This window comes from Pteropus vampyrus, unplaced genomic scaffold (genome assembly GCF_000151845.1).
Source record: "Pteropus vampyrus isolate Shadow unplaced genomic scaffold, Pvam_2.0 Scaffold16, whole genome shotgun sequence".
Classification (NCBI taxonomy): Eukaryota; Metazoa; Chordata; class Mammalia; order Chiroptera; family Pteropodidae; genus Pteropus; species Pteropus vampyrus.
Genome location: NW_011888797.1, coordinates 6,058,081 through 6,168,963, shown reverse-complemented (window position 1 = coordinate 6,168,963; position 110,883 = coordinate 6,058,081). Strand labels below are relative to the sequence as shown.

The following is a 110,883-nucleotide window of genomic DNA, read 5'->3' as shown; positions in this document are numbered from 1 at the left end:
CTGGGGCTGTGTGGCAGAGCAGGTCTGCTCTTGCTGGTGCCATTCCTATTTCCGGTCGCTCTTCAGTGCTGACAAGGCTCACGCTGCCTCCCAGGACAGCTGGCACTTTTTGGGAAGTGGGGCCTAGGTCATAATGTCTTCTCTTAGGAAGAATAAAACTGGGTAGGCAATTAGCACTGTTTACCACAATTCGTATAATGGAATATCATAGCCATTAATTTTTGAAGAACATTTATTGACATGGGAAAATGCTAACAACATGTTAAAGAAGAACGCAGGATACAAATGTATAAATACGGCATGATCCCAATCTTGTAGTAAAATGTATATGCATAGGAAAAACACGGGACAGAAATACACTAGAACATTAACAGTGATTATCTCAGGGTGATGGAATTTGGGGTGAATTATTTTTATTTTCTAAACTTTCCATAGTGAACATATTACTTTTATAATTGGGGGGAAGAAGAAGTCAATGCAGGTGACACCTAGACCTGGGAGGTGGCAAGACCAATGTGATGGGGGATGTTTAGTACTTGCACATCATCAGCCTGTGTCCTTGTTTATAGAGGGATAGTAAGGTCTGTCTGGCCCGCCTCCCAGGACCACTGGGTGTGTAAGGGGTCTCAAGTGTCTGGGACTGTTACTCTATAGCAGCATCTCACGTGCCTTATTTTAGGACACTCCCCCATACCTTGTTTCAAAGGTTGGGAGGGATGTGGACACACGGGCCTGTAGAGTGCGGTTGGTCGGTGTATGCTGATCCTGACTGCAGGCCACCGACGCCCGGCACGCCTGTGGGGAGCCTGCAGCCCCGGTCTCTGACCTAAAGGACTCCAGGCCCTTATGTGAGATGCGGTACAGGCTGAGCAAGTTTTCCCCTCACCAAGTCCAGGTCACCTCCCAACTTAAAAAGTTCTCTAAACTGGTTCTGCTGAAATAGTTATTGCTTAAAATGGCCTGAGAATTACCACTCTGCCAGCATTCCAGAGTCAAAGGGAGGCGCGGTGTGGGCCCAGGTGGGCCGCGTGGTGGCGGGGAGAGGGGGGAGGAGTCAGGCGGGCTGGAGCCGGACTCTTACTTGCCACGTGGCGTTGGGTAACTTACTGGGGCTTTCTAGAGATGGTCTCTACTATGAGATGTGATGAGGTGATGAGGTCACACACATAAAAAGCCCAGCACATAAGTGAACACGCAACAGATGTTAGTTCTTTCCGTGTGCAAGATGAGGTGACTCTCAACTTCTCCCCCTGCAAATTCTTTCTTCAAAAACAAAGCTTAGTGCCCAGGGCAGGGAAACTGAAAATGAGACAGAACTCACTGAAGGCAGAAGAACACAGCCACTTAAACGGGACTGTTCAAACACTCTGCATGAAGCTGGCAGGACGCTGTTTCACTAAGCGCCTCTTCATTTAGGGACGCTGACACTCACGCCAAAGCTATTTATTTGATAATAGAAATTATAAAAATACTTTAAAAATGCATTCGTAGAAGGACGTAACAAAAATACTTGAATTCGTGTCTTCTAAGCTTTTTTCACTTAATCTAAAATTATGAATTGCCAAGTTTCATTTTATCTACTATTGTTAACACATGAGTCACAACTTCTGTTCCCACGTGTTTTGGATGAAAATCCTAAAATGTATTCTTCCTAGCTTTTTTATAAAGTACTCTAGATTTATTATTTTTTTAAAAGACACTCAGGGTCATCATTATGAGAATTAGTCCAGGGCCATACTGCCGTACAGATACTTTCTGGGTCAGCTAGAGTGTCCTTTGGAAAAACAGACTATCTCAGGTTTGCAATGCCTCCAGTAGTTTTCATTTTCTCTGTCTTTTCATCCAGTTTTTTTTGCCTTTTGCTGTTTGCAGTAGGCCTGTCTTCGATCTAGCAGACCCCTCCTTTGCTGTTTTTCTGTGGGCTTGAAAGCCAGATAACTGAAGATGTTAGAAATGCAAATTTTAGTAAAGAAGCAAAAAGTGAGATTCTTGAGGCTCCTGTGAGTAAACTGCGAGAAATTTTGTGACATCTATTTTGGTGGCTCAAAGGCCTTTTAAACCTCAGTTCCTGATTTGTAGTTTTGCCAGAGAAGTGACTTCTGAATAAATAACATTGTCGCTAACATTCCATGTACTTTACCTATCCTTAAAAAGGCCCTTACGATAAGTGAGATAATAAGTGATGTAAAAAGCACTGTAAAAAAGCATGAACTGTGGAACAGTATTTATCCCATATATCTATAAAAAACACACACACAGATGGCTAAATTGAATCAACCCCAATGTTTTATTTAATTTAAAGTTTTAAAAGGCAGTGGTTAAGCACATTATCTATGTGTATGTATGTATACACACATACACACACATACACAGACGCATACATGTACGCACTCACTCATGCTCACTCACGCTTATGCTCACTCACACACACACACTCTCTCTCACACACACACACAAGGAAGCCAACCTCTTTTCAACTTTAGCCACTGATTAACTAGGCCCACCGTCTATTGCATGATTCATTTTCTACTTCATATGACCAATTTTAAAAGTAAAAATAAACAGCCTTAATCAGTTTAATAGTAACTATTTGTGTTTCTTTTTTTTTTTTTAAATAAATAAGGTTACCATTAAACTGATCACATGGTAGAAAGGTAGAACACACACACATCGGCACACACACAGTCCCCAATTTAAAACGTGACATATGAATGACCTATATGTACAGAAGGGTGCCACTGACTCCCCCCCACCAGCAGAGGCCACAAAAGAACTCGGGGGTCCCCGTTCCCTCTGCTGGATTGGAGGACGTGTTCCTGACACCCCGAGCTGGACCTCAGAATGCATGCTCCCCATGCAGTGATACAGATGGGGTTCAGTTCTATGGTACTAGTGTTCAGGTACGTGAGGGAATAAATAGGCATTTGTAGCTGCCTCAGAACTAAACCGTCACTTATAACTCTCTATAGGGAGAAATGTATTCTGAAGTTGTAGGTAGGTGACATACAAACTTTTAGAGTGTAGTCAGTTTGCAAGTCTGGGGCTGTGTGTGTGTCTGTGTGCGTTTCTATGTCTTTACAAAACTGAAATGAAGAGCGGGGCTAGGTGCATGGAGCAGCTGCTTGGCTTCCAGTCAGTCAGTCCTGATCTAACGAGTCACTTGCCTCAGCCCTTATTTAAGCAGCTCATTCTGTTTGTCACGTGCCTCGGTCCACTGGAGAGATTCCGAGGGGGCAGCTCACACAAGTGAGAGGAGGACGCGGCTAAATCTTCTGCTAAGAATCTTGGCAAACAGATCTGCCAGATTCAACCGAGGCTGCTTTATAGAATGAAGTCCTTCAGTTCCATCCTGATGAAATGGAATTTTTTTTTCTGCTTCTAGCCCCTGCGACTCCGTCTAACTGCAGCTCTGTATGAATGCCTCGATATTGCAAAAACACAGGATCACCTCTTAAATATGCTGGATTCTCAATGAGTAAACCAGTTAATGTGTTTCTAGCCAAAGCAAGGGCATAAATGTTTTAGAGAAAAGATTCCCCTGGAGCTACAGAGAAAAGATGCTGATAAAAGCAATATTGAGAGTTGAGCAGGTGATGCTTTCAGTCTGTGTCGGAGCTGGTCTCTTCGATGACAGAGTACTGGTTGAGTGCTTCCTCCAAAGGCGTTATTGTCCCATCAGGTTTTAGTCCCATTGGTTTAAGCAACTCCTCTCTGGAAAAAGAGATAAAAGAGAGAAAAAAAAGTATTCACCAGCATCACACACACATCCCTCCCCCCTGCCCAAATCCACATCCTTTTAAAAAGAAAAGTCTTTAAAAAACCAAAGTATTTTTCCTCAAGTTCTCTCTGTGTGTTTGTAACAGGAAAGATGAAAGGGGCATGGAAAGAAAAAGAGGGAGATAAAAGACTCATTCACACAGGCCAAACCTACTAAGCCAATTAAAAGTAGAAAAAGTCAAGGTCTAAATGGGCTCAGGACAAGGAGCAGGTCTCTTCTGTTTTTAATAATTAACTTTTTTTTTTTTTCCTTTTGTGGATTCGTTCGTTTTAAGTTGAAGCTACCAAAATTTCACCTGCCCCAGTGGGCTAGGCATACAATTAAATGGCTGATTCGATATGTGTGATTTCATCCAATGGAATAAATCTGTCAGATCTGATCTGCCTCTCCAATCTCTTGTGATACAGAAGTACTTACTGATTCATTTCGAATCAGCTGGCCTCCCCCAACTTTCTCTCTCCCCTTTCTTTCCTTCTCTCTCTCTCTTTTTAGTGCCACTGCTTTTGTTTGTGGCAGTTTAATTATGGCATTGACAGCCATTTTAATCTCTTCAAAGCTCCCCAACTGCCTCTTTTCACCTAATCCAATTATATCTACTCCACAAGTTACAGCCTCATCTAAAGATGATTAATTATTGATTAAGCCAATCAAAAAGCATTAAGAAAGATTTACTTAATCTTTTCATAGGCTCTTACTTATTACATGGAGATTATGGCGAATGTACCTGTTGAGTTGCTAACTCTAGTCCTCCCCACCCCTGAAAGTCAGTAGTGTACTTTCAGAGCAGCCTGGATTGACATGAGCTACTTAAAACTTATTTCTCATGGAAACGGGCGTCACCCCCTGAAAACATGGCTAGAACCAGGAACCCACACGGCAGCAGTTGGTGGGATCTAGAGTGAAGGGAAATGGTAAAACCTCTTCTTCTGCCTCCTTGCTGTGGTCCCCTGAGGCCAGCACAAATAAGGGCCCCCTCCTGGGAAGCACCTCCGCATAGCAGGTGATGGTGTGACAGGCACAGTGAAACACCCTGGGGCGGTGTAAGAGCAGCTCAGTGGTCACTGGATGAGCCAAGAGGAGCCTAATCAAGCAGCTGTGGCTGGCACCAGAGGACTATCCCTGAGAGTCTGAAAAATCAGAGGACAGTGGGTGGTTGCCTGGCTGAGCTGAGGCTCCCGAATGTTATAAAGTAGGAAACGTGTTTCCTGATCCAAGAAATGGGGTCAGAACTGTACAATTTTAAGTTGGAGGGGCCTTAGAGATCATTTAGTCCAACCCCCTCCTCTAATAAAGGAGACTGAGTGACTTACCCAAGGTCACATATCTAGGACACGGGGCTCCTGGACCCCCGCCTCGCGCTCTGCAGCACACCACGTCTGGATGAACTGCTCTAACTGCACTGGCGGAGCGCGCCCTGCACCCGGCTGTTTAATAACTGTGTGCCAGGGACTATGTCACATACTGGAGAGCAAAGGAAGCCTGGGCACAGCTGCTGCCCTTGAGTGGGTGAAACATATATATGAAAAGTAACTTAGAACATAACGGGGTAAAATACTGTAAGAGAATCGCAGAGAGCTGTGACGGCTCCTGAGAAGACGCATAGACCAAACTGCCTGGGGAAGGTGGGGACGGTACCAATGAGGTGTCTTATGCCAGGCAAAGCAGGGACAGAGCATTTCGGGCAAAGGACACCGAAGGGCTCTGTGTGCTCCCATCTACTCGTGTGATTTTGTAGACCTTTCTGGACTGTCAGTTTCTGTCTCCTAAGGCTCTTCTAAGGCTGTGCAAGGGCCCAGCGTTTGGGGAGTGGTGAAGGTCTCCGAGGGAGTGGCAGGAGGTAAGCCCGCAAGGGTAGTCTGGGGCCTATCAGTCAAGTGTCCTAAATGCCAAAGCAAGGAGCTCGGGTTTTCACCTGTCGGGATGCCCGGGCATGCTGTTTTATGGGGAGCTCTCTTTGACAGCAGTGCGGCGGACACAGTGGAATGGGGGGAAACTGGTGGCAGAGAGACAAATCATTGGGACGTCATTGTACCAGCCTGTGTGAGGAGACAGAAAGCTGGATCGTGGCTGTGACGGTGGGAAGAAAAAGCAACATTTCCGAGCTAGATCTATGGCCCACTGGAAGGGCTGGGGGTTGGCTGGTGAAGGAGAGCAGAGTGTCCCTGTGGCTTCCAGCTTGGATGACCCACCATGTGGATGGTGACACCATTCACTGGAGCAAGAACACAGCCGATGAGGCAGATTGGGTGGGGGGATGCTGACATCTTTAGGACACGAAGAGCTTGAGGTCTTTGCGTGACAATCAGGTAGAAATGCTTAGTGGAGAGTTAGAAATAATGTTTCCATCAGAACTTCTCTCTACCTCTGATATACACTACACATACCTATATTTTTATAACACAGTTTCCTAGTTCTGATTGTGCTGAAGGACTTTGTCATATTGGACACTATTTACTAATAACTGATACAAAAGGAAAAGGGGCTCATCTGCTGGGAATGAAACATTAAGGGGTAAGAAAGTTCAAAGGTCTGAAGAGGTTGGTGGACTCGGTACTGTCAGGTGGGGTGCGGTAAAGGGGTGGGGTAGGCAGAAGTAAAATTAGCAGATGGGACTAGAGAAGTCTGCCGCGATAGCCATGGGTGGCTGCGTGGGTGCACCATCACCCCGGCCACCCGAACACCGGTGCACTGCCCTGCCCTGCCAGCAGGACGATGCTGGGGCTGCGACCAGCCGTAGAAGTAGCTGGCTTTCTCCAGCTTTCTCAGTCAAGCCCAGCAGTATGTTCAAATCGAGTCCTTTGGTTTCCTCTCTACTCCCTAATCCGATTTTACAATGGAAATAATTAGGAACATTAAAAAAGTTTTATGGCCAAATTGTGGGAATTCATCTATAGAATAAAGGACCCCATATTTTAACTCCCACTTGTGAACTGTTCTTCCCAAGCATTTATTTTTCAGGTTCTTTGTGTGATATCACTCCTCCACTAACACAGAGGTTCCTCTAAGAGTATTGTTTTCTTTCCCACGTGGCCCCATGGGATGCTTGGAGGTACTGACATTTCTGTAGGAGAGGCGTCCGTGATACCTGGCCACATAACCATGCGTTCGTGCAAATGAATTAAGGCAGCAATGTGATGTAGTGGAACAGAGAGATCTGGAGCCAGGAAGTCTGTTCCACTTACCGGCTGTGTGATCTTGGGCAAGTCTCTGTCTCAGTTTTCCCATCTGTGAAGTGGGGATGATACTACTAGCTCTACCTATTTCCTAGTGATGTAAGAAGCAGCATTAATAGTACTGATAGTGGTAGTAGTAATAATCATAATGTAGATGAAAGAAAGGCGTTCTAAATATTATTGTGGTGTAATGAAAGACACATACATGTTTGGCTTTAGAGTCAGACAGCCCTAGGTTCTAATCCTGGATCCACCACTCATTAGCAGTAAGACTCTGAACTCTCTGAACTTCAATTTCCTTATCTGTAGAGCTGGGAAACAAATATCCACCTCACTGAGTTGTCATGAGAGCAAAAGGCCATACACATAAAGTATTGCAATGGCGGGAATGTCGTGGGAAACCACAAGTTACATTTCCTCTTGTATGTGCTTATGGAAAGTTTCCCCAAACTTATTAGGGCACCCTTTGGGAATTAAGTAAGGGAAGAATATGCAGAAGCAAAAAGACATGGTCCCTGTCCTCAAGAAGCTTTTAGTCCAGAAGATAAAACACACATACATTAAACAATATTAAAAGAATTACAGAACAGCAGATCAACAAGCTTGAGAGGATTAACAGGCAGAGCCCTGCTTTCCCTAGCTTGACGGTCCACAGACATCCCCTTATCATAACTCAAATTTGTTCAAAGGTGATCTCTTGTCCTCTTTGGAAGCGGAAGGAGAGAAGTTCACTTACGGATATGACTTATTTCTTATGGACCCCAGGCTTACTTTTCAACCTCCATCTTAATATTTCTGATCTTCTTCTCTATCATACAACTAACAGCCCACAAATAGCAAAACGAAATCTTTGCTCTAGAGACTGGATAAAAGTCTGGTTATACTACACTGTTTCATTTTGTCAGTGCTGTTTTATCTAGATTAGCAAGATATGGACAGAGAATGAGTAACATTAATGAATACACAGAAACGTAATTCCACCAGTCATATGGGCTATGTACATGTGCCAGGGACACCGGAGGATATAGGGATGCTGATCACAGGCTCCTTGCAGGATATGGACTCAGGGCCAGGCTGTAATAGCAGTGATGGACATGGATTCATGGGGAGAAAGGCATCTCAGAGCAGAAGAATTAGTCAAGCAAAGGCACAGAAGCAAGAGTTAGTTGTGTGCAGGGACTGGCAAGCAGAATGGCTTGGCCGAGGTAAAGGAAAAAGAAAGCTCAAAACAGATACGGGGTACAAAAGAGAATCTGAATGGAGACTTTGAAATCCTAGGCTGACAAGTCGATTATAGTACAGAGGTATTTTTGTCTTCCATTTCAAGGGCCCTACATTTAAGAATTTTTTTTTTAATTGAAAACAATTCTCATTACAAAGTTTGAAAGCTGTAAAACAACAGTGCCCTGATACATTAAAAAGAAAACGTTCTATGCTTTAATTATACTATTTTCATATCCCTATGTGTCTAGCACAGTGCCTTGCATATACCAGATCCTCAGTAAGTGTTTCTAAACTAAATTTGGTTTTAGTCGATACTATCTTGCACCTTAACAGAAAGGAAATGTATGGTCTTTTATGGGACTCCTAATAAACCACGACCAAGAGAGAAGCTAGATCTTTGGGCAGAAGATGCACTTTCATCATCAAGATCCATAGGGTTAGGAAAGGTATTAGCATTCTACAGGAAAGTCTGCATAATGCTTTCTTGGGATTTCTTATTCTTGACTAGACTGTGAGCAACTTGAGGGCAGAGTCCATGTCTTATCTGGCTGTGATTTGCGTATATAGTATAGGATGAGGCACATAGTAGGTGCTCGATACATGTTTATTGAAAGAATATAATACATGTGTCATGGCATAAATGAGAATGGTAGAGAACCACTTGTCAGCAATCATTCCCATATTATTTCAACTGTAATTATTTCCCTGATGAGTCAGCGTCATCAGACATTCTGACAGTCCAGCGGAAGTCAGGCCCCTTTCGTACCATAAAGCCTGGAATTTCCAACCACTAACTGGTGTAGATTCTGCTTCTACATTATATATGGGGGATCAGTAGGTCTAGAGTCTAGTCTCTGATCTTCTTCTAACTTGCTGGGTGTCCTTGGGCAAGTCATTTCCTTCTCTGGGCTTGCTTCTCCCCAACTATAAAATGAAGGGGTTGGACAAGATGATCCCTAAGATTCTATTCTAATTCTAAGAGCATAAATATTAGGCTACTAAGTAATTTTAATCTATTTTAAAAGCTGCTAGGTTTTAAGACACTGAAACTCAATACTGCTAAGTTTTTGTTTTTAATCAATATATTCTAAGCCTGAGTCAAACACAGCATCCTACCTAATTGTCAATGACATACACCAAGACCTCTGCAAAACTATCAGCAGATGATTAGAACGATTACAAAAGTAAATTAAAGCAATGGCAAGGGTTACGAGGAAAGATCTAAATTCAATCATGGCCCTCAATAAACAGGCCATTTCATGAAGTTACTGGTCCTAAGTTATGAAGGTTCCATCTCACAAGGATGGCTAGGTGTCAGATATATGTACATCATGGTTAAACAAAGATATTGTATACTGAAATGTGCATCAGGATTAAGATATTCAGAGAGCAACAACTCCTTCATACTTACCTTCAATGCTATACACAGGCCTTAACACAAGTTAAGACTGCCCTCGTTATCATCAAAAAGTACAGTGATGTCTACTGGATAAAGAGCCCATTCTAGGCACTGTGACAGTATCATGGCGGGCTTCTCATCTGATCAGGCATCTGGCCAGGGAAGAGATAAGCCTCCAAGAATGTTCAACTGGAACGAAACATCATTTAGAAATTTGATCTTACTAAACGATAAGGAACCATAATCTATAAGGGCTTGGCCAGGCACGAGGACACAGATAAAGCACGTCCAAGGAAGGATACCCTCTTTTGCCCCAGCCTAGCCCTTGGGACTGCTAATGGAAACCAAAAAATACTTCCTTAAGGATTTAGGGGTGGGAGATTATGGAATTTATACCATATTTAAATTTTTCTGGTCTATTTTTTTTTTTTTTGCCCCAGATATATTTTAACATTTTCCTGTAAGTATGGTTCTCTGGGATACCTGGGCTTATATAGCTTCCCAGCACCTTAAAGAAGGTTCTACTTTTTAGGACTTCTGGTTCCTACTGGTTCCAACTCTCCCAGAAATGACAGTGCAATATTGGGGCTCAGATACTAACATACCCAATCGCACATTATCGAATAGGCCAGATGTGTATGTGTATAAAACACCTTACTTGACCTGGAAGCAAGAGAATACTCTTGCCCACAGCACATGTTTTTGTGCAATACAAACAAAGCATTCAATTCAAGTGTACTTGTTGAAAAACAGGACATAATTAAGCAGTTGGAAAAATGCATTCTTGTTTCCCACTTGCAGATCTCCCAAGAGTCCCTTCGAATTTACCTATACGAGTTTCAGCTTCCCGCTTGCCACTTAGCTTGATAACGACTCAAAAATCATTCCCTTGTTTTCAAGGGCTCTTCTTTCTTGTCTGCTCTGTGTACTACAGGGCAGTATTGACACATGGAATTAATGACAGGGTCTGTAATGAAACAACAGTCATGCAAACACCGGTCTGCTCTTTTGATAAAACAGCATGTTAGAGACCTATTCACCTCCCTCTAATTGAGTACTGCATAATAGTTCCGATCCTTTTATGTAACATATTTTGTTCTATGATTAGAAAGGAAGAAAACGGGGGAACCTATGAGGCATTGCTTCCTTCAGTCACCCCCTGATTAATTCTGTTTTTAATGAGGGTGGCTGTTATTTAGGCAGGTTCTCTTACATACTTGTTTTGTTGACTTCTGTACAATGTATAACAAAACCCAGGATGGGATAATTGGGAACCATTTCTTTGGCACAGGGATTCCTGCTCTTAATGTAAGGTTGGCTTGGCAAAAAGAACCCAGACATTTTAAATTAGCCATTTCATATTTAATTCTTTTTCACATTTGAAAGATAAGATGAGAAACTGGTATATAAATAAAGCCTTTTAATTAACACAGAGCTCTTCCAAAAATGCCTGCTAGAAGGGAGCCTGTGACAGCCCGAAGAAAGATGCTCTGTAATCTTTGCTATAATTCCAAGTCTGAGAGTGCATCTTATTTCAGGATTTCAGCATCACTGGAATATAGTCCATAATCCACTGAAATACAATGGATTTCCCAGTAACTTGTGATATTTCTGTGTTTTTAATCCTTTTTTTCTAACAGAAATAATATTATCACCTTTGGCCCTGGCCCTGGTTAGCATGTTCAGTTACGTAGTGTCCTTTGGACCCTGATCCTTCTTCTTTCATTTTATCTTTTGTCTAATGGCTTCCTGGTGCTGACAGGTTATACTGATTTTTCACTAAGCCACTAACCCAGTAGGTAGGAGGTATAAGGTGGTTTTTCCATAGCAAATTCTAGGTCTTCGGGCTGCATTTTCAAAAATGATTCTGAGGTCCTTCCCTCAGCCCTCACCATCATGCTTTGGGATTAGATACAATTGGGAGGGTAAAACATATAGCATAAAAATATCATTCCCAAGACAAATGGATATGGTATATTGTTCATACTATGTCCTTTCACTTTGTAAAAGCAATTGGGAGTTGCCTACACTAAAAAGTCTTTTTGAAGTTAAGTTTTCTTAATGTGATCACACTAAATATAAGAATTAGTTAGAATACCCATAATCATTCATTTCAAAATAGTTAAAAGACCTTATAGTAACCTAATAGCAATTTTATCGGTTTACTTTGTATAAAGCTTTATTTATTTATTTGTTTGTTTGTTTATTTATTTATTTTTTGATATAAGCTATTTAGCACCTGACCTGATGGTTGAGAAAAGCTCAACTATGGAATGAAAAAGCAGGAATACATGTCCTCCAAATCTTAATTTTCTTCTCAGGTAAATATGCTTATAATCTATCTCTGTGCTTTGGATTTGTTTAAAATTTTGAATGTTTTATTAAAAATCATCAGACTGATTATTTTTTGAGACAAATTTCTGAGAGCTGTTGATAATTTTCAAAATAATATATGATCTGGAGTCGGAAGACTAAAAACTGAGTCCTGACTATGTCATTAACCAGATGCCTGATCTTGGGTCAGTCACTCAATCATTGGTCTCCTCAGTAAAATACCTCTTGCCCTATTTAATGCCATTTTAATGATCAATGGAGATAATATATGTATAGGAACACTTTTTAAACTTTATAGCACTATATAAATAGTTTTTTATTATTGTTCTCATTTCTGTTAGAAGACCACATATAAACTTCCAAATATTTGCTACCTACCCTACATTAAACAGCATGGTTAAAATATAAAGTGTTTAGGGATAGTGCTAGAAGAATAAAATTCAATTTTATCCTTAAGTAAAGGTGTTCTTTATTATTTCTTGGTAATTTCTCTATGGAGCTTTTCTATCCTGTTGTCTAAATTGGCAAAACAAATATTAATAAGAGGTCAGCATGCCAGCTGACACTGTTAAATAAAGCAGTAGAAACAGAAGTTCCTACATGCTCTTCCTACATAGAAAAAGACTCAAAAGTTAGAGGGGGGTAACTAAGAGAGCAGATAACCAATGGAGATTATTATCTGATGGTTCTCTTATAGACAGAGGCCATTTCAGCTAGTGTTTAACCCCAGAGCTCAAAGTAGTCATTCTTGCTACAGAGTTAAAGGACAACGACTATTGATAGGCACTACAAAGGTAGCATGACATCCCACTTAAGCGTTGTCTAGCCAGACAAAGGACTCTCTATAACCTAAAGACATACAATATCAAGTTTCTCAAATTAATCCTCCCCTGTCACTTTAAAGGCATATTAATTTAACTGGATCCCAGTTCCGTTAATTGAACTTCCAAGCAACTTTACAATGTATTTTAATGATGCAAAACAGCGCTAACAGAAATATAACGTAAGCTACAGATGTAAGCCATATATGTAATCTTTAATGTTTTAGTAGCTACATGGAAAAGTAAGAAAAGACAGGTAAGTGACTTTTAATATGTTCTAACCCAATGTATCAAAAATATGATATCAATGTGAAATCCATATTAAACAATTGAGATATTTTATTCTCTTTTTGTACAGTTTTGAAAATCTGAGTCTTTAACACTTAAAGGACATCCCAACTCAGACTAACCACATTTTAAGTGCTCGACAGTCATGCAGAGCTGGTAGTTATGATGGACAGTGGAGATCTAAAGGATTTTCTGATGGAAACAATCACGATCTTTATACTTTCCTACCTACAACAGATCTCACAGTGCTTTAAAAATTAGACCAAGTTTCTGAAATGTACCTGGAAAGCATTTCCTGGACTAATTCATCAAAAAGGTGGGTATAGTCGGTTGTTATTTTTGTAAGCAGAATAAAATGTCTTATTTGTAAGGAAAAAGTTATATATTTAGTACTTTTCAGCTATAAATCACCTGCTTCAGCTTTAGTTAAGTTTAGAAATAATCTTTGAATTAAAGGGAACTATTCCTATATTTGGTACCTGCATTTATTAGGAAAGCCATACCCCAAATACTATACAATGGCTGGCAATAAATAAATAAATAAATAAAAATTATTCAATAAGGAGTAGATAGGAAAAGAAATGGGAGAACAATTATTTATATAAATGTAAATTTTAGAGGATTTTGGTAGAATATATAAGCAAAAAGGCAATGTACCTTGTTAAACAGTGATGGGGGTAAGGGTGAGGTATAAGATTAATCAGTCCTGGTTCCAATTAAGGAACTAAAGTGGATTAGAAAAGACAAAAAATTTGAAATATTATTTTCCTTGGTTAGGCAAGCTTAGGCCAATTGATCCTCTCTCCTCTTTTTTGGAGGAGGCTGCATTATTATATAGGAGTTGTGTGCTGTAGCTAAGGTGAATGCAATTGTATTAGCGACACTGGACTTGCTTAACTACATCCAATCTCCACTCTAATCTCCTGTTTAAATTGCAGGGGCCTATTTTTTTCTAATTCGGAGAGGAAAGAGGAGGTGGAGAGGCGGGCAAATTTCATCCCCTTTTCCACCTCTGCTCTCACATTAAAAATGTCAAATGAAGCTTTCTATAATCTCATGCCTCATCTTTAATGCTTATATTTGATAAATATTACAATTATCTGTCCATACTAAAGGAATTATGTACCCTGATATTTAAACTAGCCAGTCATGGGCTAAAGGGCCTTTACAGAATTCCATTCTTGAATTTTATGCTACCTGGCCAAGAAGTAGAATGTATACTTTAAAGTCGTAAGCCATACAGGCTATTTAATAGAGCAGAAGACTGACCTTCAGATTTGCGGATCAGCTGCGTTCATTATTTCATCACACACTGGGGAAACCACAGGGTACAAGGCACTGTACTAGCCAGACATGATGGGGTTTACAGCACTCAGATCATCCTCAAACTCTTAAAGGCCTCCACTTCCACTGCGGATCCCCTTATCTACGTCTGTCACAAGTACAATCCTTAGACTTAAGAATAAATAAACCACCTGGAGTACTACTAAGTCAGCTGGTACTCAATGGGAAGAAAATGTTGGAGCACTAATCTCTCCAGTGTCCTTGGAAATCTAGCTGGGAAAAAGCTGCTAAGACGGTGAACACCCTGAGGCAGCGGCTATGTCCAGCACAGAGGCAAAAATGGAAATGTAATTTTTGCATTGGTGGTTTTACAGTTTTGGTAGTGAATATCATCTATATCCTACACCAGGCTCAGTAACAGTACTTGGCATGACCAACCTTAGTCATCACTTTGGTAAGTGCTTTGGCACGGGCCACTGTTGACTAACCACCATCCTGGTGCAGGTCCTTCACATCTGCTCTCCTATGGATGGAAAAAAGGAAGTGTCTAGTGTCCATTCATTGGCCACGTCACCTCCAACCCTATCCTTTACTCACATGCCTTTCACTTTGGGCCCAGGAGAAAGTGATTTCATTTTTGAGAAGGAAAGTTAATCAGACAAAGCTACAGTACACTCTTAGCACAATAAAGACCTGGCAGGATGCAGAACATCCTTAGAGTGACAGCTGAGGGAACTGACCAGCAGCATACTGCTGAAGAGGATGATTAGGAAATGTTCCGGCAAACACTGACTCTGACAGACAGACACAGTAGCACAGTGGACAGAGCAAAAGTCTTGAGTGCTGGAAAATGAAGTTCCTAGTCTCACTTAATTATGAAGCTAGAAAGAGAATGTATGTGAAGTGTTCTGTAAACTGTTAAAGGAAATAGATTATCACCAGACATTAGTTTGGAAATGTTTGGGGCAATTCTTTGGGCCTTGCTTCCCCCAATGATAAATCTGGGAATCAAATAATGAGAAAACAACCTGAGCTTTTCGGAAGAAAGATGTAGTATGTGAATATCAAATATTTATCTTACTAACAACAGTAAGTTTCCCTCTAACTGAATGAAGTCATTTCTCCATTTGTCTATTAAATACCTCTTATACTTCAGGGATCAACACAAATGCTTCCTTCTCTGTGAAACAGTCCCTGATGCATCCAGACAGAATGAACTGCTCCTTTTCCTGGGTGCCTATAGTTCAACACAGACCTTATTTTGTCATTGTTTTCTTCTACCGTGTGTTCTAGAACAGATTTCGGCCATTTCCTTCACTAAAATGTGAGTTTTCCAAAGGCAGAGACGGTCACATTCACCTCTGAATCGCCCTCATTTTTCTAGCACAGTGCCTTGCACAGAGCAGCTGCTTAATAAATGTTCCCTGAATTGCACTGCATTTAGTCTACTTCAGCTTTATGGCATCTTGTTTACCTAAAAACAAAACAAAACAAAACCCAAAACAAAAAACAACCCAAAACCAAAACCAATGACAATGAAAAGACAGAAGAAACTTAAGACAAACATGTAAGATGTATAAAGAATGGCTTCATTCTTTGCATTCCTGCTCTGGAACGCCCACTGCCGATCTCCATACAGTTTTGTCATTGATTGTTATTAGTGAGAGCGAATGTTAGAAAGCACATAAAGGCAAACAATGTAAAAAACCACCATATGTCATGCAAAAAAGTCCATGATTTAGGACTATTCTCAAAGCTGCCTTTAGCTTCAGCTTTCATGGCAAAATCAGTATCATCAAAGCCAACACAAGACATATTTGCTCTGCTTTATAAGTGCTAAAATCGCGGTCACTTTCAGACTGAGTCGGGCATCTACCTGCTGAGTGTTTCTGGGCAAGCTCATACCTTCTCTGAGGCACAGTTTCAATCAAGTGGAAACTTGGGTATTTCAGACTTGATGTTCGTGTATTTATTTGTTGGCACCTTCTAGAATATGTGGATTTCCCCAATTACAAGGAGAAAGACCTAGCACTATTGTCTGTCTCTGTTTTAGGGATGCCTTACGAAATGGTCCTGTCTCTTTCAGTAAGTCAAGTACCAGGATCACACTGCATTATCTTAGGCAGTTCCTTCCGCCATCTCCCACTTTCCTAGCTTGGAGTTTACACTTCCAGGGTATATGGGCCAGTCGAACAGTATCTGTGTTATCTTCTAAGAACTCATGTTATTGAAATAATTTATGAAAATGACACTTATGCAATCACTGGTTTAGTGTCCTAATACACTAACATGCTTCCCTCAGGTCCCTGATACCACTTTCCCCTTCTACCAGAGGGGCTCTGCTAGTTCTCACCCTGCCTGTTGTACTTATACCACCGTGTTTCATTAGCTACATCAGGTCCTTTTGGAAATAGCCAAACACAAATCTTATTTTTATACATCCATTCTGAACTTGTTATTCTGCCTCCTATAGGTTTGCATATCAATATCTTATGTTTGTGAATTCCTTCAGAGAAGGAACATGTCTGTGTTTGCCAGAAGTATGGAGAAAGTCATTTGCCAACAGATAACAATGTCTTTTGAAGATTGTGAGCATAGTCGCTGAGCTATAAATTCTAATCTTGGGAAAGGATGAAAATGTAAAAAGACTAGCTGTAAGTCACTAAGTAGATGATAAAGCTACTTACTTCTAAATAACTTCTACCATAGTACCAGCATCATCTGAAAGAAGCTCAGACTGCAGAGTGTCTAAATACCCATCCGTACTTGTCACACTCCCCTTGTCAGCCTCTTGTTCTTAAACATTTCTACTCCAAGCCTCCTGCTGTGCTCTTAGGTTCTGTTTCTGTCACACCTTTCCCTTCAGTGGTTGGCTTTGCCATTCTAGTTGCTACTTGTCTTGAGTGAGGGATACTAGACTTTACATAGTTGTTGTGAAGAAGATGAACAAAAGATATTCACCTTTAAGTGGCAGCTGCCACCAACACACAGAAGCACTCACTCAAGATGACTTAAAGGAGACAGTGACTCAATGTGTGACTGAAAAATAGCGCAATTCAGGCAAGTGTGAAAGGAATTAATATTTTCCAATAAGTCCTTCAAGATGACTAGTTGTTGATTAGTATATGTTTGATTTGATTATCTTCAAAACTGGGCATTTTTGGAGGGGAAGGAAGTATGAAGCAAGAAGGAAAAGGGAGATTGTTTTTAGAACTCCTAATTAATAGAAACGCCTACTTTCAAAAAAGCCTTCTTTAGAGCTATTCCTTTTCACTTTTTCCTGTCGGGTGCATGACATTTTAGAATTCTTGGCTTCAGCAGCAACCCAAAAAGATAGAACTGCAAACTTGCACATCAAAAAAGAAAAAAGAAAAAAAGAAGCATCATGATTTGGAACAAAAACCAAAACAGACTAAAAACAAAAAATACAAGCAGCAAAATCGCTGAACCTAACTCAGAGCATCTTTTTGAAGACAGGGAGGTTAGTTGGTTAAGTATCACAGTGATCTTAGTTACTACCCTAACTTTGAGAGTTTACATGTTTAAGAATGCACATCCAGAAGCGGCACATGTAGGAAAACCATGGTAGCCAAGCATCTGAACTACTGCTGCCGGGGCCACCCTGTTCCAATCAGCATGGATTTCCAGAGCTGCTGCTCTATGGTAACTCTCAGTGAGAGAGACAAAGAAATAGAACATTTTTAGAAACCAAGCAAAAAATGGATGGGAATACAATACCTGGAAAGTTTATCAAGCATGTTGACAAGTTTCATGGCTTCATATTCTTTTTGTTCTTCTGTCATTTCATCTATAGGGTTTGGCATTGGTTCCTCTAAATGACCAGTGATAAGATTAATGCTACAAAAAGAAAAAAAAGTTATGCTGTATGTTTTAAAATTATGCTCTTTCTATACTTTTCTGGTCCAAGTTGTAAGTTATAATAAGAAAGAGTATAATAGCCAAAAAATTGGCAATAATAGCAATTTTATGATATAGAACTGCTATGGGAATTTAAAAAATTTACTTTCCTACTAATTTGCTTTGGGAAATGAGTACTAACTATTGTTTTTAAAAAAGTAAAACTAACTTGCCAACTTAAAAAAAAGTCACAGCTGCTTTTTAAAAATATGAAATTTGACTGGTGCCGATAGGATAAATATCCTTGGATGCACAGCTTATTTATTAATTATTAGGGGACAAATGATTTCAGAGAGGGAGAAATCCATTTTGTGATACAGCATAAAACAAATATGTCAAAAAAAATTGGAAAAATGATGACAGAGAGGCTGGAATCTGAAAATGAAAGCATGCCAATTTATAATCTCAGGAAATTAGTCCATTAGTGAGACCACAGAAGGCAATGAGTGTTTAAATAATAAAAGATAAAGCGGAAGAACAATTTTAATTAGATTTGATCTGACCTAGATTAAAAAATAGGAATGAAATCTAGCCTAGCAAGAGACAGGTATACCGTCTGGCTTTCTGGAAATATATTTATTAAAGTATTTAAAATGAAAACGTTCCATAAAGTTTGTATGAAGTTCTAATACTAAACAAGTTATCCTCTTAGATAAAAGCCACACTATTTTTTTTTAGGAAGTAAAAGATAATTCTTTCAATGGCTGCTAAATATCTATGTTAAACATGTTTCTGGAGAAGCAGTCAAATGATCATGGCATTCTGTATCAGTCAAGTGCAGATGGTTTGTTTTTAATCATTAAATGAAATATCCCTGCAAACAGCAAATTGCTAACAAATTGCTTTCTAGGGTCTACAAACACAGGGGCCAGTCCTTTGAGATAAGCAAATGAGTGTATTGGTCAAGTATAAACCATGTGGAGTGTTGGGATTGGGGTAAATTGGAGAACAGTGCTAGTCTAAATGGGGTTCATGCAAGCCAAAACAAAGATACTGTGATCAATTAGGTCCTCTGGCGGCTAGCTTATAAACCTGAGTTAGACTTTTACTTGGGCATGTTAACCTTTACTGACCAGGGTTTTTCTCATCTGGAGTAAGGGCAAGGCCACTAGGTACTATTATAAAAGAGTTTCTGTTCCTCTGTTTCATTCCTCAGAGGCTACATGACGTACAGATTCTTGTGAAAAGACTCAGTGCTCACCATCCTCAAAAACTGGATCTGTCATGTTTTGCCATTCTTGCACAAGACCTACGTCTACAGCCATGGTTCAAAACTTTTTCTGTCCTTCAAAGCAGTGGACACCATCCCTCCCCCTTCTTATTTAACAAGTGACATCTACACAGGTAGATAAAATAGATAAAAGCGGAGGGGATGGGGATGGCCTAGGCCCCTTCTGTTTGTCTGCACTCACTTGCTTCCTCTTAAGGTAGCCCCTCAGGCACTTTCAGCAACTCGCACTCAGGAAACATTCTGAAACCTAAGGCTTGTCAGTGATTTTTAGCCTTGGTTGTACACCAGGAACTTTAAAGAAAAGGCATGGGTCTAACCTGAGACCAACTACATCTGTATTTTTTTTTTAAGTTTTCCAGGTGATTCTGATTCACAATGAGCTAAGAACAATGGGCTAGCGTGCCTTCTGATGCTGTGTACTACTACTTCCTCTCCTCTTTTTCAGATGCTCATAAGAGAAGAGAAAAAGGCCTCCAATTAGTGGCCATTAACTCCATTCGTTGCTCAATGGAGTCATCATATTTCCCAAAAGTCAAGCACAAAGAGGACCCAGACCAGGCTTCCGAGAACTACAGTTTTTAAGATGTCTCCAGATGCCACACTGAAAATGTAATTCTACCACCCATCTATTATTTGCTTAGGCATGTAACAGCAGGGCACATTTTCACCGATATCTCTTCTGCCGCCTGCTAAATCAGAAAAACAACTAGTCTTATAAATGAGTAAAGGTACTTATTATAGGCATATATCACTTCCTAAGCAAAGGAAATCAGGTATTAAAGTGTTAGGGAAGGCAGATGTAGATCATATTCATTTTGTCTGAGTGAAGGCTTCTCTCAGGTTCTGTGGAGGGGTAATTTCAAAAATCAGATGGACAGACTATTTTAGAATATGATGACATTAGCACAAACCACCATGCGCCTCACAAGAAAAATGTGTCAGGATAACACATTGGTAAGCTCTGTGGTATTGTAGATGCCACAGAGTACAAAGGTCAGGATATGAATTCCTGGATCAGGGCACATTTGATTCTTTTCTTGGTTCTTTTAAGGGCTTAGTGGAAATGATGTCCGTTTTCCATATGCTGGTCTCCAGTCCTCTGCTGCTAAAATGACTTAACGGCTTGCTCTGAAACTAGCTACTAAAGTCATAAAATTCTGTGCTCATTGAGCATAAAAGCAGCGGCTACAAATTCATTCTTACAGAGTAAGAACTTACCATACTTTACCCACATGGAATAAGGCATTCCAACCCCCCAAAATCACTCCAGGGATTTAGGTTTCAATTTTTCCTTTAAAAAGACACCCCCCACCCCGCCCTGTCCCGCCCACCCAGGTACTCAGAAGAATGTAAGCAATACCACAGAAAACACAAGTTGGGGCACTGAACTATGCCACTATTTTATGGGGAAAATGCCAACGTGCTGGGGGCAGGAGGTAGACTTGGACACTGTCTCCTCTCTTGTTCCCCATTTCAAACCAGTCGCATGCAGTTTCCCTACCCAGAGGAGAAAACAAATAATAGTCACCAGAATAACAATGATATGAGCTTTCATAAAATAGGTTATTTTCAGTCGAATGAACACTTGTCACCTTTATAACCTCAAATACTATAGTCTGAGACTTAACTTTCCAGGTTTCAGGATCTTAGCACTATGAAATTCTGGGGTTAGTTTTGTTCCAAGATGCTGAGACTTTTAAGATGTTTTAAGTATGCTAATTTTGGTAGCTATTTTATTGGGCTATTTTATTTATTTGGTGAGGCAACCCTTGGTCGACCTCACAGATTGCAAGTACCTTGTCAGCTTACAATCCTTTGTTTTTTTATTTTTTACGCCTATTGCACCTGGTCTTCCTAGGTGATCTCCCATCTAAGTACTAACCAGGTCCAACCCTGCTTAGCTTCTGAGATCAGACGGGATCGGTCATAATTTTTTATAATAAGGTATAATGCGCCTTGTTTCTGCTCCCCTCCCTCCTCTTCCTAGCACTCTATCCTGCAATTATGAATGTCTTCCAGTTAGGTGACAAGAAGTATCTAAACTCTTATCTGTGGTATTTGGGAATTTTGTATTACATAACACCATTATATGAACTGAGAATAGCTGTGGGCACGGGAACGAAAGGATTAAGACATACTAAAAAGGTAGGAGCATATGAACATATGCATAAAAGCTGAAATGTATTCCAAGACTTCTGCTCTTTCTTCAAATTGTTGTTACATCTGGTCAATAACAATAACACTAAGTCACTTAACCAAAAGAGCCCTGAGCTATATGTAAGTTAACTTCAGTCTCTAAGAAGTGTGGATTAAGTTCTGCTCAAAGCATTCTGGTTAAAGAAGGGGCCATGAAGCCCAACCCCTCCAGGGCGAGGTAGATAAAATGAATAAAAGGGGTACGCTGTCAAATCAAAGGCGCTTATGCCTGGTATGAAGGGGACCACAGCCACTCAATTCCATCAGTCGGTTGCCATGTGAGAATGTTATCAGAACTTCTACTTTTTCAAAGGAGCTAATAATCTAAATTTTCACCTGAAAAGTCTAAATTCTAAATGTTGGCAAGTAACAAAATGCAAATATCCAATGCAGCATGGGGCAAGTGGAGTAGAACCTACTGTGGGCTAAATCTAGTGTGTGGGCGAGCATCTGCAACCTCCAGGAAAGACACCAGGGGCATGTGTGAGCCCAGACTAGGACAGAAGGGGGCAGGTGGAGTGGGAAAGGAGATTATTTCATGCAAATGAAGCTAGAAATGCCTTTCCAGGAAAAACTCCTCAGAATAATTCCCCCCCACAAAACAATAATTTCTGTTGAATATACGTACCACCTTTCGTTTATCCATCTGTCAGCGGACACTTGGGTTGTTTCAATCTTTTGGCTACTGTGAATAATGCTGCTATGGACAGGGGTATAATATTTAGGGGTATAATTATAATTGCTGGATTATATGGTAGTTCTATGTTTAATTCTCTCGGGCTTGAAAAGGAAGGAAAGTCTGACACATGCTACAATTAGCTAGTCACAAAAGGACAAATATTGTATATGATTTCATCAATATATGGAGACTATTATAATGAGATTTGACTTAAAGCAGCATAACGAAATCTTGACCGATAAAAGAAAAAAAGTCTTGTCTTGTGCTGAAGGAACTATCAATACACCTACTGTCACAGCTACGGCTGAGAAAAGTAGTCAAGAAGGAAATACCCCTGAGCTGCTTAGTAAAATTATTTTGAGCTTCTGAATGTGATTATGAATTAGCGTGGGGTATTGCGGGTGTAAGGAGGTATATTAGAGTTCTGCCCACTCTGAACTCCCCTTCCTTCGGCCTCTCTGTGTAGTAGTGGCCCCTAGGCTTCTATATATGCAGCCGGAAAGCACTAGTCTAAAATGAGCCAAAAGTCATTACACACCTTTCAACTGATGTCTGAAATAATGTACAATCTACATCGGTCAGTTTGACGTCACATACACAGTCTAGGGGCCTCCATGCTCAGAGGTGTAAAAGAAACAGGTATAAAAATGGGAATTTAGAAAATTGATTTCTTTTGATACAAGACCAAAGTTTATCTGAAAACTTTTAACAAACATGGCTAGACATACACCAAAAACCTGAGAGGCATGTAACTTGATTCTATGAGTGTATTTTGTCTAAGTCTGCTAATTACAGAAAGCCATTTCCAGCCCATTAAATACATTTATTTTGACACAAAAAGGATTGCAGTGATATTAACTGTCTCCCATAGCCTGAATGTAAGCTCCACACAATACTTGGTTTCAGATTCCACTAAAGGATTACAGGTTTCCTTGGTGCATTAATCAGAATCCACTTATATTTTTACAATGGGACCCAGGCCAACTGGATGAAGGGTAATTTCTCTACTTCTGCCAATACTAGGAACTCTTGTGAATAAATGCATCGTAAGAAAAGCAGACTGTGATCTTGGGAGCACTGAATTATGACAGAAAATCAGGGGCAGAGAAATAAGCAATCCTTTTAGATGCTGATTTTATGAGCTAGACTAGATTGGTAGAGTTTTCATGGCAATTTTTAAGGAAAAAGTTCTTCCAGCTCTGTGGGTCATTCCCCAGTGCACAAAGGATTGTCTTGCTTGCAAGTACTTTGTTCCTCACCACTTCCACAAGGACCACTTGAATAAGTATTTTAAATGAACAAATTAAACATCCCACTACACTGTTTTACCTGAAATGTAAGGAAGCTAGCTGTAAGAAAACAAAAGATGCAAATCTATCTGAAGGGGTAAGGTGTGATGATGCTGTGTGAGAAACACATACTTATACTTGTGATGAGTAATGTTTAAGAAACACAAGATTTCACCACGGTGACTCTTCTGACTACAGCAGCACACCATCCCTATGAGCCCTATGTAGGGCCAGGTCCAAAGGCTAAAACAGATTCCAACTAGGGATGTAAGGCCAAAGTACAGAATCAAACTATGACAGAGAGCCAAGACAATAATATCAAACATCTTGGTCCCTGATCTAAACAAACGGTGGTCTCCTGAAATCTAACATTTCTATTTCCCACGCCATTGGGAAACACCAGTGTTCTTGTATTTTCTCTGAGCTCACTCTTGTTATAGTAGCATTCTAGTGCTTGCTATAAATATGACCATTACTGTTATAGAAGTAAAACAAGATCAACAATCAACAATACACACTGAGTTGAACAATATCAACCATCCATGAGTACTTAAGAGTTGTCTATTTTGGTTGACTGTGTCCATATACCCTGGGACAGAAAAGATGCCTAATGTAATTTCTACCTTCACTTAAAAACATGAGACTTCTCACTTGGTTTATTTTTATATATCAAATAGAGAGATATAAAATATTAAACTGATATGGAAATAATTTATGAAATGGAAAAATCAAGAGTAAACAAGACTAATTTACAATGATGACTTTTATAATTAGGGAAAGAGTAAAGTATGATTCCTCTCTTAGCTTCAAATACTTGATAGAGATACTCAATTTATGACATCTAAATGGTGGCAGTCTTAAGAACTTACTACTTAGATTCACTGCTAGCTTTTCCCCCCAAAAGCCTTTTTTTCTAGGACACACTCTATAAGATCCTGCTAAGGTGCACAGCACTGGGGATGATTAAAGTAATGCTACCTACTCAGGCCTCATTTACCAAGAATACAGGCAATATAAGTCCTGTCTGATTAGGGAATGATTCTTTCTTTTATCTTCTGACGACTCATTATTTTCATGTCAACAGGGCACAATCTATACTAAAAAAAGGGGGGGGGGCTAATTTTGCAGATAATTTTCTATCTTTGACCAACTACTACAATAATTCCACATCACATCTAGAAGGCTGTCAGTAGAAAATGTAGCATGTCAATGTCATCGATAATGCCAAAAGGCATTTACCCTTTTAACATTCAGTGATGGAAACCAGAAAACAGCTCAAGTAACTCTTAATAGAGTGGAAACTAAGAAATTTATCTGGGATGGGATTGAGAGGGAGAGGAAAAGGATGGGGAAGGAAAAGGAGGAAGTGGAGTAGTTTGTTTTGGGATAAGAGAAGAATGGGTGTCATTGATTTGTAAGCACCAACACAGGGAAGACCCGACAGAGCCTTTGGTCTGCCTATTCAGTGCATTAATGCATCTGTTCAAAGATGATGCCCTCAGTGTTTGAGTAAAATTTACTGTGGAGCTAGACGTCTTTCCTTTTGCTAGTAATGTGCCTTGTTGCTTTATTGACTCATAAAGGCTTTTACCCAATATATGGAAGCTACATTTAGATTTCTGAGAAAGGCTGAAGTATCAAATAACCAACTTAAACATTTGGTCTTGGTTATACCTTATAAAATCTCAATCTATGGAGAGAAAAAAGGATGCAACAATACTTTTTAAGTATGTGATGGCAGATATCTAAAAGCACCATTGCTTTTAATACTTGGGAGAGGATAATGAACATGTTGAACATAATCATGCAGCAGAACATTACTTGAAATTATCCTTCCTCAATCGGAGTAACTGTCCAAGGCACAAGCTATGAAACTGCCTGTAAATACACTATTAAATGGAAAGCTTCCAAATCCACAAAAGAAAAGAAACACTTGGAAAACGAGAGAAAAAGGAAGTGAAAGGTAAATAACCAACTCAAAGGCAGAGACAGAGTTAAGTGAAAAGAAAATTGATACTATACTTTGGTTTTGCATTTTTGTATTCTTCAGTGTCTGTGTCCTCGTCCTCTGAGTACCAATTATCGCCTCTTCCTCCAGCCAAGAGGCCCCTGGCCGCCAACAGTCCCGCAGCATTCCCATAGCCAGTGTATTTCAGCAGGCTATCCACTGCAAAAACAGAAGAGATTTTTAGACAGGAATCCTTCAGTGTGCATTGTCATCACTGACCACTCACCACACAGGGAGGGTGGAGATACAAGCCATGGCAGTAACTCTCAAACTTAAGAGGTTTTCGAAGTGTGGTAGTGGTTATACTGAACTACCTACACATTCTCCTACATGCTCTGAGGACCAAAAGCCTTTTTTCAGGCATCGGAAATTCAAATGGAGCTGTTTTGAACATACTTTGTGGCAGGGATGGGGCCTCTGTGACCACCAGGCCATTGGTACGGGTGGTGTTTTAGGTTTCTGTTTGCAAATCTTATTTATTATTCAGTTTTAGAGAAATGATGATTAGAAATCAAAGTTACTGAAAGCCAGATTTGGATTTTATCAATATAGGATATTCTGTAAAATCATTTTTATACCCTTTTTAGGAAATGGAGGGAAAGAATATAGGAAATGAGAAAACTTAAGAATATTAGCTGTTGAGTTGTATGAGTTCTTCATATATTTCGGATACTAGCTCCTTATAGGAGGTGTTTGCAAATATCTTCTCCCATTCAGTTGGTTGCCTCTGTTTTGTTGGTTTCTTTGTGCAGAAGCTTTTTAGTTTGATATAGTTCTATTCATTTATTTTTGCTTTTACTTCCCTTGTTTTTAAGGTCAAATTCATAAAATCCTCTCTAAAAACAATGTCATGAGTTTAGTACCCATGTTTTCTTCTATGCAATTTATTGTTTTAGGTGTTATATTTAGGTCTTTCATCCATTTGGAGTTAATTTTGGTGTATGGTGACAGCAGTCTAATTTCATTCTTTTGCATGTGGCTTTCCAATTTTCCCAGCACCATTTACTGAAGAGGCTTTCTTTTCTCCACTGTATGTTTTTGGCTCCTTTGTCGAAAATTATCTGCCTATATATATGTGGGTTTATTTCTGAGTTCCATTGGTCGATGTGTCTGTTTTTTTGCCAATACCATGCTGTTTTGATTATTGTCATTTTGTAGTATAACTTGAGAACGCATATAACTCAACAACAACAAAATTTAACAATCTAATTAAAAAATGGGCATAGGATTTGAGCAGACATTTCTCCCAAAAAGACATACAAATGGCAATAGACATATGAAAAGATGCTCTACTTCACTAGCTAATAGAGGAATGCAAATCAAAACCACAATGAGATACTACCTAACACTTATAAGAATGGCTATTAGCAACAAGACCAATAACCAGTGTTGGAGAGGTTGTGGGAATGTAAATTGGTACAGGCACAATGGAAAACAGGATGGAGGTTCCTCAAAAAATTAAGAATAGAATTATCATATGATCCAGCAATCCCTCTTCTGGGTAACTACCCCAAAAACTTGAAAGCATTTATCTGTAAAGACATATGCACCCCGATGTTCATTGCAGCATTCATTATTCACAGTGGCCAAGGCATGGAAACAACTGGTGTCCTTTGATAGATGATTGGATAAAGATGTGGTACCTATACACAATGGAATATTACTCAGCCATAAGAAAAGATGAAATACTGCTATTTGCGACAACATGGACAGATCTTGAGATGATTATACTAATATGTGAAATAAGTCAGACAGAAAAAGTCTAGAGCCATATGATTTCACTCATATGTGGGATATAAAACTGAAAGCAACAAACAAGAGAAACAAATTCATAGACACAGACACTTTAGTGGTTATCAGAGGAAAAGTGGGGGAGGGGAGAGGTAAATAAGGGTAAAGGGGATTAAATATATGGTGATGAAAGGAGATTTGACTTTGGGTGGTGAACACACAATGCAATATACATATGACATATTATTGAATTGTACATTTGAAACCCATATAATTTTATTAACCATTGTCACCCCCAATAAATTTAATTAAAAAAATAAAATTTAAAAAAGGATGTTAGCAAATAGGACAGACTAAGTTATTGCTTTTTAAAAAATGCCACCAATACTATGTAAGCATATGGAATCCACTGAGAAGGTAGCCCCAGGACTTAAACTGGCTGGATTTTAATAATGAACCACTTTCTAGCTGGTCGACCTTGGGTACATTATTTTGCAACTCTGTACCCCAATTTTTTAATCTTGAGAATTGGAATAATAATATCTACTTCAGGTTAATATATGCAAAGTGTGTAAAAGTGTCTGGCACAAAGTAAACAGTCATTGTTTTCCTCTGGTAAAATTAGGTAAAATGATTATTGATCATTTTAGACTCATCTTCACAGGGAGAAGCATTTTCTTTGTAAAGAAAAGGGCATAGCCACATTCTACCCAGAGATCATTCCCCCTTCTCTGTTACACAGGAAAGGATTTATAATCCTTTTCCTTTGAGTCAAACAGTGGAACTTTTAGAAATCTTATACTAGTACCTTCCTCTAACTAGTCTCCCTATTTCCATTCTCACATCCTTCCACACAACTAGTTGCCTGATACATCCTTGTAAAGCAAAAATATTATGTTATCACCTTCTAAGATAAAACCTCTAATATCTCCCCTAAAGGCTGAAGCTTGACTTCTAAAACAGGGCTTAAAGGGTTCTTCATTTTCTGGCCTCTGCTCTCTTTTCCAAATTCATCTCCTAATTACTCCTGCACATTGTAGATCCCTCACACTAGTTTCTTTTCTGTACAGTTCAAGACTGTTTCCCATTTCTCTGTCCTCTTCTGTGAAGACCTGCTCTGACATCCACACTACCCAATCATTCTCTCTTCCAGGAAAGAATAATACCTGGCACATTTCTCTCTTATGCTGCTTACCGTACTGTATTGAAGTTATTCCTTTAAATGGAGAAATGTATTTACCACATTAAGTTCAGAGCACAAATGTATGCTCTTTCATTAAACATTTCTGGGGCACTTACTACCTATAAAGTACTTTGTTAACCATTGGGGATCCAAAGATAAAGAAGACATGATCTCTGACTTAAAGAACCTCAATGTCTAGAAAGAAAGTTCAATAAATAAAAAGAGTTACAACATAACAAATGTGAAAAGTATTAAAAACAGAGATAAGAAAAAACGGCATAAGGCAGAGAATGATTAATTCAGCCTCGGATGATCAGAAGTGTTTTTACAGAGATGATGCGTAACCTGACCTGCAAGGACAGATAAAGCTCACCATGCTAACAAGGATGGGGCAAGGCATTCCATGCAAAAAAGGAACAGCATCTGCTGAGTCATGAGGATATACCAAGAAACAGTGCAATACTATCAATCAGGCAAGAATAAAGACCTTAGCATGATTAAGCAGAAAGTGTAAGGTGGGAGCGGGTTCAGGATATACTACAGAGGTAGCATGGAGGTAAAATTTGGATTTTACCATGTGGGTGACAAGGAGTCATTGAATGTTTTACAAGGGGAGTGACAAGATTATTTTGTATTTTAGAACAATCTCTCAGCCATGTAGAAAACAGACTGAAGAAAACCTTACCACGCATAAGGAGATATTCCTACTTTAATAGTTTATTGAGAGAGACATGGATTTGGGAATCCTCAGAAAACACAGGATAGAATCTCCAAGAGCGAGGATAGGCTCACCCAGGGAGCAATGTAAAGTGAGAACAGGGGCCGGCAGAGAACTCTAGGGAACCATGGCAATTATATATGGACAAAGACAGGAGTGAGTAAACGAGACTGAAAAGAAAAGACAGAGGTAGGCCAAAGGAAATCTAGGAGTGTGTGGTAGCACAGAAACAGAGAGAATGGTCGGCAACGCCAGCAGAGAGATGTAATATAATAAGGACTAAAAAATATCCACTGTATAATTTGCTAGTTTATTTGTGACTTGACTGAGAGCATTTTGAGTGGCATCTGGAGGGGTAGGGAATGGTAGTGGAAAGCCTGACTGGCATCAAGTTGAAGCCTGAGTAGGCAGTATGATACTGTAATGAAAAACAGATTAATCTTTTAAGATACTGAGATACAAAAAACAGTGACATGAAGATGTATATAGGTCGAGGGAAACACGAAGGGAGAGTTAAAAAAACATGAAAGACTAGAGAGTAACAACTGATGAAGTAAGGCTTCTGAGAAGACAGGAAAACATCAACAAAAAAGGCAGACTGTTTAGTGCTGCGCTAAGGAGACACTCCTCTGAGAAAAATAAGTTTATAAAGGTGTGGGGCTAGGGGCCAAGGGCTTTATTTATCTTTGCAATTCAGCCATTACCACATATTGGGAAGTAATGAATGTGTTAAAAGTGGGGAAACCCCGCAAAGGCAGGGGTTTTACAAATTATTTTTTTATTAAACTATATAAGAACTATCTTTAGGCCCCCTTTAAAATATACGCAATTTGCAGAGCAGCTAATAAAAGTTTAGTTTTTCAGGACTCAACAAAACAAGCTCGTAGCATGAAGACAAGTTAACCTGTGGGCCATTATCAGTTGGAGATATAGTTTAGCCTGCACAGATGAGTATTTAAGACACTTGGATGGTTTTCTCTGTGCCAAGTCTTCCATAAAATTTTGTCCTTTTAACTCGCCCCATTTCAATTTTTCCTTCTTAATCCAGTCTCTGTGTTCCTAACCCAATTTGACTGCTGCTTGCTGTGTCTACTGAGTGGTCTAATTTTAGAGCCTTGATCATGGTACCTTCACTTTCAAACAGCTTCGAACATCCTTAAGACGAAAGTTCAGCCACTCTCATAAATGATTTGAAATTTATTTCACATCGATACTGTCTGCCTCCAAGCTCAACTCAAACTCCAAAATCTGATGATTTATAAGTAAGTTGAAAGTGGACTACAAACTTCTCTATCCCGCAGAAGGTTTCAAATTAGAATTAGTTTACAGCATTTAAAAACTAGGAGGTTTTATCTAAAAATCCAGAGTCCCAGCTTCTCTTGAAAAATTTGGAAGATTTGGTAACACTAGCTACATGCTTCCTCACGCTAATAATCAGGTGGAGCTAAATTATAGGAGCAATGTCCTCTTTTTAGTTCCTCCGAGTCCCCTTGTTCCCCAGTCCAAACCCACCATGTCCCCAACAGTTGGCTGAGTGTCAGTTTTCATTTATCACCTTACATCTATCTAGCCCATTTGACTGACTTTTACTATCAACCTGGTACCTGTAAGCATTTGAGTTTATAACTCTTGATAAAAAAGTAAATAATATGAGGGTGGAGATGCTTATCTTTTCTACCTCTGTATTCCCAGGGTCTAGCTCAAAAGGTTACTTGTTAAATGAGGAAATTTTTTATTCCAGAATACATTTACTGAAGTTAAAATCAAATTGAAAGGAAAAGCATATGAACATATATGAACTGTTAAAGGTCAAATGAAAAAGATACAATTTCGCCAATATGGATTGGCTTTGGGCTCCAAGTTAGGACTAGGAAACCTCAAATATTGGGTCTTAGGGGGAACAAAGCTAACCATTTCAAATGAAAAACAACTAACAAATTCATTTATAAATGCATATACTATATCTGCTATGATACTAAGTCATTACTAAGGTGATTATATCTAGATACATAATTTATGTATTTAGATATGTAATTACAGAGGAAATAAACTTTATTTCTCCTCTTTTAATAACTTTTTAAGAAGTACACAAGAAACGCATACTCACTGTAGAAAAATTACAAAATACAGAGAATTAAAAAGTTAGCAGTCATCCTACTACTCATAGGTAACAATAGATAATATTTTGGTATATATTTTGATAATCATTTTTTAATGAATAGATACAGATATGTGTGGTTTAGATTATGTATATACATATATGATTACACTTTAAAAAACAACTAATTTCTGATCTCAGAAAAATTGATTCAATTTAGCCAGTATTTGCAGATTACTATATGCAAGGCACTATACCTGTCACTTAATTCCAAGATTCTATATCAGTCTTTTTTTAAAGTCATGAAAAATTTGTTTAAAAGAGCAGATTTTAATTAACTAGCCTATGGTAATAATTGAAGATAATTATTATGAGAGGAAATAACAGCAGAATGGAATGATAAGACTCAAATTTGGGTTTCAGCCCTAAGTAACCACTTGACCTTGGATAAGTTACTGAAAGGTTCTCAAATGCCAGGTTGCTTCCTTAATAACAATGAAATTAATACTAATATTTACCTTAGAGGGTCCTTATGAGAATTAAATGGGATTATGGCATAGGATGTTCAGCATATGGTATCTCAACACATAATAGCTGTGTTTATTATCATCGTTATGATATGGTTCAAATTATGTTGCTAATATACTATCTTAACAGGAACTGAAGTGCTTAGATCAATCAGTCAGAAATGAAGTTTAAGAATTCAATGGATACAACTCAATAGTAAAAGAACAAATATAGCTGACCCTTGAATAACATGGGTTTGAACTGTGAGGGTCCACTTACATACAGGTGTTTTTCAATAAACATGTACAGTAGTTGATAGTTGGTCATGGGGATGGGGAGCACGGCAGAGGGAATGCAGTTAGCACTAATATGATGGCTAGGTAGAGGGCCAGGGGAGGGAGCGAGCAATTGGGGGATCATTTTATGAACTATATAGATGTCTAACCAATGTACTGTATACTTGAAACTAATTTAAATAAATTTAAAATAAATTTAAAAAATATGTACAGTACTGTAAATATATTTTCCCTCTCTTGTGATTTTAAAATTTTCTTTTCTCTAGCTTACTTTATTATAAAAACGCAGAATGTAATACATACATAAACATACAAAATACATGTTAATCAACTGTTTATGTTATTAACAAGGCTTCCGGTCGACAGTAGGCTACCACTAGTTAAGTTTCTGGGGAGTCAAAAGTTATACATGGATTTTCAACTGTGCAGGGGGTGGGCACCCCTAAGCCCCACATTGTTCAAGGGTTACCTATAATTCAATTACATGTGGGCAAAGGACCTGAACAGGCATTTTTCCAAAGAAGACAAAGAAATGGCCAACAGTACAAGGAAAGGTGCTCAACATCACTAATCATCAGACAAATGCAAATCCAAAGCACGATGAGAGAGCACCTCATACCTGTTAAGATGACTTTTATAAAAATGACAAGAGATGATAAGGGTTGGCAAGGACGTGACAAAAAGGAAATCCTTGTACACTGCTGGTGGGAATGTAAATTGGTGCAGCCACTATAGAACAAAGTATGGTGGTTACTAAAAAAATTAAAAATGGAACTACCATATGATCTAGCAATCCCACTTCTGGGTATATATCCAAAGGAAATAAAATCAGTATCTCCAAGAGATATCTGCACTCCCACATTTATAGCAGCATGGTTCACAACAGCCAAGACATGGAAACAAGCTAAGTTTCCATTGATGCATGAATGCATAAAGAAGATGTGCTAAATAAATGTGTGTGTGTGTGTATAATGTACTATTATTCTGCCATGACAAAAAAGGAAATCCTGCTATTTGCAATAACATGGATAAAGCTAGAGATCATTATGCTAAGTAAATAAGCCAGACGAAGAAAGACAAATACTGTATGATCTTTTCCACTTATATGTAAAATCTTAAAACAAAAAAACGCATAAAGAGTAGAATGGAATGGTGGTTAGCAGTGGGTAGGGGGTTGGAGAAATGGGGAGATGCTGGTCAAAGAGTACAAGCGTATGAGTAAGTTCTGGGGACCTAACATGTGGCATGGTGACTATAGTTAACAATACTGTATTATACACCAGAAATGTACTAAGGGAGTAATAAATCTTAAGCGTTCTCACCACACACACACACACACACACACACACACACACACACACACACACAGAGTAACTGTGTGAGGTAGTGATGTATTAACCTGTAATCATTTAACAACATGTATATCAATCATCATGTTGTACACTTGAAATATATACAATTTTGTCAATTATACCTCAATAAAGCTGGCATTAAAAAAAAAAAGAATTCAACTGACTTAAGATTTTGAGAGAAGTAATGAAGTCTTTCGCCTCCAAATTATCTCTCTCACAAAACTGGGGTACTGTAAAAGAATGGAATATAAAATCTTAGATGGGACTTTTATACCAGTATATTTATAAACTAGGAGATGAAGAAAGAAATAGGCTGAATGTGCCTTGTTCAGAGAACGTGCCTATTGTTGAGCAAGCAACATACAATTTTAGGAAACATTTTAAATTGTTAGAGGTATCTCAGAAGACAAACACTTTATATATAATATACTTATAAAATTGTATTTATTACACTGTAGTGTAGCTATTTTTTAATTTTTTTCTACTTCTATCTTAAGGTAAGGGGTATATCTTAAGCATTTTTGTACTTCTATCTAGTACATTATACAACTCACATTTTATAACAAGTTACTGACTAAAAACTTCTATAGCTTTAAGTCCAAGAGAAATTAAAGAGGAGAACTAACCCAGGACTTTGTCTAGTTATCAAAATTGCAGAGTTTGAATTACTGAAGCAGATTTTTCATAATGGCTCTGGGTCCTGACCCATTGAGATTAAGAAGTCTACGCAAAGGATACAAAAGGCAAAATTTAAATGTGAGTGTGGTTGGTAGTGTATCTGTCTGCATGTCTCAATGAATTCGGAAGCATATAGAACATGTTTAAAATGTATTAATCTTAATGTCTTTTCAGGCCTCTAATAGAACAGATAGACAGTGAGCTCTGAAAAGAGTGGAATGAGATGGCCACTACTCTCAGAAAGATTTCTCAGACTCCTTCAGAAAAATAAAACAGTAGAAGGCAAAGAGAGTTTAACCTACCTCTCTCTTTGCAAAGCACAAAAAGGAATTCAGCAGCAATTTGCTTGACTCCAAGGTCAACATGTGTCATTAGGCGCACCAGCTTATTTCTCACAGTTGAGCCAACTTCAGGTCGATTTGTCACATCCCTCAATGGTGGTAAAACCTAATGGTACAAATGCAAAAGCCATCATCAATCGTGGGTACTAAAGCAAGCGAGGATGACACCATGAAACTGGTCAGTCTTATAATGTCTACTGTGCTCACTTTTGCCAAGAGTGGAAAAAACATTAAAAAAAAAAATAGGTTTGCTTCCAAAAAAAAATAAAATAAAACTAAACAATGACAAAAAAAAAAAAAAAACCCCAACAAAAAAAAACCTCAAATATTTTCATGCTTGTAACAAAATTTTATTTGAAGAGAAACATCACTATAACACCATGGTATACTCATATCTATTTTTGAGCTTTAATTCATCTCAGCACCTGGAATGCCTCTGCTTGCTTCTATCAAAATCCATTTTAAAGTTGGGGTTAAGTTTCTCTTTCTTCCATGAAGACTTCCTGAATACCCTGACTCACAGTGATTTTTCTCTTCTTTTAATTCTTGCAGCATTTGCTGTTTACTAAAAAAATCTATACTTACGTTTTCTAGTTTTACTTTATAATAAAAGTGGCTATTAATTATGGAGTACTTCCTATGTGCTAGCTGATTTAATATATTTTCTATAATCATCTCCATAGTAACCTTGCAAAGGATGTAGGAACAGCAACATCATCTATATTATAGACTGAGCCTCAGAAGGCTTACGAAACTTGCGTGGTTTGTCTAGTTTGTTTGCTCACTCACTCACCCACTCATCCACCCAGACCACTTCCTCTTCTGGTTCTCCTCTTATTTCACTGGTTGCTTTATCTCAGTCTCTTCTACCAATTCTCTTCTTTCCTCTTGTTTTCTAGGTGTTGGAATATTCAAAGGTTGAGTTCTTGGGCAACATTTCTTCAGTATTTTCACTTACTCTATTGGTGCTCTCATCCAGTTTTATAGCTTTATATGGTCTCTATAAACTAATAGCTCCCTAAATTATATCTCCATCTTGATTTCTTCCCTGATCCCCTGACTTTTATAGGTTTTTTCAAATTTAGCATATCCTAAAAAGAACTCTTGATGCTCCCAGCAAGCTGCTCCTTATGTAGTTTTCCGGCCATTAAATGGCAAACCCATTCTTCCAACTGTTTGGTACAGAAACCTTGGACACATCTTTGATCCCTCTCTTTCATACCCCACACCCAATCCATCGGCAAAGTATTTTGGCTCTCCTTTTAAATATATCCACAATCCAACCTCATCTCACTACCTCCTCTAGTATTACCACATCCAAGCTAACATTATTTCTTGCTTGGACTATTGCCACAGTCTTCTGATTGGTCTCTGCTTCAATTCCGGTCCTTCTGATTTATTCTCTACATAGCAGCCAGGATGATCCTTTGAAAGTCAGATCATGTCATGTCTCTGCTCACAGTCCTCCAGTTCCTATGGCTTCCCATCTCACCCATAGCAAAAGATGAGGTTCTTAAAACTCCCTTAGGTTTCACATAATCTAGTTTCCTGCTACTTTTCTGACTTCATTTCTACTATACTCCTTGCTTACACTGCTACAGCCACACAGACCTCCATGACTCTCCTTAAACACACCAAGCACCTTCCCGCTTCCAGGTCTTTGCATTTGCTGTTCCCTCTGCCCAGAAACTCTTTTTCTAGAAACTTGAATGGCTTATTCCCTTGCTTCCTTCGGGTCTCTGTCTAAATGTCACTTATAGAAAAACACTTTCTGACCACCCTATATAATTAACCTTTAGCATTCTTTTTTACCACCTCCCACTTTCATCTTCCTCATAGCATTTACCACCACCTGACATCATATATATTTATTTCTTTAGTGTCTGCCTTCTTCCACAGAGTCAGTGGGGCATGGGAGCAGAGATTTCTTTCTGCTTTGTTTACTATTCTCAGTGCCTTGCAAATTATACGTATTCAATATTTCTTGACTGAAGGAAGAATGAATTCAAGTAACTTTTAAAAAATGCTTCTATAAGCTATGCATTATGCATAGCAAATGACGATAGACACAAAGTCAAATAATAATTTATTTTGCCAGACCCTTTTTGAGTATATTTTTATTTAATCTGTTCAACTTACTTTCTTCCTTCCCACATTCTCTATGTTGAGTGCCTACCATGTATCAGGAGGTACTGGAGGCAGTAAAGACATAACTGAATAAAAACAGAAACTAAATCTCAGAAAATTGAGTAACCCACCCAAAGTATTTATAGAACCCATATTTTAATTATCTCTGGTAGGACAGAACACAATGCTCTTTGTGTTCTATAGGCACAAAGTAATTGCACAATAAATTCTTGTTATTTATTCAGCCAATCATGTTGAATTTATCTCCTATTTCTAGAAGAATGAGACATGTAACAAGTTTTCATGTAGTATGTGCTTAAAATTCCAGAGGACAGAATCTATTAACATAGGTTATCACACAAAAAGTCTGTGAGCCATATTTTGAGCTCCTTGGAATAAGTTTTTTAAATGAAATTTTGTTGTTTTTATTATTATTTATCACTCTCAAATTGCATAGGTACAGACCCTTTCTATAACTGCCCCGCAAATACTACCTTCCAACAAAGGTTTTCTTTGACAAATCTTGTCAAGTTCCTCTCTCAAACCCATAGCATTCTCATCTCTTCCCTAAGCCTTACCAGACTAACGTAGCCTGGATCAGTAATTTCTACCCTGATCCTTTCTCTTTCTACCTGCTCCAATACAGACCACTCAAGACCGATTTCCTCTGGGCATGCACCAATAGAATTTAATCTGGTATCAATGGTAGAGCATAATAATTAATAAGCCATGGTTCCATTTACACTATTATCAAAGCTAATCATGTTACTTCAAGTTTTGCCTTTCTCAATTATACTCTATAGTACTCTGAGCACCCTCCTTAGAAGGAAAGTTGATTTTTGAAAAGTGCCTTGTATCTTTAGTTATCTTTTACTTGTCTTGTTTCATTTCTTTATCTATACTGTAGTGTTTCCTTGAAGACAAGGAATGGGTCTCATAATCTCTTATATCTACATAATGTGTGACCCAAGGCCTTTGTGTAAAGAAACTGTTTAACAAATAGCTTATTTTTATCTTTTAGCTTTTTTGGCCAGAGATAGCAAAACCTAAACAGTTTAGTTGAACTTGGATCTCCTATGTGAAAAAGCTTAAAGTATTTTCATTTGTTATTCTTCACCAAGTCCTCCTAGCCATGGTAGAATGTCTTTAAAAAGGTCAAATTTGGAGATGACCCCAATTCATTAATTAACTAGTTTATTTTGTTTAAATGATTATTTGTGCTTTCATGGTATGTCTCTCTTCCTTCAACAGACTATAAATTCCTCAAAGATAAGAATCCCGACTTTCCAATCTCTCCTTACCAGAAATATCTATTAATGTGTTCTACATACAGTAAAGTGCTTACTAAATCTGGACCATAAACATAGAGGGGAAAAATGAACCTGGTTCATTTATTAGGGGAAATTCTACACAGCAATAAATCAATAATGAGGTGAATGGTACTACCATGTATTGAAATGTGGGAAGAAGGAAAAAACAGGGTGGGGTGGGCATGAGAAATCAAGACATTAGTTTGGAATATGTTAAACTTGAGATACTATACATCCAAGGGGAGGAGATGAGTAGGTAGTTTGCCATATAAGTCTGGAGCTTAGGGGACAGACCAGAGCTGGAGATAGAAATTTGGGAGTCATCAGTGTATAGATGATTTTCAAAACCATGACTGCTGAATGAGATCAAAGATGAGTAAAAAGAAAAGACAGCGTGAATATAGAAAACTCTTCTGAGGAACAATGCGTAAAGAAGAGTAGAGGAATGGGGAGGCAGCTTGAGAAGTAGGGTTAAGGGAAGAATTTTTTGCTTTTATAATGGAAGATGAGTTTGAATGTGGACAGAAATGATTTAGTACATTAAAAAAAAATGATTAATTTAGGAAGAAAGAAGGAATAAATGCAGGAGCAAAGTTCTTGAGAAGGTGAGAGAGGAATCCAAGATACCAGTGCAGAGGCTGGCCAGAGAAGGAAGCAGGGACAATTCATCCATTGTGATAGAAGAGACAAAAGATCTGGTGGTACAGATGCATTTCTTACCATGACCTCTAACTGCTCCATCCTACTCCAAACCTTCATCGTGAGCTCTTTTTGGGCTGGTCTCTTCGCACCTACTCACACTTCTCTAGTCTAACCTACAGACAGTACCCAAAGTATCTTTAAATATAAATGAGGTCACGTCACTTCCCTACTCAAAACAGCCGAATGCTTCCCCAAATCACTTAAAAGAGAAGCAGAAGTCCTATACGATCTTATGTTATTTAGTTCTTGCTTTTCTCTTTTACTTCATCTACCACTCTCTCCTTTGCACATTGTTATCTGATCTTTTTGCTTTTCCTTAAGCATTCCAAAGCATCCTTCCATCTCAGGAACTTTGAACTTGTTCTCTGGTACATTCTCGTTCTAGAATATTCTCAGAGATCCTTTTCTTACTTATCTAAGTTTTTGCTCAAACATTACTTCCTCAGAGAGGTCCTCCCTTATTCTTCTAAGTTCCCCCTCCCCTGCTGTATCTATCTTCAGAATGCTTATCCTTCCTTGCCATTATATCATATCTTTACTTGTTTACTTTTTAACCTCTCAGTGTAAGGTCAACTCCACAAGGCAAAGACTTCATCTGTATTTTAATGTTTAGAACGATATTTAGAACACAGCACATAGTAGATTCAAGAAATACTTGTTGAATAAATGAATGACAAAAAAATACACAGGATCACTTATTTCTGGATTAGGAAGATTTCAAAGATTAAAACTAACTTTTCCGAGTTTCTGACTTTCTAAAAGAAAACAACTATGAAAGAATTTAAATCATTAATTCTATGTTTAAAAAAAAACACATAGAAGATGAACTTTAAGATGTAATATGCATTAAGCAGTTACCTGATCTTTGAGAAATTTTCTGATGTTTCGATGGGCTCGGGAACATTCTGTTAATAAGCTGAGAACTGGAGTTAGACCCTCTCTATAGCTGCTTCCCTATAAAGAAAACCATATATGCTATATTAGTTTAGTTTGTAACAGTATTACTTTTCTCCATATAACTGAGCATATTAATACTCCTTTTTGAGGGGAAGACATTCTATGCTACCAAAGCTTACAAACTATTTATGAAATTATTTTCCTAACAATATTTCCGTTTCATCAGTTAGTTTCATGTTTACTAATGCTCATTTTCACCCTTCCTGGGTTTTTCTACATTTTATAGGGTCTTCACTGACTTAACCAATAAGCTTAAATGAGGCAAAGGTTTTGATGATCGACCCACACACTACCCTGCTGCCTTTTAATACAGTTGCCTGACAAAGCAAGTGGCAGATGAGAGAATATAAGCAGCTCACAACCAACAGAAAGTTGATTTTTCTTTTAAAGATGTCTTTTAGGTATTATGAAAAGTATCAGCAAGTTTTGGGGGGGATAATTTTAACCTCTAGGACTTACAAAATAACTACGTGTAAAAGTAATTCATTTTTCCTTTGTTTTCAGGCACTTGTCAATTTTGGTGCTGCATCAATACAATTTCAGCTTTAAACAAATTAATTCACTTGGTTTCATCAATTTATCATAGCATTATAAAGTGCTTTCCAGAGAACAAATAATTATACAAGATGTCAACTATAAAAGAAGCTTAGATTTAAAAATCATGTCTCGTAATACTGCTACGTATGGCACTTCTACATTCTTTAGAAGCATCTTTCAAAGGCCTCCATTTTATCAGCCTTACCTTGTCTATTCTCTTCTCCATAAAATTGAGTAAAACATGAATGGCTTCCATATTCATACCATTATATACCATGGTATTATTTTTCAAAACTGTTTCTTTCTCAGCTGTTTTATCACTGGGCACTTCATCTAGAGTCGTTGCCTCTTGGGCTGTTTCTTCATGGGTTAATGGACAAATGAGAACATCCAAACAAGAGACCGGAACATTGCTTAAAAGGTTGACTGCATTGCTGAAAAGCAATTTAAAAATACAATATTTTAACTTGATTGAATAGTCTTTTAAAAAGCAAACATAGTAAGAAGTTCAGAAGTGACTTTTAGGAGTCAATTAAAAATTTTCTTTTTCAAAATGAGCCTTTAATATTACGTGGCATTTACTGACTAAGAGAAAATAAAGAGAACTATTTCAAATACACAGATGACAAATTAGAAAGAACAGATGTTAAACGGACACACACAATCACATGATGTCATGTCACTTTCTGAAATGCTAAAATAGGAATTAGTGAGCTTTAACACCAGCTCTTTAATTTTATTACAACACAATGCTAGCTTTACAATTTTTCCTTGGGGTTTTAAATCCTTTTGTGGATTCACCGGTGTTTTATTATTCCCTAGATTACAACATAAAGCATCTGAGAAGCACTGTATATAAGCAGCTTATCACAGAGGCAACAATGTTAAAACTCAAATATCGTAGGATTAAGTTTTGTTTTTTTCTAGATGTAGAAAATACAATTTTTAGATCATCCAAATTTTTTGTGAGACACTTGCAGAAAATGGGTAATGGTGCTTTTTCTTGCTCTCTTATCACCAGGTTTCTTTAAAAGAGGCCACCATAGTTCTTTTGAAGCTATCTCCTAGGCCTTTCTCCTATGTATTAATGAATACACCAGCCTGAGATGCACACCAGTAGGGGGAACCCAAACCTTGTATTGTTGGTATTCTTGCACTGTTGCTCAGTGTATAAAAGATTAAAATGACACTAACAATTGAAAAATTAGACATGTTCTCAATTAAAATATTTTCTTTCATGTATTATTTCATATTCTTTCATCTAAAGGGAGAGGCAGTGCTCTGTGCTAACTGGATCTTGTAAGCCTGTGCCTCAGAACTTCCTGATAAACAACAATGGAAAGACAGGCATTACATTTCCTAGTGACAGAGAAGCAGGTCTAAAAATAACCACATCCTGACTAAAAATAAACTCTTGCAAATGTAATTTAAAAGTCTAACCACTTGGAAACCAAATTCAGGGCTTAATCTATCTGATGCGGTCTTAATTTAGACCATAGTAGTTCCTTTTAATTTAGATTATAGTGATACTCTCAAAAATAAAACAAAATAAAAGAAATAAAACACACAATTTTTTCCTCTCCTTTACTCTGAAGTGTGACTCCATTTCCCCAAGAATGAATATTTCCTTTCTTTTTATATTATGGAAAAAAAATCGTAAGGAATCAAAGTTTAAAACTTAGATGATGTAGAACAATGAGTGTTAACGTAAAGGGTACCAAAAAATCTGAACCAAGAACAAAAATAACAAATCCTATGAATGAATAGTTCCTGGTAAAATACAAGTTATTTGGTTGTTCCCACTGAAAATCTACTGCAGCTGCTGCTACTGCTGCTGCTATTATTATTAAACAAAGAAAAGTCTGTAATTTTGGTTATTTGTAAATAATTACAACTGGTTGAAATAAAATGCTTTACCCACAAACTTTTTAAAAAAATTTTTTGCAAACATCTGTAGTTCCTTATCCATAGTTAAAGATATTTTGCTTCTGACTTAAACATTTGGTAACTGTAATTATTACAGATTCACTAGAGTTAAAAAAAAAAAAGAAAAGAAAAGAACTCTACCTTAGAATTACTTTCTAAAACTGTATAAGCCATTCTGAAATGTTAGGATTTTTTTAAACACATAGGGCAGTAGGCTCTGGAGTCTATCGATAGTATAATTCTCTGAATCTACCACAGAGACCATACTGAAAAGTTTAAGATGATGCATTTCATTACAAAGAAATATTTCCTTTTAAATTCATTTAAAATAAGCAGTTTCCGGGAAGTTGGTATATTTAAGAAATCAAATATTTGGAGGTTGTAGGCTTTTCAAGAAAAGTTCCCATTTTCTCGTTTCTTATTAAACAACTGGGTTCCCAAACAACTACGAAATTAATTTTCTGGCTCACTGTGTTTGAGCTATTCTTTTTAAGTAAGGAAGGCCAGCTTTTTGAGCTCTGTCACTTCTCTGACAGTTTTATTTGTGGTAGAAGAGTGTATGAAATTCTCCAGCTACCAGGAAGTCAGTGACTATGCACAGATCCACACAATGGTGTTTGCATTCCTACTCCAGGGGGTAGAAATACTGTGTATATTACTCTCCCCTTTTCAGCTTCCTAGAGATCATTAATCACTGGGACATGACATCCTCCCACTCATGCTCCCAGCCCCCTCCTGATATGCAGATTTAAAAGCAAGGCCTATTTAGAGCTCCTTAATGCCCTGATTAAAGCCTTGTAGTTGTGGGAGAGGGAAGGCAATCTAAAATACGGCCCTGTATCAATTTGCTGGACTGAACATAATTTAATACCAAATGTCACAGAGAAGCACGATGACAGTACATGTAGACCCACAACTGTTAACAAATCTTCCTGGTCAGATATCTTTTTCATGGCTGAAAAACCTACTTAAATGAATCTTAAGATCGCCCAAAGATTTTCAGATGTAAATACCTAAGTTTACTTTAATCTAACTCAGTAATCTAACTCAATTCAGTAATTATTTCTTAATTACCTATGCTAGGCATTGCTTTAGGCAGGTATTATGAAGAAAACAGAGATACCTCCCTGCCCTTATGGAGCTTATTTTCGATATGGAAAAAACAGTCAATGACAAAACAAATAAGTTAATTGAACAGAAGGTGATAAGTGGTCTGGGTGTAAAACCCAGGAGGGTAAGATAGGCAGGATGTGTGGGTTGTAATTTTGAATAAGGTGATTACAGCAGACTTCACGGAGATGGTGTCATTTGAGCAAAGACTTAAAGAAGTTAGGGATATCTACATGGCTTACTGTTGAATTGTACACTTGAAACTTAATGTTTTTTTATTATGGAGACATTAACAAAAAGTTAATGTCTTTTTGTTAATGTCTCCATAATAAAAAAAAAATAATAATGAAAAAAAAAAGAAGTTAGGGATTAAGCTGTGTGCTATCTGGGGAAAGAGCTTTTCAGGAAGAAAAGCAAGAGCAAAGGTCCCAGGGCAGGAGCAATGACATGTATGAAGTGCAAAGAAGTTGGGGTGGTTGAAGCACATATACAGAAGGAAGAGTAGGATAGGAGACCAGACAGGTAGTAAGGGGTGAGATTGACCTTGCAGGGTTATGTTAAGAGGGTCACTCTGGCTCCAGCAGAACAGTTAATAGGAAGGACATCAAAGGTGAGGAAGACCAGTTAAGGTGTTACTATAATAATTCAGGTGTGTGAACAGGGGATAACAGTGAAGTGGTTAGATGTAGATTCATTTTGAAGGATTTCCTGACAGACTAGTGTAGAGTGTGAGAATCCAAGGTTCTAGCTTTAGCAAGCGGAAAGCTGGAGTTGCCATAAACTGAAATGGGAAAAGCAAATTTTTAGGGGAAGACTGTTTAATGTTGGATATGTTAAATTTGGGATGCCATTAGACTTCCAAGTAGAGATGTTAGTAGGAAGTTAGTTATAAGAATGAGTTCGGAGGGGTGGGGGAGAGAGATCTAGGTTAGGTATATAAATTGAGAAGTCATTAACATGTAGATAGTATTTAAAGATAGAAGACTGGATTAGATCAGTAAGGGAATGAGTGTGGGAGGAAAAACTAATAGGGCTGAGCCTGGGACACTCCATCATCCAGAGGCTGAGACATAGAGGAAGAAATTACAACTAGCTACAGGTAGGAGGAAAACCAAGATAGTATGGTATCCTGGAAAAAAATAGGTAAGTAAGACTGGAGTCGCTTGTGACAAAGGATGTGGGCAGATCAAGCAATGACAACTGAGAAACGTCCACTAGATTTAGCAACACAGAAATCACTAGTGACCTTAATAGCCATTCTGGTGGAGTAGTGGGACTAAAGCCTACATAGAATGGATTCAAGAGAGAATAACAAAAGAATCAGGTAGCTAACACCTAAGAGGAGTTTCGTGCAAAGGCCAAGAGAAGGCTGGAACAGCAGCAGATGAGGAAGTGTCAAGAAAACTTTGGATCAGGTATGGATGGAAAGACCTCTGAATGCTGCTCTCAGCAGTGGGTACCTTTATAACTCATAGTGACCTGGTCATTGTTCTTTATTTCTGTATCTGTCCATGTTTTCTCTTGCCTACAACACTCTCATTCTTTAAAACTAGCTCAAACCTTACTTCATTCTCAGCAAATACTTACTATGCCTTGTGCTAGGTGCTAAGTATACAAAAATAAATAAAATATACCCATTGTTCTAAGAGAAAGCAGCATAACATAATTCGTAGAACAATGGGCTGAATTCTAGGTTGCCCCTTAGTAAAAGTGTGCCTTGGGCAAATTACATGACCTCTTCTAGGCCTTGGTGTCCTCAACTATAAAGGGAAATAAGTTTATCTCTTTATCGATGTGAGGATTGAATGAAAAAAAGCATGTAAAGCATTCTGCTTGGCACATAGTAAATGCCAATTATTAAGGAGATTCTGAATGGTAGATATATTGCATTATACTGCAGTGGTCCCCAACCTTTTTGGCACCAGGGACCAGTGCTCCTCTGAGAAATGACCTGAGGTGGAGCTGAGGTGGTGATGCTAGTACTGGGGAGCAGCTCCAAATACAGATGAAGGTTTGCTCATTCGCCATTGCTTACCTCCTGTGTGCGGTCTGGTTCCTAATAGACCACAGACTGGCACCAGTCTGCAGCCCATCGGCTGGGGATCCCTGCACTACAGGAAAGAATAGTAAAATATGGAAGAAAGAGAATATGGTGTCTGTGGAGAAATGAAAACAAGTCTCTAAGTCTAAAGCAAAAGACAAGGCCTCTAAAGGAGGGGCCTTAGTAGTAGGCCAGAAGGGTGTGTGTATGGAGTGAGGTAGAGAGATTATAATAAAGGGGACTGCCGTGATGAGATATGTTACAGCCAGGCAGCTTATTGATAACCTTAAACCAGAGTTGTGTTGGCCTTTGAACAAAGGAGAAGGTGCAAAAGCCAGGGAAACATTACCCAGATGAAACCGCAGATCATTAATAAATGCACAGTGACAAAACAAATGTATTTGTTTCTAATTGTGAAGACAGAGGTGAGCCATGAGAGGATTCTAAGCAGAGATTTGCCTTTTAAAAAACAACTCTGCATACTCTGAAGATGAAGTACCACTCTGTCAGGTTAGGTAAAATTTTCCCAAAGGACGAGCAGCCTGAGTTTAGAAGTAGAGAAAGAAGGTGATCTAACAGATCTGGGGTTGGGTACCTGAAGGCTGGCAGGACATGATAATGATGAGGGACCAGAGAGAGGTTGAAATGATGAATCAATGCTTCAGAATAGAGAGGAAAGAAAGTAAACCTATATGGGGGCTTATACATAGGAGAAAAAGGAATCATCAGGGAACCGGAGGTCTGGATGAAGATGAAGAACAGGTACCACATGAATGAGGAAGAGTCCCCTCATCATGTGAGACCACAGTGAGTTTGTTCTTTGAATTCTATTAGTAATTACTATTTGGATAGTTAATTTACTGAGAGACTACTCAAAAACTATCTTATGATACCTCTTTTATTCTTGTCTTGAAATGTTATTTAACTAGTAATAATATTTATGTCTTGTCTCCCCATTTAGACTATGTTCCTCCAGAGTATGCACTGTGGAGTCCTTCAAGCACCTAGCACGGTGCTCAGAGATACAAGAGAAAAATATCTGTTCACCTAGATAACTGTTATTCACAGTGAAAATCAGGTTAAAAAGCTAAGAACTTTAAGGTTAACAAAAGAACAAAAACAAACAAAATAATAAACAACAACAAAAAAAACCCAAAATAAAACCTCCTCTCCTTGATTTCTCCAAAGTAAACTAATTTTTTCCGTATAGCTACATAAGCTTGATCATGTCTGACACAACATTCATCAGAACAACTGCATTTGCTTACTTAAAAGTCTGTTTTATCCCCTGGAGAACACAGATTGTACTAGATTCATCTTTGTTGCCCTAGAGCTCAACATAGAGCCTAACACATAGTAAGTGTTCAGTTAATAAATATAAGCCAAAATGAAATCATCTAATTTTCAAACATTATTAAGTCTGTCATGTGTAAGCCACTATGCTTAGCTAATGCTATGGTGCTAATCATTTTGCAACATGTAAGTGGCTGAAATTAACATGTTATACACCTTAAACTTGTACAACGTTATATGTCAATTATATCTCAAAGCTTAGCATTGTAATGAGTTGTCATTAGGTACTAAATTTTCCCCTTCAATATATGAGATAAAATGAATTGGTTTAAACAAAGAAATAACAAAAAAAAAAGTAGAGAAATAAATACTTTTTAAACACACTGGCTCTTTTGGGTGAAAAAATAAAGAGCTTTGTAGATACCAATGTGCTGAGTGAAAGAAATTAGATTGAGAGGCTAAAGGAAATTAAATCAGATCTGGTCCTCCCCTCGTCTTTTCTCCTCTCTTTTTTCATGCACAGGCCATCCCATCTTCCTCTTTCTCTCCAAAACAAAATAAAACCACAACCATATTCACATGGAACTTTTTTTGGCTAAGTGTTTATGTATAAGCTGACTGACTATGGACAAGAGGGCTGAAAATACTTTCAGGCAGATAGAAGAGATGAACAGAACTAGGACGTCCTTTAATGTACCCAAAGAGGAGGGTCATACCAACAATTTACTTGTTACCTTAAGTATAGGCAAAATAAAATGAAATATAAGACACAGATTTTTAAAACTAAGATGCTGATCAGTGGAAGGAAAGGTCAAGTCAGCTGTTACTGTGAGCTAACTCATTTTATCTCTACACCCAAGTCCTCTTGATTTCCCTGGTGGGGTACAGGGAACACTGTCTTACAGAGACAACGTATCAGAAAAAAGCTGCTGCCAAGCCATTTTACTCACTCGTCTCCTAGGCTCCTGACATGCATGTATCATAGAACATAGAAAAACTTAGATTAACAAAAAGAATTTCTCTACGTAATCACAGGATATACATAGAAATAAGTTTTCTAAACAAAATACCAAATTGTGAAACAATTTTTAAAAGGAGATTTGAAACTAAATATTGGATCTAATAGCCAATACACTTCTTACAGTAACACTAATAGAAGCAGTGTTGTGGTGGCCACGTGGTAGCAGCAGCTCCCCATTTACTGAGAGCTTACTCAGTGCTGGGGGCAGAGTGCTTTATTAATTTCTCATCTAATCATTATTGCAACCTTTTGAGTTTGAAAATAATGCATAACCATACTTTATACTGTCCAGGTTTACCTATTTCATTACATTTTTCATTAAAATAAATCAGTGTCAAAAAAACATTAGAGAATAACTTTAAAAATGAACTAAGATCTTACTTTGAAACGTTCTGATTTTTTTTCTTAAACTTATGTTTTGCACACACACACACGAACTGTTTTCAGGGTCACTACAAAGGAGCAGACTTTAGTAGATATTACAATTCTAGTACGGTTCCTAAAATAGCCCTTTAAGGTTGGTACAGTTTTCTCTGTATTTAAATGGATTATCCTAGAGTCATTACTGCTCAAATGATACTAATTACTTTAATTCCGATTAAAGGGACATGCAGGGCCATTAGAGATAAACTGTCAGGTCAGCAGCAACCTCAATCTTCCAGGAAAGCCTCTATACTCATAAATCCTGTCTAGCTCTAGGGGTAACCCTTCTTATTTACAGTAACTGATAGATATTTTATCAAAGCAACTTTTAAGATTAAAGCAAATTTGAAGAAAAATATCTTTAAAATTTAAGAAAATAAATATTTAAGCATCAGAAAGAAAAATAAAGAAATCTGATTGCTTTTTTAAAAATTTGATATTTAAAATCTCTATGCAGTTTTGCTGTATTTTGACAGATATCAGGTGCTGTGTTAAAATATTATATTCATCCTTCAGAGAATCCTTAGCAATGTTTTTGTGACTAGTGTAACAATTCCTGTCAATACACTTTCTCTTCGCATTTTTGTATGAATGTTTGTTAACTCGTGATATCTGATTTAAAAAAAAATGAATTTACCCCTGGGCTTGTAAACTCATTTTCTCTTACTTTTAGTATCTAGATTTCTAGTCTTTGGACCATAAAAAAATTAACAGTAAGATAAAATGCTAATAAAATCTTTTTAGAAGATATGATTTATTGCAGTTAATCTGATTTTTAAAAAGCACAGTCTCAAGAAAATTAAAGGAATTTTTGATCTGTAGCTGCATAAAAAATTACACTTTTTAATTGTTAAAAACAATCTTTTGAAGGCTTGCAGGGCAGAGCACATAAAGATAACCTACCAACAGACTCATTACAATATCAAATAATAAATTGCCAACCATAACAAAAATAACATGGAGTTTCTTGAAAAATAACAATTAAGGGTAAGTTTTATTTTACACTGTGGTTGTGTCTCCATAGTTATATTTAAGCCACATTTTGGAAAACAGAATATTGCAAATGCCCCAAAGCTAATTTCTACTTATTAAGAAGAACCCAATATTATTAAATTTGCTTGTAAAACAGAGTTAATGCAAAAAGTTTTTTTTTTTGCAGATTTTAATTTATTTGAATTGTTTAAAATGCCATGTGTGTTCTTATAAAGCACCATGAGCAGTTTTATGTTCAAGTCAGAAGTCTTGTTACTACAAATGTGATCTAGAATAAAGTAATAGAACTAGAAATTGCGTTAGTACTAATGAGTTGTTCTCATAGAATAATACATTTTAACAGCAGTCCATTTACAGCTCTAACAGTCAAGTCATAAAACTTTTTTATATTTATTTTTTATATTAAAACTTGAGACTGTAACCTAATTCTTATAAATTTTAAAATTTAATTAATATTGCTTAAGATATGTTTTTTGGTAAATACTTTTACAATGAGATTAGTGAGAGTATTGGTTTAAGTGTAGTAATTAAAAGCAGGGTTCAAATCCACGCTCTTTCATTTATTAAGGCTATGTGATCTCGGAGAAATTGCTTGATCTTTCTATGCCTCAGTTTCATCATCTTTTTAGGGAAAAATAGTGGTACCTCCTTCATAAGGCTGGTGTGATGATTAAAAGAAGTTAAGATGTCACACACAGTATTCAATAACTGTGTGCTATTATTATAGTTGTTCTGGGGTTTCCTGTTGAATGCAACAAATGTCAAATTCTTTTCTCTTTGTTGGAACTCGATATAACAAAGTCAAAGGGGACAGAATGAAAACTTTTCATCAGGGCATAGTAATGATTTCTGACCTGACAGATAGCTGATTTACTGTAATATTTTCACTTTCTCGTCTAAAGCAATTAAAATTAGATACATAAAAACAAGAACTGATGATGTCCTTCGTTGAGATACAAATATAGAGGTTACCTACCTGTGCAGCTCTTCTGTTTTGTCTTCAGTTGGACCTACGATTAGTAAACAATGGCGAAGGACAGCTGCCATGACACGAAACTGATGAGAATCACTCTATGGCAAATAAAAAAGAGAGGAAAAAAGTTGGGGATTGAGTTCACCTTAATGAAGGAGTGTGGTGCATTACTACATCCCTGGGAGTCATCTTATGTCCCCGCGCCAAAACAGTCATTCTTATACCACACATGGTAGAGGTCAGGATATTCTAGGAAGAATTTCCAAGACAACAGTCAGTGAACAGTCATTGTCTCATATGAACAGCTACAGTCACCTCCATAAATGGCTGAAACCAGAAGTCGATCTAGCAGGCTCCCTTAGGGCATGTCAGGCAGAGAGAGACACGATCAGCACCCATGCATTACCCACGCTGTTTTACTTTATTTTAGGATTCCATTCAACTAGGGATCTTTTCCATTTCTAGAAAGGCTAGGTTAGATTCTTTGGCTCACACTGTTCTAGTTTACTAGTCATCATTAAAGTTATACAAATGTAATGCTATTGGATATTTTAGGAGCAGGTTGTACATGCTTAGCAAAAATGGCTCATCTCTTAACTTTCAAAAGCAATGGATTAAAATCTATAATCTATTTACTTCATATTTATTTATTTATTTCTATTTACTTATATTAGTTTTAGGTACACAGTACAATGGTTAGACTTTTATATAATTTATGAAGTGACCCTATTGACTTCATTTTAATGAATCTTCTAAATCTCCTAGTTTCCCTAGAGCTACCAACAAGTGATGAAAAACAAGTGATATGAGTTTAATCTATCAGTGGTATTAAAGACACAGAGTCAGAGGGAAGAAGGCAAACAGCAGGAAATAAGCTAAGCTCTGAATAATTACTTGGTTTACCTTCTCATTTTTAGTGAGATCTTGGGGCACTACAATTTCTTTAATCTCTGCATTAAGGTCATATCTCTCTTCTTCCAGATTTTTAGTAATTAAGAAGACTTATGAAATCAGTGATAATTATGCTAGAGATCATTGATATGCTATACTTCAGGAAAGTTCTAATTACCTCAAAAGCTATTAAACTTTTTTTTTAAAACTTCAGTATATACAAAATTGATTTCAAGTCTATATTAAGTGAAATATAGTCACGTATTATACATATATATCCTATATTCATATATATAACTCATCCTTCTAGGAAGATGTCTCTTATAAAATCTAACAACAGGCACACTTTTATTACTCATAATGCAGATGACAATATTTTAAACATAAGACCATCACGTCTTATAGAGATAAAGGCCTCAGTGGCACAAGAGAAAAAGCAATGTACTTGGAGTCAGGAGTGTAGGTTGTGAACTTAGACAAATCACACAGCTTCTCTGAGCCAAAGTTTCCCCACATGCATCTCCGCAAACATGACGTTGTTAGGGTTATAAAAGGATTAAAATAAGGATGATACACATGCAAATGCTCAGTACTTTCAATGAAATATTTGAAGGTGAGGAGAAAGGATGAAATGAGTGATAATCGAATAGCTGTGTGTGAGGAGTAGGGGAGGGTAAAGGACAAGAGTGACCGGTGGGATGCCAGAGACACTAAAACTGGAGGGGTTGGAATGAATGCTGTCCCGTTTGCCACCCATCTTCAAATGCCTGAATCAAAATTCTCTAATACGCAAACATACTTTTATTTATCTCAAATTACCCAAAACACCCTGAAATGCATTAAAGCTCATCCATCACTTAACTTTTAATAATCATATTTTCCTTGGTTTTGAAAATTAACTGGGAATGTACTTCCTTTTAAACCAGATTTTCCTTTATTCTAGATATCACAATTTTTTTATCCTGATGTTGACAAGACTCTTGCAAAACTACCCATTTTCGCCTTTCCATTATCAGCAAATGCACACCAAAACCCTACTTCCTTCCATCCCATTTCCTCCTGCCCAATTTTCATAACACCAGTTCCCAAGTTGTACCCTGCATCTGCAATATCTCTTTTGCCATAAATCCATTAAATTCTATCTCTCTGCGTAAAACAGTTACTGAAATTCCTTATTGTTTGCCTCCACTCTTGGCTTTGTGGCTTCCTTTTTTATCCTCTAGGTCTCAGCTAAAATACCTTTTCAGAGAAGCCCTTCTTTGACCATCATATCTAAGTAGATTCCTTCCTTCCTTATTTTCTATCAGTACACCTTTCATGGAATCATAATTTGTAATTCCACATTGGTTTATATACACTGTTTTCTTCACTGACCTAATACCTTTGCATGTGTATAATAGGTATTTAATCATTTTTAATGTAAATGGTAAGTAAAACATAAGCAAAAAGTGCCCAAATCATAAGTGTACAGCTTGATAAAATTTTCACAAAAATGAGCACATCTATCTAATCAACACAAAAATGATGCATTGGTGCAGTGCCAAGATTAAGAATCCCAGAATTCCCCTCTTGGCCCCTTCAAATGACAATCTTCTGCTCCTCAAGGGTAATCCTTATGTCTAACATCATGGGTGATTTTTGTTGTCATTGAACTTTAAATGAATGGAATCATAAAGTATAGACCCCTTTGCATCTGGTAGTGAAATTCATCCACATTGTTGTGTGTAGTTGCAGTTGGTTTGCCTTCATTGCTTGAGGACAGCGTTATTTGAAGTGCAATTTGTAGACCACTGCTGGTCCACATTTGCTTGCCACTGATCTGCAATTCCATGCGTAGGAAGGTGCATGGGAGCATCTAGAAATTTTTGAGTGATTTGGCCTTGTGTGTAATAATGTACTACAGAAGAGTTCCATTCTGACAGGGAAAAAAATCTGGTCCTGTACCACAGTTAGGTTAAGAAAACACTCGTGAATACAACGAATACATTACAATTTACTTATCCATCCTAGTCTTGATGGACACTGATTATTTCTAGTTTTGGACTATGTACCGAAGAGTGCTGCTATGAACATACTTTTTACACATCATTTGGTATGCTGGGTCACAGGGCATTCACATATGTCAAGCTTTAGAAGGTACTGCCAAACAGTGTTTCGAAGTGTTTATACCAATTTATGTTTCCACCAGTTGCTCAACAGCTGCGTCAACACTTGGTATTGTCAGCCTTTATAATTTTGGGCATTCTCATGGGTGTGCAGTTGTCTCATGGTTTTATCATGCATTTTCCTAACAATTAATAAAGTTGAATACCTTTTCAGATGTCTATTGGTCATTTGGATAATAGCTCTTTAGTAAAGCGCCTGCAAGCCTTTTGCCTACTTTTCTATTGGGTTGACTGACTTTATTTGTATGAATGTGTAGGACCATTTAATATATTCTGGTAGAGTCCTTTATTGCATTTATGTATTACAAATATTTTCTCTCATTTGGTGGCCTTTTTACTTTCTTCTCTTGATTAACTAATTTTAATGAAGACCAGTTTTTTTATTTTTCCTTTATGGCTTGATCTTTATTTTGTCCTGTTTTAGAAAGCTTTGCCTATTTAAGAAATGTTTGACTTGTTTATGTTAAAGCCATGAAGATAATCTTCTATTTTCTTCTAAAAGATTTATTATTTTACCTTTCATATTTATGTCTCTTATCCATCTCAAAGTAATTTTTTAGATGGTATAAGGCAAAGATTCAAATTCAGTTTTTTCATATAGCCATACAATTGATCTAGTGAAATTTATTAAAAGCCCATCTTTCTCTTACTGTACTTCAATGTTACCTGTATCATAAATCAGTTGACTATATGCGTAGGTTTATTTCTAGACTCTTTTTTCTACTTCATTGGTCTATGTCGCAACAAATATTTGTTGAATGAGTGCTATCATTTAAGAAGTCTTACTTAACAAAGGTTAGAGTGGACACTATTTCCTAATGTTGGTTATTCTGCTGTATGACTTTCCATAAATAAAACTCTCTGATCTTTAGTGTCCTCATTTGTCAAATGGGGTTAATGCCCCTGTCTCACAAGGATGTTGGAAGGATTAAACTGCTCTTTATAAAACATTATACAAGCACAGTTTATACAACTGCCATTTACTTGCTTCATGATTTTTATTTTGGTATCATTAGGGCATCAATATTCTCTCCTCTGAAATCATACCATCCCCAAAGGCTGAGAAAGAAAAGTCCCTAAGGACAAAGAGAGGAGGAAGAGAGAGAAAGCAAGCAGGCTTGCTGTAACAGTGGAAATCAAAATGAGATGACACTAACAGAGAGATTAAAAACTCAGGAAATTCTTTGGGATCTCTTTACATAGACTTTATTTCTTAATTACAGATTCTATTACTGTACTGTTGCTTTTTTCCTCCTGCGCAAACTAGAAGATTTCACTTTTGTTTGGTAAAGGTATTGAGTTCCTTACGCCCCTTCATTCAAAGCTTTAACCGATCTAATCAATGCCTGAGAGGAAGTATAAAGGGAAAATATTTTGCACCAATGAGTCCTAATCTGGTTTTGTTATCTCGAGGTAGTTCTAACTACTTCAATGAGGTTTGTAAAACTTGTATATGGAAAATTCAATTTCAATTCTATAAAAGGTGAAAAGCTAACAAAAACACAGATGTGCATGTACATAAGTGCTCTTAACTGGAATATAGTTATAACTCAGACAGCATTTCACCCTATGTTTTACCCTAGACCTTTTGCTTACCTCTACTTTGTTATGTGTCCCACTAAATCGTGTATGTTCAAAAATCTCGTCTCCTTACAGGCAAAAATTAGGTACTTTACCTCTTTACACTATTGCATCTATCATGGTGCTAGGCATAAAATAAATGCTTTTTTGAATTAACTTACAAAAGAAAATATAAATGTTATAAAATAGAGCATTGTAATTCCAAAAAGGCTAGAAAATTTGCTCCTATAAACGATGTTATTAAATTTTTAAGACTTCTAGAGAATTTTTAAATAGCTTTGAAAATTTAAAAGGTACCATAAACTTTCCTTCCTTCCTGTCAACTTCAGGCTATTTTCCCCACGTATTTCCGCTATATAGATATCAAACTATATCACATTAAATTTTTCATTAAGCGAATATTTACTGAACACTACTTTGTGCTAGGTATGTTGCTTAGTGGAAAGACTGCCACTGGGGTCAGACAGACCCCCAAAGATCTAGACTATACGGCATTTGAAGCAGCTGTGCACTGCAGAGGTGACTCTTCTTTTTCAAACACAGAAAATTAGAGAAGAGTAGAAAATAATGTAACAAACAGTTGTATATCTATCTGTGTTTTTATATCTGATTTTCCTATTAAACCATTAGTTCTTTGCAAGTGGTGATAATTTATCTTGATGCATTATCTTGCATCTTTATCTTGTGTGCCTAACACAGAACTTGGCACGTACTGGGCACTCAATATGTTGCTGAAAAATGATTCAAGGAAAAGAAAATGGTATGGCTTGAAGCTTTATTTTTATTGAATTAATATCATGTTCTTTTTTCACATTTCCTTTAAAATAATTATGGAACAAACCTCTTCTGTCACACTGTGACATTCCCAATTACCTTCTAAGGACACTCACTGTTTAATTTTGCTCAAATAGCTTCCTTTGACTACTCAGTACTTGTATAGCTTCTCTGGTTGCACTTGGTTGTCTGGCTCTGCCATGGCTGTTGGTCCTTGTATTTTCTCATTACATTGCATTGGTACCTGGGAAGCACTGCAGAAGGAATGTGTGCTAAGTGAGGAATCTCCAGAACAACCTGCTCTCCTTTATCAGCAGAGAAATACAGCCCAGTGTTAAAGCAGGAAGATGATGAGCCCTTTCCAATTCACTTTTCTAGAATGGACTTCGGGTCTTGCTAAAAGGATCTTTTGACCTTCTTAAACACACTACCTTTAGGAAAGGGAGAGAAAAAGAGAGGGAAGAAAGAAAAGAGGGAGGGAGAGAGGAAAACAAGACTGACACCACAAGTAGAAATAAGACCAGCTACATTTCTTAGTGAATGGAAAGAACTCTACAAATTAATTTGGTGATGGTAAGGCAGGCAGGAATTTAACACTGAGGCATAAACCTAAAAATGAACAAATGGCACTAATTTGCTAAACCTCAAGTAAAACCTACTCATTAATTTTCTGTTTATGGTGAATTATAAATGAAGTCATAAAAATACCTACTAAAACAGTTAAAACCAAAACCAAACATCTGTATTTTCTGAAAGGAAACTGTATTTTTTGTAATGGTTGAACTGTGAAATAGGTAAAGATTTTCAAAAGTGAAATGTCCAGGGTTTGAAGAGGTATAAAGTAGCACTACGCTCAAGGTCAATTTGGCAATCCAAATTGGTTTTGAAAAACCCTTTGACCCAACAATTCCGGGAATTCAACTATGAAGATTTTCCCAAGAAAATTCACTGTATTATTATTTGAAATAGCAAACAATTGTCAACAATCTAAATGCCTACACATAGGGGATTTGTTAAATGCTGACAATTCTGAAGGAAGAATTTGTTAAAACTGGAGAAGAAAGGGGTTGTTAATTTTTTTTTTTTTTTGGTTGCAGAATTCTTTTTATTCACCAAATGAAATCTAGCTACAGCCCAAATTTAAAAAGAAACAACAGCAATAGCAACAATCCAGGGCTCTTTTTAAAGCAAGAGTGAGGAACATCAAACATTGTTCACTTCACCCACCCCCAGGAGCTATTCCTACGAACTTTATGGCTTCAAGGAACACATTCTGAAAACCACTACTCTTTAAGAACATTTGTTGTAAAAATAAGATCAAGATTATAAAATTACTGCATTTTTGTAAAAAAAAAAAAAATACATATGTTTATATGTTATACAATGAAAATGGTTAGAAATATATGCATCAAATGCAAATAGTGCTTATCTTTGAGTGGTGAGTTTATAGGTAATTTGTATTTTCTTCTTGTTTGCATACTTTTTTCCCCACAGATTTTCTACAATTAGTATACATCGTTTTCATAACAAAGAAAATAATATTAGTTATTTTGTTATATTTTAAAGTTGGATTTTTCTGTACAGTGTTTTCCATGTCTCTTTATTTCAATTGGTATTTTAAAGCATTAACAATTCTATAGGTGTTTGCTAAATTGGAGAATGATATCTTTCATTTGACAAGTGATATATTAAAATCCAGGTAAATGGACTCTTTCTGGCAAGTTTCTCTGTGTCCTTAATATAGATTTTCATCATACTAAGTTGTGGGTACCTCACTAAAAAGTACACTATGCTGATTTCTGTGTCTTTTCACATGCTGTTCATTTTCTGGGAAATGCTCATCCGCCATTCTTCAAATGGCTGAATCATTCTGTCTTCGAATTTCAGGAGAGACCGTCAGAGGTCTTCTGTGACTATACTAAGTACAATCACTGCATTGTTTCTTTCTTAGCACTTAATACAATTTGAATTATATAACTATTTACTTATTACCTCTCTCACCAACAAAATAGGAGTTCCATGAAAGCAGAGGCTGTGCCTATTATTTGTCAATATATTACATAACACACAGCAGAACACTTAGCAATTGTCCATAAATATTTGTTGACTGAGTGACTAAATGTATGCTAAAATTTGAATTTGGAGACTTAATAGAGACTCGAGTGGCTTAAAAAACCTATCCCACACTCTTGACTAAATGAATTGGCTATTTTCAACACTGTTTACATTTCTGATAACTTTAATAATAGCCCAGAGTCACATTAATGGGGCACATTTTATAATGGTTGTATCATCTGATCCACAACCCAAGAGGCACTAGGTCTGCTGAGATGCCTGCTTTGGGACTATTGATCTTTTCTTATGGATCTTTTGGAGAACAAACATTCCATTACATAGAATGAGTATTTCTTTGCCACATGAACATTTTCTTCTAAAACTTCTAGCCCCACTATTACTAAAAACTGAAGCATACTAATGAGAGCTAATCTCAATTTATTGATATTTATTCCATGCCATCCCATACATACACTGATATGCAGCCATTGAGTTATAAATCCTTTTTGTCAGGAATCTGAATAGTCTGAGCTACTATTTGGGGCACAATTCAAATAACAGAAGGTCCAACAATGGCAAACCAACAGTCTCAGAAAGCTCTTGCAACTAAATGGAAAACTTAAAAACACCAAAACAAACAGTGTAAGAAAAATAACCACAGAAGGTACCAAATAAGCATAGAGACATAACATTTTAAATACTTCCAAATATTTGGTTTCAAAGCATAAATGGAGCATGTGGGCTTTCCACATCTTTTTCTGCCAAGTCCCAGGAAAAACTGACCATACTACAGTCATCTAAAACAGCTGTTAGGACTGATCTTCAAATATTTGGTTTCAAAATATAGACCTATTTGCACTTTAAAACTCAGATGCCTGCATACTCCCACTATATTACTGCACTGAGATAATCCTTTCAAAGCAGGCTGCTGGCAAAAACAGATCTTTATTCATGGTGAGAACTGCTTCAAATGGACACAGCAAAATGTTAACCTAAAATCAATTGTTAGAAAAGATAATTTGCTCTAGCATCAAAATGCTTTTTTTTTTTTAAAAGCGGAAGATGAATTTCACCAGATGTTTAAGGTTAAGGAGAGAGGGTAAATGTAAAATGTCGAGATTCTAGAAACAAGGAAAAAGAGCTTATGTCTGCTTCACTTAAAATTGTTGACTTCCTTAAACTAAGTTTCTTGTTTAGCATAATGTTCTTCTGGGTACTCAAATATAACTATCAAATCTGCCTTACTTTGAGTTGCTGGAAGGTCCAAGCCACAGAAAAGAATCTTAGTCTAGAAATAAGTCAAGTGGTTTAAAATAACCTTTCCCATACTCTCGTGTAATTATGCTTGTTTTCTAGGACTGTGCACAAGCATGGGTATCAAGTTGCAGTCTTACACTTCTGAAAGTTATCTAACACTATAAAGTAACACTCTAGGAGACTGGATGATAAGTGATAACACAGCATCTTTTACTCTTCCGAGCAGACGTCAATTCTCATTATCAGTTTCAACTGGCCTGATTTATCCTAACTTTTAAGACGGCAGCCATTGAAAATGCCTATACCTTTATGAACCACATTGTTTTGTTTCCCTTCAAATCTTATAATTTAAACCTTATTCCTGAAAGAGGCTTCTTAAAAGAAAAGACATGATAGCATGGCTCAGAGAAGGAATTATATTTGGCATCTTACAAAACGATAGTCTATCTTCACCCTATTCTTCTGATAAGTGTTACACAAATGGAAAGAAATGGTTAAGAAATTAATCTTGAGTCATACAACTGATTAATGGAGGAACTGAACGTTTTTTCCATTTCCCAACTTAGCATTCCTCCTTTGCAGGCAGCTCTAGGAATGCCCCAGACCAATTAAATTCCATGGTAGATAAGAATATCCTTTTAACCTTACCTCTTTATGCACCTTCCAACTGTCTACTGTCACATTGAAGAGAGCTTTGAGGGCCTCAATGGCACAGTCTGTCTCCTGAGGTGAGAGAGGAGGTCCATTATGGTCTATGGCCGATTCATACTCATCGGTCCACTTGATGCTAAAGGCACTTTCCAAGATCTGGGTTAGCAGCGGTAGTCCCTGGAGCTCATAGCGCAATTGTGACCTGATGTCGGTGTGCAAAAGTGACAGGAGGAAGAGCAAGCGCAAGTCAAAGCACTTAATGTCATTGATAAACTTTCGGTCCTTGCACTTTCTTAGGAGATTACAGAGCTTTGCAGCAAGGTTAAGTTCCAGGCTGAGCTGCTGTGCCATTTGACTGTTGAAAACTATGTTACATAGACATTTTAACGACTCCACAATAACTGGGAACTCTGACACCTTCTCCAAAGAATCATCCGACTCATTTAGTTTGGCTAGTCGCAGCAGTATCTGCATATTTTCCTTGGTTGTTACAGGAACTAAAATCTTTTTGTCTCTGGAGAGAATACGGAGAACTTCCAGGCAGGACACTTGACATGTTGTTGGGATGTCCTTTATAAGAACTTTAAATATGCCTTCACAGAGTTTCTGAAAAATAAGAACAAGTATGCAAAAATCACTATTTGGCTTAAATGATTTAAAATAGAATGTTTCTCTACCAATGTATTTAATAGCATTTCAAGGTCTAGCTAGAAAAGATTTTTATTATTTTTAGATCACAAAATATTATAACTGAAACAGACCTTATATTGGGTGTACTTCTCTTACTTTATAGATATGGAGATTGAGGGCTAGAGAAGTTAAGTCACTTCTGCTGGGCCAGACTGAATTAGTGGGGGTAGTAAAAGCTAGGGTTTCCTAATTTCTAGCCAATATTCGCTCTATAAAATCATTTCTTCTCTTTTAAATTCACCAGTTTCAAATGTCTGAAATAGCTTTATTCTCAATAGATTTTGAACATCAGACTACATATAATATCTGAATGGAAGGCAATCAGTCTGAATCATAGCTGTTCCTTTCCCAGAAGTAAAGATTAATGCCTTGAGATTTGGTTCACAATTGCTCATGAGTACAGGCTCTTATAAAAAGACTTAAAGAAGTATGCGTTTGTGCTGAATCTTAGCTGTGCTATTTCATCTGAATTTATAGTTCTATGGCAGTAGTCCCATGTTTTATAAACTGTAGAACTCTCTTTAGCTAACGTAACAATATTTAATCATCAAGTGACCTCCGAGATCTCCAGACAAAACTGCTAAAAATTATTCTAAATTGGATTCCAAAGAGGGCTTAGCTAGCATATACGATGCCTGCGAGTCAATCACAAAATGGTGCCCCTTTCCAGGCTGACTAACTGCAAAAGAGTGTTCCTACTGGGTGGACAAATTACAAAAAAAAAACCCTCTTCCTCTGGGCAGCCTGGCGCCAGGACACATGGCTTGGGAAGCTCATAGGGTGAGCAAGATCTTAGTTCCCCTTTGCTCTCTTGGTATAGAACACAGATTACACAAATATATGTAGTAGTCCTGGTTCCAAATCTTGCTACCACTATATCAGAAACAATTCTTTTAGGATGGACCCAAAGTGTACTCTATCTTGAATTTTTTGAAAAAGTTATTTCTATCATTGCCTAATTTAAGAACCATTAATCACTCTCTCAAAACTCAATCTCCAGATTTCTTTTCCATAAACTGCAGTTCTGGGGCTCTCAAGCTCAGGCCTTTTATATGGAACGAGCAAGTATAACCATTCCACTGCTAACTATTTCTGTACCCATTACATTTTATAAAAAAAACAGCAACAATTATGACTAATGTAAGATTTCACAAAGTCTCTGTTAACCTATCATCAGATTTTAACTCTTAAAAAAGAGGCTATCTGTGTGGGTCAAGCATCATGAACTTGACAGGAATCTTAGGCTACGTGTACCTTCTGAGTACATCCTAGTTCCTCAGCTATGGAAATGAAGCCTATTTTAAATGTACTGTGTTCTCTAGATGGAGGTGGGAAGGAAATTAACCTGGCAAGCTACAAAAATTCTGAAACAATGTCAACTCTATCCCCACCATATCTGATAACTAGAAAGGTCTTTCATTTAATGTTTTAATATCATTAAATCATTAAAAAATGTTAAATCATTCTTAAAAAAATGAATGCAGTTTGTGAGTAGGGGAAAGTATGATGTACCCATTATTCAAAATACATAAAATAAGAAAAATTTCCTCCAATTTCAGATCTTTCACATTCAAGACCCCCACCCCCAAATATCCACAAACTACTACTTACCTGTTATATTCCTGGGAGTGGATTCCAATAACCTTTGCTCCCACATGATTTTACTCAAGAAGGAAATAATCTACATTTATATGTTTAGGTTAAGAAATATATATTAAAGTATCATAAAATATTATATATGTGAATTTGGAGTTTACATATCTAATAAAACACAGATATCTTTACCTCCTTCCTTTTTAAACTCAAAACAATAAAATCCCCACCCCCTCATGGGCGACATGGCTCCTTTCTTCCTGTGCCTTCAGACTCAAGAAAGAAAAAAGCAAAGTATGAATATAAATTGGAATAGCCAAAGCTATAAAACAAATGGACTGTGAAACTCTGGGGCATAGGACGGCTACATGAAAGAGATTAGAGGTGCCTACAAAATTTATAGTTAAAAACTGCCTCATCTAAAGGCTTGCAGATCAACTGCCAATCAAAGACAAGAATTCTAGTTTTAAAGCAGTTTTCAATCAATCTAGTTTTAGAGCACAGTTTTATTAAACATGTTACTTCTCATTAGAGACTTGTCTCACATAATGACTGTGAGGTAGCTTTTTGCTATAATGTCTCTTGAAAAGTAATACCACTCTTGGACAATGACTACTCTCCCCTTTTCTGCATTAAAACTTTAAAAAAAAAATCAAAGACATACTCAAAATATAACAAAAGAAGTGGTATTTATTAGACACACTCGTTGTTTTACTCAATACAATCACTTCTATTAGAGAATATGAATAAGAACAAATTAATAAATCGTGTACCACATTTGAATGAATCAGAAAAGTTTTGCTTTGCATAGGTATACCAAGCAGGACTGAAGAGATAGTATTCTTTATGATTCCTCCATCTGTTGAGTGTGCACACTGCTTCTGTGTTTCAAAGGTACAACTGTATTTTGTCCTTACTTTGCCCTAAAAGTATTTTTCTGTGCTACGACTAAATTTTCATTGATTTTACTTTCCCTAAACCATGCCCTGCTCTCTTCACTTTCCATAGCTCCTTGCTGTCCACAGAATGCAGCTGAAATGAGCCAGTGTCCTCTTTCCTACTGATGTCTCTGTTAGAATCCCATCCCTTTCTTTTCCAAGTGCTCAAAATGACTCCCAGGCCCTTTGTCGTATGTCCCGCACTGAGCCATTTCCTGCACTGTTCCTTCAGCATGGCATGCCCTGACACGATGTCCACCAAGTCAAGATCCCACTCTTTTTCTAAGGCTGAGTTCGAGGACTGAGGGGTTTATAGGCCTCCCCAGCCACTCCCTCCTTTGCTTTCTTTCTGTTTGTGCCTCCAACAGCACTCACTCCTTCTGCAGACTCCTTAGGAACAGAGGCTATATTTCATCTGAGTCCCAGTGGCTTGCCCAGGTGTGCTAAAACTACTTTTAAGTGCAAGATAACCATAAACTCCCAAAGATTACCTGCCTCAAAGTCTACCACCTGACTTTCCAGCACTTTCCAAAGAATGACTTCTTTGTATTCCTCCTCCACCAGCCACCACTGACTATCAGTCTTCTGTTCCTCAATTTGCAAGTAAAATAAACCATCATTCCATTTTAGGTACAGACTATTTTTATTTACTTTCAAAGTATTCATTCTACAAACTTGTTTTCATTATATATTTTTTTAATCTCAAAATTATTTTGGTATCTCAGATAATCATAAAACACATACTTTTTTCCATTAAAATTAATGAAAATCTTTTCTGATTTAATAACATTTCACTCAGAGGTCAGGTTTTCAGGAATGAACTAAAGTCATAAAGCAAAAGTTACAATTACTAAAAATCACAGTCTGCGAAAAGGCCCTTTTAAAATGCTCATTAGCTTAGGAATAGCCATGGCTATTTCTATAAAGTTAGAGTGCAAGACCCAGCAGCAGAGATTCAAGAGTAAGATCCCAATGGTTCTCCAATGCTAATACCACTTATTGCTCCCAAATTTGTGGTTTGCTCCTGAACTGAAATCCTAGAGTATACTATAGTAGTGAGTCTCAAAATTCAGCATGTATCATAATCACCTAAAGGGACTGTTAAAACCCATATTGTTGCACCTCACCCCCAGAGTTTCTGATTCAATCCACCTAGAGTAAGGCTCCAGAACTGGAACTTTTAACAAGTTCCCAGTTGACGCTGCTGTCGGTTCAAGAGCCACACTCTGAGAACCACTGAATTATAGTTAACAATGGACTGATGTCAATTGGATGTTAGGGGCTAGTGGTAAGCTTAGAGTAATGACTGGATAATCACAGAAAAGCAGGCAGTGGATAGAATTAGCACAAGTACCTTAGCTTCTCCTTGACTGCTTTGTGCTAAAGATGTATATGGGTGGCAGAGATAGGAATGAGATGTCACTGTCTGGTCACATTACCTTTCTTAAATGTTAAAAACTATTAAAGGTGTTAAGCACATTACTTGTTGAAAGTCAGGGGTTGGGCTTGAAACTTGTTCTATTTACCACGGACTCTAGAATCTGAACAGCGTTGTGATTAAGAGCAAGGGACCTGGATTTAAACTGCTTATGTTCAAACTTTGGCTCTTCCACTGTCTTCTAAAGTGACCTTGGCAAGTTACTTAGCTTCTCTGGACCTCATTTACTTTAGGAGTTAAATGACATCACACATATAGCACTTAGAGCAGTGACTAGCCTGTGGTAAGTGTTCAGTGCAGGTTATCTTTTATGTATTATTGTAAGATAAAATCTCAAAGTCCTCAGCTTAGCATTTAGGATCCTCCAACCTGCTTTTTGAACCTTCTCTTTCACCGTATTTTCTTGTCAGGTCCTTCTCTTTAGCTATGTTCCTTTCCAAACCATCTCACATTGAGCTCTTTTGCTTTCTAACCACCTCTCCTCTACATGCATCAGTCTCCTCCTTGTTTGACTACTTAAGTTTTACCCATTCTCCAAAGCTACGCTTAAAATTCACTTTTGATATAAAATTTTCCCTAACCACTTCAGCCCCCAACATTCTTTCTCTCCAAGGAAAATCCAAACCACAATTTGTAGCAATCATTTGGTGCTCGGCACATTCTTCCTGTTAGTTTTCTTTTTATGAGTTTGCCTCAACTACTAAAAGCTCTCTGAAGGTGGAAAGGACATTTTTTTTTTTTTTAATGAGAAAAGAAAATGTATCGCAGTGGCTTCTGAATTAGAAAGATCTGGGTTTAACACCTGGTTCTGCCACTGTGAAATTCAGAAATGTTATTTAGCTTCTTTGACTCTCACTTTCCCACTTGTAAAATAGGAATAACATCTCCTATATCTCATAGGACTGTTGTGAAATAGATTCCAGGATGTTATAAGCACTCTTTTATTTCTTCATAATCCTTGTAGCCCTCAGCAGAGCAATTAGCATTAAGAAGTTCCCCAAATCTAAAGCATTAGCTTAAGTCTATTAATATTGTCTTGATACTTCTCCTTTCTAAAAAAGAAAGAGAGATATAGTAAAGGCTATTTTTGTAATTGTACTGGTAGGATGGTTTGCCCCATTGGGTAAAAAAGTTTTTTCATACGAGTAATAGAAATCACGTGTCTTCATATAAAGTTTTTCTCAAGAGTTTAAATTAATTAAATATTTATGTTCTTAAAATGTAAAATGAATCAAACTATTAAAGAAAATAGAAAAACATTCATAATTATACTAGCTAGTAGATTTTATATGCAGTGAACAGAGAAGTTTATCCTTGGTCAATCTGCTTGATTATCAGTAACAGATATACTACTTTAACATACAGTTACAATCATCGTGTGTATGTAATTTTGTTTTCTGACTTTTAAATTTAATTTTTAATTTGATTATAAGTATTTTTCCACATTGCTACAGTCTTTATAAACATAATTTTAACTGAATGAAATATTAAATATGACTCCTGTTCTCAATAAGTCTCTAGCATAAAATATAGAGAGACCAGAAAGAACAGTGAACTTAGTATCAGAAGGAATGACTTCATAATTTTAGTAATTATTGTAATATTGTTTGCTTATGTGCTTTACAGTTTACAAAAAAATTTTATATTTGTTCCTTAAATCTAAAAAGTGCTTAATGAACACTTGATATATGATTCTTTAATTGCCTAAGGACACTTAGCTAAGAAGCAGAAGGCCAGGACTCAATCCAGATCATGTGACTCTAGTGTCTTTTCCACTGTAAGTTAATGATCATGCCATCGCTGTTTCTCATTTATTAACTGTGATCTTGAATATGTCGCTTTATTAGGCCTCTTTCTTCATCTATACCATGCGTCAAACCTCTCCAGGGCAACCTTCTTCCACCTCCAGAATGGACAGCTTTTTACTATGAATCTGTAAAACTAAGATCAGCTCTGGCTATAGGTGTGAAACAAGTAAACCATGCTATGAAGCATATGTGAGCATTCAAATGATCTATCATGACTTATATATGTACTGTCTTAAAAGATGACTTCTAAAAATATTTAAAAATTAAAAGTCAAGTTTTATACATAAAGAAAATGTCTTTGCTTAAAACACAGACATCATAGTCTACCAGTCTGGCAATCCAAAAGAGGTTAGAATACACTTCTGAAACAAGTTTCTCTCTAGAATGTGTACAGATTGGTGCCAGTTCACAAACTGTGACTATATTGAGATAGGGACATGAGTTGAGACAGGTATAAAAACTGAGAGTATGCATTTGGAAACCTTTATAGTAACTGGACTTTGCTGTGACGTCCAAAGATATGATTATTTCTTCTAATGATTCATTTAAATTGTATTTTACAAAGGTACTGGTCTACTACAAATTAGGAAAAAAATAAGCAAACAAAACTTGGTCCTTCATCACAGATAGTTTGAGAAGCACTGTTCTAGACCATGCATTTTATCCTGTGTAAGTTTTCTTCAACTATATAATCAAGGTAGTAAAATGAACTCAGATCTCAGAGTAATGAGGAAATAACATAAACTTCATAAACAAGCTTATGTAACTTAGTTTAATTGTCAGGCATTGTGGTGAAAACTGACAGCTGTCTACCAAAATCCATTTTCTTCTTATATAGTAACGGCATTGTGGCAAGGCCCAAGGCTGCCTAGCTACGCCACATTCCTCAGCTGTTCTCCACGGCCATATGACTGAGCTCTTGCCAATGATGTGTGTGTGTGGACATACTGTATTACATTTTCAGGTTTGGGCCTTTAAGACAGTGGGCATGCCTTCTTTACTTTCTTGACCCCTTCTGCAGCCCAGAACTTGGAAAGGGCAGTCCAGTACAGGCTAGGACAATGCTCAGATGGTGAAGTTTGACTTGACATCTTGGAAAGAAATGGGGCCACCGAATAAATTTATGGAACAGAGGCACCCGCCAGCCTGGTTGATCACCTCAGAACTGTTACTTGAAAAGGTAATAAACCTTTACATTCCTTAAGTCACTTTTATCTTGGGGTCCCTTTAGTGCTACAACTTAGCTTTAAATTTAAATGGACTATATCTATGAAATATGACGTCTCATTGATGCCCTCTACAGAACCTCTTGTATCATCATTCCGTAAGTAACAAAAATTATATTTCACCTCAATGACTAAGCAATTACCCTCTATATGTAATATCAAGAGTTCCACCAATTTGATCTGGTTGTGCCATGGATGGTGAGCATATTCATTTTTTTCATCTAGTCATTCTTTAATCAAGAATTCGCCAAGCATCTATTTTATAAATCCAAGACAATGTCCTTGGTACTGGGGAGATAATGGCAAACTTCTAAGGAACTTAAAATCGAGTGGGGGAGAATTACAAAGGCACATCAGCAATGGATTAATGTGATAAGTGCTCTGATAGATCTAAACTAGTTTCTCAGCCTCTGTATTACTGACATTTTGGACTAGACAATTCTTTGTTATAAGAAGCTGTTCTGTGTACTATAGGATATTTAACAGCATCCCTGACCACCACCTACTAAATGCCACCAACCACCCTCCAACCACTACCACCATTCAGTCATAGAAATCAAAAATGTCTCCAGAAATTGCCAAATGTCTCCTGGAAAGCAAAATTGCCCTCCACTAGAACTAGTGATTTTAGTGTAAAAAGCTATGATAATACAAATCCAAGGCACCTAATCCAATCTCACGGGAGGGAAACGGATCAATTCAAGGAAACACTTCCTAAGGAAGTGGCATCTAAGATGACACCAGAAACATACATGTTTAATTTCCATTTGGTCATTTAACAAATATTTGAGTGTCTGACATTGTGCTTCATGGCAGTGAACAAAACAGACATGATTCCGTTATGTGTTTTGAGAATCATAGTCCAGATAATAAACAAGTGAAAAACATGTAATTAAAATGTTACTAAATGTTATAAGGGAAATGAACAGGATGCTATGATAGAAAATAACTAGAAAGGATCAACTTTAGATAGAGCGAAGCCGAGTTTTGATGGTGAAAAGCTGCTGAATGTGCAGAGTAGAAGAAAGAGTATGGCAGGCAGAGCCTGGTGTGCTTAAGGTCTTTAAAGCCAGTATGAGTGATGTTAATAGCAGAGATATAAGCTGGGACCAGATCATGTGAAGTTTTACAGGCCATGATAAGGAGGCTTGGCTTCAAATGCTATGAAAAGTCACTAAAGGAGCTTAAGCAAAGGAGAAGTACAACTCAATTAAAATTTTGAAAAAATCACACTGGAAACGGATTGGAGGGGAACAAATACAGCTTCAACTAGAGTGGAAGCAGTGTAGAGGGAGACAGGTAGATGGCTTTGATATGTATTTTTGAGGAAAAATGGACAGTACTTGCTATTTGCGAGAGAGGGGTTTCTGACTTAAGCAGTGTAGTGCCATTTATTGAGAACGGGATGACTGGAGGAAGAACAGTTTTGGGGGAAAATTCTTAATGTATGGACACATTAAGTTTGAAATGTCTAGAAAGATGTCAAGTAAGAAGCTGAGTGTGTATGGCTGGAGCCCTAAGCAGCCATCAGTGCTACGCCTGATGATATATATGAGTAAAGGCATTTCAAGCTGCAAGAATGGATGAGATCACCTAGAGAAAAATATACAGAAAAAAGGAGAACTACCATAGAACCCTGAAAAATGCCAACACTTAGAGGCTGGGGGAAGCAGAAGCTGATAAAAAAATTAAGAGGTATCAGTTAGAGAGGCCAGAGGAAGTCTAGGAGTGTGATGTTCTGGAAGACAAGACAGGAATATATTTTATGAAGGGACTAATCAACTGTTTCAAATGCTGATGAACAATCAAGTAGCATAAGTACCTGGCAATGCTAGATCACCAATGTCCTTGATAAAAGCAGTTTCCTGAGAGTATCTGGGAGGTGACAAAGAGAGAAGTACATACCTTAAGGCATGTGGTTATAAGGGAAGCAGAGAAAAGGGGTAACAAGAAAGAATAAGGTCAAGAGAGGCTGTTTTTCTTTTCTTTTTAAAGAGAGGATGTACTAGTTCATGTCTGTATAATGAGGGGAATGAAGAGTTTGGAATTAACCCAGAGGGAAATGCGGAACTTACTGCAAGGTATTAAGTAGGGGAATAACATTAGATTTGTGCTTTGGAAAAATCACTAATGGTAATATGGAAAATGGACAAGAGAGGAGACAGGACAGAACCAGTTAAGAATTCTGGTGAGAAATGATCGAGGTCTAAACTAAGGAAAAGAAAGCTAAAAGATTTTAAGGAAGTGGAATTGACTGAATGGTTGATAGAATGATTAGATGTGTAGGGTAGAACAAAGAGGAGACAAGACGCCTCTTAAGTTACTAACCTAGACAACTTGGTTGATGGTATTATCATTCATTCATGAGAGAGGGGCCTTATTTCCTAAAGTTTGCAGCAAAAGGAAAATGTTATTGCCTGGTAGACGTTTCTAATTCTTCCCAAATAGACACCTCAAATGAAGTACATCCAAACTCATTAACTAGGAAGGGGTCAGATCCCCATAACTCACCTTTCTAAAACTCATATTCAACTACTTATTGTCACAATATCCTTTATCCAAGTAAAAAAACCTACTCTCTACTGCCTGTGTGAACCTATGTACCATTTTTCATGTTATTTCCTGTACTTAGAATGTCTTCTCAAACCCCAAACTTCCCAAATCATTTTTATCTTCAAAGCAAATGTCATCCTTGCCATTTCCCAGCAGGAAGTAACCTCTTCCACCTCTAAATCCCAAGTACTTAATCTCTATCACTTTTATAGCTCTTAATACATCTGACCTTGAATTATATTTACGGAGACTTCTTATCTCTCTCATCAGCTTTGGCGGGTGGGGGGAGTTGTCTGACATATTTCTTTTCCACGGGTACAAAGATGCTGTCCAATATGTTGAATACTTACACACATACATACTAAGTGTGAAATCTTTAAAGCACTGCGTGCTAGAGAAAGTATTATGTCCAGACATTCACTAGGTCACTACAACGCTGGATTTAATTCCCGGGTGCTGCTTATTTAGTTGTATGACTTTGAATAAATTGGTCAACTTTCATTTCTTTATCTGGGTAAGGTAGTACCTACTTCCTAGGCTTGCTGGGAAAATTAAATGAGATAGTGTATATATACTGCCCTAGAGTAAAATGTTATTGAACATTACAATTACAATGTATGTGCTTACATATAATATTATCATACACTTTAGTAAGAGGCTATGTGGTATAAAAGAGTATATGAGTTGCAGAGTCAGAGAGACTTCACTTTGCTATTTATTACCTGTGAGATCTGGGTAAGTTATTTGGTTTACTGAGCTTCAGTTTCATTATGTGTAAAATGAGGATAATATCCTCTGTATTACAGTATTGTTTTATTAAATAAGATGATGGTACACAGTTAGAGCTAAAATTATACATTTCCAAGAATAAGACCTATAATTAAAGATCTCAGCCAACAGCAGTATCTTGAAGGAGGCTTGTTTTTCTGATTGAAATAATAAGCCTACATGTAGATTTGACATCTAGCATTCTCTCCAACATCACTGCTTATCAAAACGATTTAGTTCGAATTTGAGGCACCAAAAAAAAAAAAATTTAATGAGCTTAGGTTTTCAAAAGTTTTCACTACTAGTCAGTGAAATTCAGGTAAAGATTCACAGATTAATTTAGAATAAAACTAGACCAACGACTGAATAACCAAATCAAAATGAAACAACAGTGAACAGAGAAAGTGAACATTGCAAAAGACAAGGACTAATGTCTGTTTTATTTATAAGAAACAGGAAAATGCAATAACTTTCCAGTTCAAGCTGGAAAGAGAGGCAGGTTATACACACAGCACAGGCACTGAATTCAACTTGGCAGTAACCCTAGGATAACTAAAGGCCAGAAAGAGCTTAAGAGCCAAACAAAATGAGTATAACTTCCAGAATAAGAATGTTAAAGAGTTAGAAGGGGCTATAGTGACTCTGTGTGTGTGTGTGTGTGTGTGTGTGTGTGTGTGTGTGTGTGTGTGTGTGTGTGTGTGTGAATAAGCACTAGCAGTGTAAAAGGTTCTATAAAAAACAGGTTTTGTGGGAGAATAGGTCTGGGAAACTTATAAGGCTTATTAAAATAGTAAAGAGTCTCAGATGTACTAAAAAAATTGTTTAATTTTTAAAAACTTCTCTTTCCTTTATTTGACCACAGAATCTTAAAAAAAATAATAATACATAACATACTCAAGACTAGGGGATATTTCTTAAATTTTACGGATATGAAAACTGACTCCCAGAGAAGCTAAATGGTTTGCTTAAGGTAGCACAAAAAGCTACAATGGGAAAGGGGACTCAGATTCTTATTTGACTCAGTCCTACTCTCTTTTCATTCTGCTGGTAACTGGTGATGTATAAGAAATAAGGCAAAAATGGGTACTCCAACATTAAAAGCAATTCAGCATTAAGCTGGGCCTGTGAAAGGAATTATTGAGGATCGATTGTTTTTCTCCTTAAATAAACGAAGTCATTAAACATGGTTCTACTTATTATTTTTTTTAATGTTTCTGTTCTTCTATTGTAGTGGTAGTGAAATACCTATCTTTACAGTATGCCACTTCCTCTTTAATAAGAATGGCCTTTCCCCCTCCTTTTTTGCCCATTATGTCTACAATGTTAGCTACATGTTTGATTTATGCTCTTGCTCCATCAACCAGTACTCCTATAGTGATGGGATAGAACCCTGATCTTAAAATAGACTATGCACATTCAACTGGGAGATGTGGCACAGCGCCAGGGATACTTAAAGTCACAGGACAATCCTGGTGCATCCTCTTTAACCACTATTTTACCAAAAGATTCACTGGGGGTGGGACTGGGGAAGAACTTCTACATGAAAATAAACAAAGGCAGTACAAATCACAATACAAAAAGTCACAAAATTTTTTAAGATAAAAAGATCAGATATCAGAAGAATGGTAGTTAAGGCAGGATCCTTTGGATGATGCCTCCCTGATCTCACAAGGTTATGCCTACACTGTCCTCTGATGGATGTCACTGGATAAATATTCCACAGGGATCTAATTTTAGTTCTTAACTGAAGCTGAAGGTCAGTCACCTAAATCTGATAGTTCTAAACTTTTGCCCTCTGTGCATGCACATTTGAGTATGTATGTGTGTGCACACACACACAAGACAAAGACATAGAGGTATTAAATTCTAAAATAAGCTTACTATAATTAACAGTTAGAACAATGTTGTCAGTCCCACAAGACAGACCTATTAAAAAACTGTATTTTATAAAAATATTAAAGTTAATGGCTTACTGCCAGAATTCTAAAATGGGCTTTTAATAAAAGAGAGCGAGGATTTTGGGGGTCAAATTTGTAATTTCTTTATAAAAAGCTAAAGATGAGATTTTCTAAATGAATACTCATGTAGCTGGGTCCAGAGAGATTTAGTTTAATAGTATATCTTACGCTTTGGGGTTTTTCTACTTGTAGTAGGGAGACAACGGTAATTCTCACTTTTTATTAAATAGATACTCTTTGTCAAGGAGGTTTGATCTCACTTCCTAAATTTCACCTCTAGCTTCCCTTCTTACGCATATCCGTCTTTTAGTAATATAGTCCTTCTGGCTATGTTCTATCATAGTGATCTTGCCAAAAAGACTGAAAAGACAGTTCAGAGTAACAACAATTATGTAAGTTTCAATAAAGTTTCCTTGCTAATTAGAATCCTGAGAAAGACTTGTTGCATCATTAAGAATTCATTAACAGATGGGAAAGACAACTTGAGTATAAACAAAAGCTTACAAAACCAATCACCTGCCTTTCTTTTCTTGACTGAGGGCAGAAATGGGTATGTCAAAACTTTTTATTTTTCTTCAAATACAATACCAGCTAACTACGCTTCTTATCACTGAAGTAGGAGTCTTTATTTTTCAGAAAGCCCTTTTCTGCACTACCTATGTAAAATATATTTTAGCATTTTAAGATAATATAATGGCAAATATATAGGTATACATAATTTGTTTCATATCAGAATTTACCAAAGAAAAGATTATCTCATTTAATCTTTAGTGAGTTCTTAGCACAAGCTATAGTTTGATTATATAGTATATTAACAAGGCTGAAAAATAGGTGCTCTGTCACAACAGATACCTTGTATCTTGATGGCTGATATAGACCCTGGTCCCATTGATTTCTACAGTCCCTTTGCCTTTTTGCTTTTTCAGTATATCAAAGTCTTTCCTATATAGTCTTTTTGGAATTTTCTTACTTTGTCTTCAATGCCACCTATTCCACAACACTTAACTATTTACTCTGAACTAGTTATTCTAGTTCAGAATCCCTTGTTTTGAGCTCTAGCAGCCCAGGGGCAGGTATAGAAGATAGTCTGGGCCTCTGATTGTAAAGGACTAAATGTCTGTGTCCTTCCTAAACTAGTATGTTGAGGACCTAACCCCCAATGTGATGGTATTTGGAGATGGGAGCTTTGAGAAGTAATTAGGGTTAGATGAGATCATGACAGTGTAACCCTGGTCCAATGGGATTAGTGCCCTTATAAGAAGAGACACTGGAGAGCTAGCTTGTTCATGCTTTCCCCCACCCTCTCTGCACAAAGAAGAGGTCATGTAAGCACATGGCGAGATGATGGCTACCTACAAACCGAGAAGAAGCCTCAGAATGAACCTTGCCAACACCCTGACTTTGGACTTCCCAGCCTCCAAAACTATGATAAATAAATGTATGTTGTTTAAGCCACCCAGTATTTTGTTATGGTAGTCTAAGCAGACTAAGATAGCCAGGAATAGAAACAAAAGAAAGGTTAAGCTGTCTTAATGAAACAGTTGTGAGATTTTAGAGGTCTTCGAAGGCACGGTAACATACTAATGGTATAGCAGAAAAGGCAGAGAAATTGATTATTTGGGTTCTTTCCAGTACCTAATTCTACTGTTTTCTGAACTTGGATCTGGACTGATTTACTTAATCTATTTGAAGCTAAATTTTCTCATGTGTAAGAAATATATCTATTTCACGGGGTTACTGTAATTATTTAATATAGATAGCATCTGAGAGAACATATTGTAAGGTGTAAGGCATCTTATGTATTACTCACTGGGAAATAGTATAATTAAAGTAAAGAAAGCACTTGTGTTCAAACACCAGCTCTGCCCCTTGTGGCTATATGATTTTGGGCAATTTCTTGAAAACAGTTGTGCCTCATTTCCTCATCTCTAAAAATAGAGGTAGCATCTAGGGCTTATAAATATTAAATGAGATGATATGTTAAAAAAATCTCTAGCATAGTGCTTGGCGTAGAATAGAGACTAATGTACATTACATCATAAAGATGGCCAGATGGACAAACAGATCAAGAAATATTTACAGGCATACTCTACACAGGCATAATATGGCTAGGAAGTTTTTATCTGTATTTACCTTTTAATAGCAAAACCACTTAAAAAGGGAAAGTGTTGATGTTGCAATTTGATATTAATTTTATGGATTCTATAGTGTCCATTTAGAACTATAGTGTCCATTACTGACCCCCGGGTACATAGCCCCGATGTAAGCACACGACTCAAAATGCTCCCAATTTAAAAGTTCAAGAACATGCAAATTATTCAAGAGAAGTAAATTCTAACCAAATAATGAGAAGTCTATTTTGGGTTGAGAAGCTATAAAAGCACATGACTCAAGTTATTTATAATATTAGGGAGGTTGAACACATATTAAAATGAATGAGCAATATAAATGTACAGCAACTTAAACTGTGTATTAAAAGACTGAAAGAATAAACTACAGGGAATTTAGCCAGAGAAAGCTTGATAAATTTAAGTGTTGGGCAGTAAGTGGGAAAAAAATGAGATGGAGTGGCAGAAAGGAAGTAGGCAGATAAGCAAAATGGTGGACAAAGGCAGAGGCAGAGTAGGATATGGGCAAAGTAGGAGGATCAACCAAAGCAGATTTAGAGTTCATATAAAAGCTTTCTAACAATTAAAGCTATTCAACAGCAGAGTAGCTACTGTGAGCTTCCCATTACTGAAAGTATTCAGCCACAGTGTGATGACCCCTGGTGTGACATATCTTAGGAAGAACCACTGTGCTGGAAGATATTCTGGTCCATTACTACACTGTGAATTTCCCAAGGAGAAGCCCTGCAAAGATGATCATTGAAGGCCGAAAAGGAGACAGAAGACTTGGTTTGAATCCTAGCAATTCTACTCATTAATTGTGACCTCCGGCAAGTCAACTTGTCAGATTTTCATCTATAAATGGGGAAGTTGGGAACACTGGGAATGTCTAATCAGCCAACAACTCTTTCAGGTCTCTAAGTGTTTTTAATTAGTCAAAGATGTACAAGTTTTTCACGTTCCTTAATACATGATCAAACTTTGTAAGGAAGGGCTAACTGCTGAGAAAAATAAACTATACTTTCAGCCAAAAATATATCTGAGGAATCTAAAAAAAAAAAAAAAGAGAGAGAGACTTCAACATGTCTAACTCCTATAGATCAAGCATGATACTGCTTTTGGGGAGAGCTGACACTCATATTCTCGCTAGTTATCCTAGCCAGTCACTTACACTGCAAAAGCACGTTCTTCTGTTTCCTATCAATGCTGATAATTAGTTCAATGTCAAAGCTGTGTTTATGCTCCATATCAAGTCTCAAATTTTGGATGCCTAAAGTCGGAAAATGAATAGAATTGATTCATATGCTATACAACAGATGAATTCAATTACTGAATGGTAGTGTGGTATACACTGGATGCTGAACCAGATCAGACTGCCTAGGCTTGAATCATGGCTTTCCACTACACTAGTTTAGGAAGTACAGCACCTCCTTGAATAATATCATTTTATTATAATGTTGATGAGAAGCTGAGATGCCATAGGAACTTGTCTTATTTATATCAATGAGCCTATAGTAAAACTGGTTTTGTTACATGTGGATTGTCTTTACACTTTCTTGAGAGTGCCTTTGAACCACAAAGTCAACTTTGATGCAGTCCAATTTATCTATTTTTTCTTTTGTTGCTTGTGCTTTTGGTGTCATATTTAAGAATCCAATGCCAAATCTCAAGCCATGAAGACTTATCCTTACGTTTTCGTCTAAGAGTCTTATGGTTTTAGCTTCACATTTAGGTTTGATTCATTTTGAGTTAATTTTTATATATGATGTGAGGTAAAGGTGCAGCTGCATTCTTTTACATGTGGATATAAAAGACCACTTGTTAAAAGACTATTCTTTCCCCACTGAATGGTCTTGTCATCCTTGTCAAAAATTAGTTGACCATAGACACATAAGTTTATTTCTGGACTCTCAATACTATTCTATTGAATACAAACACTCATACAATTTATCTATCTTTATGACAGTACTACAGTCTTGATTATTGTTCCTTTGTAGTAAGTTTTGAAACTGAGAATTCTGAGTCCCCCAAGTTTGTTATTTTCAAGACTGTTTTGGCTATTCTGCATCCCTTGCAATTCCATATGAATCCCAAAATTGGCTTTTCAATTTCTACAAAGAAGCTACTTAGGATTCTAAAAGGTATTGCACTGAATTAGCAGATCAATGTGAGAAGTACAGGCATCTTAGCAACAATAAATCTCCCAATCCATAAACATGGAATCTTTTTCCATTTATTAAGATTATCTTGGGGGTGGCTCCATAGTGTAGTGGTTAGCACATCTGCTTTACATACAGAAGGTCCTGGTTTCGTGCTCCAGGTGGAGCCATGGACCATAACCCAAGTGTGCCAGGCCCCAGCTGCACCAGGCCCCCCAAGTGCACCTGCTTTCAAGGTTTTCTCCTTGTCTTTGGCTTTCAGCATTTTTACTATGATGCATCCACTTTTGCATCTCTTTGAATATTGAGTTTCCTGGATGTGTAGGTTGTTTCCCAGTAAATCTGGCAAGCTTTTAGACGTTATTTCTTCAAATATTTTTTTTCTTCTCCTTTTGCCCTCTCCTCTCCTCTGGTTCTCCCATTATGCATATGTTGGTACATCAATGTTGCCTCACAATTCTCTGAGACTTTCTTCATTTTTTCTTTATTCTTTTTTCTCTGTTCTTCACCTTGTATACTCTCTATTGATCTTCAAGTTTGCTTATTCTTTCTTCTGCTAGTTCCAACCTAGTGTTGAGCCCCATTAGTGAATTTCTATTTCAGTTACTGTACTTCACCGTACATTTTAATGCCAAAATTTCCATTTGGTTCTTCTTCATTTTCTTTTTAATATCTATGTTTGTATTGATATTCTCCATTTGATGTGATATTTCATCAAACCCTGGATTACTTCTTTAATTTTGTTTTCCTTTAGTTCTATGACTATATTTAAATTGGCTTCTTTGAAGTCTTTGTCTATTAAATCCAACATCTGGTCATTCTCTCAGGCAGTTTCCTTTGCCTGCTCCCCCTCACCTCCCAGTGTATAGGTCATTCTTTCCTGTTTCTTTGCATGTCTCATTTTTTTTTTTTTTTTTGGAATTGGACATTTTAGATAATATATTGTAGTAACACTGGGTAATGTCCCTACCCTCCAAGACTTGCTATTGGTGTTTATTTGCTCAGTAACTGGCTGAATTATTTTAGTGAAGCATATTCTGCCCCGCCCTCTCTGCAAGGGGCTCACCCTTGGGTAGGCCTACAGTCATCCTGGGATGACAGTGACTTTAGCAAGCCCCTCCTCTTTGACTAACTCTTTCTCTGACCACAACCTGCTGTTAAGAGCCACTAACTGCCGGCTGATTGATCTACTGTCTTCAACAATATCCTGGGGCATAAATAGCTCCACAAACTGAAAGTCTATTAGGGTTCCTATGAGGGGATAGTTCCTGAGATCAGTATTTAAATTTGTTCTAACCACAAGACGGTTCCTCCAAGCTATCTCTTTCGCCCTTTCTCTCTAGCAAACTAGCCAGCCTTTTGATTACCTGTATCTCCAATGAATCTGTCAATCTCTTTCCAACTGCCTTTTACCACGACCTGCACCCTCAAGTGATGAACTTCACACTGTTGCCAATAAAGTTGGTTCCTTTGGGGAGAGATTCAGAGCTGTATTATAAGGTCTGTCTGCTTCTCTGGGGAAAGTTTTGGAACCCTGGTTCTGATGCTGGAGGCAGAGACTATGGCATACTTCTCATTGAGTAACCCCCTTTGAGAGAACAATCGGAGCGGGTGGGGGAGCAGCAGCCCCAGATCTCCTCAGCTTGTTTCTCCCAGGGTGGAACCTGTGTCCCACCAGCAAGGGACAAGGGCAACTGGTGCCCCATTATTCTGAATGGTAACACACCCAAGGTAGAGCCTCTGTCCCATGAGTGGGGAGCTGGATAAAGGGAAGGAGACCGCTCCTCTCAGCTGCACTCACTCAGAATTTAGTCTCAGCAACAGAGGCAGATTAGCTGAGGCAGGATAAAGAATGCTAAGGCTACCCCCAGTCTCTTCAGGGAAGAAAGCCCTCCCACTCTGAGCTGATGGAGAAGGGAGCTCTGTGTTATCTGCTGCATTAATTTCTGTATTAGTTTGGACAAGGGTTTCCATCTCTCCCAGCTGAGAGGGAGGGAGGAAGCAGTTCTTAGTTCAAATACTACAGACTTTCACTTTTCTTACTGAGTTTCAGTAGATTTTCTTAAATAAGTTTTTCTTCATTGACTATATGCTCTTAAGACCACTTCCAGAGACTTTAAATGTTTTTTTTTTTTTTTTTTAAATAATTTTCACCAGTTTCACTGGAGAGCAGATCCATAGAGCTCCTCACACTGTCATGGCTGGAAGTGGAAGTTCTTGACGAATTTTTTTGTATGAGTAAATGGATCTGAAACTCTAAAGTACAAAGCAGGAAAACTATTCTTGTCATTTCCACACAGAAATCCAAAAAGTGATCCAAAGATCATGTATGGGCTATCACATGTATGGCTTACTAAGTCGGAAGAGCTATTCTGTTCTTTCTCCCTACATTTAGTCCTTCAATATCTTAAAATGGAGTCTGAAATGAAGTTTAAATTGTTTTATTTTGAACTACTGTGAGGCATTCATCCTGGCCTTTGATACGGTTCAGCCTTTCTAGTCAGGATTTATGCCAGATCCCAGCTGGATGGGAACTTTAAAAAGTAAAAGGTATAGAATGCTTTTGGGAGTGAGTGAGTGAGTGAGTGAGTGAGTGAGTGAGTGAGTGTGTGTGTGTGTGTATGTGTAAGAGATCAAGATATTAAAAATGATTATCTTTAAAGTTACTGGTTTCTAAATGAGAACTATAGTTGCGCCATGTATCAAAGTATTCCCTAATGTAAAAACATCAAATAAAATTTGAATCAAATTTGCAAGGCATACGAAGCTCATTTGTTTTATTGAAAATTGGCATTTAACAATTTTTCAAATTACTAAAATAAGTGAAAGGGCCTTTAGAACAAACATCCATGCCTCAAGTTATTCCTAAGCATGGCTCCACAGTGTAAGATTGACATTTCTATGCTGTCACATTTTCCTTGGGGAAATTTAATATGAAAATTTACCCATTCATTTTCTACAGTCCACGATGGCAATCCTCCATATGCACCTGTAGCTGAGAAAGTGCCAAACCAAACACCATAGGCAAATAGCCAATTAGGAAATAAAACCTAACACAGGACCTGGCATACAGCAATTACTGAAAAACATTTGTGGACTATAGAGATCTACTAAAATGCCAAGTCTGGGGAAAAAGTTTAAAAAAAGAAATATTTCAAATGGTTGAATGGAACTTTGTGTTCATATAATTTCACTCCATAAACTGGCTCCACAGGTAATACTATTTCTAAATCTAAAAATATCCTTTTATGTTCCTCCAAAAGGAATATGTAAGATAATCGAGAAGTTTCGATTTTAGAGAAAATAATTTTAAAAAAAGTATTGGTCTTTGCTTATAATACCTCCAATCACACTATTATAAGAATATGTAACATGTATGTTATATATTATATAATTATTATATCCTTTATCATTATCGTCTACTATAAAAGTTTAAAATACAGAAAGAAAAATACCACTCACAGCAATAAATTCAGATTTATTGAATCTGAATTTCACCATTTAGTGAATTTCTTTGTAGTTATTTGTCTTAGTACAGTTTTTATTAGCTTTCCATGATTGTGATCATACTGTATGAATACTTCTGTGTCCTGCTTTTTCAGTAAACATGAGATGTGCTTGATTCTGCTATATAGTTAAGAGAATTTTAAAGTCAATACCAAACGATATGTTCAAGTCACAGGAATTCTAGCCTCCACTCACTAAGTTACCTTCATTCAACAGGTGTTTATTGTAGTTGCCTATTTTGTGGCACATGCAGTGCTGGGAGATGAAAATACAAAGAGAAGTGAGAGTTGTTATCCTCAAAGAATTCTCGACTTAGCAATTATCCTCTGCCTTCATAGAAATATGGGATTATCTATGTGAATTTGAAGGTAATAAAATACATGCTTGAAATTGGGCTATTTTTAACTTCATTCTTTTGAGAAAAATGGCCATACATAAAGATTTATCTCAGACAGCAACTGAAGTCCTCCACATTTGATGTAATTGTATTCTTATCTTACAGGTGAAAGAGCTACAATTCCTTTGCTCATTTTATGACATTTATTTTTCAAAATTAATTGCAGTTATGAAGTACTTGGTCTTCAGATCAGTTGTGTTTTAGAAACCAATATAAGAGCTTTCATTTCAAGATGTAAATTTTCAGATTATTCATCATACCTCCTCCCACCCTATATATTTGCATGATATATTTGTTTATGTGCTGGTAGATAATCATAGCCTACCAATTTAGATAGAGGATGTAAATCGAATGCTTCCATAAGCACAGGTGCCTAAATCCGAATCTACAATGATCCACATGTACCTAAAACTATTTGCATATATGTACAAACATTAGCAGTTGTATCTGACATGACTTTATCTGGAAAGATTTAAGCACTCCTTGTTGGTACTTCCCTTCGCTATCTTCCATTTTAAGACTAGTTGCCTAAATGGTGTCTCGAGGTATGAAACGAGATAAAACAAGGTACTGAGTCATAATTTCAAACCTTCTGAAATATACCTCAAGTGGTAATGAGTGGGAGCAGTGAAGGAGCTGCACATAATAGTCTGAAAATGTTCTCTGAGGCTCCAGCACTTACTAGTTATATGAGTATTAGCAAGTTGTCATTAATGTGATCCTCAGTTTTCTTATCAATAAAATAGGGATAGTGGCATTCTCGCCATACTTACAGTATTAGTTATTACTGTTGCAAAGCAAATCTTTGAAAAAATGCAAAACACTACATAAGTATTAGGAATTAGGTCTAAGGATCATTAATTTGTAACCATTTCCTAAAAAGCTCAGTATAATTTTTATTTTTTGAAAGGCTTTGTTTCCTTACATTTACTTCTAAGTTGTCACAAAGATTTTACATAAGAAAGGTGTGTTTTTACCTTTAGTTTATAGAAAGGGGTGCTGTAGTTACCAAGGAGCTACTGAAAGAAGGCTCCAGAGACATGTTTAGGAAAGAGAAAAAGAGAACTAGGGTAGCAGAACAAATTAAGACAGTAATTTGAGTTCCTCTTATTTTCAAACTAAGTTTAATGCAGAGATATGTCTACTATTCCATGTTTCTCTACATCGAGAACTTAAAGAAACTGTCAGGATGTAGATCCTTTAGAGTAGTCCAATAGTTTTGATTTCAAAGCCTTTTTAAAGCCTTAGGCATGAAAGAGTCACTAATGGTTTTAACCCCTGGAGACTGAAATGGTTTTGTTTGCCATTGTTTTTCCATTAATGAAGATTACCTAGCTAGGTCCCTAATGACATTTGTTTGTAGCAGAACCCTCAGGAAACAGAAATCTGCACATTATAACTGAAAATAACACCAGTACAGTAGTTACTGTCTCTGACGATCTAAAAGGCAAAGACAATACTTTAAAAACGTTAGATTTTGCAACTAACATATAGGAAATACACATGCTTTATTAATAACTGTGTGGGAAAATCTTCTCCCTCAACTGAAACTTATATGGAGTGAGGGAATCTGTCTTCATGTATTTAATTTGACCAGTAAAAGTACTACTAAAATTCTAGTGTTAGATTCTCAAGGCACCATGAATCTACAGAGGTACCATGGATTCTCCCAACTAAACAAATAGCAGCTGCCTTCCTAGCCTGAATACCTAGCAAGGGTATGTCAAAAATATGCTCTTGTTAACACCATGCTTTTTTTTTCTCTCTCTCATTAGCACATAATGGTCTGTCCCTCTCCCTTCACCACATCATAGTATTCTATTATGCAGATGTCCCCTATTTTCTTCAAATACCCCCTACTTGCTGGACACTTGGTTGTTTCCAATCTTTGCTATCAAGTACAACGCTTCAGCAAATAACTTTCTTTACTTGGGTTCAATCTATCCACCAAAGATTTCTAAAAGTGACAATGCTTGGTCAAAGGACAAAATGCATCTATAATTTTGGTAGATACTGCCAGTTTCTGCTCCACAGGAATTGTGCTATTTTGCACTCCCACCAAATGTGTGCTTGTTTCCTGAAGGCTATTTATAAAAATACACATTCTTGGATCCCACCCCCTAAATTCTGACTCAGTAGACTAGAGGTTAGGCCTGAGCAGGCCTATCTTAAAAAAGCTCCCCCAAATGCACATCTCTGGTTGGAACTCCTGCTCTAAAAAGTAGTCTAGTCTTGTTTACACTGCTAAAATCCAAAAGAAAATCAGAGTTAAATCTTTAACCTCCAAAGTTTATACTCTATGTCACTCATTCAATAGATACTTTTTCAGTGTTCTTTATGTGCTGGGCACTCTAGATGTGGAGGACATCAATAACATTATCTGTCATTAGGGAGTTTGCAGGGTCTCACGACGAGAGCCACAGATATATAATTAAGAGACAATGTATAAGCATAGAGTTAGAGATTTACATAGAACTTTATGGGAATATTGAAAAGGGCTAATTTACCCTAACAGGAATACTAAAGGAAGCTTCTTGAAGGAGATAATCCTGGAGCTGAGTAGGATTAACCCGTTGAAAAGAGGAAGATGTATACAAGAAGAAAAAAGGCATTCTAAATAGAAAACAATATAAGCAAAGGTAGAAAATAAGAAACAGAAGAGATGTATATGTGTATGTAACCGGAAACATTTCATATCGCTAGAGGATAAAATATAAGGGAGAGAAGAGCTGCATAAATAAGCAGAGATCAGGTCACTAAGCATCTAGGATGTCATGTTAAGAAGTTTGAATCTTACAGGCCAAAAAAAGTCACCCAAGGGTTTTAAAGGCTGGGAGTGACGTGGTTAGATTGTTGTTCTAGATTCATGGACAAGGGACTGGAAGGGCATATAACTGGAAAAAGAAAGAACAGTTAGGAAACTGGTGAAGTAATCCAGATGGAGGCCTGAATTAGGGCAGGGGTTAAGGAGAGAGTGGAATGAAAAAAAGCACAAGGTAAAGTAAGCGGAATGTAGACATTAGATGTTGGTGTGGACGTGAACAGAAGGATGATTTCAAGGTATTATCAAACCACTACTAGGAGAGCACTAGATGTTTTTAAAGCTATTTTTCCAGCAGCAGTGATAGGTTTACACTAATTCAGTCATGCTTTCTTACCTGGTCTTGGCATTTGAGGCCAGGAATAGATAAATGGGGCTCAACACACAGACAAAACTGGTGAGCTTCTCCGTTAGCAGCATGCTCTAATCAACTAAGTAAAGCAACCATAGGCAACCCAAGAGGCAAACACAACATTGAATGATCATATCTCTGATGCACCCTCTTTAAAACTCCTCTATTGGTGAGTCTCTTGACTCCATTTTCCTCTATGCCCATGAAGTCAGTGACCTAGACAATTGTTGACAACAAAACTGTCAGCATAGGGAAGGACATGTGGCTAAGGGGCAGCAGCATTAACAGCTGCTTTCCCAAAACTTATTCCAAAGCCAAGTTTCACAATATTAGCAAAGCACTGTGGGCAGCCTGCAGTCCTGCTTTCAAATGAAGATGATCTCTGACAGTGAGAAGATATAGGGAGAGAGTCCCCTCTGAACCGTTCTCATTGCCTTGATTTATCCAAGTGTAATGGTCCAGTGGAGATGAAGCAGAAGGGTGTTGTGTGTAATTCATACTAAACCTAGCACATGTCTTTATTCTTTAGAGTTCCTAAAAAACAAGCTGAAGGGAAACCGAAAACTAAATAACCATCAGATAAAAACAACTCCACTGTTTGGAAAGTCCATGAATGAAACACATATACACACACACGTACACAGTAACACCAAGTCTTACCTTTCTTTTATCTTCATCTGTTGGTTCAAATTTGAAAGTAGCCCTATGCTGAGGGGGGAAAAAAGGGAAACAATGTCATTTTAAATACACAGATTTTTAATTTTGGCTATGTTTAAAACTATATAATGTCTCCATAAAAAATGTTGCCTTCTCATATCATATCTCACTATTAGTATTAAAGAGATAGGCATATGAACAAATAATTTTTAGTATGAAACGTCTACAGCAGAAATACATACCAAGGAGCACAGAGTACCAAGTCACTAACTCTGCCCAGAGAAATCTGGAATGCTTTGCATGCAGTACAGAGAATTTGAACTGGACTTTGAGAGAGGAATAGTTTTCCAAGAGGCAAATGAAAGCATTATAGAAACAGAAAGGCTCAGATGTGTGAAACAGTATGATGTATTTATGAAATAAGCAGCTCTATCTTAGGGGATGTTAAGGGATAGGAGGAGAAGAGTGAAAAAAGACGATGGAAAAGTAGATTGGAAAGAGACTTGGAAGGGCCTTCCAATGCTGCTGAGGCATTTGTACTTTCTGTTTTATATATTCAATAAGAAATCATCAGAGAATTGTAGATAGGGAAGTGATTTGATAGACTAGTATTTCAGGAAAATATTCTGTAAGAACGAGGGTTTAAATCATGGATCCATCACTTACTAGTCAGTTGAACAAGTAACAAATTCTCCATAACTAGATTTCTTATGTGAAGAGAGGGAGCACCTAGTTCACAGAACTACTGTTAGGGTTAAAACAACTAAGATATATAATGTACCATCTCAGTGCCTGGAATATAATAAACAATCAGTAAATATTAGGGTTATAATGATGGTGGTGCCAATGATATTGAAGAAAAAATAACTGGAAGAGACTATCATGACTCTCCTAAAATGACTGGCAACACTATATTTTCCACTCTGTAGCTGTAACAGGTGATGGAGTAAGTTGACTTGTCCACTGTCAGAGAAAGAGTGATGGTACACAAAAAATAAAGCACAACATTCTCCTCTCAAGTTTTATTCAGGAGAACCAAGTGCTCTTATGAATCCTAAGCTTTCTTTAAAAAAAAAAAAATCTCCACCTTTCCTTTGTATTTCTCTCACTGGCCACACTAACAAACATTTATTGGCAACCCACCAGGAGTTGAGCACATGAAGTACTAAAGATATCATCATTACAGGTAGTTCTGCATTGAAGGCTTTGTAAAAGAAGCAATTTTTGAAATTAAATGAGATGAAGAAACATTGACCAAGCAGTAGTTCTGAATCTAAGAAATGGTCAGAAGGAAGACTTAGAGGTATGAGAGAAGGGCCGTTTGAGGAAGCCTAAGAGAGACTGCTTCACATATGGCTTGGACAACAATGAAAATGGATGATGTCAGGTGATAAGGGCTTGGATTTTAAAATTTATACCTGAGCTGGCAGATGGGTGACAGGAAACCAGGGGAAGACTCTGAGGGGAATGTGACTAAGTAGAGCATTCTGGAAGAATATTTTGGGCAGTAGCTTATAGACTAGATTAATGGAGAGTAAGGCTGAGGACATAAAGCTCTCTGAGATATGAGCATCAATAATCCAAGGATGATATTGCTGGCAGCAGTATAAACTGAGACAAACTTTAAAAGGGAAAGTAATTTAGCAACACATAAGGGAAACCATAAAAATATTCACATGCTTTGACCCAGAACTTCTATTTCTAGTAATTTATCCTAATGAAATCATCCAGAGGAGAGACAAATTATATATGTAAGCATATTTGCTGCACTGTTCTCTAATATAGAAGAAGAAAAGAGACATCTGAATATCCAACAACAGGAGACTGATGAAATAAATTGCTGGGCATCCACCTGACAGAATATTACATTACAATGAAAAATAAAAAATGGTTAAAAAGCTCTTTACATGGAAAATTACGATGGCATCAAATGGAAAGAGTAAAACATCAAATTATATGTCCATGTCTATGATCAAAGTACCTACCTAAATATATGGATGCATTCAAAGTCTTGAGCATTAAAATGCAAATAAAAAGCAACTATATGGGGGAGGTAGAAATTCTGGTGATTTCTCTGAAAAAACTCATTGCTGGAAAATTATTTTTATAATTAAAAAGGAAATTAAAAAAATAAAAAATAAGTGAATGAATGAATGAACAAGAAAAGAAAGAACAAGTTGTAAATGTGAAGGCTATAACTTGAGAATTTATAGATCTGAGGTTTAGTAAAAACAGTATTAGATAAAAGATAAAGAAGCATCAGACATCAGGCTAACCTTGTAAACTGAAGCTTAGTAAAAGTCTAATGCAAATGAGAATAAATAATTGCACTTAGAAACCAACAAAGCTTATTTTTTACCATTTTATGTGAATTCCATAAATTATCTGGAATAAATGTACCTAGTTGCCAATATAATGGTTCTTCTAAATTTTTTGGCATTTATGGTAAGGCAACAGAAATCTTGGAAAGACTCTCATTAAGTTATAAAAATATCTTTTAAACTGTTTCTGCTTAAAATTAATCTTTTAAGGTGATAATTTAGACTAGCACCAAGGACTAATTTTTCTGTTACTTTTCCTTTTCACATCCTCATCAACATTTATTTTCTGGGTTTTCTTTTTTGCATTTTATTTTATTTTATTATTAGTTTCCAGTTTTCTGTTGTTTTTTAAATGCAAGGCTGATCCTGCCATAAAACTAAAACATGGAAGAAAGAGAGAGAGACAGAGAGAGAGAGAGGAAAGAAAGGAAGAAAAGCTTTCGGAAGCCTTGTCTAACTAGCATGAGGGATTAATTAGAAAATATACCAATATGTGAGGCAATACAAGTTGAATTTCGAATGTGTCAATCTAGCCAGCTCAGACCGCTAAGACTGCTTGGCTCCAAGGATCTTAGCTTCTCCATGGCTAACTTCTTTCACCCTTTAACCTTTAACCCTTATTCATCCCCCTTTCTAAGGCTGAAAGGGGAAGGAGAACTAGCATTTCTGGCTATAAATGCCTTTCTAGAACTATTAACCAAGAGTCAACTACCTCACCTTCTTCATATGCTTAATTCTCAGACAAACAGGAGCAACAAGTCAAATATAAACTAAAGAGTAAAACCACTATTAAATTTAGAGACCAAGTAAGGTAGGAACAGCTCAGTGACATATAACTCATTAGGACTCCCCTCTGTAGGTTTTATATCCTATGAATAGGCTCTAAATAGATCAGAGTCAGGATTCAGACATCACTGGGTTTGAGTCCAGTCCTGCTACTTAACAAAAGCGTGACCTTGGTCAAGTTACTCGACTTTACTACCTGTCAGTGTTTCCTTATCTTTATGTACAGCACCTTTGCGCACAGCAGGTGTTCAATAAGTGGTCACTATTATTATTATTACATGGCCTATGATGTGGCCAAATACTGAACTATTAGAGAACTAGGAGTTATTTCATAGATTTCCAAAGATAATCAAATGGTACTAATACCAAGTAATTACCTGTGTGTGTGTGTGTGTGTGTGTGTGTGTGTTGGGCTATGTTTCACGAATAGATTACTTCTAGAACTAAACGCCAGGAACTGAAATTATATAACCTAATTTGGAAATAAGAACATGGTATAACAAAGGAACAGATCATTAAAAATGCTCCACTGCAAAAATCTGTGAAATAACCTCAGAGTCAGAACTCAATGTGGAAAGCAAAAAGTCCTCTTACATGGCATGGGGTATTTATATATCCTACTCAAATGTGGAGGCTATATTTATAGAATTATCTCAATATCAGGTTCCTATCAATCAGGTTCTTCCAGCACATAAATGAAGACCTCATTGCTATCAGTGTGGTTTTCCTCTCTCATGAGGACTATTCTTGGAGACCTACCTACTTGTATCTTAAATAACGTTTACCTTTCATTTGGCCATAAACTTGCCATCCTTCCAACATGGAATCCTGCTGGAGCTTGCTATGGGTAGCATATGCTTAGGTGGCCATCTCTCTCGTTATCATCATAGTTGATGACTCTAGGCCTCAGTTTCTTCACCTATTAACTGAGGGGGTTGGACCCAATTATCTCTGAGGTTCTTTCTAGTCTAAATATCCACGATTCAGGTAACTGTGATACTACTGTGCACCATGGGGCCCTTGATCAGTTTGTCGTTGATAATCATAATGATGGCAACCAATCTCTCTACTAAATCTGTTATCAGAACAGGCCCTAAGGGAGAAGGAGCTTGGACAGCCTAGACTAGAATGATACTTCCCATAATCAATAGCTCATTCTATAACCAGAGTGGAGGTGATTAGGGTCCAACAGGAGTCAAAGGAAGTAGTGTATTGGTGCTGAAACACCTTTCTCTTCTGTGCTCAGAAACGCAGAAGTGATGGGGTGAAGGCAACGTGGCCTTGCAAAGAGCCCTGGATATGGAATCTGAAGACTAGGTCTGCCACTTCTAGCTATGTGCTCTTGAGCCCGGAGATAGTCATTTGTCTTTCTGAATCTCAATTTCCTAATCCCCCAAAAGGAGAATACTTCCATCTCCCTCATAAGTTTTAATATAAGAGAATTATATGTGATGACATGTGAAAGCCGTTAGGATAATACAGAGTACATAGCAGGCACTCGATCTATGTTAACGGGTGAACTGGGAAGAGTGAAAAAGAACCACTCTTCCTCTCCTTTTTAATATTTTCCTATGCTGAGTCAACCTGCATTATGTCCTTGAGAAACAGGCAAGTTTTGTTTTTTTCTGGGATAAATAGTTCTTCCTTCTCCCCAAGATAACAAGGATCAGTGAATACAGCAAGAAAGCTGGGAAATTAGTCTCTGGAACATTCAGCAGAAATTAAATGTTGCTACCTGGAGCCAGACAGGTAACTGTTGCTCTAAATGTGGTACGAGGTATTTTGCTACCCATCAGAAAGTGCAGACGTCAAGGAAAAAGAGAAAGAATGGAGTATAATCCATTTTTTTTTTTTTTAAATCAGGCTATGTCAATTCAGTGGTACATGTTTAATTCCCACTTTTTTTGTTCAAAAACAGATGGGTTCTTCCTCAGTGCTGGGCACTATTCTAAGTGTTTTACACATACAACTCCTTTGATTCTGACAACAAACCTACGATGTAGGTACCATTATTACCCGTTTCGCAGATGAGGAAACTGAGACACAGCAAAGTCAAGTAACTCATACTAGGACACAAGGAGGGCAAACTGAGGCAGTCCAGGCAGTCGGACTCCAGCACCCGTGCTCTGGTCACGGGACCTCTTGAGTACTTTGATCATTAGAATATAACTCACTGAGTCAATGTCTCCAGGTGTATTGTGCTCAGTGTTTGGCATTATATTTCAGTTAATTTAAGCCTCAGAATAACTTAGGTGATATTAGTCCTATTTTACAGATAAGGAAACTGAGACTCAAGCTTCAAATAACTTACCATAGTCATGAAGCTAGTAATAAATGACAGATGTGAACCAATGTTTATCTGACTTCAAATTCTACCTTCTTTCCACTATTCCTTTCGACGACTGGCGTTATTAGAGAAATAAGGTAGCACAAAGAAATTCCTCTCCCAAACAATGAACCAATCGTTCTCTCTCTACATCATTCATTTCTCTTCTTGGTTAGATTCCTCAGTGCCCCATAATCACCTCTTACTCTGAATATTTCTGAAATCAATTTTTCCAGATAAGAAAAATGAAGTACACCGTATCCAGTTACTTTTTCAGGGTTTCAGACTCTATGATTTAATTCCACCTTCCCATTCTTATTGCCAGACAATTGCGATCATACTTTCCGTTCCTATTCATCTGTTTCTCTCGCTTTGAGGGGCAAAGCCCCAAAGCCAACAAGAAACTGAGCTATTTTCTCTGTACTCTGGCCTTACTATAATCAGCATTAAACATGAGAGCTCTTTTCTGATAGAGATGACTGACTTGGTTTGGATTAAGTCAGAGCATTCTCAGGTTTGGCCCAAAACATCCAAGTGTTAGGGAAGATTCCCAAACACTTCAGGAATACTACCTTAAACAATGCACACTGGGTATTACAACTTTAAAAACATTCCCGTTGTGAAAGCGGAGCTGGAGATATCTAGAACTCAAGCTGACAGCAGTTGGCCAGCAGTGGAAAGTGGAAACCAACCTAGAGGGAAATCAAGGAGAGGAAGAGATAAATTGGAGGAAGCAAATCTGGAGTTCTAATTAGTTTAGCCATGAAGGGAAGGAGAAATATTGAAGGTGATAAGGGTCAGTTGGAGGTTTTTCCTCCTCCCTTCAGTTCCTCTTTATTGCTGGATATCTGGCATATAGCAAGTGCTAAATAAATACTACTTGATTCAACATAATGCCAAGGTTTCTGTTGTATTTCTTTCTTTTGAAAATCAGTTTGCAGGTGCCTCAAATCTTTTTTGGAAAACAGTTACAAATCAAGTAAAATGAATATAATCTCCACAATATGTAGACCTATGCATCAAATGAACTTCTCCTAAATTAGGCAGATAAGCAAGAGTAAAGCACATCAGAAAGAGAAGAGGCTAAGATATGAACAGAATCGAATCCATGCATTTTCCCAAAGAAAGCAGTGTAGTCTTGTAGAAACAGCAGTCAGCCTAGATTCAAATCTCAGCCACATCGCTGAATGGCTGTATAGACTTGGGCAACATTATCCTAAATTTTATCATTTGTAAAATAGAGAATACCACCACTTTCCTCATGGGGTTGTTGGGAAGATTAAATGGAAATGAAAGTGTCTTATTTTGGGATCTTCTCCATCCACCCAGAGCAAAAATGGCATACTAGCAGTTCAATAATACGAAGTGTAGAATGTGCAGGGGTAGGTACATAGCAAACGCAGAAGGGGAAATTGTGAATGGAAGCCAATGAAAGAAACATGTTATATCTAGGGTGAGACTTGGTGTTGGGTGTGTTTTCACAGAGGGAGTAGTCAGTCATTTCTATAAAGCAGTCTTCTAAATAGAAGAATAAAGGTGTGGTGTGCTGCCTTTTGAAGTGAGCATGTAAAATTCCTGGAAGAAAAAGTAGTGGAGAGCTAACGGTCCTAGAAGAGAGATTCAGAAAAGTGGCTGGGATTTAAAACAAGATACCTTTTTAATGCAAAATTGTACATTGGAAAAAGCAATAAATGATTTGAAAAGCTAGGCTGGAATCCCAGTTCACAAGTATGACCTTGGGCAAGTTACTTAACCAATTGAGACTCTCAATTGCAAAACACAGATAAAACCTCATAAGACTGTTGTCAAGATTAAATGAGATAACGGATGGGAAAGCTGTTAAGGCGATACAAATAATAGGTATTTTTAGGACTTAGATTCTCCCCCCACTTATAACATAGTATTTCCATGACCTTGGCATGATTTCAGTTCTTAGTGCCTCCGTTTTCTCACCTATAAAATGGGGAGGATGATACCATCTACCCTATAAGTGCTCTGAGAATCAAGTGACACCATATATGAGACATCGCGCCTTGAAAACTGTACAGTGCTATAGGTATATAAAGAATTGCCACCGTGGCTGATATATTTTACGCATGTCACAGGCCGTGTTTGTGTACAGAAGCAAGTATTTTTATGCTATACAGGTGAGGAAGCCTCGAGTGCATTTATGCATCCAAGACTGGGGCACAGAGCACACACGAACACCTACGGATTCCGGGGGTGTGACTTGCGCGTTTGGGAGGAGGACCGTAGGACAAGCTGCTGGGCCGGAATCAGAGGAGTGGGCGCCAAAGTGGGGGCAGGGGGGATGCAGGATGCATGGATCGGAAAGGCTGGGGGCACAAACACGCATGCCCAAGCCGGAAACGTTTTCGGGGGAGAGCAGTGCGCATCCCCGGAATGAGGGGGGTGGGGAGAGATGAGCTGTGCAAGTCCGGAGGGCGGCCCGGGGGTGCTATACCCCTAGCCCGGGGCCAGAGCTCTTTACCTTATCGCTGTAATCCCTCAGGACCCGTTCGATAGCCCCCGCCTCGCCGGCCCGGACGATGTAGAGGGCGCGCTCCTCATCCATGGCCGCAGGTGCGGGGGAGCCGCGGCCGCTCTGCGCGCCCAAGCCGCTGCCTCCAGGTAAACGCCTCGCGCCCCCGCTCGCTCGCTCCTTCTCAGCTTCCTTCCTTCCCTCCTTCCCTCCCTCCCTCCTGCCTCTAACCCGCCAGCCTCCGCCCGGGCAGGCCCGACGTCACCGCCCCTCAACTTTCACCCCGCGACGTCACCGGTCCCCCAGCAACCGGTGCCTCGCGGCCGCCCCCGGCAAGGCCCAGGACTTGATAGAGGCTTGCCGAGCGGCCTGAGGCGGGGTCAGACCCAAGGTCCTGCTTGCTCTCCTGCCTCTCCTTCCCTCGGATTAGAGTCCAGCCTTTTAAGTGGGCTTTCACAGACAGAACTGTTCTCTCCTGACTCTCCTCTGTGAATCATTCTTCTCAGCTGACGAAAACGACCCGCTTCTGCCCCGCCCCTCTAAGAGACAGTTCGCTAAATGGACTACAGTTCCCCGCGTGCAATGGAGTCACCCTATTATTCCATCTAATTTGCTGGAGTGCCGAATGGCATGCCGGGATTAGTAGTCATCCAGCGGGAAAGACTTCCCTTCAAAGGCATGCTGGGAGCTGTGGTCCTGCGAGGGCCGGAAACGGGAGTCGGGCCGCCCCTGAGGCCAGCGGCCAGGAGACCGTTAGGGGGAGGGTTAAAGCGACGGCTCTGCCTCCTTTTTGTTCCTTACGGAGCTGACTGTCCTGTTGGAGCCTTGGCTGGTTATACTGGTTGATAGTCGCGGAAACTGGCACACTTTGGTGGGAACTGTCAAGGACTAGTTTAATGCCTTCGTTTCTCGTTTAGCGGTTTCGATCTCCGAAATTCTTTCCTTCCTTGTTTGCGGTCATGTTATGTATTGAGTTATGTATTACAGGCATGTTAACTAGATGAAAGAGGACTCGGCGATTTTCTTCCTTAATAACAATTGCTGTCATATATCGCGCGCTGCCTGAGCTCCAGACTGTTCCGTGGTTTCCGTATAGCCTCTAATTCTCACGACACCGAGATTTTTGTAGAACCAAAGGAACTCGAATAGGTTAAGGAATTTGTTCTAAGTCATATAGCCAGTAAATGGAGAACTTGAGATTTGAATCCTGGTCTTTCCCCAAAGGCGGCTGCTCTTCAACCACCAGAAATGTAATAATACTGATACGCTGCTAATAGTAGTGGTGATGATGATGATGATAATGATGATGATGATGAGACGCTCACATTTCCTGAGTTTACTATGTGCAGGCATTCTGTTACTTTAGCTGTATTACTTCTGTCAATTTCTCACAAATTTAGTCAACAAACATTTGATAACCTCGGTTTTCTCATCTATAAAATGGGAAGGATGATACCATCTACCCTATAAGTGCTCTGAGAATCAAGTGAGACCATATATGAGACATTGCGCCTTGTTCGATGTAGACAGTGGGCCCAAAATGAAGTCCCTGCTCTGATCGACCTTCGTACCAGTGCTTGATCCTCTGAGTGAGATACTATTCACACTTTAAGATGAGGAAACTGAGTTTTGGAGAGATTAATTTACCAAAATTGCAGAATTTAGAAACTGAATTTGAACTCAATCTCTGTTCTTTTTGCTCTCTCAAGCTACTTGTTAGAGTGTGGATGTATTAATTCCCAGTTTTTCATTCCAAGCAACCTTTACGAGAAATCATTTTTGATGCCTCCCCTGCCTGCCTCTGCCTGTTGAGCTATGTTGAAGAGGAATTAGAGGGGACAAAAATTTGTTCATCTAATAATTATTGAGTTTATGTGTCAGATACTGCGCTAGGCTCTGGGGATTTGGAGATAAAAACAAATATGGAATCCGAGCTCATGGAGCTTTTGGTCTTTCTGTGGGTTATATTTTTCATGCAGCAAACATTTCTTGAGCATATTTGTTGAGCCAGGGATTGGAGTAGGTGCTGTGTCCATAATTAAACTAGGTCAGAAAGATTTTAATCTGTAACTTGAAAAAGCACATTTTTTTAGTAAGGTCATGGTATGGTAAGCTACATCCTTTAGGTAATAGTAATATCTTGCAATTGTTTTTAACAGTTTACAAAACATTTTAATATACGCTATCACAATGGATCCTTGAGCAAGGTATTGTTCCCACTTATATATAAGAAAACAGGCTCAGTTGTGTTAAGCAACACAAACTGGGACTCAAACTGAGAGCTGTAACATAACAGTTTTTGGGTGCTTACTCTGTGTCCAGCACTATATTATGTGCTTTTTGAGTAACCATATATTTATTTTTGGAGCAAGGACTCCCTGACAGGATACTAACAAGCATAAAGTATCTGAGTAGAGATGTTTCTTTCAAAGAGGATCTTACACAGTGTTTGAAAGGTCTGTTTAACAGAAATAGGCTTATGTTTTTAGGCTCCAACCCTATACTTCTAAAAAGATTTTTAAAAAAATGCAAAACCACATGAATTAATGGCTTAGGAAATTGCACTTTAGTAATTTTAATTAAGCACTAATATTCTGATTTTATAAATCAAAAGGATCTTTGACTCTAATTCAAGTCATCCTTTGACCACTGACGAGACTCTGGTCCCAGAAAAATTAAGTGACTTGTCCAAAATCAATAGTTAAAAGCAGACTCTGGGACTAGAGCCTAGACTAGCTAAATCCTGGGTCACTGCATCACTTTACATCCCTTAATATTTAGTTATGTGATACTTTCAGTGACTAGAGTCTCTAGTCCAGCACTAACTCCAGTTCCTGTTGGTTCTTGGGTGGCATGATACTAAAGAATTAGGATTTAGAGACTGGGTAATCGAAGCAACAAATACGTATTCAGAATTCATTGCTCTGAAAGATAGTAATATAATAATTCTATGCATATATATGGATAGTGCTTTACTATTCTCAAAATATCTCCACATAGATTATCTGATTTAATCTTTATAATAGCTGAAAAATGCAAGGTCAGTAGGACCTTTTTATAGAGAAAAGGGAAGTTCAGAGTGCTGATTAGCTTGCTCCTAAGCAATAAGTTAGCTAATGACTGGTATAGTTAAGGGCTAGAAGTGCTCTAGGCTCTGATAACATACAGTGTTATGGACTTAGAGGTCAGGGCCAATGAAAAAGCCTGCAAATAGATACTAGTCATTTATTTTGGACTTTGATATATCCTGCTGTGGCATTTCCTCTGCCGTGACAATGGGTTATTTGGAATGTGCCAAATCGAAGGTCTTTATGAAGCACCTGGTGCCAACAGCTTTTAAATACAGATCTTTCATGTGCAATATTTTTACAGATTTTCTTTAGGAAAAAAGCAGAAATTTAAAAACTAAACAGCTTGGTTTAGTTGCTACAGCTTCAGAATTGGAGTTCAGAAAATTCCACTAATTCAAGATACAACCTGTCACTTAAAAACCACCACGCCACTGTGTGTGGCTACTCTGTCAATCTCTCTTAAGCTAAGTGTTCTCAGCTATAAAATAAAGAGATTGAGCTAGATATTATCTTAGTTCTCTCTGTTCTAAAATTTTATGATTCAAAGAACAACAAAATCATTTTTGAACATGCTCATTCTTTAGAAAAATTAATTAAGAGTGAGGTTGTACAAATCAATATGTATAAATCAAATATGAATACGATGTATGCAAATTATTTCTTGGGCATACCTGCAAAGATTCTGATTCACTTGATCTGTGGTGAGACCTGGGTTTAAGTGAACAATGGGGTTAAGAACCACTGGACCAATATTTTGATAGTATATTAACCACTGAACTAATTTTTTGATAAACTACCAAAGTCATGTGCATGTGACTCCTTAGTCTTTGAGAAATCAGAGTGACCCAGCAAGACAAAAGTTATTTTAAATTTTTTGTTTGTTTGTTTGTTTCTTCTTTTTTTTTTTATTACCAAGAATGAAGTCTCTCTTTTGTAATAAAGTTAATTATCATGACTTGTTCTTTTAACATAATTTGGTGATCATTGGAGCATGGCATTGTCTTAAGCACCATAAAAAAAAATTCAGGCAATAAGCAGATCTTTTCTACTGATAGGAAGAAACAAACTGAACATAAGTATTATGCAAATTAAAGCAAGATAAACATTGGTGAGAAGAAGAGTAATCAGAGAAGCTTTGTTGGAGGAGGCGAACCATACAGAATAGTGAAGAGAACGTAGAGAGCTAGCAGATAGTGGAAAATGCCATGAGAAAAGTTCAGGAGGCCAAAATTAACAAGACCCTTATTGAGAAATGATACCAACTTGGTCAAACTTTCAAGCCAGCAATGGAGATTTCTTAGAGGTCAATTCGTCAGATAAGGAAGAGTTAAAAATGAGAGACATTTCATAATCAGTGATGACTCTATGACCAGCCAATCCAACTTCAACATGTTACATTCCTGAAAATACTATCTCAGAATGCCATATGACATAAAGTTAAATAGAACTGGGAAACAGGAAAGGGTCTGTTGCCGGAAGGTGTCACGTCATTGTACACATTATTTTAATTTCTCAGGATCTCATTTATAAACTTAGAGTTGGATTAAATGACTTCAAAGTTTTTTAAAAACTCTTAAAAATTTATAACTACTCCATCCAGCCTTTCAGCACCATTATGAGGTTCCTCAATAATATTTACCGTATTCTAATTGCTAAAATTGAGCCCACGCTGTTAGTCCTTGGCAAATGTACCTATAGTTGTTCAATATTAATTGACTCTCCACAGTGGGACTCTCAGATTAAGCATACAAAATGGGCTCTACCCTTTAGGAGTTTTTATTTATCCAAGAACTGGAATGTGGGTCAGACCTATTTGCATCTTGCTGGCTTGGAATCCCCTCCAAACACCTCTTGGGAAAACCCAGCGCTTTGGGTGGCAGTGCTGTAATGTGGCGAAAGAACCTGGACTGGAAATTGGAAAACCTGGTTTTTAGTTGTGACTCACTGTGTGAGTCTCAGAAGCCCATCATTTGTCAAATTCCTTAAAACCCTTCTGGCAACCAATTTTTTTTTTTTTTTTTGTATCAGACAGAATACTTGAAAGCCAAAAGGCTCTAGTTTAAATTTTAACTCTGTCTCTGGGTGTTCAGGGTTGTCACTTGCCCCCTTTGAGCATTGATTTTTTTTTTTCCACAGTAATGAGCATAATAATCCCTGCTTTGCAGGATGTCGTAAGGGGCAAAAGAGATGGCCTTCAAAGTGGCTGGCACAGCAGACGTGGCATAGAGTGCCCACTCAAATGTTAGCTGAACTGGAATGAAAAATGCTGCCTCCCTCACGGTGATGTTGTAAAGTTTTGGGGATAAAGGTCACGTTATTCCTATTGATGTACAAATGCATAAGTTTTGTTGTCGCTAGTGTTATTTTTAACAGGAAAGTAATTCCGGCATACTGGTTTGGTCTTTAAACCTTGAAGTTAGTGTCTTTAACACTGACATGCTTTGACATAAGATAGTTTGGGGATAGTGACTGTCGTGTGTGTAAGTAAGGGGTCCAAAATACACGTGCGTGTGTGCACACACACACCATATCAATATCTTTGCAATTAAGCTTTCGAGATGCACATGTTAGAGAAAATATATTCTCACAACCCTTCTTCCCACCACTTCCTTTTTAACTCTTTATGCAGTAAAGCATTAATTTACTTACCAACATTTGATTAAACTCTTAAGGTTCAACCCTAGGAGGAGGTGGCAGTGGACAAAGGATTATGGCCATTCATCATCAACACAGTTTAGTCTTCCCCTCCAGTTGCCTACGAAGGATTAGCATTTCCTTGAAAGGAGGAGGACAGAATAAATTGCATCTACGGCCAAAGAACTGCCAGCTCCTTTCAGCTGGGGGCACATACCGGGAGCTTTTCTCATATTAGTCAGCTTTATCTTAACTTTTGGGCAGTGCCTACATCTGAATTTCATGGGTTTCAGGGTCAGTCAAAACAGAATTGTAGGGCTGTTGAGGTCAGAGGCCACCGCTGTCAAAGGGTAGTGACCTGAGCAGCAAGAGGTGGCCAGTCCCCCACCCCCACCCTCCTCAAATGACTTCATTCTAGTGAATACTTGGCTCATTGCACCTCCCCTGCAGAGCTTTTTTTCAGACCTGGTAATAAAAATCCTCCCGTGACCTGGTATTTTTTTTTTTTTTACCTTTATGATTGATTTTCTTTTGTTCCTGTTTCTCTATAGAATGACCAAATCTTGGTCCTTGAGAATATATTGGTTTGTATGTGCCCTGGGAAATGACGGAGGGAAAGCTATCTGCTGTTAACTTACAGTGAATGGAATGCCGCCTAGGGTGTGGGGGGAAAGTCTGGTGCCCCTCTTAGGAACTGCCTTCATTTAGTGCACACGAAAATTTCCCAGAACTTGTGAAACGTTCTTTAACCCCAGTAGGTTCTATTACCATGGTCAAGGTTGATTTAAAAACTGCAAAGCCGCTTAGGAGAGAGGAATGGGGGCGGGGTGGGGTGGAGTGGAAACAAAAGTAGGAAGGAGGAAGAAGGCAGTGTGCTTTAGTGGAAAGAGCTGGAGCAGGGCAGTTTGGTTTCCAGATCCCAGCTCTCCCACTTACTGTGTGACTTGGGACAAAGCCCTACACTGCTCGGAGCCTGTGTTTCTTCACCTGTAAACCGAAATGATTAGACCATTGACATTGCAAGGAGGTTGTGAGAAGTGGAGATGATGCCTCTGATGTGCCTGGCACATAGCACACCCCAAGAAATGGGAGCCTTATGCAGGCAGATCTATTTCAGAAATGTCCCACCTATCACACGCAGTGTGAGGTGAAGGCGGCGTGTGGAGGTTCCTCATTTAGAGATTGTCCTTTGGCCTTGGCTACATTTCAGTTCTTAAGAAGACATTTCGCCATTTATTATTTGTATCGAACCTGAGAAGTGTAGCACGGGCCGGGACATCTCGGATACCATCACTGGTGGGGGCACAGTTTCGCGCTTCCTCGAGAATTCGCTCTTCTAAACTTCTCTCCTCGGCTTTCCCCTTCTATCAGGAGACTATCATAAATACCAGCTATCAGCACTGCAGCTGTTTCTGCGGCTGCTTCTCTCACCCCTGCTGCCACAGTCAGACCTCATTATTTTTTCATAATAGTTCTTAAACAGCTGGTTTTAGCTCTTGAGGCATTTATAATGACAAAGGGAGGAATAAAACCGGGGAGCCCTATTTCTCCCACCCACCATCTCTCTACACCCACGCTCCTTTCCTAGCAACAGCTCTTTTCTCAACTCTTGGGGCCCACGTCTTCCGTCCCACCTACACCAGTGGCAGCAAAATATGGGGGTGAGAAGGAGGAATGGGGGAAGAGCTCTGGGGAGGAGGCTGATGAAGCACAAAAGGTTCTGACCTCCTTGGAAAAAGAGGAAACCACAAGGGCCGTGTCCAAGCTGGCTTAGCTTGGGAGGCTGCCAGGGAACTGAAGCAGAGAAGCGCCAGGTTAGAAGGGCAGGCGGCAAAGTGGTAGGTAGGGAGGTGGGCTGGGCTGGAGGGCCCGCCAAACAGTGTAGCCAGGGACAGGTTTGTCAGCTGCGGCCAAACTATGAACAGTGTAGGCCATCGGAGAGTGCCGCTTTTTGCCACTCCGGACAGACGGGAACTCTGTGGAAAAGAAATTTGGGGTGCACATTCAAGAAATAGCAGTCCCTGGATCTCGGGTGGAAGGGGTTGTTTTTCTCAATCTTGACTGCACCCCGGGAGCTTAAAAAAGCTGATGCTCCAGGTCACATTCCAGGTCAATCATTTACTGTGGGCGGGACTTACAGATCAGGATTTTGAAAGAGTTGATGGAGTAACTGAGGGGCAGCCAGGGTTGAGAACCACTTGGAGCAGGAGTGCCCCTTCTACATCTTTGGTGGAACCAAGAATTGATCTCAGTTGTCGCTTTAAAGCAATAAGTATATCCATTTTTTAATTTTTCTTTTAAGCTTCCAATCATGATGATTTGCATACTTCAGGCTCTTGAATAAGTCTGAACTCTGTGCCTCAGGAGATCTACAGTAACCCCCCCCCCCCCCCCCGCACATCCTGTAGTAAAAGGAGTATTTATACTAGCCCCTTCGGGATTTAATTTTTAATTTCGCGATTCTGCCTTTAAGAGATGCAAAGTGTTGGGACATATTAGCCTGTATGTTTTTGCTCTTTCCTTCTCCAGATTCACTTGAGATATTTCAACTGATGTCACTTTAAAGCAAATGTTAAGGACCAATCTGGGAGGAGGGGAAAATGGCAGAAGACTACTACCCAGACTTGTAGGAGAGAGGATGAAGTCAGACGCGAGGAAGAGGGTGGAAGGATGCTCGGTAATGGTGGTGCAGGTACACGAGCTGAGCTCGTGGGCATGAACCTCGGGCTGTTTTGAGCACCAGCTGGTGGTGCCGTCGCCCTGTCTCTTGTGGCTGCCTTCCCGAGTCACTGCCCAGCTGCCAGTCTGTTCTTTGTTTTCCTTAAGCTGTCCACCCTCCTCACCCAGATCCGCCGGCCCTGGTCCATCAGAACACAGACTATAATTGGGATGTCACAGTCATATAACATGCCCGCTTGAGGTCCAGAGTGGGGAGGTGACCCCTCCAAGGTCACATAGTGGTGAAGCCAAGGCTTCCTTTCAGTTCTCTTTCTCTGATTTCGGTCCCTCTCCCCATTTAGGTTGGGCTTACTCAGTGGCATATTTTTTATTGGTCTGCGACTGGGTTGCAGTCTCAGAGGGGCCGCAGATTCCCTTTCTTCCCAGACCTGGGGTATATTAGAAGCCTGACAAAGGACACAGCGGGATGGATGTCTGGGACGCCACAGGCCTGCGACGTGGGTGAGCCATCCTGGCTGCTCTTCATGACTTCATTCAGTTTCAAGCTGGCAGAGTCCTTTTCAGAAAGAGTCCTAAAGAGAGGAGTGTCCCTTTATTGCCAAGACTCCTCCTGTTCTTCCTCTGACAAGTGACTGGCCCCACTCCCAGCTGCCAACCTTGCCCATTCTCATTCTGGTGGCCGGGTAGGAACCATCAGAGGGAGAGAAGGTGCACTGGAGTCATGAGCTCACAGCAGCTGTCGTCTTTCCTAATCAGATCATTCTCAGTTCTGAAGTTGAAGGTCGAGAACAATTGGGGACATAGGCAGTGCACTCACCTCCCAAGAGACAGGGTACCTTGTGCTCTGGAGAGAACGATCGCCCAGTCACCACTTGCCCTCATCTGAAGCCGCCTTCTTCCTCCAGCACTGACAGCTCCCAGTTCTTGGCCATGCTGTGAGGAGGAGGCACACATTGTCTCCCTTGCAAAGTTCTTGGAGTGACTACTTTGTTCTCTGGGATTCAGGCCCTTGTCGTGACTATTTTTGTCTAAAGATCTGGGCATTCAATGAGCTGTGGCTGTTACTTGTACATGGCTGTTGTTTATTGTGTGCTACTGCTACCTGGCTAGAGAATTTGGCAATTGCTTTATATTTGTGTGTGTGTGTGTGAGTGTGTGTGTGTGTGTGTGTGTGTGTGTGTGTGATTAGTTAGTCAAAAGACTTACTACACCCTTTCATTTATGGAGCACTAGAGCTTTGGATCGTAAGGGAGCATTAAGTCTGCTTATCCTCACGTTTGTTCTATACAGTGACTAAATTTGAAATTTCATTCTTCCTCTCCCTTACTTTCCTCATATAAAGCCAACTAATGGATTGTGGCCAAAAGACCAAATTCATTTACCGTCAGAAAGTGAAATCCAACATCTACTTTCTTTTGGCAGAAAAACACAGCTAAATTTTCTAAGGGGATGCTATGCAAAATGTATAATTTTAATACTAAAATCATTTTCATGTATAAATATGTGATAGCAAATAAGAGCTTGGCTTTAAAAATACATCTTTCAGAATGCAAATTGAGCTGTCAGATTCTCATGCCTTTTGGTTAACATATCACTACTGCCATTTCTGGAAATCTCTGGCTCTGAATCGCTCATAGATCCTAGACCCTTAAAGTTTGGGCAGAACATTCAATCATTTTGCCTTTATGGCCTCACTCCTCAGCCCTAGAATCAAAATGCAGTGCTGGAGGAGAATTCATTGATGCTCATGGACTATTATTCAGTAATGTCGCTGTTCTGTTCCAGAAGTTTATTAGCATTTAAACCATGCACTTGACATATCTTTACACCCGGTGATCATTAAAACATAGAGAACCGAATACCAAGCGACCTCGTAATGGTGCTTGTATTGAAGAACAACGTTCCTGGAAGAGCTGAAAGGCCCTGCCCTTTGCTGGCATTAGCCATCATGCAGACTTAGTCTTGGATGTGGAACTGGTCTCCTGCAAACCTCAGTCAGACAGTAGGTACTGAACTGTTCTTTATCCACTTCACGTGGGGCCTATCTGAATTTTAATGATCATTTTAGAACAGGATGATGGGGAACTGGATAAGCACAACCGTACAGGACCACTTAGTTTTGTTTTGCTTATTTACGACCTAAGTATTCAGAATGGTAGTTATACTACACACACACACACACACACACACACACACACACATACACACACTCACTCACACACACACACTCACATCATAGCAAATGCAAAATGAAGAAAGCAGGTCATTTCAATACTTTTTATTTGAGTGTGAAGCCATTCATATCTTGCACAACTGTACAGATAAAACTATTTCCATTTGAGCTGTAGACATGATTATCACACTGAGTGGGTGTGAGCAAAGATTTTATTTACAGAACAATTGCTAAAACATCCGATGTCATATTTCCATTTATTTCTTACCCATAGGGTAATAGGTCCACCATAATTGCTTGGTGCTTTTTATAATACAGAAAGAAAACCTATGTTAATCTCTAACAAACCTCACAAATTGCTACAAATCTGACAGAAAAATGCCTACGAAAAAATTTTCCAAAAGTACAATACATTTTTATTTCCACACATACACAGTATAGTATAGGCTCAAAGGCACAGCTTTGAATTTTTTTCCCTATCAAAGTGTCGGAAATTATTATAGTCTTATGAAGGAACCATGAAAGTCATTTTCACACTTGGTGCCTGACAGGTTAATGTTTGGTCCATCCAGTTTCCCAAAGTTAATACAGCAGAGTGTGATGCTCAATGCCGTAAGTCCACATTCTCGCAGAACTTTAAAAACCCCTCCCCTGCCATTTGCTGACACTAGCCATTGTGCAAACTTAGGACAGATACTTGTATGTAGAAGAACCGGTCCCCTACAAACCTCAACAGACTTAAGGCATAAAGAACAGGCCTCTTCCTTCCCTCTAGACAGTGCTTACACTCCAAGACAATGCAGGTACTGTAACAGACATGAGCGTGACAGGGAATCCCGTTTCCAGATACCTCCATTTAGCCCTGGTGCTCCAGGAAGCAGCAATCACACCACCGGGAAGGAGGGATGCGTAGAACGTGTCGGAGGGCCGCTTGCTCATTGGACAGTGAGACGACAGACAGATGGCAGGGTGAATGCTCTTGGTAAATTATGTGCCCATCCAAGAACACAAACCAGATTCCGTCTCCAGTATCCATCCTTCAAGACTAAAGAGCTTTTTGTCAGCAGGAAAATAAGTGACTTACAGGGAGTGCTTGCCAACACAAAGCAAAGTCATAGAGGGGAAAAGGCACAGATTGCCCTGCCTGAGACAGTGCTCTATAGAAAGTCAAGACAAGTCTGGCTTGGCTACAGGAACCCAATCTCACTGACTCTTAGTGAGTCCTGTTTCTGAACTAAAGTTTATTCATCCCACTCTGAACCCCAGCCTCACGTTCATTAGGAAAATAGACGCCTAGGAATAGTCCATGAGTTATGATGTATAGAGATAAAGTCTTCTGGGGGAGGGGTGGATGGGTTCATTATTATTATTAATACTTATTAATATTAAATATGGATTCCTATGGTAGCAGTCATTTAGCCCATCCTGTGGAGGCCTCTCCGTTGATGTAAGCAAAGCCAGGAAAGTGTTGCATGTGCTCATACTCAGAATTCCTGCGCGTGGTCAGGGGTGTGTACATGTCACTAGAGTTTCCATACCTCGTGGAATGCACGGACGGGCTTGTGTAGCACGTGTTGGCTGTGGGCACCTCTGGCCATCGGGGGGTGACCGGGGTAGGATGCAGTCTGGGAGTACTGCTCATCAAACAAGGCTCCATCCGGGAAGCGGGGCTATTAAAAGGGTACTTGTTGAGGGAAAAGAAATTCCACAAAGTTAAAATTAGCCTGAGGTCACAGATACACCATATCAATCATGTTCACAGTTTTAAATTAAATTTCTGAAGATGCTATTAATGAAAGTCGATAGGAAGGAATGAACCTCTGAAGACTGAACCTTGGTCTAGGAAGCACCCAAAGGAGAAATTGAAAGGATTGCTTATCTTAGCCAGAGTTGGACTGGTGTTCACTCAACCAGTAACACTGACTTTCTGCTCTTAAGCTGGAATGTACTGGGAAGTCAAGCTCAAAAGGAGGAGTAGCCATACTGGGAATACAAGAAAGTGTGTGTGTGTGTGTGTGTGTGTGTGTGTGTGTGTGTGTGTGTGTGTGTACACAGGTAACAGCACGTCCAAATAGATATGGATGTTGTGAATTTTAGCATCAGTTATAGAGATGCGATAGGTCTCACCCCATCAACCCAATAGTTGTGAATTTTAGCATCAGTTATAGAGATGCGATAGGTCTCACCCCATCAACCCAAGAGAACAATACTGCCAAGTAAAAGCACAATGACGTTATTAAAAATAGCATTTCACAATTGAATTCAATTACGAACTGCAGCCTAAAAGCAGGCTTTTGAAGAGGAAGCAAGTCAACAGCTTCAAAGCTTATTATTAGTGCCTATCATCTGAAGAACACCTATCTTTTTGGTTCACAGTCACTGAAGTCCTTGAAGATAAACAAGCAGGAACCGGCAAATTATTGGCCTTGGTGAGTGTGAATGTGGAAAGACTCAAAATAAGCCAAGTGAGAGGGGCGGGAAGGTGTGCTTTTGTGCAGGTCAAAAAAACAGGTGTTCATAGCTACAGGAAGAGGGGAAGCAGTTCTAGAAAGAAATAGGAATAAAAAGAAGTGCATCTGAAGTGCTGCTTCTTTGCAATTTTTTTTTTCCAGTTTCTAAGACTGCTATGCAAATAAGCCTCTTTTAGTACAATCAGAAGGGAGCAAGGGGAGGAACCCTGGGCTCCCTTTGAAAGCTCCCCGTGTGCAGGCCAGTCAACACAGATTTCCTTGCTGCGCTAAGGGCCACCCCAACAAGGACAGGAGCCAGTCAACAAGGATGGCAAGGACAGCGAGTAGGGGAGAGAGTGTGTGAATTCTTCTGCTCCCCATCTGTCTTCCCTGACAGTTGGAGAGTGGAGCCCCGAGGGATTAGGTGGGAGGCTGCCTCCTGTGAGGGAGACAGACAGGCTGAAGCCTAGACAGCCGGGGAGAAGGGGTTATGACAACAATGGCTGCTCCTTGTAGTCAGTGGGGCCAAAGGGGACCATTCTGCCTCTTTGAGTGGGAGCCTGAGGGGCGCAGGAGAAGGAAGTGAGTCCAAAATCATGAGAAGAGGACCAGCTATTCATCAGTCAAGATAGAGGGATCCAACTTCTAGTTGAGAGGGTTTGTCCTACACAGGACAAGCATGCCTTACATAGCAAAGTGCAGCCACTTCACGGTCAGACGCACAGGTAGGAAAGAGGGAGAGGTGCATAGGTGGTGTCTGGGAACTCAAGGGAGAAGGCACCAAGGGCTGTTGCCAAGGAGACTATGGAAAGCATACCCAGGCTTGCATAATTCCTCAGTCAGATAAGAAACGCTTAAGTATTCTCATGTACTCGTCCTGGGACTCGACAGGGTGCTGTTTGTGTGACAGCTGTGGTGGATCTTCAGTCCTGGGCCATGGAATTGTAGCCCAGGACCCACTCTAAATCCCAGAGAGACCCTTGTAAGATTGGGCCGTGCTCAAGAACACAAGATCTCGGGTATTAAACAGCTAATATTTAGGAATATTACCAAACAGTCTTTAATTTTTTCAAAAAGTTTACTTCCGCCTCCTAACATTCTTTCAAGTAAGATCCCTGGATGCATGTCACCTCACCTCGCGGTGCTCTCCCTGGCAGAGAAGCCTCCTCTCTGGTCCTCTGGCATGCCAAGCTGGTTCCCATCTCAGGGAATTTTGCCCTGCCTGCTCCCTCTGCCTGGAACACTTCTTTACCATCATGGCCCCCGAGATACTTGCACGCCTGCCTTTTTATCAGTCTTCAGCCCTCAGCTCAAATGTCACCTCCTCAGAGAGACTTTTCTGGACATCCTATCTCAAGGAGTTAAATGCTCCACCCTGTGCCTCTCAGATCCAAATCTTACCATCCTTCTCATCAGCTGTCTCTTTCTACTGGCTTCTATTCATAAGCTCCTGGTGGGGCTTTCTCATGGTCACCTCCATGTTCTCAACATCTAGAATGATGCCTGGCACACAGTAGGTGCTGAATCATCTACTATTTGGTGGGATGTCACCACTAGAAAGAACCTTGGGGATGATATAATCCGACGCCATGTTGTACAGATGAGAAAACGGGTACCCATGAGCTGAAGCGTCCTGCCCAAAGTCACATGGCAAGCTAGTGGAAGAGCTGGCTCTAAACCCAGGGTAGGGCTTATTCCCCACATCAATCTGACTGGCGCATGACTGAACTGCACAGCAGAGGAAGAGCACTCCTTACTGGAAACGTAGCCCATTTAATTTTAATCTCTTTGTCACTCTTCCTGTAAGCTCTCTTGTCCCCTACAGACCACAGAGTCTTACGATTCTGCCCAGGCCTGAACCTGCTGGTCTGACAGACTGTTCACTTGCCTTGACTTACGTAGATAAAATGTCACAGTATGGACTTGGAGCCTCCTTCACACAGAACCCAAGAGAGTGTGGCTTTTGTACCTAATCAAGGACCTTAAACGCAGCTGTGTCCAGCGGTTGTGTCACAGACTCAAAGAGTAATTGCCTGGAAATGAGACTGGCTCAAAATATCTCCAATGTGACAATAAAATTCTGTTACCACAGAATCTGGCATGGAAAATTCTGTCCCATTAGGTCAGCTAATTGCAAATGAGTCAGTGACTCGTTTTCCCCATGGTGAAGGGACCATTGAAAGATGAGAGGCTGAAGTGTCCACTGCCTTGGCCTGGTGATTAACGCCACCAATGAAGCTTCTATTTAGTCTGGCGGGAGTGGCCGAGGTTGGCCTGTGGCACCCGCCTCACCTTTCACACTTACATCCAGTTTCATGCAGGGTCCGTAAGCATGCTGGGCACAAACCCTGGGGTCCAGAGAGCTCTGCCCAGAATAAAGGCGCTTTTTGTTGAGGGCCCATAACAGGAAGTTACTATTTTCTAGGTCAAATCACACGCTATTGCTACCGATGTCAAAAATGGAGGTAAGTCACCAGTTCCTACGCTTTTGAGAGAGGTATGTGAGGTGTGCTTGTGGGTACGTGTCTGTGTTTGTACGTGTGTGTACATAAGTAGTCGAAGGTTCTGTCCAGTGGCTGAGGCATAAGTCTGTCTCAGCTGTGACTGACTCTGGGCCTTCTTGGAACCATATTAAGAAGTTCTATTTTGAGAAACAACTCCCCACACCAAGGGCTGACTTTCCTGCACATGGAGAGGGAAGAATGAGCCCTTTATCCCTGACCCTTACCAAATGGACTGCTACTCGAGCAAGGGGTGAAAGGTGGCCCAGTCAGGAGGACAAACTGTTTTCCTATGAAAGGCGGCTCTCACCGCACCGAAGTTCTGCCAGTGGGCCTGCCTCCAGCCAGGCTTCCTCTGAGCCTCGTCTGGAAGAGGACGTAGCTCTTCCCCCAAATCATTGCCAGACGATCCATATCTGCTGAGCTTTTGGAGTCAGTATTAATTGAGTTAATGCACATGAAACATTTAGAACTCCCATGTAGTACGTTTCCAGAACATATTAGCTATTATTAATATTCTTCTTTAAATCATAAGATCATGGTCCATTCATGATAGGGAAAGCCTTAGTGGTCCTACCTCTCATTTTACAGATGAAGGAATTGAGGTCAAGAGAGGGGAAATGAATGACCTGGTTGAGGTTATATAGAAACTTAGTGCCAGAGTGAGGATCCATTCATTCATTCATTCCATCGACAAGTATTTCGATGGAGTACCTACTAAGGCCCAAGCCCATGCTGGGCCCTGGGAATATAATGGTCAGAAAAAAAGGACCTGGTTAGGTATAGTGAGAGAGACAGATACTAATTCTGTAATCACGCAAAACATAACTATGGTATTACAAAGGATAATAATAATATACACAAATAGTGCTGTGAACCAGGCCCTGTTCTAATTTTTATTAGCTCACTTAACTCATTAACAACTTAACTCACTAACAACAATCCTATGAAATAGGTACTGTCATTACCCCCAGTTTTCACATGAGGAAACTGAGGCACAGAGCTAATGAGAGGCAGAGCTGGGATCTGAATCTGGGAAGCCGGGCTCCACAGTCAGAGATCCTACATCACTGTGGCTGATGGATTTTTACTGCCTTTGGCCCAGAATGGTAGTCCAAAGCGGAGCCCCCTGAGCTAACACTGTAGCATAGTCACTGCGCCTCTGAGGTCGAGGGCCCACGGGGCCTGGGCTGATCTTGGATGGAGATTCTGTGAAAGCTGTGTGACTGGCGGGCTAGGCTGGGCCGTGGCCATACAGATGAGAAATAAGGAACAGCTGTCTAGTCTACGCTGCGTGTACTTCTAGTCACACAGCTTCTGGTTGATCAAATGGTTTTTGAGCTCTAGGGGCCCAGTTTACATTCATGGCACTGACTGGGTAGAGGGTCCATGAACATGTGTTGGGTGAGGCTCAGAAATATTTGTAACCATGTATTGAGTCTGGTTTGCTTTCACTTTTGGGTCAAGCATGAGAATGGGGGACCAGAGAAGGCGAGGCTGACACAGTCCCTCAGTTCATTTTCTCTGATATGAACAAGTACAGCATCGTTGCAAGGAGGGTGTTTTTCTGACATAACTAAACCTTACACTGTGAAACCTCATTCATCTGGACTCTCTAATTCAGAAATTGTGAGAGTTCAAGCAGGACTGGAGGTTTCTCTTCCTTTTACCCAGGAAGAAAGCACGTGTTGTGCCAATGAGCAGTATAAACAAGGGCAGGTTATTTTGAGCATGTAAATGCTGGGATGCATACAATTATTGCACTTCACAGGTGTGTCTTATCAGTTCTTTAAGGCAAACCTGGCAGGCATACTTGCAGGAGTTCCGTTTTAGTTATTCTTCTGCTGATGACCAATGGCATTCTTTAACCATATTCTATAATTGCAATTTTTCTCCAATTCAGACTGATCTTTTCCCCAGTGAGTCTGATACAATGAAGTGTGATATTTCAATACTCAGGTTTGGAACAGTTCGGCCTCTGCTCAGGGCTAAAACTAATTAGCCCTGCAGTGGATTCTCCCCTGTACGCTCAACTTTAAACCAAAGAACCAGGAAAGGAAAGAAATAAGGTACATTGGGTGTGTGGTTCTTCAATTTGGAAACTTGAAACTTATTGAAAATGGTTGCAGTAACCTCTTGAATTTATCTCCCACCCTGCAAAACACACAGCAGCAGTATAGTGCTCAGTGGAATCGAGAGTTGGAAAACTTGCCTTGCATTTGAGTCTGCTGTGTCACTTCACTGGATGCATGACCTGGGGCAAATTACCCTCTGAGGCTGTTTCCTCATCTTTAAAAACTGGAGAAAATGCCTTCTTCCAGAAGGTGCTATGAGAATTAAGTGAGTCTGTGTATTTGAAAGTGCCTAAAACAGAGCTTGATGCATAAATGTTAATGACAACTAAAACAGGATTCCTTAACTTTAGACGGTACATTCCCCAGAGAAGCACTGACCTCACTCATCAACCTGGCAGAGATGTGATATAATTAACTTCTCCTCAGCCCACTTTCTAAACGGAGACTAAGGCGTAAGCCACGAAGTGCACAGTGTGTGTGTGCTGGGGTCAGAGGTTGTCAAAGACCTTGCCTAAGGGCCGCAGGCTGAGGTGGCAAAGAGGCCAGCCAAGGACCCTATTGCTTCTCTCACCTCATCTGGATTCAGAAAGCTCCTCCCTGGGCTTCCTTTAGTCCTCAGCCCTTCGATTAAGCCCAGCTACTAAATGTTAGTGCTCCAGGTGGGGACCGTCGTGGCTTCCAGCGCGGAGGGTACAGACCTCTCTGCGATCACCAGGGACCACGTGGGTCTTGAGGAGACCCTGGCTTCTTTTGATGGCAATGGCTTTAAAGGTATCACCCCCAGAAAACTGGCTCCAGAAATTACATGAGGAGGGATGCGGGTGTGAAGAGAGAGGGAAGATAATGCCGGGAGCTGTGGCTTGTACTGGCCACTGTTGCTTAGACCAGTGTCTCCTACTGGAGCGTAAGCTCTCCCAAAAGAGGCTCGTTTCTGCCTCGTTCTCCACTGCATTCTCGGAGGCTATGGTGGTGCTTGCCACACAGGCACCCGACAATCACTTGAGGAATGAATGAATGAATGAATGAATGAGCTGCTTAGACTGTGTTGTTAAGTGTGACTCAGTCTATGGCAGCAGCTCGAAGTCATTTGTCAGATCAC

General features: G+C 38.5%; 2 protein-coding genes across 11 annotated transcripts in view; both read right to left on the bottom strand.

The window, feature by feature from the left end:
* Positions 1-2,551: 2,551 nt before the first annotated feature.
* On the bottom strand, positions 2,552-92,768 carry RIC8B (RIC8 guanine nucleotide exchange factor B). 10 transcript variants are annotated; one of them, XR_897578.2, is made up of 14 exons: positions 92,211-92,768; positions 84,290-84,337; positions 59,311-59,919; positions 49,943-50,037; positions 40,365-40,593; positions 39,524-39,619; positions 34,488-34,632; positions 25,637-25,781; positions 18,040-18,159; positions 15,444-15,538; positions 14,287-14,824; positions 10,403-10,541; positions 9,587-9,763; positions 2,552-3,711 (listed from the first exon to the last, which is right to left on the bottom strand). XR_897578.2 is itself a non-coding variant. In XM_011387024.2 (10 exons), the coding sequence occupies exons 1-10, from the start codon at positions 92,292-92,294 to the stop codon at positions 3,600-3,602; spliced, it is 1,683 nt and encodes a 560-aa protein (XP_011385326.1). In that variant the 5' UTR covers positions 92,295-92,766; the 3' UTR covers positions 2,552-3,599. The 10 variants fall into 10 exon arrangements, 3 of the variants coding, with proteins under 3 accessions (XP_011385326.1, XP_011385358.1, XP_011385353.1); XR_002779035.1 differs by having other exon boundaries at positions 10,403-14,824; XR_002779038.1 differs by lacking the exon at positions 15,444-15,538 and having other exon boundaries at positions 10,403-14,449; positions 14,740-14,824; positions 92,211-92,767.
* Positions 92,769-104,169: 11,401 nt separating this feature from the next.
* Positions 104,170-110,883, bottom strand: part of RFX4 (regulatory factor X4) — a 124,187-nt gene continuing 117,473 nt past the window's right edge. Inside the window, exon 18 of the mRNA XM_011354425.1 lies at positions 104,170-104,442. Within this exon, the coding sequence (XP_011352727.1) occupies positions 104,170-104,442 (273 nt within the window). The remainder of the gene's footprint in view (positions 104,443-110,883) is intronic.

Coding starts and splice junctions, on each gene's coding strand:
- RIC8B (XM_011387024.2), bottom strand. CDS start 92,294: ATGGATGAGGAGCGCGCCCTCTACATCGTCCGGGCCGGCGAGGCGGGG. Junction 40,594..49,942: donor AAAACAGAAGAGCTGCACAG/GTAGGTAACCTC, acceptor ATTGCTTTTCAG/CAATGCAGTCAACCTTTTAA. Junction 39,620..40,364: donor TGGAGAAGAGAATAGACAAG/GTAAGGCTGATA, acceptor TTTTCTTTATAG/GGAAGCAGCTATAGAGAGGG.